Raw genomic sequence first — 144,024 nt, 5'->3', positions numbered from 1 at the left:
TCCATGCCTGTCAATCCCCCCTTCTCCGGTTCTCCTCCCCCCCTGATCTGCTCATCCACACACCGTTCCTGCCTTCCATCATCTCCCCCCCTAATCTGCTGATCCACATGCCGTTCCTGTCCCTCATCATCCACTCCTACCAACCCGCCCTTCCCCGGCCTTTCTCCCCCCCTGGTCTGCCGGTCCACCCGTTGTTTCTGCCCATCATCATCCATTCCTATCAACCTTCCCCTATCCAGCTTTCCTCCCCCCCCTTAACCAATATATACATGAGGCCACACAAAGGGCGCGCCAGAATAAGACCGAAGCGCTCCAGAGAAAGATGGAGACCCTGAAGCAAGCACATAACCACAATCAGAACTCCAGACTGGTCCACAATGTATCATCGAGAAACCTCATGGATGAGGAAACCAGACTACTGCAATGGGACGCGGACCTCAATTTGGGGGATGCCCAACCCATTGACTTCATCGCGGCCGTAGAACCCATGATACAAGGCATGGTCGCTAGCGAGGCGGAGAAGAATGCTATAAGGCAGCGGGTCACGGGGCTACTCACGGGCCACAAACAACGCCATGTGCTACCGACAAGGGAGAGAAAGGCCCTGGAAGAGCTGCGTAAGGACAAATCCATTGTGATCCTGCCAGCGGACAAGGGCAGAGCCACGGTTGTCATGGACAGAGCTGTATATAACAGCAAAGCTCAGGCCCTACTCAGTGACACCAGCGCCTATAAAGTAATCGGAACAGACTCCACAACGTCCATGAAAAATCAACTTAACAAGGTCATAGACGGACTTAAAAAACGTGGGAGAATGAACGAAGATCTGAGAGCCATACGGCCAAGGGACTCGGCAATGGCAAGATTTTACGGCCTACCAAAAATACACAAGGAGGGGACCCCACTAAGGCCCATTGTGGCGTTTAGGGGTACACCCATGTTTGGTTTGGCCAGATGGCTGAGTCAGCAGCTGCAACACCTAGTGGAGGGTAGTACGACCACGGTGAAATCCTCGCAAGAATTTTTACAAAGATTAAAAGCGGTGAAGATACGGGATGATGAGACTATGGTCTCATTTGACGTAACATCTTTATTCACGTCCATCCCGCAGGAACTGGCCATCTCGACTATCAAAGATTTATTACTATGGAAAGGACTACAAAGTCAGGGTTCCCTTGGAATGGAGGACATTATCAAGTTGTTACAGCTATGCTTGAAAACGCATTTTACGTTCCAGGGGACAATATACGAACAGATTAAGGGCACGCCGATGGGTTCCCCCATTTCGGGGGTCATCGCTGAGGTGGTCCTACAATGCTTGGAAACCAGGGCCATGGCTGACCACCAACCAGAATTTTGGGCCAGGTATGTGGACGATACGTTCACTAATATTAAACGAATGAGAAAAACTACCTTCATGGAGAAACTCAACTCAATATTCCTGGACATACAGTTTACGGCGGAGGAGGAAGCTAATGGTAGCCTGGCCTTCCTAGACGTGTTGATTGCACGGCAGATCAATGGTGCCCTTCACACAACAGTATACAGGAAAGCCACTCACACCGATAGGATGCTGCACTATACGAGCAACCATCCGGCGGCCTACAAGATCTTGTGCGTGAGGACACTATTTGCGCACATAGACACGGACTGCAGCACTAGGAAAGCTAAGCAGATGGAGCGTGCCCATCTCTATCGGGTGTGCAGGTGGAATGGCTACCCAACTAGCTTCATCAGAAGGTATAGCAAACGTCAAGAGCCCCGCAGGGCACCGGAGGACCCAGGGACAACATCCTGAGCAACGGTACCATATGTCCAGGGAGTATCGGAGGCAACAGCGCGCATACTGGCACCCTATAACATCAAAGTAGCCCATCGCCCCGACCAGACACTCCGGATGAAAGCAATACGCCCTAAGGAGCCTCTGCCGAAGGAGGAAAGATCATCGGTCGTGTACAGGGTGTACTGTAAAGATTGCCAATGCAACTATACAGGGGAGACGGCCAAACGGATAAAAACTAGAATACACGAACACAGACTGGCCGTCAGAAGGCAGGAGCAGTACTCCCAAATATGGACGCACATGATTGATAATGGGCATTCATTCGATTTTAAGGGGGCGGAAGCCATTGCCCAGGATGCCTCCAAGGGAGGACGCCTATTGAAGGAGGCTTGGCTTTCCAACATGGATTCTATCAATCGGTGTATAGAATTGACCCCGGCGTACCAGGCACTAAGGGTATACGAAGAGCAGGTCAAGAGGCGGACGTTGCTTGCCGGAGACAGAATCAGAAATGGGGGGGGGCACTCACTGTATGGCCAAACAAAGGAAGGATCCAGAAGGAACAGGGGTAGCAGAGATGGATGAGGAAGTGTTGGAATCATGGATAGGGGGCAAAAGGGAGGGAAGAGGTGAGCACGATGAAGGATTGCAAGGGGGAGGTGATCATGGAAGGGTTTTGGGGGTGCGGGATTCGACTGTACGACCCAAAATGCACGGGACAGGGATACCCAGCAATTTGGAGCTAACCAAGCGTGAACAGGTTAGGGGGGGAGGAAAATTGAAAGAGGGAGCATGTAGATCGGTAGACCAGGGGGGGAGGAAAACTGGAGAGGGGACAGGAATGGATGACGGAAGGCAGCAATGTCAGGTAGATCAGTGGACTAGGAGGGAAGGAAGGCTAGAGAAGGGAAGATTGACCAGGGTGGAGGATGGAGGGCAGGATCGGCAGACTAGGGGGGGGGAAGCTGGATAGGGGAAGGTTGATAGGAACGGATGATGATGGGCAGAAACAACGGGTGGACCGGCAGACCAGGGGGGGGGAGAAAGGCCGGGGAAGGGCGGGTTGGTAGGAGTGGATGATGAGGGACAGGAACGGCATGTGGATCAGCAGATTAAGGGGGGAGATGATGGAAGGCAGGAATGGTGTGTGGATGAGCAGATCAGGGGGGAGGAGAACCAGAGAAGGGGGAGATTGACAGGCATGGATGATGGAAGGCAGGAACAGCATATAGATCGGCAGGTCAGGGGGGGAGGAGAACTGGAGAAGGGAAGTTTGACAGGAATAGGTTGGAAGGGGTATCCTGTAAGGAGCAGGAGGGAGTGATTGGAAAGCACACCAGCAGCAACGGCACGGGGAGGGAGAGGCCTGGCAAGGATGACAAGGGAAAAAAGTGCAGAATTGGAGTGCAAAAAAGAGAGGGCGGGACGACTAAGGCAATTACAGTCAATTAGGAAGAATGGCCCTATCACACGGGCTATGAGTAAGCAATTAGATCAACAAGGGTATAAAAAGAACCTCCCCACCCCCTGAGCCTCACTCTGAGGATGCTGGCCGAGGACCAGCGAAAGCTAAGTTGTTTTTTAACTTTGTATATAACTGTTTTTATTGTTTTAAGTATTGTTTTAACAATAAACAACTGGTTTGTACCTCTCCCGGAGATCACTGATTGCATCATTGGATAAACATGCCCGAATCCCGGGCATGTTTATCCATGTTTATATATATATATATATATCAGAAATTTCTTTAAAAATGTGATCCCTGGGTAATTCCATATTAAAACAGTGAGAAAACACGAGCACCAGGGAATATGATAAAATAATTTGGTTTAATATTAAAATTACTAAAATTACTAATAAAATCAATTAAAACGCCTAGCTTTCGTCAGCTATCTGCTGACGTCCTCAGGGCTCAAGATGTCAGTCCATGGGAGTCACTTTTATAGCTTGACTAGCGTGTGCGCACGGCTCCTTGACCTCGTTATTGGGCCGGTCATGACTAGGCATGTTCCTGACGCCGGTTCCTTGGTAACGGCTTCCTCCCTCCCACGTCTCTCATCCACACAGCTAACATCAGGGAATTTTTCTTTTTTAGAGCTAGATGTCAATGGAGGGTCTCCTTTTGCGCGCTCAGATCCGTCTTCCGTTTTCCTTTCCATATCACCTTCACACCCTTCCCCTTGGGTCCTTTCCAATGTCGCCCCACACCCTCCAATTAGAATTAAACCGCGCCGAGTGCCCTTCGCTTTAAAGCTGAAGATTGATGCGGCACTGGACAAACTAGTGCAACAGGGAGTGCTCCAACCCGTGGACAGTAGCCTGTGGGAGACTCCCATAGTGACCCCAGTGAAGTCTAATGTGGATGTCCGCATCTGTGCAGACTACAAGTGCACAATCAACAAGGCACTTCAGCAACACACGCAGTTCCAGTGGTAAGCCACATTCTTGCCTTGCTCCAAGGAGGCCACCTGTTTGCCAAACTAGACATTGTATAAGCTTACCAACAGCTGCCAGTTGATGATGCCACAGCAGAAGTGCAGACCATCATCACCCACAGAGGGGCATTCCGAGTACGCTGCCTGCATTGGAGTAAGTGTAGCCCCCCAGTTTGTTCCAAAGCATTATGGAACGAACACTGAAAAATATACCAGGCATCTGCCCCTATTTTGATGATGTCCTGATTGCAGGATAATCAGCTGCAGTCCGAGCAGAACGACTCAGGGCAGTGCTTCAAAGGTTCCGTGAGGCGGAGCTAAAGTTAAAAAAGGACAAATGTCAAATTGGCGTGGACTCTACTGAGTTCCTGGGATTCCAGATAGATGCTGCTGGGATCCATCCATCTGATGCTAAACTCAAAGCCATTGAACAAGCCCCAGACCTAAATCCAAGGGGGAGCTGCAGGAATTCTTAGGACTATTAAACTTTTACCACTCATTTTTGCCACACAAAGCAGCATTGGCAGAGCCACTCCACCGTCTGCTAGACAAAAAAGCACCTTGGGTGTGGACAAACAACCACAACAAGGCATTCAGAGCAGTCAAATCACTGCTATCTTCCATTTTAGCTCACTTTAACGAGAAACTGTCAGTGACATTAACATGTGATGCCTCACCTTATGACATTGGGGCAGTGTTAAGCCATCAAATGCCAGATGGTTGTGAAGCTCCTATTGCTTACTACTCTAGGACATTATCACCAGCTGAGAGGAACTATGTTCAAATTGACAAAGAAGCTCTCGCTATTGTTGCAGGAATTAAGAAGTTCCATGACTTCTTATATGGGTGACCCTTTACAGTTTTTACAGATCAGAAGCTGCTGCTTGGCCTTTTTATGGCTGACAAGCAGACGCCACAGATCCTGTCACCAAGGATGCTACACTGGTCAATCTTTATGGCTGCCTATCCATACAGGCTAGTCCAGGGGTAGGCAACCTTGGCTCTTTTATGACTCGTGGACTTCAGCTCCCAGAATTCCTGAGCCAGCATGGCTCAGCTTGGAAACCTCTCCCTGTCCCTTCAGCATGGCTGACTCAGGAATTCTGGGAGTTGATGTCCACGAGTCATAAAAGAGCCCAGGTTGCATACCCCTGGGCTAGTCCATAAGCCAGGCAAAGAAATGGGCCATGCTGATGCACTCAGCCAACTTCCTCTGCCAAACACAGATCCAGATCCAGCCCCAGCAGCTTGCATCCTGGCAATCCAGGATCTTCCAGAATCACCCCTACATGCGGGAGATGTGGCCGCTGAAACTGCCACTGACAGAACACTCAGCCGTGTTCTCAACTGGGTGTTGAGGGGGTGGCCAGAAAACAGACCAGGTCCAGAGTTTCAGCACTATGTATGCAGAAAAGATTAGCTGTCAGCCCACAAAGGTTGTATGCTGTGGGGAAGCAGAGTAATTGTTTTGCCCAAATTGCAAGCCAGAGTGTTAGAATCTCTGCACGAGGGACATCCAGGCATCATATGAATGAAAGCACTTGCAAGAAGCTACTTGTGGTGGCCTGGCTTGGACAAGGACATTGAGGCTCAAGTAAGGAGCTGTCAGGTCTGCCAAGAGACCCATCCAGAAATGCCACAGGCACCAGTGCACTGCTGGGAGACCACACAAGCCCCATGGTCTCACGTGCACATTGACTTTGCGGGTCCATTTCTGGGACAAGTATTCCTCATTGTTGTGGACAGTTATTCAAAATGGTTAGAGGTAGTACCTGTCCAATCTATGACTACTGCCAGGGTCATCCAGGAGCTGCGCCGGCTATTTGCCACACATGGACTCCCGGACATCATTGTGTCTGACAATGGGGCACAATTCACAGCAGTGGAATTACAGTCGTTCCTTAATGCTAACATGATTAGATACACCACTTCGGCTCCATTCCATCCAGCGTCCAATGGCCAGGCTGAATGGATGGTAAGGTCCACTAAAGAATCCCTTAAAAGACTGACTAAGGGAGACTGGAATCATCGCCTGGCAAACTTCCTTCTATGCGAGCACACAACTCCAAGCACCGCAACGCAGCCCAGCGGAACTAAGGTGGGGATGTCAGCTCACAACAAAGCTAGACTGCCTCCACCCTGACAGGATAGCTGCTGAAATGGCACAACCCAAGCCTCCCAGGAATTTACAGTTGGATGACCTTGTTTGGGCTAGGAACTATAGGCAGGGGGCACCTTGGGTGGCTGCGACAGTTACGAAAGTGTCAGGGCCACTATCATATGAGGTGGCTCTGGATGATGGCCACGTGAACCGACACCACACAGATCAGTTGCAGCATTGGCAGACAAAGCAGAGCTCAGATGCAGAACTAGTAGGAACTCTTTTTAACTGTCCCCTGGGTGTCTTTCAATTTAAGGTGTCCCATTTGGATTACAAGGAGCCTCTGCAGTGTTTACGCAGTTGATAAACAAAGTGCTCCATGAGCACCTATATAAAGGAGTTTTGGTGTACCTGGGTGATATATTGAAATGAAAACTGAGCATGTAAAATTGGTCAGAGCGATCCTAAACAAACTCTGCACTGCCAAGCTGTATACCAAACTTACAAAATGCAAATTTCACAAGGAAAAGATTGACTATCTAGGGCTACTGGATCTTGCATGAGGGGGTGGAAATGGACCCAGAGAAAGTGCGGACCATTTTGGAATGGGCATCCCCATGTACCAGGAAGCAAATGCAAAGCTTCCTGGACTTCGCAAATTTCTATATAGGCAGTTCATTCTATCCTTTGCGCAGATCTCGCTCTCCATTATGAACTTGCTAAAAACCAAGGGAATAGATAAACCTAGCCAGCCATTAAAGTGGACTTTGGAATGCCAAGTCACATTTGAAAAGCTAAAAAGATTTTTTTCCACGGAGCCAGTACTGAGACACCCAGACCCAGAGAAATCATTGTTATTCAGGCTAACACCAGCGATGTAGCCATAGGTACTGTACTATTCCAAGAAAATGAAAAGGACCAACTGCAGCCCTGTGCATACACTTTGAAAAAATTCACAGAGACTGAACAGCACTTGGTGGTGTGGGAAAAGAAAGCCTATGCTGTGAGGTTAGCCTTCCTCACTTGGCGACACTTTCTGGAAAGGAGCAAAATCTCTTTTCAAGTCTGGACTGATCACAAAAACCTAGAAGCGCTGAAAACCCCTAGAAATCTGTCTCCCAAGGAAGCATAGTGGGCCCAACACTTCCAATGCTTCAATTTTACCCTCCGCTATTTACCAGGAGGAAAAAACTTCCTAGCAGATGCTTTGTCAAGGTTGCCACAATATAACAGCTTAAAAGCAGAAATAGTCAAATCTTTACTCCCGGCATAGCAATTAGCAGCTCCAATAAACATGAGGGCACAAACTAAAGGCATCCCACTGCTAGACAACACAGCTACCCTAGCTTTTAAACAAGTCCTGGAAAAAGATGAATGGTTCTTCAGTCATAAAAAGTCTGCTCCGTGAGGGAGGGGCTAGGCATGGGTAGGAGGGAAACTGTACATCCTGGCCACCCAAAGACTGAAAACTATGCAGACATGCCATAATTCGAAACTGGTGTGGCATTTTGGGTTTATAAAAACCCTACACATTTTAAAGAGACAGTTTTGATGGCCATCCATAAAAAGGACATGTGGCTTGCTGCCCTACCTGTGCAGCAGTGGAACAGAGACAAGAAAAAAAAGCCTGGCCTTCTGCAGCCGGTTGCAGAGCCTTCAACACTCTGGAGAGAGATTTCTATGGATTTTATCGTAGAGCTACCAGAAAGCGTGGGAAACACTGTTATTTGGGTAGTGACAGACCTGTTTCCCAAACCGGTCCATTTTATTCCCTGCCAAAGGATCCAAACTGCAAAGACTCTAGCAAAACTGTTCCTTCACCATGTCTATCGCCTACATGCGGCTCCATGTCACATAATTTAGGACAGGGGGATCCAATTCACTTCAAAGTTCTGGAGAACATTTTTGGACCTCCTGGGAATGAATCAAGGCTGAGTTTTAGTCACCTTCCTCAAATGAATACTTTATTTACTACCAGCAAGACAACCGAACTGACCTCCTGCTATTTGCTGAAGTAGCTTATAACAATGCTATACACTCCAGATCTGGGTTTCAAAATCTTTTTCAAAATGGCAGCCACAGAGGAAGCATGGTTACATTGTGGGAAGAGAAGTTGCTATTAAACTAAGTTATCTTAAACTAAGACAAAAACAGTAGGAGGAGAAGTGGAGAGGCAAAGATAAGTCAGTAAAATAAAAAAGACTGGAGAAGACAAAAGGAGATGAAAGATCTGTGGAGCAGAGAGGAGAATCAGCTGTGGGGCGGAGAGGAAAGCCAACTGAGGGCAGTGCAATGACTGGCAAAGAGGTCACTCCCACCATAAATCTCAGTTAACTCAAATTAGGGAAGGCACAAATCTTAAACATACCATGTAGTTGCAGAGAGAGGGAGGGAGGGAGGGAGGGAGGGAGAGAGAGAGAGAGAGAGAGAGAGAGAATCACTATTGCTTATTTTCCCTTTAAGTACCTTTATTTAGCCAAATTGGTTTCCCAGCAAAACCCTGAGCAAAGTCCATTTTTTTTGCATAGTTTCTCTACCTATCTCTTTTTCATACCTGCCTGAAAGGGTAGCTGATTCCTGTCCCAGGCCTCAAGCAAGCTTTTATCTCGACTCTTGAACTAGAACACCCCATGATTCCCTTATTCCTGATGCAGGGGTTCATTTTGGTTCTATTGGGTCCGGCGCACTGAAGCCTCCTAGTGAGATTTCCACCTACCACCACAGTTTTGGGTCAAAAAGGGACCCACGGAGCACTCTGGATCTCTCACAGAGTACTGGATGCTCCTTTAGGGATCTACCACCAGGGTTTCAGACCAAAAAGGGGTCTGTCGAGGACACTTCTGCTCCCCTGCACAAGGTGTGGGATGCTCTTTTACCAGCTTTACCTTCACTTTTCACCACCACTGTTTGCGGATTTCAAATGTCCGGGAGGACCTCTGCTTGCTTTCCAGAGGTGAGGGATGCTCCTAGCCCAGAGTTTAATTTTCTAACTTTGGGCTTTGCTTACAGGGCCTAACCAGCTGGTTGCCCAAATCCAATTCTCCCATTCACTCATTCCATTTGCACACAGCCTCTTCCTTTTCCCTAACAAAAGGTCCTGCACTCTGGCCAAACCCCCATGCTTTCCAGGGTCTGCCACTTGAACAGATCCGTTCTGCGGTTAGGAAAGGCCAGAGGGAGCAAAATCCAACTGTGATTGGGAAAAGAGTCTTCTCACTCACACACAGAGACATACAAACATTTCCTTTGCTCCCCTGGGCTTTAAAGTTAAAATTTAGAGGTACTCACCTTCGCCTTCTTTCCAAAGCAGCCCTTGAGCTCAAACCCCAAACTCCCTTTACTACCCTGGCTTCACATAGCCAGGGCCTAGGAAACCCATCCACAGACACAAGGGGTCTGCTGCCGGCAAGATGGGGCTTACCAGTCTCAGTCCATTGGAGAGTAAGATCCTTTGAGAAAATATATTTTTCTGCCCTTTTAATATTTCCTTCTCTGGGGGGCTGACTTCCCACACTCTCTAACAGATTAGAGTTCTCACCTTTCATCTTGGTCAGGCATAAAACCTCACACTGCTTCCCTCTCTCTCTCTCTCTCTCTCTCTCTCTCTCTCTCTCTCTCTCTCTCTCTCTCTCTCTCTCTCTCTCTTCCATCTGATCATTCCAATTCTTTTTAACACCTTCTATTATCTTTCTAATTACTAAGAAACTAGCCTTCTTCATCTCTCTCACATTTACACCAGACATAAACAATTTCCAAATACTTCACCCCAGGCAAAGCAATCATTATTATTTTCAGGGAACTTTTTCACAAGCCATTTCCCAAATTTCCTTTTGGAATAAGGCCTTGTTTTATTACTATTAGGGGGTCTCCCTCCCTCCCTCGGGTCTTAGAAATGACTCAACACAAACACACATACACACATACCATTAAACATCATTTACAGACCTGTGAAGGTTTGTGTCCCTTGTTTAAGGGATTGACTTCCAATACTTCAACATTCTTCCTAAGGGATTCCCATCTCCCTAAGGGAGTTCATTCTGGAATGTAAATATCTTTTTTTCCTTATTGGCTGGCACACTGGCTGGGGAGGCAACTGTTATTGCTGTGGATACCCCTCTGGTAACTTACCTGTCAGACTGAGTTGAAGTCCTTCCTTGAGTCGGCTGACTTTCCCTTAGGTTTACACTGGGTCCTGGCTTTTTGTTGTGGGTCTCCAATTCCTTTTTTGTTGCAGTGGGGGCAATCTGACCTTTAGGGCTGGGAAAAACCTACCCAGGTATGCCCTCCCCTTTCGGATATCCCTAGCTGCCAATGATGGAACTGATACAAATCCCGGAGGAGCCCCCAAGGCTATTATGTGCTCCTGGCCACTTTCCTTCATGACCAGAGGCAAGCTCATCTGACCAATAATCAGCCAAGATGCAGTGAAGGCCTTTTGTTTCGTTTATTGCAATATGCAGGGAGAGAAGCTATCAAAGCTTGGTTCTCTCCAAAGCTTCAACTCAAAATATTCCCTTCTTTATACAACCCTGTCCCAGCCACCACATCCCTCCTTGTTCCCCATTGGCTGAGGTACTGTGAGGTCACACTCTTTCTGACTGCCTCTTACATATTTCCTGCTACATACTAAATTATACATCACATGTACATTAATAATATATTATATTATATTGTATTGTATTATATTGTATTATATTAATTATTGTATATTATATTATATTATATTATATTATATTATATTATATTATATTATATTATATTATATTATATTATATTATATTATATTATATGGCTTTTTAGAACAATAGGTTCTTTCCTGTTTTTCAGTTTAATCTGCTTTTCCTGTTATCTCATTCAGCCAGTTTTCCTATTATCCCATTCATTTAATTTTCTCTTGCAACTGCTTTTACAGCTTGTTCTTCCTTTTCCCACTCTGAAGATCCAGATAATTTTTGCCTACATGTTTATCTTACATCCTCCCTTTATGCTACCATTTCCTGGTTACCCATTGTAGTTTCTTTGGCAAGCTTGTTTTTCTACTCAGTAAGTTTTTATTACATAGCAAATTCATTTTTTTCTTTCAATATTAAATTTTGAAGATGATTCACTTAATCAGATCAATATAAAGTAATTGATCAAGGTGATCATCTTTTTTTAACATATGTAGTTTATTGCTGCAAACTACAAAACCTAGGATGAACAATTCTTAATATTAAAACATAGTAATTATATTGTGTTTGCCATAGTATGTAGAGCCCTAGTGGTGCAGTGATTAGAATGCAGTACGGCAGGCTGCTTCTGCTGACTCCCGGCTGCCAGCAGTTTAGCAATTTGAGTCTCACCAGCTCAGGGCTGACTCAGCTTTCCATCCTTCCGTGGTCTGTAAAATGAGGACCCAGATTATTGGGGGCAATATGCTGACTCTGTAAACTGCTTAGAGAGCAGTTGTAAAGCACTGTGAAGCGGTATATAAATGTAAGTGCTATTGCTATTGCTATGTTCTACAGTTGACTTTAAATGATGAATAGCAATCCATTCACTTTTTCTGCAGTTACAAAAATGTAGAAATTCTATTTTCTGTGAATCTGATCATCTTAGAAATATTATTTTAAAAATAGGTAAAGCTAAATAATAGATTCTGTAAATTCAGTCCAGGAAGTACTATAACATTTATTACGTTTGATTGTGATGTAAGTCAACCAGCTCATGTAATTCAAGAAAAAACTGATGATTTCATTGTAGTACATAAGAATGGAAAAACCAATGAATAAAATCACAAAATAATAAATTTTGGAAAATCAATCAATAATTGTTTAGAACTAATGATGCATCTTAAACTGAGATGTTTCCAAAATACACTGAAAGCTTTTCTAAAACCAGAAAAGGCTTGGGTGCAGTTTTTTTTAAGAGGGATAAAAAAGATCCATGAATTAATAAGTTCCTACTGCAGAAATCACTGGCTAAGAAAGTGGAAAATAGGGTAAGACCATCTGAAGTGCAACATTTCATGCATGTAACTATCACATCAATTGAGATATCCCAAATTACAGTGTGTCCATAACTTAAACCATTAGCAAACCTTATACTATGAGTTGTTGTGCAATTTTTTTAATTTTGACAGCTAAAGGCACCTCTTCCTTGGCTTCCAATACTACACTTTAGAATTCTGAGGCCTTATCTGGAAGCCAGCAAATGTTTATATGTATGTGTTTACAGTATGTGCTCACACACATGCCAAAGAAATAACCTTACTTTCTATTTAATTAATTTTGCATATGTTTAAGTTTTTATTTTGTCACTGTTTAATTCCACTGTATTGTGTATGCACCTTGCCAGGGCATTGCAATAAATTGATTTTTAAGTACATGATCTTGCTCTCATGAGCTTGGTTGTAAAATATTGAATGACAAAAGTTCAAATTGTTTTCTTTATATATGAGAAAGCAGCTCCTATAATGCCAAATATTAACTACTGCAGCTGAATCTAAACATATTTTCAGTTCCAGAGTCCCTGTATCTCTGGTATCTCTTGCCAACCATATGCAATAACAAACTGCTCCCCGTTTTTCTTCAGCCTTGGATATTGAAGGCTTTTGCTCAGAGGATTGATAATGCTCTTCTTTCTTGTCCATTGCTTCTGGCCTTGCTGGCTTCAGTTCTCATGTATCCCTAGTTATTTACAGATAGGGGCTCCAGTCCACAAAAGTTAATGCCCTATGAAATTAATTCATTTTCAAATTTCACAAAACTCAGTTATTTAGTTGACACAATGCTGTGTAAATAACAGTAGATGCTAAAGTCTCTAAGAACATTGAAAACTAATCTTATTTCAGTTTTTGAATAGGCATTTTCCTTACTCGATCAGAACAACATCGTGGACATAATATACTTGGATTTCTGCAAAGTATTTGACAAAGTGCTCCATGACATTCCAATTAGCAAATTGGGCTGGATGGGACTGTAACTGACTTTAAGGCATGTATGGGTCAGCAATTCAGCATAACATATGTAATTTTAGACTCCATGCCTGAATTAGGAGTTCCAATATATTCTCCTTCAGTCAGACCTCTACAACAAGTACTGTGTCCAATTTGGGGCATAACATTTTATGAAAGATATGGAGAATTAAGGGAAGAAAAATCCAGAATCATCTAGATTAGAAATTAAATCTTATGAAGATAGACTGAGATAACTAGGAAAGTTTAGCCTTGGAAAAATATGAACATAGAACATAGGAGTACTTTTCAGACACCTGAAGGATGTCAAAACTTGTTTCCTAGTGACTGAAAATGCAATAGGAACAATATCCTGGTTTACAAGGCAGAAAAATATCCCAATCATGAAGCCGTTTGATAAAGGAAATGGTGAAGTCACCACACAAAGAACATTTATTACATAATAATAATGAAGACATCTACAATGATGTGAAAAATGTGTGGTGCTCAATATCCTTCAAAAATGAGATTTTAACATTTTGCACGTGTGCTTCAGACATGAGTGAAAATAAGTTATTCTTGTGCCTGCTCTCCTTTATCTAAACTTCCTATCACAGATTGGAGGAATCAAATCATCTGGCAATGAAATGGACTTCTTGCCCTTTCCCAGAGGGTCTGTATAACTCCCTCATCCTTTAGGCTATGTGGAATTCCATCAGGGAGAGAACAAATCACCATTCTGATGTAATCTGGAAGACAGGGCCAGTGAGGACAATGCAGAAAAGACCTGGTGGGTCAGGGATTGATGAAGAATTAATGAAATATAATCCAGAAATACACATTTCTGCTCCCTTTTAGAATACCTAAATTCTTTTGAAAACCAATATCAAAAAATATACTTATACATTTACTTATAGCTTTCAATAGTTTGTCCAGAGATTAAGTCTTCAATTTTGTATCCAACCAGTGCTTTTTTTGTCATAGAACACACTGGAATAGTGTTCCGCAACCTTTTTTTGACGGATTTTCCAAGTTTTAAAAGTAACTTTAAAAATTTGATGTTTGGTCCACGTGGACTTGAATCACCCTGTCGAGCGTAGTAGGTTGGCAGCAAAATCATTAAAATGGTGCATGCGGGCTGCTTGTGTGTCGAGTCCGATGCATGTGTACTTTGTCCACACTGGTTGTGATGGCGCTGCTCGGCTTGTGGCACTGCTCGGCTTGTGATTGGTCCTGTGGTCACCCGCTGAGTGCTTACTGCGGGCGGTGACCGTTATGTTTCGTTACATAACTGACGTGTGTGGGTGTGTGTACAGTGATTGACTATGTGAGAAAGGTAAATAATTTCTTTATTTTAAAAAATTGTTAGTGAATTGAATATCCTTTTTTAATTTTTAGTATAAAAGTGTGACACCAAATTTAAAAATGAAAAAAATTACTAATTACTTCTCAATCACTGGTCCTGCCAATAAAAAGGCCAGAATATTAACAGACACAATGACAGAACACACGAAAATAACAACGCCTGTTGATATTTCTGAATCTGATCTACAAACTACAAATGACTGGCCGGACTGCTGGAGCTATGATCAAAAAATGATTTTTGCTTGAAAAATGAATGGCTCTGTGTTTGCAAAATGAAACTTAGCTATACACCTTGTAGCAAAGTTGGAACTCTTGGAGTTGAAATGAAAATGGGAATGAAACTTTCCAAAGAATGGACCAACAATGATTAACCTATTCTGCCAAAGATAGGAAGCAACAGTTGAGCTCACTTTGAAAAAAAAAATTTTTTTGCCGACCTCTTACGCTTGACAGGGCGATTCAAGTCCACGTGGACCAAACATCAAATTTTCAAAAGTTACTTTTAAAACTTGGAAAATCCATCGAAAAAAAGTGCCAGAACGCCATTCCAATGTGTTCTATGACAAAAAAGCACTGCTTTGTCTTTATTTTCCCACAGATCTTAGTAACGAATTCTGCACTGAAAAATAACTGAAATTACTAGAATTGATGTAAAATAAAAATGATTTACAATCTTTAAATCCCTTAACTTTGTCCAAAGGATACCCATTTCCTCATGAATCTGCTCAAATCATGAGAACAACTAGACTTTCCTCTATTAGCCATACAGAAACCAGTCTTTGGTTGTTTCTTGTTGTAAAATTGTTAGCTGAAAATCATTTGGCCTTAGTGACTGACTTTGTTGCCACTGCTATTGCTGGCATGGTTCAATGAATCTTTGATATTTATTTTTTTAATCTTTCTAAGTATGTTGTTACTTAAATACTAAATACTGTATGAATGCTTAATAATTTAATTTATGAGATGTTTAGCTCTTTTATTGCAAAAAAGTGGAATACAAATATTTTAAATAGATACAATATTTTCACATGATACTGTAATTAGGGGTGAATATGTGGGATACATTCCAGAAGTGATTGGGCCAGGAGAAAAACAAATCTGATATAAAATTAAATCAAATATGAAGCTAATTTACATTTACAATTGCAATGTTTTTTTTCTGCCCTGCTGATGGTACAGTAGAAGAACATGGTTTTATTATATAACTATATAGTGGACTTCCCTTTTTGATTGCTGAGTTGAAAAGGTGACTCTTGGATATGCAGAGAAATCTCTTTTCCCCCTTCTGACTGAAGGAGAGTATCTTATTCAGAACTAACTCTTATCCACTGACATAAAATCAAGATTTGAAGAGAGGATGTATAAGTAAGATCTTCTATGAAAAGTAAATTCCATTAAATTCAATGCAGAAACAAACTTGAAGTTGATGAAGAAACATAATACTGCAGAAGATAAAGTTAAAATAATGTATGCATGAGAGCACCAACAAATTAAATAAAAAGCGACACCCCCCATCCCCAATGCTTAGCTCTTTCTCTTTTTTCCCAGTAAACTAATTTTAATTTTAATTACCTGGGAAAAATCCCTGTATTTTTCAGTTAGTGTAGTGTTTCTAAATCAACAGACCTTCCTCATGCAGTGTATTTTAGATTTACTTCTTCTTTGTATTTATTTATTGGAGTAAGGTTCTGTCTGTGGATGATAAGTGAAAAGGTTCTCTTTTAATCTTTTATACTCTTGAAGAATAGGAGTAGACATCTAAAAATTTACATGGTACAATTGCAACCAGCCTGCTTTTGACTGAGGACCTGTACACTGACAGAAAGCTGAGAAAATATCTACAAACCCCTCACATCCTGGACATAAACTGTTTCAACTTCCCCCCTCAGGATGCTGCTATAGGACATTGCATGCCAAAACAACTAGACAGAGTCCCTCCCCCTCCCCCTCATGCCATCACTCGTACAGCATTGTCTAATGCCTAAATATATTTACCCATGTAGTAGGGTGGTACTGCTATGATCTTTCTCATCTTCTCATCTTTCCTATTACCCTCTCTTATTGGTGTATTATGATTTATCACTTGTTTGTATCTTATGATTTATGATCAATGACTTACCACTTTGTTGTTTGTATGTACACTGAGAGCTTATTCACCGGAGACAAATTCCTTGTGTGTCCAATAGCACTTGGCCAATGAAGAATATTCCTATTCCAACTCCTTATTTTTTAAAAGCTATTTGTTTGATTTGTTCATTCATGCTTGGTAATTATTTATTTTTTGCATGATTTTCAAGAAATGTGGGTCTTTCAAGTAAGAATTCTTAAGAATAGGCAAAAAATGGAAGTCTCAGCTTTTCCACCTTGTGTCCCCTTATATTTAGTCAATCTTAAATGATTTACAACAAAAATGGATAGAAAGGAAGGAATAATTATAAGAATATGTTTTTAGTTAATGGGAAAAGCAAATGAATAGAAATAGCAGAGGTTTGGAGAAGACTCACCATCATAATTCTGGAACTCAGCCAATGTAGGAAATTCAGAACAGAGCCAATATTTCCGCACATAACACATAAGTGATTGGTTCAATTTTGATGATGACTGCCAATACAAATGAAGTAAATTCAAATCTAAATGGGATTAGATAAATTTAGTGTCATTCATATTACCTACTCCTTTTCAGAATAAGTGTACCATATGACACTCTAGATCCTGAAGCACCAAGGCAGTCTAAATGCAGCTGGTAATGTAAAAGAGTAGAGAAAGAGATTGGACACCTATCCTGCTAATGGGCTTTCCAGTGTCATTGGATGGGCTACTGCAAGAATTTGGTGGCCTTTGGTTTAATACAGCCAGCTTCTGTTTGTAAAGGAAGGGAGAGTAATCCCTTCAACCACAACAAAAATTTGAGCATTTAAGAATCACAAAAATTGTTTACCTAAGCTCATATTAAAGCCTATTAATAACTGAATTGCTATATAAAGATGTCAGAAAACCTGTTTTGTGAGGGTGCCTGGGAAATAATACCTGGTGGAGTTTTAATGAGAGGTCTCCCTGTACACTAGCAATTATTGCTTATTACTGCAGCAATACTGTAAGTTGCCGGTCTGTATCCTAGCAAACTTCTGAATCTAAATTGTTTATTAAAACGATTAAGGCACAAACACAATCACTGTCATCCCATAGTTATTTGCTGAATAACTGAAGTTGTAACTTGTTCACATCTATTCATGCAGTGAAGTTATTTCTTTTCATCTGATGCAGGCATTCCTACTTGGCAGCCGTCATTCAGGGCAGCTTTATATGCAGATCTTCAGTTTCTTGTTCTTGAAAACACACAGAAGCAAATTGTTCCTATAGCTATACTTTGCAGATTCTATCCTCATAATAATAGTAGCAATACAAAGTCACATTTTATTATATTGAAATGAAATTCCTGCATAGATTAGGGTGATCTGATGCAAATGTGGTATGCCACATGAAGACAGGAGTATAGATGCAGTGTAATGTGATGCATACAGAAGCTCTCTCTCTCTCTCTCTCTCTCTCTCTCTCTCTCTCTGTGTGTGTGTGTGTGTGTATGTATGTGTGCACATCTTTGAATCACTGTAAACTTCTTGTGACTGCTTGGTCTAGTTTACAGCTATAAAAAATCCCTCTGCTGCATAAGAATCAGATTCGTTTTTTGCATAGTCATCATATGGCATAAATATTCTGAAAAATAATTCTGCTTGCTTAACACAATTTGAATTAGCAACTTTTCAATTCACTTCAAAAAATTTCCAGTTTGAACTGGAAAGTATTTTAATTAATGCTAAATATATTTATTGTCAATTTCTGCAATGAACCTAGCTGACACCATCTATATCGTTCATTCTCAGTTGCCACATAAAGGGGGGGGGGGGATCAGGTTGGTTTTATTTTTATTAGACTAAACATAGAATGATCCTGTGGAACCAAGGTCATTCTCACCAGACCCTGAAGGTGGGGAGAAGAACTGTCAAGAAGACCGCCAAATGCACTTATTGGGTAATGTGATCAGTAACATAATAGAAGGGAGGGAATTGCTACATCTAATTACTTTGAATCTCTGAGGGAAAGTTTAGAGTTGGTTTCACTTAAACCAACTCTCTTAAAACAACTTTCCTGCTCCAGGATAGAGGGCTATCATGGAGCGAGCTACGGGGTCCTGAGCCCTGACCACCTACCCGATTCTTTCGGAAGGACAGTGAAACTCAGGGAGAATCCCAGGATGGAGAAGAGGGTGGAATCGTCTACTACTCCCAGCACAACCCCTGGGGATGGGGCACTGAGTGGCTGCTGCCAGCTCCTCTGATGAAGAGCACCACAGCTACCAACTATAAGCACAAAAAGCCACAGCAAAAGGGCTAGGAGAAGTCAAACTGGGCGCATCAAAATCAAGCCGTTGAGGTCTCCCCCCCATGGGGGAGAGATGGAACTCTGGCTGAACACCTGCAATTACTGGCACTCTACGACAGTGATGGTGAAAGTGAGAATGACCCAATGGTAAGTCGAGCCATCCCTGCTAAAATTATAGTACCAAAAACGGGTTCAGGCAGACCTAGATGTCCTAATAGACTCAGGCTGCATGCAATGCTTAATCAACCTTCCTACTGGGCTTCAGTTGGGAATCTGCACCAAGCAATTGCCCCTAGCCATGAAGTTTGAGCAGGCTGATGGTTATTGATTGGTGGGTCCCCAGCAACATACCTAACTGAACTGGTACGACTAGAGATGGGGCAGCATTGGGAGATTATCTGTTTCGTGATAATTCTAAGAATGACTGAGACTATAATCTTGGGGTAAGAACCATGAGATTAGGAAAGGGGCCCCTCCCCCCTGAACAGAATGGTCAAGAAGGGAACCTGTTTCTGCTTTGATGGAATGTGAACCTGCCAAACCATTGAAAGTCATAGCTGAATGATTACCCAGAGTCCAGCTCATCCCTAAAGAATACTGGGATCTCATGGAAGCGTTTAGTGAAAGAGAGTGTGACACACTCTCCCCCCTCACCGAGCCACTGACTGTGCCATAGAAATCCTACCAGGGGTGGTGCTCCCTAAGTCAAAGGTGTATTCCATGATTCCCAGAGAAATGAAGGAACTAAGGGGTTATATTGACAAAAACTTGGCCAGGGGTTTCATTCAGCCAGCTAAGTCTTGCGTGGCTGCCTCTGGACTATTCAAAGAGAAAAAAGATGGATCTTTGAGACTGTGTGTGGATTTGAAGGATTAAATGCTGTATGGAAAATATGTACCCTCTCTCCCTAATGAAAGACATGTTAGCCCACCTGGCCAAGGGGAAGATTTTTATAAAGCTGGATTTGTGAGAAGCTTATTACTGAGTAAGAATCAAGGAGGGAGATAAATGGAAGACCACTTTCAAGACCGCTTGTCTAGGGAGTTTCAAGTTCAAAGTCATGCCTTTTGGTCTCCAGGGAGCCCCTGCCATGTTTATGCAACTGATAAACAGTGTACTGCATGATCACTTATACAAGGGGGTCCTAGTTTACCTGGATGGCATCCTTATCTACACTGAGACCATGGAGGAACATGTCAAATTGGTTTGCGAAGTACTTAAGAAATTATGGAAAGCAAACCTCTATGCCAAGCTTTCTAAATGTGAATTTCATCAGTCCCACCTTGATTATCTAGGGTACTGAATCTCCAGTGAAGGAGTGGAAACGGACCCGGCAAAAGTGAAGGTAGTGTTAGAATGGCAGCCTGCATGAACACGCAAGCAACTGCAAAGTTTTTTCGAGTTCACTAACTTTTACCGGCAATTCCTTCTTTCCTTTGCAAAGATAGCGCTTCCTATTACTGAGCTTTTGAGAACAGAGAAAGGGGAAGGAAAGCCCCACCCTAGTCAATCTTGAAACTGGATGATCAAATGCCAAACTGCATTTGAACAGCTCAAGAGACTGTTCGCAGAGGAACCGGTCTTCAAACACCCTGACCCCGAGAAACAATTCATCATCCAAGCAGATGCTAGTGACATTGCTGTGGGTGCAGTCCTCCTCCAGAAAAACAATCAAAGGGTCTTACAACCCTGCACATAACACTTCCAGAAAACTCAGACACAGAACGACGCTGGACTGTGTGGGAGAAAGAGACATTTGCAGTGCGGTGGGCATTGTTAACTTGATGCCATTTTCTGGAAGGGAGTAAAGTGCTGTTTGAAGTGTGGACAGTCCATAAAAATCTTGAGGCACTTAGGACCCCAAGGAAATTATCCCCTAAACAAATTTGCTGGGTGAAATACTTCAATCGTTTTAATTTCTCCCTAAAGTACCTTCTTAGTGGAAAAATTTCCTGGCTGATGCCTTGTCCAGGATGCCTCAATACAAAAGCCACCATAAAGAAATAATCAATGCCATCATCCCCCCACCACAAATGGCTTCTCAAGTGACTACTAGGCACCAAACTCAAAAATGGCCCACCAGTCCTGACAACTGCTTAACCCAGCAACTAAAAGATGAGTTAAGTCTGACGCATGATTCAGAGCCAACAGACAGGTATTAACCTATAGAGATGAACTTGCATGGAAGGGATCCAAACTTTACCTTCCTAGCACTCTCAGGATCCAAGCCCTACAATGGAGCCATCATGCCAAGCAAGCTGGTAATTTTGGGTTCCTCAAAATCTTGCATCTGGTGAGGAGACAATTTTGGTGGCCAGGGATGAAGAAGGACATTGAAAGTTATGTTAAGAGCTGTGCAACCTGTGCAGCCATGAAGAAATATCTGGGTAAACCCCCTGGATTATTATAAGAAGTAGTGGACCCTTCCCAATCCTGGGAAGATATAGCAATAGACTTTATTGTAGAACTTCCCAAGAGCAGTGGGAATACAGTGATCTGCACTATTATTGATCGTTTTTCCAAGCAAGCTCATTTTGTAGCCTGCCCTGGGCTTCCTTCCACCCAGAAATTAGCCAAGCTGTTCCTGAAGCACATTTACCGGCTCTACAGAGCCCCAAAGAGGATTATATTGGACAGGGGGGTTCAATTTACAGCAAAAATCTGGAAGGAGTTTGTGAAATTGATTGGGTCAACTCAGGGTCTTTCCTCAGCTTTTCATCCAAGTACAAATGGAGCTGCTGAATGAGTGAACGCAATGGTGGAGCAGTACCTAAGATACTATGTCAATTATCAGCAGACTAACTGGGCAGATTTCCTGCCATTTGCTGAAGTGGCTTACAACAATACCATGCATAGCAGTACTGGACTTACTCCTTTAAAAATAGCTATGGGCAGGGAGTTTGTTCCCATGCCTGAATATCCTCAAGAGCCCCCTCCTCACAGACCTTGACTGAATGGATGACATCGTTACAGACCGCTTGGGCAAATTTCAAGCGGGCTTTAAACTAAGCCACTAAAATTCACCAACAAGCAGTGATCTCCTCAAAAACCATTTCATGTTGTAGAGAAAGTCTATCTCTCGACTAAATATCTAAGATTAAAGCTACCCTGTAAAAAGTTGGGACCAAAATTTATTGGCCCTTTCCCCATAATAAGAATCTTAAATCCTGTCACAGTTGAGCTTAAGTTTCTGCGGCTTTTTGGAAAGGTTCATCTGGTATTCCATTGTAGTGTACTAAAGCCAGTGACAGATTCAACCTTGAGACCAATTCCTCACAAAGTGCCAGGTCCAATTCTAGTAGAAGGGGAGACCCACTATGAAATAAAATGCATCCTTGATTCTAGATTGCATAAAGGGAAGTTACAGTATCTAGTGCAGTGGAAGGGGTATCCCTTGTCAGAGGCTACTGGGTTAAGAGTAGTGAAGTAATGGCAGATAGATTAATACGAAAGTTTCATGATAAGCAGCCCCAGGAGCCTCCAGAGCCTCCAGTACATAAGGAAAGATGGAAAGATCCCTAATGTATATTTATATTTGTTTTGCAGGAACTTTTTTTCTTTAGGGGGGTCCGACTGTCAACTTCTACAATGAACCTAGCTGATGCCATCTTTGTCGTTCGTTCTCAGTTGCCACATAAATAGAGGGGGGGGATCTGGTTGTTTTTACTTTTATTAGACTAAACATAGAACGATCCTGTGGAAACCAAGGTCATTCTCACCAGATCCTGAAGGTGTAGAGAAGAACTGTCAAGAAGACTGCCAAATGTACTTGTATGATAATGTGATCAGTAACACAATAGAAGGGAGGAAAATTGCTACATTTAATTACTTTGAATCTCTGGGGGAAAGTTTAGAGTTGGTTTCACTTTTGATTGTGCTGATATTATGTATCCAATAAATATGGTCTTTGAGGAATTCTCAAGCTTCAGAATTCTACTTTATTCAGTTTCATTAGTCAGAACCTTGACATTTATCTCTCATGCTTTCTCTTATAATCCTCCTTCCCCACGGAAACCACCAAAGCCATTTAGCTTGCACTTAGCCTCCATTCTTCATTACTAATGAACTTACTAACTGAAAAACTTTCCATGGGAAAATTAAGCACCAAGCATTAAGGTGCTTGGTAATTGGGATAATGGGTAGCTATCTCGAGACTTTCTGCCTAGAGACCACTTATGGTCTTGTGGAAGAAAGAAGTAGCCAATTATCCAGTTTGTGAAGAAATTATTACTTTCTTCCATTAAATTAAAAACTGCCAAAAATATACTGTTTTAAATATAAACGATCAGATGAAATAAATGTAGGATAATGGTATCCTACATATTTTAGTTTGGCTACAGAAATGTTCTTCGGGTACAATATTTGAATTTACAAAAATACACAAAAGTAATTGATAGAACAAAATGAAAAATAAAGGCAATTTTTTTGTAATGTATGTATGCATTAGGTTATATTATAGCATTATAGCATCTTGTTATTACAGATCTTACAAAAGCTCTCCTGACTTCAACAGCTCTACTCTGAAATGGAATGTTCAGATTGAGAATTTTAAGAACTTATTTCTAAGTGGTAAACACAATTTCTAGATGTTCTTGCAATCAACAGAATCCTAATCCATTATCTGTTTTGTGAGCTAAAATAATATTAATTAAAATCTCCCTGGAACAAAAAGAGCAATTAAATATTAGTGTCATAGGAATTATTCTATCAAATGTCTCAGCTAAATATACTGCACAGTATATAATGAGAAAGAATGTATCAGGTAATCCATCCATATTGTTTTTGCAATTATAGTGTTCAGACAAGGCTTACTGGTAAAAAAATCTTTTTGATTTATCACCTCTGCCACCTCATTGTATCACTATTTTTATTATTATGCATTTGCTGATAAATGATCATAAATGGCTTTCATAAATAGTACATGTTTCCTTGCCGCTTCCCACAATTGTCTCAATTGAGGTGAATTCAGTAGAAGGTTCCAAGACCAGGTCACTAGGTTGTGCCTGTACCTGAGCAACTTCTTTCTCTTCTTTCATTTGTAAAACTACACTATCGTGTGTCAGGTGATCAATACTGTCCTTCTTAGTTAACTGGTGAACTGAGGCTTTTATAGCAATCTTGAGTGGTGGTTCATGCAAAGAAGATGCATCCGAATCAGCAGCAAGAGAGTCACTACGCTTTAGGGGACTGGAAATCATGTACATTTCATCAGGGTCCATGATCCCTTGCCCCACAGCTGATTGCCGTACAAATTTATGGCCTTGTTCCTCTAATCTGACTACTTCCATGATTTCTTCCATTATAGTCCTACAATTAATTATAAGAGGTGGTAGGGGAACACTTCTAGCTAGTTCCTCAATGTAGCGGGCAAACTCCATTGTCTTAAACTGGGTTACTTTGGCAAGCTCAAGAGTTTTTGCTGAGGTGATGATTGGGATGCGCTTAGCAATCTCAAAAGCTTTTTGCAGCTTTTCAGCTCCTTCTGTCCGAAAAAATTCATTGATAGCTTTCTCAGTCTTTTTCAAGTGGCTACTCATCATGCATAGTCTAGTAATATTTAAGATCAAAACAATAGTAAATGCTACAAGACATACAATCATGTAGTAGATCCCCATGTCTCCAGCAGTAAATACAACCCTTAGAGTGACAGTATTATTCACTTTGCCATAGATGTTAGACGCAACACATGTGTATTTTCCTCGATCTTCAAATGACACACTGGTAATATTTAGTTGCCCGCTATTGAGAATCCATTTTCCTGCTGAAAAGAAGCCAGAATTAATTAGTAAAATGTATCTATTTTTTCTTCTCATCATCGTTTAGGAAATGTCACAATACATTCAAGTCACTACAGTAATTCAAAGACATCTTATAATGCGTCTACAATATTTTGGAATAACTGCTGCTAAGAAACTTGAAGTCTTGGCCATTAATTAGGTCTAGTAAATACCCCAAACTGCTTGTCCTAGGATTGCCATAGAATATCTCATGATATTGCTAGATTGTAAAAATGTGTATGTTCCCAAGCAAAATTATCCCTCAAATCATTCTGTGAAGACATTGTATACATTTCCAATTATTTTAAAGTTAATCTGAAGGAAATCTTATGGTTTACTTTTTACTTTTGTGTAGGTAAGAGACTGTAAATCAGGGGTCCCCAATCCCTGGTCCATGGACCAGTACCGGGCTGCGGCATGTCAGCAACCGGTCCGCACAAACAAGGAAAGCCCCATCCACAGGATGCAGGCAGCACACAAAACCATGCCCCCTCCAGTCCACGGAAAAACCTCCCTCCACGTAACCGGTCCCTGGTGCCCAAAAGATTGGGGACCTCTGCTGTAAATGATTTGTATATAAGCAAAAAAGTAACCTGTTCCTATAAATTAAGGGCAGATAAAAAAGGACTTTGATGTATTTCTGGATTTAGGTCCAATTAAATCAGTATTTTATTGCACATATATTTCAAAAGATGCTTAAATTTATTTTGATACAATAGAGGCCTAAAAAGATGGAAGAGTTATGAGGAATGAGCTGTTTAATGGCAAGAGATTCCCTTAAACTACAACAAGTCAGATTACTTGATTGCCCAAACCCCAATTGTCTACTTTGATTGCCATAGCTTTCTGGCACAAGTAAACCTCAGAATTTCATTTCTCATGCTTGGAGTACCCAGGGGATTATCTCACCATTCGTCCATTTAGTTTTGTTTTGGTCACAACTCTGATAGCAGCTCTTCATTTTAGATTCGAATCTTTCCTAGTTTTGGCTGCATTTGTCACAGATTTAACTTTCTGCATACAAACTATATGTATCATATACTATTTAGCTGATATACTTCCTGATAATTTCCAAGACCAAAGGGATCATAGTAAAGATCTGGGCTAGGAGACCTACATCAGAAAAGCAATTTAGTGGCATGCCTAAATAAGAATGCCAGTCTTTGTGCTTTTCCTCACTTGTAACTAACTAAAATACAAATATGTCCTAACAACCTTTTTTACTTTGCTATGTTTTATTGAGGTTGCCTGTATCTCATCTTTAGCCCATGAACAAATAGCCAATTTTAAAATAGTGTTTCCCCCTTTAAGGCAGCAGATACACATGGCAGTTTCAGAGTACCCAAAATTGGGTGGCTTTGCAGCCTCTTTTGTCCATGGCAAAATCAAGTGAATTGTACGCTTAGGGTTAACTCTTTTAAGCTGTACATGCATATCCTCTCCGAATCTGGCTCTTTCTTTGGCTGAAGAGAATATTGGATACAGATGCCAATTGCTCCCATACCTGCAACTTCCTGATACCTGCAGAACAGCTAATGGAGGTAGAGGCGCAACTCTGTAAAAAGCAGGAGGACCGGTTTTCTCAAAATCCTGCAACCCTGAGTTTGAAGATATGCATCTCACTAGCTTGACTAGCATCTCAGCTGGCAATCAGCTGTTCTTCAGGCTTGTTTTTAATCTGGTTTAGTGTTTCATAACTAGAATTTTGAAAAAGAATGCCAATTCCCTTGTCAAAACAAGGCTGACCTGCTGATCAATGTTATTATTATCATTCAAAGTCTTGGATGGAATTTGCATCTTTGGTTTCTCCTTGTCCTGATAAATGTTTCAAGCAAGGGAAGAAATAGCTTGAAAAAGACCCTTCAATATGTATGGCAAAATAGTAAGGAAGGAAGGTCCTCCTGTTGGGAACCATGTTCTGCATCTCCCCAGCAGGGGAAGGGGTTGAACTGAGATGAAGGAATAAGTAGAATAACTAGGGATTGGCTATGAAGGTGACATATTGCTCAAGATCCAGGTTTACAAAGCAGTCTTTATTCTTTATAGACATACAGTACTCCCTGCCCCAATCTAGATCCTTCAGCATTCAGTTTGTAGAAAAAAGATTATGTGTAGAATTGTGTAATATGTAGGGGAGGAGTAATGGAGGAGGGAGGATAGATTTGCTCACTCTGAAGCAAAACTGCAGTATTCATTTCCCTGCTGGCCTCCCTCTTAGACTCCACTCTGCAAACCTCACAAACATCAAATTGGTCAGTTTCAATGACCGGCTCCATACACACATTTTCAGCTTCCAACATTTCAAGAGCAGTCCTTGAAAATTAGGAGGAGGTAGAACCATCAGTTTCACTCCTACCTCTGTCCTTTTGTGTTCAGAATTCTGAGGAGTAGGAACTCTTTAACTGGCATTTAAGTGGATCCCTCACATTACAATAGACAATGTATAGCTTAATTTGTTCTCTGTGGTCATGAATGGAAGAAGTTTTCCCATGGCAGATGACATTAGGATGTGAAAGGGAAACAAAGGCAGGAGAATCAAACAATTGTTTTATTAACATACCCTGCAGGTGCATATTTGGGACATGATCACTGAATGTGACTCAGAAGACATAACACAGCTAAACAGGAAATGGTATTCAGGGCAACTATATGTGTGCTAGAATAATTTTCTGTCAATTTGAGAAAGGATAATGGGCAAAGAACATTTGCTTCAGTAGGAGGCTGTCATTTGCACAGAAAATCTCCATATATATCCATACAACCAAAGATAATCTCTAATTCATATTGTCTTGTGATAGACAAGATTTCTCACCATTACTCCCACTCGCCGTGTAGTGATGCTTAAAAAAAAAGCATCCCAGCAATTTATGCAGATTTGGAATCATCAATATTCTGAAGAATCCAGCAGTATCATTCCAACTAAAGCAAAGCACTCAAAAGTCCATATTGTTTTTTGTAATATCTGATTTTTCAAATGCCAGATAGTTCCTTGTTGGACTTGAACAAATGGATATAGTGAATTGCACAGTAAGCAGTTACAGCAAATAGCATGCTGTTCATCCTGCTGGCTACTTCCCACGAGTCCCTGAGTAGGAACCTATGACAATGTTTCTCTCCCACATGTCCTCTTCCCATCAATAGGTAATTGTCTTCTGCTTTTTGAGTTTGCATACAGCCATCTTAGCAACTGCTAATAATACGCTTATCTTTTACTAGCATATCTAGAGCCATCTTTTGGACTATCATCCCATCTTTTAACAAGCATGTTCCATACATTAATATATAATTTGTAAATAAGTGCTCTTCTTTAATTCACCCGAATCTCAATATCAGTTGTAATTGAAGAATAAAAAAATGAAGAATAAACTTTTACCATATTCTCACCATCGTTGCCTTTTACCTATAAATTTATTATTTAATAAATAAATAATTCACAGATACTGTAACATTTCCATGCAGTTTTTTTTAAATAATGTCACCTGTATGTTTTTTTTAGTATGAAAACTGCAAGTGCAAGGAAATATGGGTAATCAGAATCAACACTGCAAGGGGTAGGATGGCTATAATTCTTCCCTTTAAGCTATAACAAAAAATGATGTTTCTGAATATGTGGTGTGCATTAGGAAATGAAACTCTGTTACTGATCATGATTTCATAGATGTAATAAAAAGAACAAGAGAAGTAACAGCAATAGCCAGAATCAACATGACTGGGATTAAAGACTGGTCCTAAACTGAATGAGTTGACGTGTGGTATAAGGCACCCATAGTGTGCAGATTTAAGATTTATGACTTTATGTGGTTAATGGACGTGCAAAGCTCTTATATATAGTTATAGAGACAACTTTCTCAGCTCCATCAGCATCTAAAATATCCAGATTAAGTTTAGGAAAAGAATCTTCCTGCTGGGTAGAGTTGGTAGTTGTTTCAATCTATCAAGTATATTTAATACTTTGCATTTATTTGCTTGAATAAATACTATTTAATTCGCTTATTCATTTACCTTGAGTAAATAGAGAAAAACACATTTACAACAGTTAGTGCTTTTAAGGAAACATAACATCAAGACAACGTTTGCCTAGGTTGCATAGAAAAACATCTGAAAACTGTACCTCTGTCACCATCTTCTTTCACCAAATGGCCATTTGAGTTGTACCACTTGTACACTGGTTCTGGATAACCTTGAACGTTGCAGTCAATCAAGGCACTATAACCTTCCTTGACTATAATGTGGTCAATTCTGGAGATTACCATTGGTACAGATCCGATCAACAGGTCTGTATGATTTAAAGTGCTGTTAATGACATCTTCAGCAGTTGTCCATACTGCTAATAAATCGAAAACATGAAAGACGGTCCAGTAGTACAAAAGAAGGTGGCTCTTGAACATGTTCACCTGTCTGCAAATATATCTGCCAATCACAGTTAGTGGACCTGGAAATGGTAAATATACCAGGCTGGAGCAGCCCATCAAATTTGACCCATCAAATTTCAAAAGCAAACAAAATCTAGTCCTGCAAAATAAAACAAGTTATAGCAATAAAAATAAAAATAGGCGTAGTAGAAGTAGTTAAAGCAATTTTGATTTAAACTAATAATCTATCTCAGAACTCATTGTTTCAAAAGTTTAAGTTCAATGTTAGTGCTATCACAATTCCTGATATTTTTTCTGTTTGTGTACTGTTTGATACAATTTCAATGACAGAAAAACACTGTTTTGTTCAGATCAGTGATTTTAATTTTAAAAAATATCAGAAATAATGTTTCTTTTTTAAAAAAAATCCAAATGAGAAAAAAAAGTTTAGCATTGAGTTCATATCACTATCATTGTGTAGGAATAAGGATTAATGTAACAGAAATCAATGTTCTTAACAAATCTACTTATGCCAAAATGCATATCTAAAATGTCTCAGGTTATGCTAGATGAAAAAAGCAATAATACACATATAATATGAAGGTAAACTTTTTGTGTACATGACACAATGTAACTAAGAGTTTACCATATATTTCAAATAAAATCTGTACTTTTTTTATTTGTATAACATTTTAGCAAATATCTATTTAAGCAAAGAGCTTTCCACTGAAAATGAGTTAGGATGTTTCATCTGAAATTCAATTTGTGTGCAGTTCTATTAAATATATATACTATGGATAACATATTAATGTCAAAACAATTTTTATGGCTGTATATTGCATATATTTCAAAGAGTATCCTTACATAGTTTGCAGTTGATAATCATACAAAAAGAATTTAGTATCATCCTAAAATCTGTTGCTTAAAAGTAAGAGTAACTGGCTTGTTAGTCAGCATAATTCTCAGTGAAGACATATGAGAGAATAGGGAAGGGAACATTAATTCAAAGTTACAGTCCTGCTTTGCATATAAAATATCCCTGGTTTGGTGTATGTCATTGCCAGTTAAAGAGATCTCAGCTGGGTTTTGCGACCTTCTGACAAGCAAAGTCAATGGAGAAACCAGATGCACTTAATAACTCTGTTACAACTGAAGTGATTCACTTAACAAATGTGTCAACAAAGATCATAAAATGGGGCAAAATTCACTTAACAAATGTCTGACTTAACAACATAAATTTTGGGCTCAATTGTGGTCTTAAGTGGAGGATAACCTGTATTGCTTCTCTGCACGTTAATGCTGATGGACATTTTGAATTCAATATATTGTAGATGATCCAGAATGATCTGTCACCTGCTCTATCTGGTTCTGTACTATTCTGGGCAGGTGAGATACTTCCAAATAAAGCACTGGATTTATGGGGTTCATTGGGAGTCAGAGACAATCTTAGAAATAAAAATCATAGTAGAATATGGTATTTTGTCAAGATCTCACATGACCAGAAAACTTGGGGGATGTGGAGAAATGTAATAGATTGTATTACAATGTATTGGAGGTCTTTGAAAGAAAAATGTTTTTTGTTTAAATTTTATTTGATTAAAACCTTATTTTATGCCAATTTAGCTTATTTGTTATATATATATTTTATAAATGTCCTACAAGTTTTGTGAATACTATAGCTGCGTAAATCACCTGGATTTATTTACAGTCATGTTTATTTACCATAACAAGCAAACCATGTTTCCAGGTTTAGTGCACAACGCTAGTGTTCAAGAAACAGCTGTATGTCTTTATTAGATATTTGTTTCATTCACAGGAATACCCAAGACTAGGAAGATTACGAGTGCAGCTGCTTCTTCTCAGCTGCAGTGACCAAGTCACGCATACAAAACAACCCAGAAAGAAGTGGAAAATCATCCCTATTAATTGAAGACTCTCTATCTTCTTTTTCTTCCAGGTTTTTGCTTCATTTGTTTTCAATGCTTAATTTCTAAACAAAGATTAGTCAGAGCTCAGTTCTTTCTCCAAGCAAGCCACACAGCATGGAAGTCTTTTTCTCTAATTCTGGTTATGGCTCTCTATAGTAATTGGCAATAAAAGAAATATAATCATCTATTTCTAGACATATTCCTCCATTTTTGTGTTATATGACTTTATGTAAAAAGCCAAAAAGAAATATATATTTTCTTACAGTCCCCATTGAGTAGTCATTAAAAGAGACACAGTTAAGAAAGTCTAAATGTGCGTGCATGACTTTTAATGTGTCTGTGATTCTAACTTTTGAATTTGTCTTTTCTAGTCATCCATTATGGATTTTTCACCATAAAGGTGAATATGATAAATTATCATTGTCCATTATTATCTTAAATTAACATGCAAGCATAACAGTAAAGTTTTCTTGTAAATGTAAAGAACATTGCGGGAAATTGGAGTTTGTAGTGGACTTATGTGATTGTGTTTTGTTTTATTGGTTTTGTATTCCTGATATACTCACAAATTGTGGGTGGAACTATCTTATAAATTATTGTAATGAATTAAAATAGCAGTCCAGCTACTAGCTATAGATATTGTAAACAAATCCTATCTTCTTTCAATGAGAAGCAGCTAGAGGTTTCTGTTTCCAGTCACTTGTTAGCTGTAACCTTATATTAAGCATAGCATGTCTTTAATAAAGTGAATGGAGCCCTAGTTAATTAACATTCTTAAAAGACCTATAAATATTAATTTTCTGTAATATAAACTAAATACTATATTATTCTTATTAAAAGTTAGTACCTTTGGCTTTGATTCATTTACTTTCCTCAATATGTTCTAAAGACAACTTCTAAACTGCAACAGTAGTAATGATTTAATGCTTTATTATAAGACCCAAACTTGATATTATTATAAAAGGAGCTCTGTGATATTTCAGAGTATATATAAATGTTTAGTTGGTGGTAGCTGTTATTCCTGGGAAAGACACATTATACATCTTACAGGTTATGGGATTGCAATTGTTCATCTGGGGTAGTGACAGGAGATAGCTGGTATCAGCAGAATAAACAGAATAACAGAGTTTGATAGGACCTTGGGAGTCTTCTAGTCCAACACCTACTCAAGCAGGAGACCCTATACCAGTGGCGAACCTTTTAGAGACTGAGTGCCCAAACTGCAACCCAAAACCCACTTATGCATCATTGAGTGCCGCGTGGGTGTGGCCCATTGGATGGGTGTGGCTGCGGTGGTAACGGCAGACTGGGAGGGACTAAAAAGTTCAATCAATCAATTCCAACTTTGCGAGATTTTTTTTCCCCGCGAGAAGTTGAAATTGACTGATTGAACCTTTTTTTTTTTTTTGCACACGGCGGCGGAGGTCTAAAGCAAAAAGGTTTTATAAAACCCAGCTGAAGGCCTAGGACTGGGGCAACGGTGCATGTGTCCACTGAGAGGGCTCTGAGTGCCGCCTCTGGCACCCGTGCCATAAGTTCGCCACCACTGCCCTATACCATTCCAGACAAGTGGCTGTCTAGTCTCTTCTTAAAAACCGCCAGTGATGGAGCACCCACAACTTCTGAAAGCAAACCGTTCCACTTGATAATTGTTCTCATTGTTAGGAAATTTCTCCTTAGTTCTAAGATTGCATCTCTCTTTGATTAGTTTCCATCCATTGTTTCTTGTCTTGCTTTCTGGTGCTTTGAAAAATAGGCTGACCTCTTATTTTTTGTGGCAGCCCATCAAATATTTATGCAACAGTAGGTACTTATTTAATTTTCCCCACTTTATTTTTATTTTATGAAATACATGCAATGAAATTGATTACTAATTTTGTGCTTTGGGTTATAAATATTAGAAATAATTTGAAGTGAATTATTTATAATGAATTCAGGTAATGAACTATTTCAAGTTAATTAGAGAGTGTAGACTCCCATTAATTTTTCTTGTTTTTTCCAGAAGCTAGTAAGTTTCCATGTTATCAGTGGCAATTAATTTTTCCCAACCCTTTATAAGCTTTTGTTTGGGGAACAAATGTTTATGATCAGTATGTAATATAATGATACTCTTAATTTTGTTCTTGGCATGCTAGGCAGACCATACTGAGGGTTCTGCAGAACTTTAGGTGGCATAATGGAATCTTCTGCATGTTTTTTGCCACTAAATTATTGGAGAGAAATTATGATTTTTAATTTTATTTTACCATTTCCCAACATTTTTTTTACTTAATATCAGATTTGATAAAACATAGTAACTAGAACAGCCTTTCCCAATCTTTAGATAGCAGAATAACAAAATTGGAAGGGACCTTGGAGGTCTTCTAGTCTAACTCCCTGCAAAAGCAGGAGATCTATATCATTCTGGACAAATGGCTGTTGCTGTCCAATCTCTTCTTAAAAATCTCCAGTGATGGAGCACCCACAACTTCTACCTTCAGGAAGTTTAAGTTCCCAGATTCAAACTTTGAAATGTCCAGTTTAAATAAAACATCAGGAACAAAAGGATGGGAAATAGTCTAAATCAATTTTGCATGTACAGAACTGTACAGTTGTTTCTCTTTTCTGAAACCTTTTCCTTAAAGAATTTTGCTCCTAGAACCCTACTTTGAAGATTATCATCAAAACCCATTTCAAACAAATATTTTGAGAACTTTACTGTGCATTATGTTAATGCTTCCCTCCCCCTTTGGATGTCACTTTACTCTTGTTTACATCATAATTATTTATTATGACAACTTGGTTCCTAAGATAAGTTAATTTAGGAAATTTCATGGATATTAAGCTTTGTTTTCCTTTCTTAAACAATTCCCCTATCCTAGGCCAGTCCCATAATCTCAGGAGCACTTATTCTCCTATATAGGAGAAGCAGGTGCTTGTAGGGAGAAGCAGCAGCTTGTACCGAGAAACTTCCTGAAAAGGATCCAAGGCACAATGTTTTGGAGGTAAGGCAAATATAAGAATGGAAATTGATTAATAATCTCAAAATAAATATATAACCTCCTGAGCTTAGTCAGGTGGATGACTAAATTCTACTAAGAATCCCAGCTGTTTCTTTTAGTTGTGAAACAAGTGTTAGCCACCTACAGATTTTGGCAACCAATTACTGTACCACAGTGTGCAAATGTACAGTATTAATGGCAAAACAAAGAGCAATTATATGCTTTTAGGTATTCTTTCATACCTGATACTGAAAGATGTGTGACTGACTATTTGCATTTATACAGTTATAATGCCATACAGGTAGTCCGCCACTTACAACCATTCATTTAGCGACCGTTCATAGTTACTATGGCACTGAAAAAAGTAATGTACAACTATTCCTCACACTTACGACTATAGCACACTATCCCCACAGTCACATGATCAAAATTTGGATGCTTGGTAACTGGCGTGTATTTACAACAGTTGCAGCATCCCGGGGTCACCACAAATAATCACCATTTGTGACTTTACCAGCTGGTTTAGACAAGTAAAATCAATGGGAGAATTCACTTAATGACCACATAATACGTTTAACAACTGCAGAGATTCACCTAACAATCATGACAAAAGGTCATAAAATGAGGCTTGACTCACTTAACTGCCTTGCTTATCAAAGGAAATTCTGGTCCCAATCATAGTTGTAAGCCGAGGACTACCTGTACTACCTGTACTTAACTGAATTTGCCTTGGTCTCAATAAGTGTGGATACTTGGCCACACTACAGTGCCAGTTATATTTATTCAGGTTTTTCCCAAGCGAAAACATCGACACTGGTTCAAATACACTTGCTGTTGTTTTTTCCATGTGTTTAATTCCAGCATAGAGGTCACCTCATGTCCCTGTTTCTGTGTAAAACTCTAGGCCTGTTAAACCAGAGACCCTTTCCTGAAAGAAGATGTTCCAAGGACAAGGCAATCTAAAGCTTTGCTCTCTTGGAAAGCATCAGAGCCAGAGTGGGTCAACAGAAATTGAGGCGCTCTCTACTCTCCCCTGTCTATCAATAGAAAAGAAGTCCAATCTTCTCAGCTGCTGATCTGCCTATCTTATATGGGCCTCTTTAGAGTCCCATTGCATTCTACTTTTAATATTGTGGGGTCCTTAGTGAGCTCTGCGCTTGGTTGTTTTCTTGCAGACATTTCATTACCAAACTAGGTAACATCATCAATATTAGTAGGGAGTGGGATTACGACCTAGTAGCACTAATGATGTTGCCTAGTTTGGTAATGAAATGTCCGCAAGAAAGCTACCAAGCCCAGAGAGTGGCAAGGATTCCACAGTTCAATCCTGAACTACAAATATTTTCTTCTATTGGTATTTTTAATATCCTAAAACAGGCACATAGAATCTCTGGCACACCAGATGTTGTTGAACTACAACTTCCAGCATTAAAAACTATTTGATGCTTTTGGGAATTGTAACTCTGGAACAGATGGAAGGCAAATACCTCCTCCTCTCCCCTGAATTAATTCAAGCCTTCTGATTAGGAAGCAAGTCTTCCTTAAGACACAATATATGGCTAGGATTAAAGAGAAAATATTTTGCCCATCCTCAACAGCCCTTTCCTACAGACTAACAGGGCTCTTCTCTTACACTCTTTTCACAGAAGTATCAATTCATGTGTTCCTGTGCCAGCCCTGGATATTTTTCTTCCCATTTTCCATTCTCATTAAGTCTCTGAAAGCAGAATGCCTCACAAGTCTAGTCAAGAGTCAGATGAGGCCAGCCAAACTTCGCTCTTGGAAAGTGGGCAGAACAAAAGGAAAATAAGTAATAGATAACTTATGCCTAATAGTTTAAACGCTGACCAAATTTCATCGGGTCAACTAATTATCATCACAACTTACGGCCTCAGTTTTTCGTTAACCCTAACAATGGATTAAGGCGCTGCGCCCACATAAGTTGCCACACAAGAAGCCACCAGCCATTGCTACCTTCCTCTGCAACATCGCCCTTCCCACCCACCATTATCTTTGCTAGTCGAATCTATCAGGGATAGTTGGAAAAGAGGTGAATCCTCTCTTTCTCCCCCGACTGACTTGAACCTCACCTCCTAGCGTGGGGCACCCTGTCTGCATTGCCCAGTGCCAGTGTTCGGTGATTCCCAATAGGGATGGAGATAAACCGGACAGAAATGTTTACCAAGAGGCAGCTTCGTTGGCCGATACGTTTTCTTGTCCACAGCTTTCCCTAGAGCTGCCGTTTAGGCATTTTGGAAGCTACTTCCGGGTAATTTCGGCTTTTGGAGCCCCAGCAGGTGCAGGAGGACTTGCTCTCCCGGGGAACGCCAGGTTCTGCACCCCTCTACTCACGCTTCTGCCGCCTCCGCCGTCCAGGTTGGCTATATTCCGCGCGCTCCCAGCAAAGCTGCAGAGTGAGCTCCCCGGACTCAGCTTGCACAAGTAGGTCAGAGAGGCACTGAGCATGCTCGCTGTTGAGCCAGGCTGCTGTGAAACTGCTCGTGAGTTGTCCTCTGCTTCTTTCTTTTTGTACCCAGCGAAGGTTACATTAGTGTTTATATAGGGGAGTGAAGAAGGCGGGGGAGGCTTAGCCCCTGACGAATTCTTTCCTCTCCGATAGGGTGCAGCGTAGAGAACATCTAATATATAGCGCCGCACTATTTCTAGATGGATCATAAGATACGATATCGGTATTTTAAAATTCACCTGTATAACATTCGGCTGTTATTGACTTTTTATTCAGCAGAGGCGAGTTTGCGCCTATCATTTCCATTTGCTTCAGTGATCATTCTAGTGCTTCCAATATTTTAATTTTTCATGTTGAATTTCTGTCCAAAGAGTTTGTCATTTGTCATAATACTCAAAGCTGGAGAGAGGGGATTAGAGAAAAAAAGTTCAAAACAAATCTACACTGAAACTGAGGACCAGTTGAATATATTCAATTGCAGTAGCAGTGCATGCACCATTAGAAGATCTGAAACACCAAGTTAGGAATAGATGTCAGGGGAAAAAATATGTGAGCACTAACACTTGACAAGGTCCATCATCATTACCTTCGTCATCTTCATTGTAGGCTAAGTAATTTCAGAGCTATAGTCTAGACCTAGAAGTTGAAAAAAATGCCAAAAAACTGAATGACCCACCACTTCCAAAACACAACCAGATTTGAGTTTAATGTGTTTGTGGAGCCTTTCTTTGGTTTTTTTTGTCATAGCTGTTTAGTCTGAGCTTCCTGAGTAATTTTATTTTTATCTGTTTTTGGCAGCCATAATAAATTTAAATATGTCCCCATGTAAACACCAGGGCCTGAGTTAATACAATGCATCATTACTTTTAGCCACTTAGTTTTGGCACCTCACATGTACTATGCCCTCTGCAAACAGTTCTGCTTTAATGTTTAATGTTATGGTGTTTTTAAAGTACATTTGAATTTGCTTCAAGCTTTCTAGTATGAATTTAATGGTATTAATTTTAATAATTATTAGTTTTAAAAGCCTTTTAATGCTTTATTTTTAATTCTGTGTGCAGTTTTATTTTTGTGTGGTAGGTATTTTTTTTTCAATTTTTACATGAGATGTAAAGGTTTTCCCTAATGAAGAACATTATATCAGTACTTTAAATATATTGTCTAATTAACATCATTTAACTCCATTATCACTGTAATTTAACTTCTGAATATCTGTTTAAGGATTGCTATTCCAATTCTGAGATGTATCATATTAGAGAATAAAAGTATTCAGTTGTTTTGAACATTGGGTACTCATTACACTGTTGAAAACATTTTATTGTTAATTAATTTACTTTACAATCATATACATTTCTCTTATTTTCTTATTTCCCTCACCACTGTTATTATTGATTCTGAATTGTTGTTTCCCCAGATATGTTCATGTGTCTTTTTATTCTATTCTATATCAGTCATCTTACAGGTAGTCCTTGACTAATGAACACAATTGAGCCCAAAATTTCTGTTGCTAAGTGAGACAGTTGTAAGTGTCAGAACCCATTCTTTCCCTGGGGGGGGGTGTAAAACATAGCATAGTAAAACAACTTAGATTGCTTCTATTTTATTCTTCTCTTTCATATACAATTGAGATGCTTATGTATTATTATGAGAAATGTTAAGAAACTGGACAAAGTCATTAGTTATTTCCTTTTCCCCCACTGTATTTTAAAAACACCATGCAAATACTAGAATATATTTTATTTTATTTTTTAAATATAGATTTTATTAGTTTTTATAGGGTTAGGAATAAGGTGGGGTTGGGGTTGGGATTTGGGTTAGGGTTAGGATTAGGGTTGGGGTTGGGGTTTTTCCAAATAACATTCTCAATATTTAGCACTGAGTCTTCTTTCTCTTTTATCTTTAAAGTCAATCTATCCATTTCTGCACACTCTAGAATTTTCTTAATTAGTACTTCTTCAGCTGGTAAATTTTCATTTTTCCAATGTTAGGCAAATACAATTCTTGCTGCCGTTAGTATGTGTAGTATTAAAGATCTGCAATCTTTCTCATAATTAGCTCCTATTATTCCTAACAAAAATAATTTTGGTTTAAAGTCTATTTGTTTTTTAGTCATTTTCTTCAACCATAAATGTATTTTAACCCCAAATCTTTTTGCTTTAGGGCATGTCCACCAGATATGATAATAAGTACCTGGTCTTTGTTTGCATTTCCAACAGTTGTTTGAAGTATTTTTAAACATTTTTGCTAATCTCACTGGTGTTAGATGCCATCTGTAAAACATTTTATATAAGTTTTCTTTATATGCCACTGCTTTAGTTAATTTAATATTTCTTTCCCATAATGTTTGCCAATCTTCTAATTCTGTATTATATCCAAAGTTCTTTGCCCATGTTATCATTGTTTCTTTTACTTGTTCTTCCTCCATCTTTAAGTTTAACAGAAATCTATAGAGTTTCTTAATCAACTTTTCATCTGTTTTTAGCTGTATCTGATCAAATTCTGTCTGTTCTTTATAAAAATCCCATTGTTTTAACATCTTTTTTCATATCTCGTTTGAATTTGTAGATATGGCCACCATGTAGATTACCTTGTTCTTGTAAATCTTGTCTGTCTTTCAATTTTCCTTCATTGTCCAAAATATCTTTATAAGTCACAACTTTATCGTAGTTAACTAAATTTGGGTAAGCAAAAACTTCCATTGTTGAAAGCCATTAAGGTATCTTAATATAATTTTTTTCTTTTCTTTTTTTCCCATTCTGAAAGAAGTGCATTCCTTGTAGATAAGATAAGATAATCTTTTTGTCTTTTTTTACTGTGGGCACAACGGCACACATCAAAAATGAAATTTAGTTGTCCGCTCTCAAAGTGAAACACATACATGACACACACCTAAACATACTATGAACATATGTATAGACCCACACCCCTACATATACGTAGCAAATAAATATTAAATACTGTCCATCTTGAATATATAACGGAAGGAGGAAGCTTGAGAGTTCACAAGGTTAATGCTGTATGGAATGAAACTATGGCTGAATCTGGATGTTCTGCTACGGATCCCACAAAGCCTCCTCCCAGAAGGTAACAAGGAAAACAGGTCATGAAGAGGATGTGTAGTGTCCCAGATAATCTTATGGACCCTGCTCAAGCAACGCTTCTGTGCTATGTCCTGGATGGGAGGGAGGGAACTGCCAATGATCTTTTCGGCCATTCTCACCACTCTCTGCACTGCCTTCATGTCTGAAGCAGTGATGCTTCCAAACCAGACTGTGATGCTGTATGACAGGATGCTCTCGATCGTCCCCCTGTAGAAAGTGGTCAGGACAGGGGAACGAAGATGTGCTTTTCTCATGCAACGCAGAAAATGCAGGCGCTGCTGTGCCCGCTTCACCAGTTTCTCACTGTTGACCGACCAAGTCAGCCTACTCATTAGCTGCACACCCAGGAATTTGATGCTGGTAACCATCTCCACAGGTGAATCATTAATGCACAGAGAAGTGTGGCTGTGCCTGCCTTTTCTGAAATCGACAATGATCTCTTTGGTTTTTCCGGTATTTAAAACTAGGCTGTTTTCCTTACACCAGTTCACCAACCCCTCAACCTCCTTGCGGTAAACTTCCATCTTGTCATCCTGAATAAGGCCTACTACTGTTGTATCATCTGCGAACTTCACAATATGGTTGGTGGCAAACCTAGCACAACAGTCATGGGTCAACAGGGTGAACAGCAGCAGACTTAAGATGCAGCCCTGAAGAGAACCTGTGCTCAAGAAAATGGTATTAGAGGTATTTGTTCCAACTCGCACATATTGGGGCCTGTTGGTAAGAAAATCAAGAATCCAGTTGCACAAAGGAGTGTTTAAGCCTAAAAGGCCCAGTTTGTCTACTAGATGTTGGGGAATGATTGTGTTAAATGCCGAACTGAAGTCGACAAACAACAAACGCATGTGAGTATTTCTTTCCTCTAAGTGCTTCAAGCTCAGATGGAGAATGGAAGAAATAGCATCCTCCATAGAGCGATTTGGTCGGTAGGCAAACTGAAGTGGGTCACATGCTGGCCGGAGGCTAGATACAATAATGTCCTTTATCAGCTTCTCAAAGCATTTCAGAATGGTGGATGTCAGTGCAACCGGACGGTAATCACGGAGGCCTGTAATTGTGGACTTTTTTGGCACTGGCAAGATGATGTCCGTCTTAAAACACGTTGGGCCCACTGCCTGCTGCAATGAGAGATTGAAAATATCTGTGAGAACACAAGCCAGCTTCTCTGCGCATTCCCTGAGGACACGTCCAGGGATGTTATCTGGGCCTGCTGCTTTCCGAATGTTAACTTTCTGCAGTGTTTTCTGGACAGAGGTGACATCAAAGCTTAGCACTAGCTCGTCAGGATGGGGCACAGCTTTCCTAGCAGGAGTGCTATTTTATGGTTTATAAAATTGTTTTATTTTATTTTGTTCTGTCTGTACCAGCAACTAGCAGAATTGATGTTAAAGCTGTTTGGACACTGCTTGAGGCAGTTTACTTCAAAACAACATATAATTATACGGTCAAAATCAAATCAGTTTACACTGTTTCATAACATCCCTATTACATACAATTTTAATAAACAATTATACATGAAATATATATTTTCACCAGCAGGCGGCAGGACAACTTTATAAAAAGGTTTTTTGAAATGTACTAATTATTAAGAATGGTAACTTACTGGCATTGATTATAGAAACTTTTTATTTTTTTTTGCTGATGGAAGCTATATAATAGTGAAAATCACTTTTAATACTGTAATGAAACTTTTGACAAATAAATACAAGTTTTTCAAAATTGTACAGTAGTTTTGGCATGCTTTGAAAAAATATTTACATCAGCTAAATACACAAAAATTCTGATCACAGAAAAAGCAATGATATAATCAAACAGAAAGTTGGGATTCAATTAATTATTACTGAATACTTGTTAAAACAAAATTAGAAGTGCCATTTTACAATAGTACAAATGAAAGCTTTTTGTAAACTCCAGTTTGCAATAGTTTTAACCATTTCTTCAAGAATGACAGCAGCATGACTGTACTGTCCCTAATGTAACTCTTTTCCCCTCTTTTTTATTAGTTTATAGTATAAAATACAAAAATACAAAAGCAAATAATAGAAAAAATAGGGGAGGGAAAAGAGAAGGGAAAAGTGTAGAAAAGAAGGGAGAAAGAAAAGGCGTTGACTTCCGACTCTCTTTGGTGCAGTAGAATAAGATAATAACATGCAATGCTTTATATATTCATTTTCCAAATTGAAATTTAATAACAATTTATAGACCTTAGCAATAAATAATATGTTCATCACTATCACACAGTAGGACTTCCAATTCATTTTTAACAGTCAAATCCATAGCTCTTTTTGTCTAGTCTAAATCTTTCTTTCAGTTGTAAATATGTAAACCAGTGACAGACAGGTCCTTCTGATTCTAGCTCTTCCTTAGACTTGAGGGTAGGATCACCAAAGTTAGAAGATATTATTTGAACATAAGCTCACTAGTCCAGCTTCACAATTTCTTCTCTGAAAAAAGCTTCCTGGGGGGACACCCATAGAAAACCTTATTTTTATATTTATTCCAAACTCTTAGAATGGCACATCTAACAAAGTGGTTATTAATATCATCATTTACAATAATGTTGAAAGCAGTCCTCACATTGTCCCTTAACTGTCTTTTTGGCAGAAAGCCAGATTCATCTTCATGAATGTAAAACCTTCTTTAATCTTTCTACCAATACTGCAGCAAAAAGTTTATAAGTGAGATTGGTCTGTAGTTCTTTATCTTTGTAACATCTTGAGTTTTCTTCCATAGTAATGCAAAATTAGCTTCTTCCCAAGTTTGAGGTATCTTTCCCCCGCTATAATATATCCTTTAGTGGCTGAAGAAATTCATCTTCAAAACATTTATAATATTAGCTTGTAAGGCCACCTGGATCTGGAGCTTTACCTGATTTTATTTTTTTAATAGCTTCTGATATTTCAAAGGTAGTTACTGAGTCATTCATAAGTTGTCTCTAAGTTTGTGAGAGTTTAGATAACCGTTGTCTTAACAAATATTCATCTATTTTGTAACTCTTGAGTAAGAAAGGAGTATATCAAGATAGTTTTTTTTAGAAACAAGTGAAAAATGTATCCTTCCAGGGAAATAAAACTAGTGTTTCTAAGTTTAGTTTTTTACAGCTAATTTCCATTTCGTTTTGAACAGAACATAATTGAATAACGGAGTTGGAAGGGACCTTGGAGGTCTTCTAGTCCAACCTCCTGCTCAAGCAGGAGAGCCTGTACCATTCCAGACAAGTGGCTGTCCAGTCTCTTCTTAAAAGTTGTGGAGCACCCACAACTTCTGAAGACAAGCTGTTCCACTGATTTATTGTTCTCACTGTTAGGAAAATTCTCCTTAGTTCTGGGTTGATTCTCTCCTTGATTAGTTTCCATCCATTGTTTCGTGTCTTTTCTTCTGGTGCTTTGGAAAATAGGTTGACCCTGTCTTCTTTGTGGTAGCCCCTCAAACATTGGAACACTGCTATCACGTCACCCTTATCCTTTTTATTAGACTAGACATACCCAGCTCCTGCAACCATTCTTCATGTTTTAGCTCCAGCCCCCTAATCATCTTTGTTGCTTTTTTCTGCACTCTTTTCAGTCTCAACATCTTTTTTATAATACAGCTAATCCCCGAGTTATGAGCATTCACTTAACGCTCATTCAAAGTTATGTGATGATGAGTGCCTACTGGTGCTTATGAGAAAGTCCCAAAGTTACGATTATTGCAGCACCACGGCAGTCGTTCGCCCTTACAAGCGACCACAGTGGCTCTGCAACATTCACCCTGGTTATACTGTCCCTCCCCACCCCGCCCAGGTCTCCCTAGGCACCAGGCCTTCAATACTCACCCTGTGAAGATTGAGATCCTTTGCTTTCTTGGTTGCTCCAGGCCTTCGGTGCTAAAGTAACGCAAGATCAGTGGGATGAGATCTCACGCTACTGATGGAGGGCTAAAGTAACGCAAGATCAGTGGGATGAGATCTCACGCTACTGATCTCACATGATCTCATGTACTTTAGGCCTCTGTTCTCTGCAACAGAGAACAGAACCAAAGCTGAGGGACACTTCCCCGTGCTTACAGTGGCTGTATCTGGGCTCTGGAGGCCTTTTCCAGGCTGCTGTGGCCCGGATTTGAGGCCGGGGAATGCTTCCGTGCACCCCACGCGGCTCAAACGGGCCTGGAAAAGGCCTCCAGAGCCCAGATCAGGTCACGCGGGGTGCGCAGAAGCATTCCCCAGCCTCAAATCTGGGGTGCAGTGGCTTGGAAAAAGCCTCTGGAGCCCGGATTGGGCCATGCGGGGTGTGCGGAAGCGTGTGGGGGAGAAAGTTTTATCTTTCTACAAAGTATTTAAGACTTAAGTTACCTAGCAAAAAATTGGGACCGAAATACCTGGGACCTTTTTCCATAGTGCAGATTTTAAACCCAGTTACTGTAGAACTGAAACTCCCTTGTCTTTTGGGAACGATCCACCCAGTATTTCACTGTAGTTTGTTGAAGCCTTTTAGAGGTTCAACTATGAGACCCCCTCCTAAGAAAGCACCTGGTCTGCTTGTGGTGGCTGGAGAGACTCATTACAAAGTGAAGTGTATTCTTGATGCAAGAATGTATAAAAGGAAATTGCAATATTCAGTGCAGTGGAAGGGATATCCATTATCAGAAGCCACCTGAGTGAAGTGTGCTGATATGAAAGCTGATAGACTTGTACGTAAATTTTATGATAAACATCCGAACAAAAGGAGGGGGGATTCTTAACTTTTATTCTTGTTTGATTTTCAGGATTTCTCCTTTCTTTTAAGGGGAGCCAAATGTCAATGCTGTGACAAACCGAACTGAAGCCATTTTAACTTTGTCTTCATTGCCGCATTTTAGTTTAGAGATTTTAGATGAAGGAAAAGGTTTGTGTGTGTGTTTAGTTCTCAGTTAGCCCAAACAATTCCTATGTGCGAGAACCAAGGTCAGTGCTGATAACATTTTGGCGGGCTGGAGAGCTGGGAGGAGAGCCTGCTTTTGCAACAATTGGTGAATGTGATTTATGACAGCAATTTAGGGTGGGAATTGCAATAGTAACTTTGTAACAAGGGGAGGGGATTTTTAGTCTTGGGTTCACCTATGTACGTGTTGATATTTTGTTTCCAAATAAAATGTATCTTTAAGAAAGAAATTTTTGCCTTGAAGTTTTTTTAAACGGTTTCATCTATTGGAACCATGACAGTGTGTATAAATAAATACTATTCTTGTTTTATTTGTTAAAATATATTCATCTGAATGACTGAAATCAACTCTCTCCCCCATTACATACTGGAGCAGCTTTGCTAACCTGTGAAAAGTCACTACCGATTCACTATTGTTTGTTATATTAAGGGAGGAGAGCATGTATATAAGCGTTAACTTTTTTAGCTTTAGAGAATCAAGTGCAGAATGCAATGTCCCCAATAAAATCAACTTCATTGATTTTGGTACCATGTTCAATAATAGTTTTTGATTGGGTCTTATAAAAATATATATACTTTAATGCCATTTAACAGGTTTTTAACTCAGTTCCAATATTCTCTTCAGTCCAAAATAAGTTTATTATGTTACAGCAAGGACAAGTTGAGGGAATGATAGATTCACGTAGAATAGAAATGCAAATGAAATCCCTTTCAATTCAGAACAACTCCTAGCTGCTGACAAATATGAAGAGTCTTGAAATGTTAAATAGATGGTAAGGACCATAAGGGTGGACTTAGACACAAAGCCAGCAGGGTGACCTTGGACTAGTTTTGCTCACTCCACAATAGGAAGAAAGCCAGGGCAAACCACCTCTCAAAATGTGGCCAAGAAAACTGTAAAAATTAATCCTGGCAATTACCAGGAGTCAAAACATACTCAGACACAACTCCTCTCTCTTTTTTGGGGGTGGGTGGGTTTGCTTTGGAGGAGCAATGTCCATGGTGGTACAGGTCCTGGGCATGGCATTATAATCTAAGTGTCGCTCCATTTGTATGTATCAATACAAGAAAAGCACAGGAATTGGATTGGAATACTATCTGCCACCTTGCAGATGTTTACACCCATCCCTATAGCCACCGCTGTCTGGCAGCTGTTGGTGCCTGGCAATCTTGTCTGCAGGGTTTCTAAGACATCTAGTCACTTCAGAGAACTTAGACCTTTTTATATCAGATTGCACCCAGGAATGGCTTAATGCTAGAGGATTTAAGTGGTTGTGAAGTTGATTGCAGCCATTAATATGAATAGATCAATTGATGCTAGGCATGAGAGGGTAGAGTGAGCTATAGTGACATGTTGAATAACAGAAGGAACTTGGAGAAGAAATTATCTTTTCTTCTTCAGTACTTTTCCCACCACCACCTGATGGTTTCAGATTATCTGCTTATTTTTAATCTATAGCAATATTCCATCTTTAGGAATTATCAATTAGTTAAACCTAGAGAAAAAATCATAATCATTAAAAAAAAGTATCCTCGTGAGAGCATCAGCATTTCTATTTTAAAGTATTAAAATATGACAAATAAATGCACTGTGCAAAATAATTTTTGACTTTTCTCGGCTCTTCAATTAGGCTAGTGTCAAATCCTGGCTGAAAAGCCCAACGAAGTAAAACACTGGAGACAGTGATCTTTAATGTTAACTTTAATTAGGCATAACATACTGGCAAATAGAAGAAAAGGTAGCTCAGGCAACATGGTGGAAACAGATAATTAAAAGAGTAAAACCTTCCCTCCCTCTCTGACAGTTCAGTCACACTGTCCAATTAATCTTCCAGCAGTTGTTATGAGAGAAGAAACCTTCAGCTGGCCAACACATTTCTTCAGCAGCTTCGGCTCTCACACTGATAGGGAACACCTGTTTGATCCCAAGCTCCCCGCCCTTGCAACTGTAGACAAGCTAGAAGCAATATGGCAGTCCAAATAAAATAAATCTTTGTAGCTTGACAACTTGTTTTGCTTGGCCAATAACCAGGCGGAGGAAGTATTTCTCTTTTCATAAGTATTACATGATCTCACTTCTATAATTCAATTATTGAGTATTTAAAATATGCATCCTGAAAATAAAGCTGTCTACTCTCAGAAGAAATAGACAGAATGTTATTTATCGATATAGGTGTTTGTTTTTCTAAACTAGATGATGGGAATCTTATAGTTGACTGTGTGGGATGAAACTCAGAAAAATCTAAATAGCATTTTTAAAAAATATATAAATTTTCCTGGTTTTACACACTGAAATTTATTATGAAGGTCTGTTTTCTTAATCCAAAATTTTAAGTATAGGAGATCAGGATTTCCATAGAAAACTTTGCTGTGAAAGAATCTCTATGATGACATCAAATATAGTTTTAATTTATAAGAGATACACAGCATTATAGAATGGAATATTTAATTTATATGGGCCAAAAAATAAAGTTGCTCATATTAGAGAGTCTATTCTCAAATTCTGCTCATTCTTACCTGTAGAAATGTGGTTTCCTTGAGTTTAAATTTCCATTTGCAGAAAACTTTTTCCCACTTAGTTTTGTTTTAAACTTCAAAGCAAATACAAAACATGCAATAGACTTAAAGAATTTCTGAATGAATCATGACAAGTATTAGAAGATATAGAACATTATTAAAAGAAACAGAAATTAAACCAATTCCACACAAATATGCCTGATTCTGAAATGTATAATGCTTACCTTCGGGAAGAATACTAAGATAAAACAACAGCATCCCTGTGAAATCTGAAAAGTATTAAAAACTTTGGTGGTAAAAGATTTCACCCTGAGTAAAGTTTTTGTGGCAACCTAATTAATAAGTAAGTTTTGCACATATTCATATAATGTTTTCAGATGTTAATGTACATTTTAAAAGTGCATAAAATTCTTTATCACTTATATTCTATATCATTGTATATTCTATACAGCTGGAAAAACATATTTTTCTTCTTAAGGATTTTTCATTTAATAAAATCATACAGCTTCTTTAATGATGTCAGCCAATCTTTGGAAACCCTGTAACAACAACAAGAACCGCTATTTATATGACATGAATCAGTAAAAAGATGGTATAAATAAGGAAAAAATAATTTGGAAAAACAGAAAGTTTGAAAGAAACAGTGAATGCTGATGATATTGTAAGCTAGATTTAGCTGTATTTCCTTTTATCTCATCCATCTAATTTCTGTAGCTTACTATTTTGTACTTTTTATTTTGTATAATATTGTTTACCCCTAAATATAGTAATGGGTTATATATTATATTATTAATTATAATAAGAATAGTATTATGAATTATTATAATAACAAAATAAAACCAGTAATATTTTGAGCCTTATTATATGGCTCAAGGAAGGCACTAGGTATGCATGTAAAAGAGCTGAATATTCTTTCCAATGTAGTTTCATCAATACAAATGCAGAAACATAAGCTGGAATTTCAAGATATGAAATAGCTACATAGATAAGCCATAGCTTACCCAATCTTTTTTCCATCTACCATGAATATTTCTCATGATCAATGTCACATGCAAACAGATTCCACCTTGAAAGTGCACTGCAATGTTTCATGCAATGCCTACACATATATTTCTTTTATGTATATTCCTCATTGTCTAAATGGAATTAAGATTTAGATGAAGAGAAATCACTCTTCTATGCATTGGCACTATTCATGAATTTGAGTAGAAAGAAATCTTTTTTTAAGATCCTACATTAACTATATTGGTACTATTCCTAGGCCAATTGACTTGATAGCTAAATATCTACAAATGCCTACAATATTTCATGGATACATTTAAATGTACATTGTGTTCAGAAATTCATATTCCGTGTTACATGGAGATGATTCTAATGTTACCTAAAAGCAGGATCCTATAATGCCTATACCAATCCCATACTCTATAAGACTGAATTAACTTTCTAATCCTTTAAAATTTTCCAGCAAATAACTAAATCATCCTGTCAATAGAAATATGAAAAGTAATGAAAGATTCAAATTTGATAGCCCAAATTCAGCCGGTTTCTCACAGAAAGAGGGAAAGATTGAAATGGAATAGAACATGGCTTATCAACTATAACATAAGAATAATGACTGTGAGTCTGATGAAATGGTAGATGTGGAGACAAGGCAAACTTCACTCACCTGATCAATCTGACTTGGAGAAGAGAGAGAGAAGGAGGCTCTGACATGAGAGCTGGGATCAGAACTGTTAATGTTAAATGAACATCCAGGGACAAGCAACACCTAAAGCAAAACCCTTCTCAGTCAGTCATAAGCTTCTCATATTAGAATTGTTAAAAAATGTATTTGCCCTCTCTCCCCATTTTGCTTTAGATTCAATATTTATTTTTCATACTTGTTTCTCCAAAGCTTTTTTCATGATCAATTCTTGGGTATCAGGAACTCCCTTAATCTTAATCCATAGAAACATTCCAGCAGCAGGGATATGCCAGTCTGCCAGACCTTAAATGAGAGAAATGAAATAGCAGAGTGAAAAACAGAAAAGCACATATATGGCTACCACCAACTAACTTAAGGAATTACTTTAGAAATGCACTGAAGTACATAACTCATGATTTAAAACTTAATGGTGTATGCCAGTGATGGCGAACCTTTTAGAGACCAGGTGCCCAAAGTGCAACCCAAAACCCAGTTATGCATCATCGGGTGCCAGGTGGGTGTGGCCCATTGGCTGGGTGTGGCCTATTGGGTGGGCATGGCCCATTGGGTGGGCGTGGCTGTGGTGGTAACGGCAGACTGGGTGGGACTAAAAAGTTCAATCAATCAATTCCAACTTTGCAAGATCTTTTTTTTTCCTGCGAGAAGTTGAAATTGACTGATTGATTGAACCTTTTTTTTTTTTTGACACAGCAGCGGAGGCCTAAAGCGAAAAGGTTTTATAAAACCCAGCTGAAGGCCTAGGACTGGGGCGATGGCGTGCGTGCCCACAGAGAGGGCTCTGAGTGCTGCCTCTGGCACCCGTGCCATAGGTTCGCCACCACTGGTGTATGCTGACTTCTTTACCCTATGAATGGGGAGAAAGTAGACTCAGATCTCTTATTACAGACATGTCAAACTCGCGACATTTCCCCATTGCCGGCAATGGGGTGGGCACGGTTTCTTCATGATGCATCCGTCTCGCAGGCCGGCAGTTTGACACCCCTATCTTATTAGAATAGCCAAAGTTTCTCCTTTTAAGATAAAGCTGTAGTGAAGAGGCTTTCTCCTGAGCTGTTCTTGTCCTATAAGTTACACTATGAGAAAGAACAGGTGGAGGAAAACTCAGAGGGGACTTTTTGATGAAGGAAGAATTTACAGAAAAAAAAGTAAAGGGTCTAGAAGCAATTCTAACCACTCTGAAACTCAATGAACAAAGCAAGAATCCCCAACCTAATCAAGAAAGACTACACCAAAATTAAACACAACAGGGAACAGCTTCTAAAAAAAATGACCCGACACATGAACAAAAAGAAGAAAACCGATACACCCAAATTGAATACTATAGGGAACAAACAGCTTCCATAAAAAATGGTGCTATAAATGAACCTAAAGGGGAAAACATGGAAACATGTCACTTTTAGAAGAAAACAACCACCAAGAAACAACGGATGGAAACTAATCAAGGGTAAAACAACCTAGAACTAAGGAGAAACTTCCTGACAGTTAGAACAATTAACCAGTGGAACAACCTGCCTCCAGAAGCGGTGAATGCTCCAACACTGGAAGTTTAGGGTATAGGGTTTCCTGCCTGAGCAGGGGGTTGGACTCGATGACGTCCAAGGTCCCTTCCAACTTTATTATTATTATTATTATTATTATTATTATTATTATTATTATTATTATTATTATTATTATTATTATTATTATTAGCAAAGCCCCTATTATCCATCATAGCCTACTCCAGTAAAGCCCCTCTGGAACTGAACAATTGCTTTCACAGCCTTCCTCTGGAAGAAAATATGCAGACACCTATAAAAGAGCAGTCATCAATAGTTTCTAAAAAAGAGACACAACCCAGAATTCCTGTGACAGGAAGAACAGTATCCCAGACTTCCCTAGGGAAAAAAGGTGAATATTAATGATAGGAGACTCAATTCTTTGGGGAACAGAAACTATAGTCTGCAGACAGAACAGTCAATCTAGGGAGGTATGTTGTTTCCCTGGAGCAAAAACTAAAGATTTAAGTGAGAACCTTACTAAAATAATCAACCGCATGGATTACTATCCCTTCATTCTTCTACACATGGGGACCAATGACACAACAATGAATCTAAAAACAATAACAAGAGATTAAGAACAGCTAGGGAAGAAATTTAAAGAATTAGGAGCACCAGTGGTATTTTCATCTATACTTCCAACAAAAGACAACTTCCAATGAAGGAGCAAAGGATTTTAGAAACGAACCACTGGCTTAAAAACTGGTGTTGTCAAGAGAACTTCAGTTTCCTAGACCATGGTTTGTGTTACCTACATGAATTGCTACGGGATGGAGTGAACCTCACAAGAACTGGAATGAATATATTCAGAAAATGACTGGCTCATCTTCTCAGAAGGGCTTTAAAACTAAAATTGAGTGGGGAGGGGGACCAATATCAAGACCTTTAGAACCTAATTTCAAGCAAAAACATTAGATAACCAATCATATAAGGAGGTAGGGAGTAAAGAGAAAGAAAAGAAAAACACAATAAAGTAGAGAGTGATAGAAAGGATGGAAAACCCAGTTATAAAGTTGGAGATATAAGAAATATACCCAAGACCCATAAAAGACTCAAATGTCCATACACGAATGCTCAAAGTCTAGGGAACAAACAGGGTGAACTTGAAATACTAATACACGAAGATAGATATGATATAGTTGCCATTACTGAAATATGGTGGAAAGAAACTCATGACTGTACTGTTGGAAGAATACAAACTATTCAAAAGAAATAGACCTAACAAAAAAGGTGGTGGAGTTGCGTTATATGTCATGGTTCCGTTAGATGAAACCATTTAAAAGAACTTCAAGGCAAAGATTTCTTCCTTAAAGAACATTTTATTTAGGAAACAAAGTATCGGCACTTACATAGGTGAACCCAAGACTGACATCCCCTCCCTCAGGCTACAAAGTAACAAATTGCAATTCCCACCCCAAACTGCTGTCATAGATCACATTCACCAATTATTTAAAAACGCGGGCTCTCCTCCCAGCTTTTCAGCCCGCCAAAACCCTTTTCAGGGCTGACCTGAAGTATTGTTATGGCTAACTGACAAACTTAACATCCCCCTTCCCCCTCCTTCATCTAAAATCTCTAAACTAAACTGTGGCAACAAAGACAAAATGAAAAACGGTTTCAGTTCAGTTTGTCGCAACATTGACATTATATATAAAGGATCACTACATCTCTACAGAAATGCAAAAAAATATGGATGAAAACCTCCTAAAATCCATATGGGTCAATATAAAAGGAAAAAAGAATGACATTGCTATAGGCCACTCAACCAAGCAAAATAAATAGATGAACTTTTTGCTAAACAATTAACAAATGTACCATGTTTCCAGGAAAGTAAGACCTACCCCCAAAATAAGTCCTAGCTTGATAAACCCTAGTTTTGGGGCGAGGTGCATGCCTAGCTCACACTAGGGTGGGGGGTGGAGCTGTCCACCACACCCCTCACCTGCTTACCCCTCACCTGCTTACCATGAATTGATACCTGCTTGCCTCATTGGCCCACTTCTTCTGCGCCCCCCTGGTCATGGAAAAAACACCCCCTGAAAATAAGACCGGATGCCCTGCCATGGTCTGTTAACCTCACTGGGTGAGTGGGGTTTAGGGTTAAAGCTGACAAGCAGACTGATAACTCTGCACCATGCAATAAACACAAGAAAATTTTTGCCCTAAAATTGGGCACTTGGAATGTTCGAACAATGACCCCCGGCCTTTCTGACGATTTGCAAGAAATAGATGACGTACGTAAGACAGCTGTCATCGACATGGAGCTGAGCAGACTGCAGATGGACATCGTTGCCCTTCAAGAGACAAGGCTGTCAGACTTATTTGGGATCTGTTAAGGAGAGAAATTTCTCATTCTTCTGGCAGGGAAAACCATCGAATGAGACTAGGGAATACAGGGTTGGCTTTGCGGTCAGAAACACTCTACTAGGACTTCCGGTTCCAGTTCGCGGCGACTCCGGTCGTGTGAAGAGACTCGTTTCTCCACCGGCTGTTTTTTCTTCGCTGGTAGACCCCATAGTGGGTTGAAAGTCGCCCTGGAAGGGCGACCACCGATGAGGAGGCTTGTTGGTGACTGCGGGAGGGCAGCAGCGTCTTCCGTGGCTCCAGCTAACTCCTTAGGGCCGACGGAGCAAAGATCGTCCTACAAGATAGCCAATCATCTAGCTGCACCAGCCGAAAGTCACAGGAACATCTAAGCGTGAAAGACCCACCACGGATGATCCGGGTGAGACCCTCCCTTCTCCTCTCTTCACCCTATTTTTCTCTCTGCCTGTAAAAGCCTTTTTGAAATTATTTCCCTGTCTCGAGAGAGCGGCGTTTGTTTGCGTCGGAAGAAATGCACTGAATAAAAGGACAGAATAATTATTTTTAATGACTATACCTTACTTCTATCTACTTTGGGGTACAGAAAAAACTTTTTTATAGAGCTTTATTTCTACTTTACACTTGAAGAATATTTTTTTTTAAAAAGAGAGAAAAAGAAAAAAAATGCTGTTGGGGAAAGATTTTGTAACACACTGAGGACATCTTGGGGCGAAAATTTAATATTGCAACTGCCTGTTTTTGCCTGGAGATGAGGTTGGCTTGACCTTCAAACTATTACAGAAGGGAAAAGATAAAGAAGTTGATTCAGCGGTTAGAAAGCGTGGGGGTGGACATTGCTTAACTTCCAGTAAATATAGCCCCCACTAAAAGATAAAAAGGACTGTCTTCAATTATTATTGAAATGGAGAAACCTTACTCACAACTAAACTGTAAACGTATATTGGAAAAAAATTACGAAGCCACTGAGCAAGTATGCGCTAAAATAAAAGAGATTACTACAGAAATAAGAGCCAGAAACCTTACTCCAAGCCTTCAAATTGATTCCCAGACTTCAACTGACTGTTCTATAAACCAAAATATACCAGAAGAGGAACTAACTGAGATTAAAGAGGAATTTATATTACCTTATAAGCATTCCACTCACATCCTTGAGGATCAAAAGAACCAAAGATTGAGACTTGAACTTTTAAAGCAACGAGGATCTAATGACACAGGAGCCAGGCCCCTAACACAGAGGATGGGATGTCCTCTACTGACCCAAATGACATCACAAGCAATAAAGGGAGATCTATCTGCTGAAATAGAGGCTTTGTTATGGAAACCGGCCTGGTACAAAAAGAAAGCCAGAATAAGACTAAAAAGAGAAACTTAAAATTATATCTAATAGATTAAAAAGGCCTTGTAGAAATATGGATTGACTTAAGGTTTAAGATTTAGAGTTAGAAGCGAGAGAAAAATTGGTGATTACTAGAATATATACGTAAAATAGAGTAAGAATGTATCTTTTGGAATAATATGTTTATTTGTATGAAAATTATTTAGTAAGGGAGTGAGAATAAGAAAATGGAAGAGGTTTTAGAGATTTAGATTGATTTAACACCACGGTGTGTCCCGAGCTTTTGTTGTATAAGTTAAAAAACCAATAAAATTTGTTCTAAAAAAAGAAAGAAAGAAACACCCTACTAGGATTCATTACTCCACCTGCTGCTGGAAGTGAAAGAATTCTGTCCTTGCAGCTACACTTACCAGCAGGATTGGCTACTTTTATTAGCGCATATGCACCGACATTATCATCTTCAGTAGAATCCAAAGACAAATTCTATGACGATCTGGCTGCTATTATCAAGAAAATCCCTGAGAAAGAACCACTGTTTATTCTTGGCGACTTCAATGCCAGAGTTGGAGCTGATTATAGTTCTTGGCCCACTTGCTTAGGTCAGTTCGGCATCGGGAAGATGAACGAAAATGGCCAACACCTGCTGGAGTTCTGTTGCTACTACAGTTTTTGTGCTAGCAATACATTCTTTAAAACAAAGCCTTAACACAGTGTCTCTTGGAGACACCCAAGATCAAAGCATTGGCACCAGCTCGACTTGATTCTTACCAGGTGCTCCAACCTTCCCAGTGTTACAATCACACGCAGCTATCAGGGAGCTGATTGCGATACAGATCACTCCTTGGTGTGCAGCAAAATAAAACTGAAAATAAAGAGAATGCATCATTCAAGGAAGGAAGACCACGTATTGATACTAGCAAGACCCGCAATCAGGGCAAAGTAGAGGATTTTGCACAAGCACTAAAGGAGACTCTCCCAGGCCCGGCTGAAGCAAATGCATCTGAACGTTGGGTATATTTCAAGAACGCTGTTTATAACACCGCTTTGTCAATATTTGGTAAAGAGACCAGAAAGACAGCAGATTGGTTTGAAGCCCATTCGGAGAACCTGACGCCAGCCATCGAGGAAACAATGAGAGCTTTAATTGCATATAAAGCCTGTTCCAGCGAGCGCAACCTATGGGTTTTGCGAGCTGCGCATAGCAAAGTCCAACAGACCACCAGGAGATGTGCTAACAATTATTGGCTGCAGCTTTGCTCTCGGATCCAGATAGCAGCTGACACAGGCAACATCAAGGGGATGTATGATGGCATTAAGCAGGTCTTAGGTCCAATACAGAAGAAATCTGCCCCTCTGAAGTCTGCCACAGGCGAGGTTATCTGGGACCGAGCACAGCAGATGACATGTTGGGTGCAGCACTACTCTGAGTTATATTCCAGAAAAAATGAGGTAACTGAAGAAGCATTAAATAATATTGAGTGCCTGCCTGTCTTGGAGGAGCTCGACAGCAAACCAACTCTAGAAGAATTAAATGTGGCTCTGGACTCCCTTGCCTCCGGCAAGACACCTGGAAAAGATAACATCCCTGCCGAAATCCGAAGTGCTGCAAAGAGAGCATCATCCCCACTGAATTGCACGAAATTTTCTGCCTTTATTGGAGGGAAGGTGGAGTACCACAGGACATGAAGGATGCAAATATCATCACACTGTATAAGAACAAAGGCGACAGGGGTGATTGTAACAACTATCGCGGCATCTCTCTTCTTAGTGTTGTAGGGAAGCTGCTTGGCCGTGTCGTACTGAAGAGGCTCCAGGTGCTTGTAGAGAGAGTCTATCCAGAATCACAGTGTGGATTCCGAGCCAACAGATCCACCATTGACATGATATTTTCCCTTAGATAGTTGCAGGAAAAATGCAGGGAACAAAGACAGCCACTTTTCGTAGCCTTCATAGATCTTACGAAGGCTTTGGACTTGGGTTAGCAGGGACGGCTTATATAAAATTCTCTTCACGATTGGATGTCCACCTCAGCTCCTCAACATCATCAGGTCCTTTCATAGGATATGAAGGGCACTGTTGTTTTTGATGGCCTAACATCAGATTCCTTTGACATTCGAAGTAGAGTGAAGCATGGCTACGTCTTCGCACCAACTTTATTTGGGATCTTTTTTGCTGTCATGCTGAAACACGCTTTTGGAACTGCAACAGAGGGTATCTATCTCCGGACCAGATCAGATGGAAAACTGTTTAATCTCTCTAGATTGAGAGCAAAGTCTAAAGTCCAGCTGAAATGCCTACGGGATTTCCTCTTCGCTGACAACACTGCCGTTACTACTCACTCTGCCGAACATCTTCAACAACTTATGGACTGTTTTAGTAAGGCCTGCCAAGACTTTGGTCTAACAATCAGCCTGAAAAAGACAAAAGTCATGGGTCAGGATGTGGATCCACCTCCCTGTATTACAGTCTCTACACAGGAACTGGAGGTTGTCCATGACTTTGTGTACCTTGGCTCAACTGTTTCAGACACTCTCTCTTTAGATACTGAGCTGAATAAATGTATTGGTAAAGCGGCCACCACATTTTCCAGACTTATAAAGAGAGTATGGCTTAATAAGAAGTTGACAGAACATACAAAAATCCAGGTCTATAGAGCCTGCGTCTTGAGCACACTCTTGTACTGCAGTGAGTCTTGGACTCTTCACTCATGACAGGAGAGAAAGCTGAACACTTTTCACATGCGCTGTCTCTGATGTATTCTCGGCATCACCTGGCAGGACAAAGTCCCAAATAGCGCAGTCCTGGAATGTGCTGGAATTTCTAGCATGTATACATTATTGAAACCGCAACGTCTACGCTGGCTTGGGCATGTCGTGAGAATGGCTGGGTCGGATTCCTAAAGATCTCCTGTATGAAGAACTAGTGCAGGGAAAGCGCCCCAGAGGGAGACCTGAGCTGCGATATAAGGGTATCTGCAAGAGGGATCTGAAGGCCTTGGGAATGGACAGCTGGGAATCCTTGACCTCTGATCGTTCAGCCTGGAGGCTAAAGACGCAGCATGGTCTTCTCCAATTTGAAGAGACACTTGTGTGGCAGGCTGAGGCAAAGAGACAGTCTTGGAACCAACGAAACCTGGGGGCTGGACAGGGGACAGATTGTATCTGCCCTCAATGTAGAAGGGACTGCCATTCTCGAATTGGCCTTTTTAGCCACACCAGATGCTACCTTAGGACCTCTTTCCAGAGCACGATACCATAGTCTCTCGAGACTGAAGGATGCCAATGGAATGAAATGCTGTAGATATAGTATATTCAGATTTCAGCAAGACATTAGACAAACCTACTTCTTAGTAAGCTGGAAAATATGGGATAAATAGCATCACCACCAGATGGATTTGTAACTGGCTGAGAAACTGTACTTAACGAGTAGTTAATGGTACTATATCTACATGGAGGGGAGTAAGCAGTGGAATCCCACAAAGTTCTGTCTTAGGCCCAGTACTCTTCAATATCTTCATAAATGACTTAGATGAAGGAATAGAAGGAGAACTCATCAAATTTGCAGATGACACTAAGCTAGCAGGAATAGCCAAAATATCCTAGAAGACAAGCTCAGGATCCAAAAAGATCTTGACAGACTTGAGCAATGGGCCCTATCCAACAAAATAAAATTTAATATGGAGAAAAGCAAGGTTTTAGACTTAGGCAGGAAAAAACAAAGGTAGAAGTACAGATTAGGCGAAACCTGGCTCAAAAACAGTAACTATGAGAGAGGTACCTTGGAGTCCTAGTGGACAATCACTTAAATATGAGTCAGCAGTGTGCGGCGACAGCCAAAAAAGCTAATACAACCTTTGGTTGTATAAAGAGAGGCATAGAATCAAAATCACGTGAAGTATTAGCACCACTTTAGGCCACACCTGGAATACTGCATCCAGTTTTGGTCACCACATTACAAAAAACATGTTGAGACTTTGGAAAAAGTGCAATGAAGAGCAACTAAGAGGATTAAAGCCTTGGAGACTAAAACTTATGAAGAACAGTTGCAGGGTTTGGGTTTGGTTAGTCTAGAGAAAAGAAGGACTAGGGGGACATGATAACAGTATTCCAGTATTTGAGAGATTGCCATAAAGAGGAGTGGGGTCAACTTATTTTTCAAAGCACCAGAGGGCAGGACAAGAAACAATGGATGGAAACTAATTAAGGAGAGAAGCAACCAGGAATTAAGGAGAAACTTCCTAAGAGTGATTAACTAGTGGAACACCTTGCCTTCATAAGTTGTAGATGCTTCATCACTGGAGGTTTTTAAGAAGAGACTGGAAGTTAATTGTCTGAAATGTCTATAAGGTCTCATGCTTGAGCAGGGGGTTGGACAGAAGACCTCCAAGGTTCCTTCCAGCTCTATTCTGATTGATTGATACAAACTACAAAATCCTGGCTGGGTACAGACTAAACAGTATATGTATGGTATATGTATGTTTTCATTCTAAATTACTGCTGGTAAAGTAAATGCAACTTATTTTCTTCACTACAAATGGCTGTATTGAAAAATCTGTTCTAATGAGCAAAACAGGATTTCTTTTTGAGTAAACTTCTGCATATATGGCTGAACTTTAGGCTGGTATCAGAGAATAAGGAAGATTTATGGAGCACAATCACATTTGTAAAATTCTGTTTACTATAGCTGTTACTAATAAAGTCAGTTTTAACCTGGTAGGTTGAATCTCTAGCCTGGTCTATCTGGCGAAGGCTGACATAACAATATCCATCAGATTGTGTCTGGTGAAATAGCTATTAGTTATAATGGTTAGCTCCAATATAGGTAGTCCTTCACTTAACCATTTGTTTAATGACTGTTCGAAGTATTTGGCACTAAAAAAATAGCTTGCAACTATGCTTCACACTTATCACTATTGCAGCATCCCCATGGTCATATGATCAACATTTGGGTGCTTTGCAATTGACATTTATTTATATCAGTTGCAGACTTCTGAGGTCATGTTATCACAATTTGTGATTTTCCCAGCTGATTTCCAAAAAGCAAAGTAAATGAGGAAAGCTAAATTCACTTAACAACTGTGTGATTCACTTAACAACTGCAGCAAAAAATGTCTTATTTAGCAATGGAAATTCTGGTCCCAACTGTTGTCATAAATTTAGGATTATCTATACACAATTTATTGAATAAGCAGTTACAAACAATTAGCATCATCATTAGTAGAATGTAGTAACATGTGGGAAATATTATGGACTTGACATATATCTATACCTATATCCAAGGACTGTGTTGAGTTTTATTGGCTAGTAATGATGCCAGTAAATGAATTTATGCCTGACAGAAAAGCTTCTTTACTAAAAAGAACCACAAGTATAAGTATATTATCTGGAATAGTTGTAGGGACACAGCAATAGCAGAAATAAAACACAGGAATAAAATGAAAAAGGCAAGGGACTATATTATATTTTCACAGGAGAGTTATCACCGAGCATTGAACAACCTTCAAAATGAAAAAAGATTGTTTTTACTGAAGGTAACCCTAAAATGGGATACATTAATTTTTCACACACTTCTCAAGACAAAGGGAAAAGTTATACGTTTCCCTTTTTAATAATCTTTTTAGTAGTATATTTCAGTCATATATTAATAGTTCAAATGTTCATTATTGACTCCAACCTTTTAGCCATGTATCTGCTGCATTAAGCATCACATCGCGCCGTTTTTTGTAAAAATCCACCACACTAGCAAAAGATGAGAAAAAGAAAAGAGAAAAGCATAATGATGAAGAAACTCTTCCAAATTAACAGTTTTGATGCTCAAAACAAGGAAGGGGAGTCCAACCATGGGAATTTGAAGACTCCACATGACTGGGTGAGAAATTCTGAGAGTTGAAGGCCACAGATAGTCAACTCCCTGGTTTAGAGAAGACTTTATGAACTTTATAGAAGTAGCAATTGGTTATAAAGACTTCTGTGCCCTAAATGACAGTTTGTAGCTATTCTTCAAAATTAAGACATTTTTTTTAATTACTGCAAGCAATTTTTAAATAAAAATCTGCCAGGAGGAATACTGTATATATAATCACTATGCAAAGAACATAACTGTTTTGTGTATATCTTTTTGATGCATCCAAACTATATTGAATTGGATGCATTTGGATGCATCACTCCTAATAATACACAGATTTTTTTTGTTGTTTAATGATTCTGAAATCATTAAAGAACAAAAAAAATCTGTTTATCATTATTAGGATCATTTATTGTTCAGATGACAATGATATAAATGTGAATGTAAAGTATTGGATTTCAATTTTCACTGACTGTAGCACAAACTTGAATACATCGCTATCTCTTAGCTCTTTTCTAGCACAAAACGATATTTATAGATTGTTTCCTGATGGAAACAAATAATGTCCAAATAATGAGGATTATGGTATTCCTATATAAAACAACATATGGAAGCTACAACTAAAAACTGTGACCCAAAAAGGAAAACAATATGGGATAGGAGGAAAAAAACCCTCCAAATCAAATAAAAGCTTAATTTACAGTTCTACGGTGTTTCCCCGAAAATAAGACCTGCTCTTATATTTTTTTTTGTCTTCAGACACTAGATAGACACTAGATCTTATTTTGAGGGGATGTCTTACCCGCTTACCGCAGCCAGTCCCGACACTTGTCATGCCGCTGCCCGACTTCTGCAGCCGCTCACAGCCATTTGTAGGACCCCACGTGGCGTGTTGTGCCAGTGCCACCACTCGTGGCAGGACGCCGCATGGCACATTGTGCAGGTGCTGCTGCTCATGACATCATGCCAGTGCCGCCACTCACAGGATGCAACGTGGCGCATTGTGTCGGTGCCGCCACTCATGGCGTGTTGCGCCAGTGCTGCCACTTGCTGCAGGATGCCATGTGGTGTGTCACGCTGGTGCTGCCGGTCATGGTTAGGAGGCCACATGACACATCACACCAGTGTTGCTGGTCGTGGCAGGATGCCATGTGGTGTATTGTGGCATGCGCGAGCAACAGCACTGGTACAATGTGCCATGTAGCATCCTGACATAACTGGCAGCACTGGCAAGACGTGCCACACGGCCTCCTGCTGCGAGTGGCTGCCAGCAACCAGAAGAAGTGGATGGAGCTGCTGCTGCTCGTGCCGCTGCCACAAGGCGAGGCAAGTGTTGGGGCATGGGAGGCCTGGCTGTGGGGACCCTGAGGTAAGTGGATGCAGGATGCATGCAGCACCCCCGCTCTAGCTTGATTTTTATGTTTGTGCCTCACCCCACCTCGTACAACCAGATGGTGGGACAGAGTGGGTGGGGATATTAACTTGGGCTTATTTTTGAGGTAGGGCTTATATTTGGAGCACACGTAAAAATCAAGCTAGGTCTTATTTTCGAGATAGGTCTTATTTTCAGGGAAACATGGTAATAACCATTATCAATGGAAATATTTTGATAGCAGGAATTTAAACAGAGTTGGTCTCTGAGCAGAGTTCATGAGACAGTATTCCTTTTTTTCATCTGCTCCTTTCAAATGTACAGGACAGATTTCAATTGATGTCAGTGTGCTGATTATACATTTTAGCCAATTTCTTGTGAGGTTATCCATTTGATATAAACTATCCAGAGCTACCAATTTTGCTTGCAATTTTCCCAGTTTCCCCAATTTGTAATGTATTTATTTCTACAATTTCCAAAAGCCAACATATAAAATTCAGAGTCCTGCAAAACATGTACAATAATTTCTGATACTGTTAGAAATAGAAATTCCATTGTAAATATTTTTAAATTATTTAATTTCTATTTAATTTAACCATGTTTAAAAGGATGCAAGTACACTTGCTGCAATTCCAAGATGCTTTAGATTACAATGTCCAGAATTCTTTGCAAGTATTTCAATGGGTAGCTCTCAGGCAATTAAATCTGAATTCTGTACATTCAAATGAATGGACTAGCACAATAAATTGCATATATTATTGTGGCCATTATATAAATATGTCTTTATGTACAGTATGTGTGTGTGTGTATATATAGAATTATTTGTGAGTAATATTAAAACAACATATGTTTAAAATATATACAAGAGAATATAATATTTAAAAACATACAATATATCAAAAATGAAATATGCTAAATATATTTACCTCTCTACATGGTCTAGGAAACCCTTCTGTCCCCATTGTTGAAGAAGCTGGGCTATCATAATCTATAGGAATAGTAGGTCTACAGTCAGTATGTTATTTGCTCATCAACAGACACTAGTAAAAAATCTAAAATGGCCTTAATAGAAGGGGGGGAAAGGCCAAAGTAATACAATCCTATGAATAGGATTATTCTCAATAAGCTATACAGTTGCAAGAAAAAGTATGTGAACCCCTTGGGATAACGCGGAGTTTTGCATGAATTGGTCATAAAATGTGCTCTTAACGTCATCTAAGTCACAACAATAGAAAAACACAGTCTGCTGAAAATAATAATACACAAACATTACATGTTGCCATGGTTTAATTGAACATAACATGTAAACATTCAGAGCAGGGAGGAAAAAGTATGTGAGCCCCTAGCCTAATGACGTCTCCAAGAGCTAATTGGAGCCAGGAGGGAGCCAGCCTTGACTCCAATCAGTGTGATGATATTGGATGTGTTGCTGACAACTGTCCTGCCCGTTAAAAACACACACCTGTTATGGGTTTACTGGTTTCAAGAAGCACTGTCTGATGTGAACCATGCCTTGCAGAAAAGAGCTCTCAGAAGACTTACGATCAAGAATTGTTGACTTGCATGAAGCTGGAAAGGGTTACAAAAGTATCTCCAAACGCCTTGATGTTCATGTGTCCACGGTAAGACAGACTGTCTACAAATGGAGAAAGTTTAGCACTGTTGCTACTCTCCCTAGGCGTGGTCGTCCTGTAAAAATGACTGCAAGAGCACAACGCAGAATGCTTCTTGAGGTAAAGAAGAATCCTAGAGTGTCAGCTAAAGACCTACAGAAATCTCTGGCACATGCTAACATTTTTGTTGACACATCTACAATAAGGAAAACATTAAACAAGAATGGAGTACATGGGAGGACACCACGGAGGAAGCCATTGCTGTCCCCAAAAAATATTGCAGCACGTTTGAAGTTTGCAAAAGAGCACCTGGATGTTCCACAGCACTACTGGCAAAATATACTGTGGACAGATGAAACCAAAATTGAGTTGTTTGGGAAAAACACACAACACTATGTGTGGAGAAAAAAAGGCACAGCACACAAACATCAAAACCTCATCCCCACTGTAAAACATGGTGGAGGGAGCATCATGGTTTGGGGCTGCTTTGCTGCCTCAGGGCCTGGACGGATTGTTGTCATTGATGGGAAAATGAATTCCAGAGTTTATCAAGACATTTTGCAGGAAAACGTATGACCATCTGTCCGCCAACTGAAGCTCCGCAGAGGATGGGTGATGCAACAGGACAATGACCCAAAGCATACAAGTAATTCAACAAANTCCTCCCTGCTCTGTGAATGTTTACATGTTATGTTCAATTAAACCATGGCAACATGTAATGTTTGTGTATTATTATTTTCAGCAGACTGTGTTTTTCTATTGTTGTGACTTAGATGACGTTCAGAGCACATTTTATGACCAATTCATGCAAAACTCCGCGTTATCCCAAGGGGTTCACATACTTTTTCTTGCAACTGTAAAGAGTGACACAGTTTGGTGTTACGATTAAGGTACCATACTAGAAACTATACTGCTCACAAAAATAAAGGGAACGCAAACCCCTTCAGTTCCATGGTAAAATGTTCCCTTTATTTTTTTGAGCAGTATATTAGGTGGGGAGTTCTAGTCCAGCCTCATGCAAAAAGCCAGCAGGGTGACTCTTGGCAAGTCCCTCTTTTCAGTCATAGGAAGAAGACAATGGCAAACCCCTTCCAAAAATGTTACCTAGAAAACTGCAGGGCCTTGTTCAGGTAATTGCTAGGAGTCAAGACTGACTCAAAGAATTTAAAAAATCTATGCACAACTACAGCCTTGTAAGATTTATTTGAAGCTGTAAAATCATTTTTATAAATACAGTGAGGGAAAAAATTATTTGATCCCCTGCTGATTTTGTACGTTTGCCCACTGACAAAGAAATGATCAGTCTATAATTTTAACGGTAGGTTTATTTTAACAGTGAGAGACAGAACAACAACAACAAAATTCCAGAAAAATGCATTTCAAAAAAGTTTTACATTGATTTGCATTTTAATGAGTGAAATAAGTATTTGATCCCCTATCAATAAGCAAGATTTCTGGCTCCCAGGTATCTTTTATACAGGTAACGAGCAGAGATTAGGAGCACTCTCTTAAAGGGAATTCTCCTAATCTCAGCTTGTTACCTGTAATAAAAGACACCTGTCCACAGAAGCAATCAATCAATCAGATTCCAAACTCTCCACCATGGCCAAGACCAAAGAGCTGTCCAATATTATAGACCTACACAAGGCTGGAATGGGCTACAAGACTATCGCCAAGCAGCTTGGTGAGAAGATGACAACAATTGGTGCGATTATTCGCAAATGGAAGAAACATAAAATAACTGTCAATCTCCCTCATGTCAACGCTGTTAACATTGGATGTTCTTGCTTTGACAATATATGAAGATGCAGCCTTTTTCTTTCTTATGTTTTACTCTTAGAATTAGATGACGCTGGGGAAGGAGGCGGAATGTGCTGGGAGTTAGTTAGACATAACAATATTGTACTAGTGTGTGAAATAAGAGATGATAAGAATTGGCCGGGTAGCAAAAAGGAGGGAAAGCCTGCATTTCAAACTAATTGGACAATGTGATTTATGAGTGTTAATTGAAGGAGGGAATTGTGCCTTGATACTATGTGTTCAGGGGAGGGGAATCCAGGTTTTGGCTTCAACTATGTTAGTGCCGAAGCTATGCTACTCCCCCATAAAGATTCTTTAAGGTAAACAATGCCTCGAAGTTCTTTGAAGAGTTTCATCTGTTGGAACCATGACACCCCGGTCTGGGGCTCCAAGCAAGATCTCACCTCGTGGAGTTTCAATGATCAGCCCAGAATTACATGGGAGGATCTTGTCAATGATGTCAAGGCAGCTGGGACCATAGTCACCAAGAAAACAATTGGTAACACACTATGCCGTGAAAAACTGAAATCCTGCAGCACCCGCAAGGCCCCCCTGCTCAAGAAAGCACATGTACAGGCCCGTCTGAAGTTTGCCAATGAACATCTGAATGATTCAAAGGAGAACTGGGTGAAAATGTTGTGGTCAGATGAGACCAAAATTGAGCTCTTTGGCATCAACTCAACTCGCCGTGTTTGGAGGAGGAATGCTGCCTATGACCCCCAAGAACACCATCTACACCGTCAAATATGGAGGTGGAAACATTATGCTTTGGGGTAGTTTTTCTGCTAAGGGACAAGACAACTTCACTGCATCAAAGGAACGATGGACGGGACCATGTACCGTCAAATCTTGGGTGAGAACCTCCTTCCCTCAGTCAGGGCATTGAAAATGGGTCGTGGATGGGTATTCCAGCATGGCAATGACCCAGAACATATGGCCAAAGCAACAAAGGAGTGGCTCAAGAAGAAGCACATTAAGGTGGCCTAGCCAGTCTCCAGACCTTAATCCCATAGAAAATCTGTGGAGGAAGCTGAAGGTTCGAGCTGCCAAATGTCAGCCTCAAAACCTCAATGACTTGGAGAGGATCTGCAAAGAGGAGTGGGACAAAATCCCTCCTGAGATGTGTGCAAGCCTGGTTGACAACTACAAACAACATCTGTGATTGCCAACAAAGGTTTTGCCACCAAGTACTAAGTCATGTTTTGCAAAGGGGTCAAATACTTCTTTCACTCATTAAAATGCAAATCAATTTATAACTTTTTTGAAATGCGTTTTTCTGGATTTTTGTTGTTGTTATTCTGTCTCTGTTAAAATAAACCTACCATTAAACTTATAGACTGATCATTTCTTTGTCAATGCACAAATGTACAAAATCAACAGGGGACCAAATAATCTTTGCCCTCACTGTAGATATGCCAGGAACCAATACTATTAATAGTATTAGTTGTTTGGCTTGTTCATAACCTTATTAATAACAGCTACAGAAGTGGAACAGAGAAAGGGCTCGCTGTAGAGTTTTCAAATGCTCACAACTGTAAACAAGTTATAAAGTATTTTTAAGAGCTATTAAATAAAATCAATGAGAGAATATTTTCTTTTTAAAATGGCCTAACTTTTCATCCTGTTGGTACTTTTTTCTATAGGAAAAATATTAATTTTTATTAAAATTATGCCAATCATACATATTATATAGGATTAAGGAATTATAAATAATGAAAAGCTTTTCTTCAGTGCATTCAGTTTTAGACGATTCTGTAAATACATGGATGTTATACTGGTGTTTGTGTCTAAAAGTTAAGAGCATATCTTTATATATATCATGATAATTCTTACCTGGGTGAAGGTACTGGTGTGCATTGTAGAAACCTGTATATGTAGAATAACTCTATCAATTAATGGCTTAGGACCAGTTAGAAATCCAATTCTTAGCCTGTGCAAAAATAAAAATATACTTAAAATACTTCCTTACATACACATAAAATGCCATGTCCGAAATTGTGGAAGACAATATATATCCTAATATTCATATTCATTTTGAGGCAACAAAAGCAAATTATGAAAGTATCAGGAAGAGAAAAACAAACTAATTTTATAAAAGTTAATTAAATAGGAATCAGATAACTAATGATGGAACTGGACAACTAAGACAAAGAAAATATCTTATACTGTTTCAGGAAAAAGATTACTGTCATGAAAATTGGAAGGACAGAAGATGTATACATGGAACAGCATTTGTCTGTGAAACCTTATAATTCAATTTCAAAAAAGACTACAATCAAAGTCTTTGTTCGAATTAAATTTATACCAGTAACTTTAGGGATTTTCAAATGTGTGCTTGGCCAGACCCATGTAATTGAATGTCCAGCTATTGTGCAGTTGAATTTACCCAGATGAGAGGATCTTAGAAAAGGAGTCAGTCCTGATAACTCGCCCATCAATGTCCATTGAAAGAAAGGTTGGTGCCCAAGGCTTCAGGAAAGAAAGTAAAGGTTTGCTGTTAGTAACTAATACTTGCACAAGGTGGCTCACAACATGTGGAAAAGTTTTTTTTTAAAAAAAGATGTACATGCATTATGAAACCTATTCATGCATCAAAACTGGGCTGCATCCAACATTTCCATTCAGGTAGCACGATTTCCCATTATACTCCCCACCCATCTCAATATCTGCCCCAAATCTACTCTGAAAAGTTCATCAATTATTTAAAGTATAACTACCTATGTACAAGAAGTGGAATATTTGGCAAAGGAGAATCACCATTATAAATGATGCCTCTTGACAGTAATACATTATCAAGATACAGAAAGTCTAAATAGAATGTTTTGGTTTAGTGTTTTTTCTTAAATTGAAATGTGTGTGGATGAAATCACAGATATGTTCTCATATTTTTAATAACTAATAAAAACTGATATTGCTCGGCATATAAGCCTATAACCATAATGATACTTTCTTATGGATATTGTTGAGGCTTTGAATGCATACGTACCAGAGGTCTATGGTATACTTTCTGTAGCTTTGAAAACAGCATCATAATTAATGGAAAAAATATTCTACTGACTGTGGAAACAGTAGTGATAAATCATAACACAATTTATATAGAAATATCCAAAGAATACAAATCCATGCATTCTTTGCTGTAGCTTCTAGTTCACAAATAATTAACAAAACTCACCTTGTTAAATTGAAGGAAATAATATGGATCATCTTCTATTATAAGGAAATCATATTGTCTTGCAAGCTGAAAGAAATATATACACTCATATTCATACATGCAAACAAAATAATAAAAACAATTGTTTCATAATCATATATTATTGTTACCAAATGAGCTGTTTTCTATTGTTAAAACATTCAGTTATTATCAGTTGGGGGAATTCTGAAGTCTGTTTCAATTTCCTTGCTGGGATCAACATGGCTCCCAAAACCTCAATCAAGGAATACAATGGGAATCCCACAGAGATACACACTAATGGCAAAGCACATTATTGTACAAATTAGAAAACAAATCCAAATCGAAATATAATTTAAGAACAATTCAACCTAACTAACTTTGAAAAGGATAATTGTATAAAAATTAGAAAAAAGGAAGTAAATTCAAATAAACAGTAGGAAATATTCTTGAACAATAGAAATAATACGGTCTGATTTATGGCAGAATTGATGCTGTGGGGTTTTTGATGACTCTCCAGATGACTCTTATCCCTAACTCAAATCCCTGATTATCCTAACAATTGTGACCGATTGGAACAAGTTCTAGAAGAACAGATTTCCCAAGACTGATTTAAAAAGTATTCTCATACACAGCTTCAACCTTTGAAATCAGATATAATTGTTTCATTGAAAAAAAAACCCTAATCTACACAAACCGAAGAAAACATATGCATGTTAATTTTCCCCAGAAAAATTAATATAGATCTGGATATGTAAGAACTAGAAATATTTATACATCCCTGGGCCCAAAAGGCTAGTGGATCACACTGTAGGATATCATATTTCAATTACATTTTTAATTAACAAATATTTAATCCCAGGTTTTAAAAAGTATAAACTGGACAAATAAGAAATCTTATGGAATAATTTGTTCTCTCATTGAATACACAAATAAGCAAGGAAATATTATTTTGTATCTAACATATACTGACATCACAGATTGCCTTTTGAAATGTGTATCTTTCAGTTTGCATATTATTATTCTGATTTTCAGAACAAGCCTTTCCTATGTGGCTGATAATAAACAATCATTTATTTTAGACTGAAGCCTAACTGCATCTTAAATGCTATAACATTATGTATAGAGACCATTTATTGGATGGGTATACCTGATAGATCTCTTTCTTGCGTTCTGTTGTCAGTGAGGCTCCTGTTGGATTGCCACCATTAGGAATTGTGTATAGAAATTTTGGGGTATCATTCCTGAGCTTTTTTACATCTTCTGGATTCCACCTGGAAAGAACTTCTTTCAAAGCTTTTGGAATCATACCATGCTGGTCACTGGGCACATTGATGATGTTACAACCCAGCGGTCTAAGCTATTTTAATAAAAGAAGAGAACAAGCATTTATTATACATATGCATTCTATTCAGCTTTTGATAAATTAATTTCTAAAACTTGTTATAACGTACTATTCCTGCAAACTAAATAATCAGTTCTTATTTCCCACATTTCATTGGTCATCTTGTGAGAAAATATGTATTAAAATAATAATAATATTCTTAAAATATGTTAGAATAATTGCTCAGCTTTGATGCATATTTTTCATACTGCGATTTGTCTTTCTTTTCTATTGGGTTTCTAAAGGGTGGTTCACAAGATATGTAACAAGTGTAGGATATAGTGTAGGATATATAGTGTAGGATCTTGTTAGGCAAAGGTTGTATGAAATTAGTTTATTTTAGTCTTATCCAATCTGGCCTTCTTCAAATATATTGAGATTGCTGAGTAGGAATTCTGGGAACTGAAGTCTGTATTCTATGCAAGACATTGTTTATATGGAGCAGGTCAGCTTTTTGATTTTGAAAATTTCATTATACGCACACAATGATGTCTGCAGGGGCAGTTCAGAACAAGATGGAAGTTGTGGCACTGCTAGAATCTCCCTGTTTTTACTTGTTTGCAATGTCAATGTGACCTGGTCACATCATAATATCTGCTACTATAATACGTTAAATGGGTTGTCTGTTTCCTACATCAAATTGCATATTATATGATATATTTAAGCATATATTGATGATGTAATTATGTAAATTATAAAATTATCTGCACTGTAGATAATTATTAGATAATCAGGATTGGATACAGATACACATTCAAATTTGTTCCTTTGAAATGTATAGGAGAGCTCCTAGTCCAACTTTTCCTAGTCTGGTACTCTCCCAGTGTGTTCAGACTACAACTCCCAGAATTCTCAGTTAAAATGTAGCTGGTCAGAAGTAGTGGTAGAATTATGAGGGAAGGCTGTTACTATCTTCCACTTATCTCTGATCAGGTAAAACATTCCAGAAACATGAATGATTTACCTCAATAAAAGAAATGACATCTGTTTCACATATCCATCAATAAGACTGTAATTTCAATATGATTGAAGTGATTAGAGAATAATAGAATGTGTAAACAATCACAGCAAAAGTTTTAAAGAAAACTTTTTCTCTTTCTGTAGTAAGTAGTCATCCATTCATTAAGTTACAAATGATTTTTATATTTTATATGAATTTAGGTTTTATATAGCCCCTGCCTTCAGATGTATAATGAAAAACACTGCAAGAAATATTTTGTCAACATTTTCTAATTTTTGCATGCTCTTTCCTATTACTAAATGGTTTCCCAAATTACAAACCTCTTCCTAGATTTTTTTTCTTGGAAAATCATGTTATAGAACCTGAAAAACTGCAAAACTGAAGAATAATTATTCACCATTTTGAAGGTTAGTTCAAGAAATGCAAATTAATTAGTTTTTACTGGAAATATTTTCCTCCTTTCTTTCTTAGTTTAGCAAAAAATTAAGAAATGACAGCCTGGTATAAATGGGAGCAAGACCTAAATAGGTAGAAGCAAAATTAAATCTTTTTTCCATCACAATCTTCCAGATTTGTGGAATACTCACAGCAGCTATCGTCCCAGGATAAGTGGGGGCATCCAAAAGAATGTTATCTCCAGGATTAATAAGCATTTCAAACACCTAACAAAATATAAAAGGCAGTAATTTTTCCTGCTGCAGACAAATATGACCTTTGATAATAACAGAGATAAAGAGAAATGATTTTTAAATCACAAAAAATAAAAAAAATGTTTGGTGTACAGTAATACAAAACACAAGAATATGAAGCATAAAGAGGAAAGAAAACTTGTTAATTGTAGTAAATTGTTTAAAAACCAAAGCCAATTATGCACATAGCAAATTTAAAGAATTTTAAAACATTGTTCCATCACAATTCATTTTTGGTTTTGGTTCTTTAAGAATGTAAGTATATCTGGCAAATGGCTTCATAGTTTATCTATACAATTGCTTACTTCATGTTTTAAAAAGTTTATGGGATTATATGTAATAAAGTTTTACCTAAATGAAAAGAACAAGCAACGTGAGTAGCCTCTGTGAGCTTCTGCACAAGCTCTAGTGAAAAGGCACATCTTTCTAAGGGAAGATCTCAGTGAAATAAGTAGGATGAGGATGAAGGTTTGTTCTCCAAGCTTGTGGGTTGGTTTCCAAAAGTTTCGTTACCAGGCTAGGTAACATCTTCAGCAGAGTTTAGGGGATATCAGTGTTCTTCTGTTTATAAGAGCTTTGTGTGGTCAGTATATCTTGTGATGGCTACAGTGGGGTAGTAACCCCACAATTGGACAGATCAGCTGATAAAGGAATTAAAGAAACACAAGGGAAACTGCCCCCAACTTTTTTCGAGCTGACCGATACTTTAGGTTTGATTGATGTTTGGAGGTGTAAAAATGGACTAACAAAAGACTTTACTGTCAACTCTACAATGAACCTGGCTGCAGCCATCTTTGTCATTCTAGGTTCCCACAAGAAAGGGAGGGGGGACGAACTATTTCTGCTAGTCTAAACATGAGTAGATCCTGTGGGAGCCAAGGTCATTCCCACACCATAATGGAGAAGGAGGGATGTTCTGTTAGAGAGTCTGCCAAATAGTTCTATTGGAGAATGTGACTTATAGCTAAATAGGGGTGGGGTGGGAATTATTACACTGAATTATTCTGAATCCTTGGGGGGAGGATTTTAGATTTGGTTTCACATTTGAATGTGCCAACATTATGTATCCAACAAACATGTTCTTTGAGGAAATCTCGTGCCTTGGAGTTCTGATTTATTCAGTTTCATCAGTCGGAACCTTGACATTTGACAAATCCTTTTCTAGAATCAATTTGATTTGGATTACAAAAAATCTGCTTCATAAAGCAACTAAAGCCATTATTCTTTCAAAACCTTTTTCTGACCATAATCCAGTGTCTTTACATCTTAAATTTGGTCCTCAGTCTTTTAAATGGAGATTAAATGAATTTATTTTACAGAGACGACAAATTGTTAAAGAATATAAACAGGTATTTCAAGACTATTTTAATAATAATTTAGGTAAGGGAACCAATTTGACAACAGTTTGGGATGCTTGTAAGGCTGTGATATGAAGACATTTTATACAATACAATAGAACAATTAAGACGAGGATGGATGAAAAAATCTAAAATGTGTTACAAGAAATTAAATTAAAGGAGAGGAAACTCCAGAACTCACCAGAGCATTCTAACATACTTAATCAACTAAAAATATTGCAACAACAAATTTCTTTGTTGACTTTTTCAGATACTGAAAAGAAATTTAAATATATGAAACACTTTCTTTGAACATGCAAATAAACCAGGGAGATGGTTGGCATACAAACTAAGAAAACAGATAGAAAAGAAGCTTCAAGAGGGGAATAAGACTTACATGGCTAACAAAAACATTCAAAAACTTTTTTAGAATTATTATACTAATTATATAAAGAACTAGAAATCTCTTTAGATACTATGGAGGAATCTTATATCTATTTTAACTGAAAGACTTAAAAAGGTTTTACTGGAATATATACATGAAGGCCAGTGTGACCTCTTACCTAAAAGACAACTAAATGATAATGTAAGAGTAATTTTGAATATAATTAAATATTTACAACAATGTAGCGACAAACAGGTTGCATTAATTTTTCTGGATGCAGAAAAAGCTTTTGACAATTTGAACTGGGCCTTTATATTTAAAGTAGTGGAAAAGATGGATTTTGGATTGGGCTTTATACAGGGTCTGAAGTCCATCTATACACTCCAGAAAGCTTGAATCATGGTGAATGGAGACCAGTTGAAATCCAGAAGGGAATAAAATATGGGTGTCCTTTATCCCCTTTATTATTTATTCTAATGTTGGAACTGTTAAATAGAGATATTAGACAGGAAAGGGCCTACACATTAAAGTACATAATTACAAATTATGTGCATTTCCTGATGATTTGGTTTTGACTGTGCAAGACCCGTTAAAGAGCATTGAACATGTTGTGAGGAAGATTAAAATGTTTGGAGAAATGGCAGGTTTAAGAATAAATAAATCAAAGACTGACTAAGAACATAAAGATGAAAGATCAGAAGAAATTGGAATTTAAAACTGGTTTTAAAGTTGTGAAAAGGGTATAGTATTTGGGGATGACTCTCATTGAGGAAAATTCTAAGTTTTACAAAAATAATTACAGTAAAATATGGAAGGAGATAAAATTGGATTTAAATAGAAGGCAAAAATTAGATTTGTCATCAATGGGAAGAATTTCAGTAATTAAAATGAATGTACTACCTAGAATGTTATTTCTGTTTCAGACTATACTGATATTGATTAGAGATTCCACTTTCAAACAGTGGAAAGATATATCTAAATTTATTTGGCAAAGTAAAAAACCAATAATTAAATATAAGCTGTGTCAGAATGTGCATAGTCTTATTGCGTGAGATAACCCAGGAGTAAACACAGTAAACAGTGGGCTATAGTAAATGGTGGTTTATCTTACACGATCTACAATATCATACACCAGGAACAATATACATACATGAGCTAATACAGCAGGATCCAACAAATCACAGTTATAGCAGGAAACGGAAGAAGGAACACATCAGCAGAGCCTAACCTTTATACAAAGACTCTTAAAGAGACACAGACGCTGCTGAGACATTTCCATCATTACATACATTACATAAGCTGGTTAGCTGTTAAATCAATACCTTGACACTCCTCCCATTTAAAGCTAAACAGCTGTTAACCCAAATGCTTTTACATACTCATAATGCTTGCCTGCATTTAAAGGCTTAGTCAACATATCAGCTATATTGTCATCAGTGGAACAATGCTGTAACTTTATCAGTTTATCCTTTACAACCTCCCTGACACAATATTTTGTGTCTACATGTTTGCTTCTGCTTCTGATACATTCTCCCATTGCCATCTTTATACATGCCAGCAAACAATATCACAAACCCTGAGTTTGACTTTCTGTCATGCATATTATTTGCCCAGTCATTGTCTACATAGCATTGTAATGATAAGCATTCAGATGGCCTTATCCTTAGTCCTAGGTCCATTATGCCTTATACTGTTCATTATTGTGTAAAACCTTTTTATATACCCATTTACACCTCACGGCCTTTTATCCTTCTGTTAATCTCATAAGGGTAAATACCTGATGCATATTCATAGACTCCATTTCTCTGTCGATACCACCTTCCTTCCATTTATCCTGTTCTACGTTAGGCAATGATAACATCTCTTGGTAATTATGGGGTTCATACCTTACACTATATGCTCTAACCCCACTTGCTGAGAACCGATCAGGAGGTACGCCTTTATTGCTATGTTCTTTGGTATAATCTGTGTTTCTGCGACTTCTCTCTTTACTTCAGGTTTACTCTCTTGTACTCTTACTATTTCTGACATGCTATTCTGTTCCTTCATTGAGCTTGGTGTATCCTCTCCTTCCTGAGAATTAGCTCTATGTGTTGGCATGAACAGCTCAGGGTTAGCATGCACCCTGTCCCAATTGTTTTGTTCTGCAAAACTAGCAGACCTTGAAAGCACAACCTTCTTTGTTCCATCTGTGAATCTATACCCTTTGAAACCTGGCTCATATCCAACAAACCTAAGTTTCCTGGCCTTTTTCTGTCCCTTCCTTCTGGTACTTTTGGGGATATGCACCCAAGCATAACTGCCAAATGTCCTTAGGTGAGCCAATGAAGGTTTCCTTCCATATAACAGGTAATATAGAGTTTCATTGATAGCAACATTCCATACCTTGTTTACTAGATAGTTGGCTGTTTTCATGGCTTTCCCCCAGTACATTTTACTCATTCCTGTATCTGCCAGCAGTGAGTTTTTCATGGTTTGCAATACGCCATTCCTCCGTTCAGCCTCTTCATTTTCTGCTGGTGAGTACGGATTCGTACGTCTATGCTTATGCCTAGGTTTCTCAGCCACTTTTGGAAATTGTCAGACATGAACTCTGTTCCCCTGTCTGTTTGCAGCTGGCATACTTTGTGGCCACATCTTCGCTCTACACAGTTCATCCATTGTTTGAGCGGTTATAGAACTTCTGTTTTCCTCTTTAATAAATAGCAAAACCCATATCTGGTGTAGTCATCTACTAAGGCTAGTACGTACCTAGCCCCTCCTAGAGAGGGCTCCATAGGACCACTTAAATCAGTGTGCACTAACTGCAAAACTCTGTTTGTTTGCCTTGAACTTTTCTTACTTACAGAATACACTCTGGACCTGGGCTCCTTACAAATAGCGCAATCTAAATATGTGTTGCATTGCTTAATGTGTAGTCCTTCAGCTAGGTCTGGCATCCTCTACAGCACTCTAAAACTTGCATGACCTAATCTCCTGTGTAATAAATGTACGCAATTATCATGCGTGGGAGTGTTTGTAAGTGTTCGTGCACAACCATTCTGCTGCTTTCCTAATACGTATAAATTATCCAGCTTAATACATTGTGTACAAGTCCTCCCATCTTTTCTGATGGTGTATTGATCCTTTGCAAACAGTACTTCATGCCCCATATTATCCAACTTGAAATACTAAGTAAATTATGGTCTAACTTTGGTACATATAATACATTATCCAATGTTTCTCCAATATCAGGTACATAAACTTTATCTTCCCCTTTAACAGCAGACTGTTGTCCATTAGCCAAGCTAACAAATGTTGTTTAGCTGGTCTTACGTTTGAAAACATTTGTAGGTTATTTGCAACTCGTCCCACTGTTCAACAGCTAAGTGTTTTTTTTTCAGTTAATGTTGCTGCCAGAGAAAATGTCGGTTGTGTAGCTCTATGACCCTGTTTCGCTGCTCCTCTGTTTCTCCTCTCAGGGCAGTGTCTCTGGAGATGCTCTGTAGAACCACACATGAAGCAGCGTTTCACCATGCAAACGTTCTTGGCTGCTCTACTGGCATCTTTGGATGTTGCAGTTTTAGGCCTGGTCTGTGCATTGTCATCCCCTCCCTGCTGCTTTTCCAGCCATTTCTGTTTCTCCTCCAGCAACCAGCCAGTCAAATAACTCATGGTCAGTCAAATAACTCTCTTGCATGGACTCTAAACTGGTCACTAGTACATCCCATGAAGTGTCCAATGAACTGAGCACCACATACTCCTTGTGTGCCTCAGTAAAAGTCATTCTTCTAACTTTAGGAATGTCTTTCTCATGGACTGCAAATGAGTAGACATGCTCTCTCCTGGTTTCACCTGGCCTTATATAGCTTTCTTGTCAGCATTACTTTGCTGCTCGCAGTCTCTCTCATGTACACACTGTGCAAAGCTTCCCAGCACTCTTTAACAGACTGGAGACCCCTCATATGTATCAGCTGGCTATCCTCCAAACTCAGGATTATGCTGGCCAATGCTTTCTCATTCTTTCTCCGATCTCCATTATCCAGGGCTGCAGGTGGATCAGCAACTATCATCCACAACTCCTCCCTTCGCAGGTACATCTCCATTTTCAAACACCAGGAGAGGTAGTTTGTCTCATTCAGATGAGATACTACGAAACCTCCTCCCATTACACTGACAGAGTCCATGTTGCCTGCTACCACCACAAACCACAACAAACCACAAGCCCTAACTCCTCTGGCTCTGGGTCAAGCTCTCACTGGGTTTCTCCTCTCTCTGGGCCCATAACATGTCAGAGCATGCACAGTCTTATTGTGCGAGATAACCCAGGAGTAAACACAATAAACAGTGGGCTATAGTAAATGGTGGTTTATCTTACACTATCTGCAATATCATACACCAGGAACAATATACATATATGTACTAATACAGCAGGATCCAATAAACCAGTTACAGCAGGAAACGGAAGAGAGAGAACACATTAGCGGAGCCTTCCCTTTATACAAAGGCTCTTAAAGAGACATAGACCCTGCTGAGTCATTCCCATCATTACATAAGCTGGTTAGACAAGCTGCTAGAAGATTCTAAAGATAGAGGAGGTCTGGATTTGCCGGATCTTAGATTATATTATGATGCTTGTTGTCTGGTATGGTTAAAAGATTGGATAATTTTAAAAAATTCAAGGCTGTTAGACCTCGAAGGTTTTGATTTGAGATTTGGACAGCATGCCTATCTGTGGAAAGACAAAGAAAAGTTAACCCTGGCTTTAAGATTCATGTTATTAGGCAATTGATTACATGCGTATGGTGGAAGTATAAAAGAAGATTAGCTGATAAAGTACCACTCTGGCTATCACCTCCTGAAGCACTACACAGAACAGAGATGATTTCGGAATGTAAATGGATGACATATTGAGACTTATTGATATTTGAAAAAGAGGGATTTAAGATAAAGACAAGAGAACAACAAGTAAGTGAAATATGTGCCTGTGATTGGTTTAATTATTATATAATTTTTTAAAGATTTAAACTTGATTTAAAAAAGGTTTTGTTTTCACAGGAACAAAATCTGAATTGGCCATTAATTTATGCTGTAGAGCAGGGCTTTTCAACCTTTTTACCAATTGTACCACTTTTAAGATATGGTAATATTCGAGTACCAGCTAGCAAGGTGTCAAAGACTTGATGACCAAAAAAAAACCAACTGTTCAAAGTTGCAATTGCACTGAAATGACTTATGACCATTTTTCACACTTATGACCATTGCAGCATGCCCAGGGTCATGTGATTTATATTTGGATGCTTGGCAACTGATTCATATTTATAATGGTCACAGTGTTCCAGGGTCATGTGATCCCCTTCTGCAGCTTTTTGACAAGCAAAGTCAATGGCAGAGCTGCTGGTGACCAAGTGCTAAGGGGGGACTTCCTTTCCTCCCTCCCTTCCCTGCCTCCCTTTTTCTCATTTCCATCTCCTTCTGAAGGAAGAATTTGAAACCCCCCCATATTTTCCCTCTTCCATATATTGATCAAACAAGAAAAGGCCTCCAGAGACAGAAAAGACAAGCTGCTGAGTGAACTAGCTTAAAAAGGCACATTCCCCTTTAAGAATTAGCTACTGGCTAGAAAGGAAAGTAAGGAGCGAAGCCGGCACTTAAGGAAGAAAAAAAAATGTAAGTACTGGCTGCAGGCTAAGGCAGCCTCCCCAAATGGCACCATTCATAAGTAAAGGAATGCTACAGGCAAAATCCATTCAGGAGAAAAATACTTCAAAATCCCTTGCAACAAAACTTACAGCTAACAACAGCAGAGCAATAGAAGCTAACATGAAACATCAGCCAAATAGAAATTGCCAAACACTCCTTAAGAACACAAAGCCCACATTGCACAAATCCCAGAACTTCAAAGTCACAAAAGCACATAAGAATCCTTCCACTCTCCATCTCCCTCCCTCATGCCTCACCTCCAGCCATTGCTGCCTTTTTTCATTCCTCTTGGAGGGCGACCCCTCCCCCACTGCATTTCTTGCCTGTTTGCTGCTGCCAGCATAGGTGGCTGCCACAGCAGTTGTAGATCGGCTCATGGCCAGCCTGCTTGATCCCCCCTCTCCTCCTCCTCTTCTTCCCCTTCGGTGCAGCTGACTCCACCTCCTCCCAAGGCTGCTGCTTTTTCTCTCTCCCCCTCTCCTGCCCAAACTGCCTCCTTTTATAGCAGTGGTTCTCAACCTGTGGGTCGTGACCCCATTTGGGGTCGAACGACCATTTCACGGGGGTCGCCAAACAACGCAGTCCGCCATTTTCCCCCCGCCATTTTTCCCTCCTTTTCCTTAGCTGTGCTACTCCCTCTTATTCTATTGGCTTTTGAAAGCCAATAGAATAGACTCTATTCAAGAGACTCTATTCTATTGGCGTTCGAAAGCCAATAGAATCTATTGGCTTTTGAAAGCCAATAGAATAGACACTCTTTAAAAGAGTCTAATTCTATTGGCTTTCAAAAGCCAATAGGAATTGTCCAGGCTGTCTCTGCCCTGCTGAGCCCGCCAAAAGTCCCAGTCTGCAAATGGTGCTGCACGTTGTCTGCAGCTAAGGCGAGCTTTCTGGACGTTTCCACCCCTTTTGGGAGTTTGAGCAACTCCCAAAAGTAAGTAAAAGAGGGCCAGGGGTGGGAGGTGGGAGGCCGACGGGCGCAGGGAGGGTTGCTGGCGCACGTGGGCCCAGCGGGTGCCTTACCTCCCTTGGGCTGGGCCAGCTGGTGGCCCAGCCGGTGGTCGCCCCACGCCCTCGCTGCCACGTGCTATGGCCGCCCAGGAGCGCCTGGGCCTGCCGCCGCACCGAATGTGCGGTGGCCAAGGTAAGGCTAGCGGAGCAGCGGCGGGCGCAGGGAGTGTTGCTGGCGCGCGTGGGGCCCGGCGGGTGCCTTACCTCCCTTGGGCTGGGCCAGCTGGTGGCCCAGCCGGTGGTCGCCCTGTGCCCTCGCTGCCGCGTGCTATGGCCGCCCAGGAGGGCCTGGGCCTGCTACCGCACCGAACGTGCGGTGGCCAAGGTAAGCCTAGCGGAGCAGCGGCGGGCGCAGGGAGGGTTGCTGGCGTGCGTGGGGCCCGGTGGGTGCTTACCTCCCTTGGGCTGGGCCAGCTGGTGGCCCAGCCGGTGGTCGGCCTGCGTCCTCGCTGCCGCTTGCCATGGCCGCCCAGGAGGGCCTGGGCCTGCCACCACATCGAACGTGCGGTGGCCAAGGTAAGGCTAGCGGAGCAGCGGCGGGCGCAGGGAGGGTTGCTGGCGTGCGTGGGGCCCGGTGGGTGCTTACCTCCCTTGGGCTGGGCCAGCTGGTGGCCCAGCCGGTGGTCGGCCTGCGTCCTCGCTGCTGCTTGCCATGGCCGCCCAGGAGCGCCTGGGCCTGCCACCGCACCGAACATGCGGTGGCCAAGGTAAGGCTAGTGGAGCAGTGGCGGGCGCAGGGAGGGTTGCTGGCACGCGTGGGGCCCGGCGGGTGCTTACCTCCCTTGGGCTGGGCCAGCTGGTGGCCCAGCCGGTGGTCGGCCTGCGTCCTCGCTGCCGCTTGCCATGGCCACCCAGGAGCGCCTGGGCCTGCCGGCCTGCCGCCACACCGAACAGGCGTCTTGTTCCGCGATTGCCGGCTCCGCACAAAAGTTTCTTTTTCTTTCCTTTCCTTTTCTAAATTCTACCCCCCTTTCTCCCCCTCTCCTGTCCCCTCTCCCATTCTTTTCTCTCCTCTCCTTCCCGGCAGCGAGATTCGCCCGGCTGAGGGGGTCGCTCTAGCTCGAACAGGAGAGCCATCTCTATGCTCCTGGGTCACGTGGGTGCATGCGTGTGGGTCACGTGTGGTCACGTGGGTGCATGCGTGTGGGTCACGTGTGGTCACATGGGTGCGTGCATGTGGGTCACGTGTGGGTCACATGGGTACATGCGTGTGGTCACGTGTGGTCACGTGGGTGCATGGGGTCGCGGCATTAGGAAGGTTGAGAACCGCTGTTTTATAGCCTCTCCTGTCTCCACCCCCCTCCTCCTTTCTCATGGGGGAGGGTGATCCAGAAGTGAGCCTGGGGCCTTTGCAGCTCCAGAGGACTCTCTCACTGTAAGTCCTTGCCTGTGCTGGCTCTTTCCCTCCCCCACTACACTTAGCTAGGCAGGGCTGCGAACCACCTGCCACTCATTAATGTACCACAAGTGGTACGCGTACCACCGGTTGAAAAGCCCTGGACTAGCGGAAATGTATAAAGGGATTTCTAATAAATATTGGAAATGTAGTCCAAATCCAGGTTCATCATGTCATGGTCTTGCAAATATGTGAAAACATACTGGCTAGACATAACAATGACAATGCAAAAAATATTTATGATACAAATATTAATGAAACCTGAAGCTTTTCTTTTAGTAAGATGGACAAAACAATTGAAAAACTATTCGGGGTGCTATTCTTTCACATGGTGACACCTGCGAGGATTGTACTTGCCACTGAAAAGAAAAAGAGATGCCGACTGTTGAAGAATGGATTTTGAAATTGACTGAATTAGCAGAGATTGCAAAATCAACTGCTTTGATTAAGTGGACTTAGGGATAGCCCCATTGTTTTTGGCTACAGACTCTATTAGATATGTTGTTATTCCCGCCAATTATCTTAGCCAGTTGGAGTCAGCAAACCACCAAAAAGCATTTTCACGTGCAAGGTGCCATGCGCTTCCATCAGCCGTCCTGTACAGTAAGTATAAAAGATACCACTGAAAGACTCTGCTCCTGTGGCTCAGGAGAGGTGGAGACCGTTGGACACATACTCCCTTGATGTTCTTTCTATATAGATATTCAAAAAAACCATATCCTCCCAATAATCGATAAGTATCCTCGCAGTTCTGATACTACTTATCTCCAGTGCCTGCTTAAGGACGAACAGGCTGTGATTATGGTGTAGGTGGCTAGATTCTGCGCAGTACCACTGGGGATTCATCAGAAACTAAATAAGATAAATACATTTGAAAATATTATTTTTAGATCTTTTTAATAATTTTTTAAAAATTAATTTTATTATAAGTGTTCTTATTCATCATTTGATCATGCTCAGTGCATTTTTATATATGTATGTATGTAAGTAGCCTATAATTGGATATTTTACTGTTTCTGGCCATATGGCTGTAATAAACTGATTTGGAAACTGCTTTGATTAGAGATAATGACTAGAGAGCTAAATAAGAGACTGGAAACCGTTTGTGGACTTTCTATGTGTTAAATATAACAACATATGGGTAACAGAGAGATTTGAAGATTAGTGTAATATTTAGCTCAACCTGTTGACTGCTTTTTCTTCTTTTTTCTTATGTATGTATGTATGTATGTATGTATGTATGTATGTATGTATGTATGTATGTAAAAGGGGTGGAGAATTGATTCTTTTTCTTTTCTTTTAGCACTCAGCCAGGGTCGATCCAACATGTTAAATATTAAATTTAGCTGACCACTTTTTCCTCCTTTTTTGTACACTTTTTTCTTTTGTTGTTGTTGTTAGGGTTGAATGTATTTGTTTTAATTTTGTTTGTTTTACTATTCTGTATTTTAGTCTCTATAAAACATTATATATATAAAAAAAGAACACTGACATCCCCTAAACTCCAGTGAAGATGTTACCTAGCCTGGTAACGAAATGTTTGGAAACCAACCCACAAGCTCGGAGCACAAACCTTCATCTTCATCCTCCACCTAAGCTGCAGATATTCACCACTATTGCAAATAAGTAGGATCTACAATGGCTTTACCAAAGTGTCGCTTCTTACTACTGCTTTCATTAATATGTGAGCTGAGAAGGCAGAGATTAAACAGAAATATGTTTGCAAAGTTTATAGCAAATACTGGTGATACTTTTAATAGAGAGAAGAAAATAGAACAACCTGGAACTAAGGACAAGCTATCTGCAAAAATAAGCAATTTGATGCTCCCCCAAATGTTCAGGATTAGACTCACATAATCCCTACAAATCCTACATATCAGAAAAGCCTCTGCAGCTTTTTAAAGATTTTTAAAGATTCACAGTAGTTATATAATTATGCTCACTGTATATTATAGTTCATTTTTCTTACTTTACATAGCCCTTCTTGGCTTCCAGTAGTGATACACATTTCCATTTGTCCTTCCTGAGGACTGTAGTCAACTGTTGGAGGGTTATGGACAGTCTTCTGCAAATCCTTCAGCCAGGACAACAGTTCTGGAATGCTAAATATGATTACATTAGTAAGGTGTATCGTGCACTTCTTCATAAGATTTTCATTCTTTTTGCATTTCTTAGACAAATCTTATCTATCTTTTAATTCTTTTATTATGCAGTCACTAATATGAACAAGCATCTTCCTTTAGATCTTGGTTAAACCACTCTGATCTACCACCAGCATTAGCTGCTGTACGTAAAATACATCCTAGCTTAGACTTACTCTTGCAGTTGTCATTAACATTACCTTCTTTACCGCTATTTCAGTGGTAGTTAAACAAGAAATCTGAAGGTGAAAAACAATCCAAGCTGCATCTCTTAATTTCCAAATGTTCTTTGAAAGAGTCAAGTCTTAGTTGCTCTTTGAAAAAAATAGGTCTATAGGGGCATTGTGGATTTCAGAAGAATGTTCTATTGGGACAGATTCAAAAAGTCTTGAAGCCCTTTGCAGCCATCCTGCCCTGATTTGTTTAGGAAGAAGCCAGAGCATCTCCTTCAGGACTGATCAAATAGAATGGGTAGATTGCGTCTGGGGGAGATGGCCCTATATATATCCTGAACCTAAGTAATCCTAATTAATGCAACTTCTGTAATATTGATGTAGCTCTGCCACAGTGATTTTCACCTGCTACCATATAGGCCAGTGATGGCGAACCTTTTAGAGACTGAGTGCCCAAACTGCAACCCAAAACCCACTTATGCATCGTCGAGTGCCGGGTGGGTATAGCCCATTGGGTGGGTGTGGCTGCGGTGGTAACGGCAGACTGGGTGGGACTAAAAAGTTCAATCAATCAATTCCAACTTTGCAAGACTTTTTTTTCCCCGCGAATTGCCTGATTGAACCTTTTTTTTTTTTTGCACACGGCGGCGGAGGCCTAAAGCGAAAAAGTTTTATAAAACCCAGCTGAAGCCTAGGACAGGGGCGACGGCTTGCGTGCCCACAGAGAGGGCTCTGAGTGCCGCCTCTGGCACCCGTGCCATAGGTTCACCGCCACTGATATAGGCCATTGCGTTTGTATCATCTGAATAATCTTCAAGAGCAAATGCAATCAGAATAGGTTGCAACTGTCCATGTTTGAATTAACAAGAGAATGAATGAGAGTGTATTTTAGGAGGAGCCCTTATTCTACCATCTGTTACTATATTCGAGAGCACAGTATCAGCAGTACAATCCTTCAGGTTTGGGGGTTCTATAATCTCCCAGGATTTGAAATGGACACCCAACATTAGAACCATTATTAAAAAAGCACAACAAAGAATATTCTTTCTGTATCAGCTTAGGAAGTTCAGACTGTTGCAGAAGCTATTGATACAGTTTTACAGAGGAATTATTGAGTTCGTCATTTGTACTTTTATAACTGTCTGGTTTGGTATAGCAACCAAACAGGATGGGTACAGACTCAAACAGATAGCTAGAACTGCAGAAAGAACAACTGCAACCAGCCTATCTTCCATAGAACATCTGAATATTGCAAGGTCAGGACACCGCTATAGGGCACTGCATTCCAAAACAACTAGACACAGGGACAGTTTCTTCCTTTGTGCCATCACTCTGCTGAACACCTAATTCTCACAGTAGTCTATATACATTTATCCATGTTGTATGGCTATAGCATTATTATTATCTTCTTATCTTTTTAACTATTCCTTCTTATTTGTATTATTATGATTATTATTACCCTGTTGCTTTGCATGTACACAGAGCTTCTGCACTGGAGACAAATTCCTTGTGTGTCTAATCACACTTGGCCAAATAAAATATTCTAATTCTAATTCTAATTCTTGTCATTAAAATCTCCCACCCTAAATACATCTGCAACTGGTGTACTAGCTAAAGGTGGACAAAGACCCTCATAGCTACATTTTCCATTTTGGTTTAGAAGGATTCCCCAAGTTGTGGATCTGCTGCTCCAAGGAGAATGCAGTTTTGTCAAGTAGGGACAGGTTTTGTCAAGTCAAGACAATCTGCTGCTTTCTGGACAAGCAAAGTATCCATTCCTGCCCTATTTCCTTATCTTACATACATTAAACATTTTCAAGGAGGTCAACAACAGAAAGACAGCTCTGAAGTAGATAAAGGAGACTATCTGTCCTGCCCCCACATTTGGAAGGTTTTTTATGGAGTTTGTGGCTTCAAAATCACAGCTTTTATCTGCCATTAAAATACCCTGCTGAAGCAGAATACTGGAGAGCTCTCTTCATCAGCTCTTCCTTGATTTCAACTCTTGTTTCATCTTTAATGATAATGGTAGCAGTTCTGAAAGGAAACATGTTGGAATTTGGTGCTCCTCCAGCCAGAGAAATTAATGATGGGGGAGATTGCTGCATCAATTCAGCTAGAGTAAAAGAATAATAAAAACAAAACTTAGAGCATACCTGATACATTAGTGCTATGAGTCTGAGTTGCAGAAATCAACTACCGTATTATTATGAGATAGCAACAAAAAATAACAACCCTTTGCTGCCCTCTAGGTGTCATCTAAATTTTTGCCAAATCTGGTAGCCTTATACAATATTGAAGACATAAACTTTAGGCCTTCCTTAGCTTGATACATAACATTTTTTGATATTTAAACCTCGTATTCTCCAGTCACCAAAAATTTTGAGAAATAACAGTATCATACAACATGGAATCCCAGCTTAAGGTAGGCTAGTACAATGCCTACTATGTGGACATTTTTTTAAAAAAAAAATAGCTGCCTAGTTTTCTGCACTTTCTAATTTATTTATTTAACTAGAAAGCTGATATTGTGCAAAGTACCATCTTCCATGCCACATTTTCAGAAATAATGAATTTCTGCACTTAATATGAAACAAATTTTGGAACAAAAGCTCCAAGACTTGTTTGCTATGTAATTTCTGAGCATTGTTATTTTTCTTTTCCCCCACCAATTCTCTTATATCAGCTATTTTGTGGGAAAAAAATCCCAACAGTTTACAAATGCCAGAAGTGCCCACCTCCATATATCACTTCTTCTTAATAACCGTGTCTATGATAACCCCTAACTAGAACTTGAGGAAAGTCTGAAGAACGAACTGCAAACTATATACTTACTGAGAACTCTTATTGGAGATGCTTGTCTTGCTGCACTTACTGCAGTAATGAAACGTGAGTAATTCATGCTTAATGCACCAAGTCACGAAGTCAATCTTCAAAATAAACTGGCTATAACTAAAATCAAAACAAAGCACACAAAATACATGCTTTAAAACACTATTAACTGCATAAGCTTTTAAAGAAATAATAACATTCAAAAGAGAATGGGTCGCATCTATCATTCATTACTTAAACTTTATTTGTTCGAAATATTTTCCTCAAGAAATATTTCTGTTAAGGATATAATTTTGGAAAAAATATTACCAAATATTCAATGTCAAGATACACAGCATAAAATAGTAAACATTCAATGTAAGATATTCAACATAAAATATTAAAACTAATGATAATTTTCATGCTGTTTGTCATAGAGTTAAAAGCCTTTTATTTACATTACTACCATTTTCTGTTCACTATTTCGGCTTTTCTTAAGAATACTTAGGACTTTCTAGGACTGCCAAACAGAAATATTGCTGTTTCATTTGGGAAAATCTTTGTTCCAGCTAGATGAATATGACACCTGCACATTTTCTGGGGTTATTTACACCTTATTTCAAGGCTTCATTTTCCAAAACAAAATTTATTTAACATTCTCCAAAGCATTTGTGTATGTGGGAAGAGGATGCAAAGGTGATACTGTGATTGTTGTATTTATCATGATGCAATTATGTGCACCTTTATTGCATGGGTGGCAGATATATGCAAGATAAATGTATTATACCATGCAGCTTTTGGGATTCTGCTAAAGCTGCTAAAACAATAAATGCATCTGATTTCTTAAAAATATTGTAGGCAGACAGAAAATAAAAAGTAACTTACATATGACTCTGTGTTCACCTTTTCCAGTTTCTGTTCTTACTATGAACACTTGAACAGAAGCACTAGCTAGCTACTGTCCTTTTCAGCTTGGAATTATAAGGCTGCCTTTTCTTTCCTGGTAAGTAAAGGAGTTGTAGTCTAACATATTGGGAGGATTCCAAGTTGAAAAAATGTTTTACATGGAATTGTACTTAAAATATATCTTTATATATGTAATGTATTTTTCCAATAAGCAACAACTCCTTTCTTATATTAACAATTACAATAAATGACATGCAAGCCCACTGATAGACTATTTTTTACTACACACTTCCCAGCTATTATGTATGCTGAGGAACAGAATTTTAATTATTTTTTCTTGTTCCTATTACTATTTGTCTAGAAATATGTTTGAGACCACCACTATTCTGGAAAAATTCAGCTGCATGACTCATAAGAGATAACTTCAACCAAAACTAACCACATATTGTTAGGGTTTCTTCTTCCTATTGTTTAGGTTGCAAGTGTGTCTGGCCTGAAGTAGGCTGTTATGCCACAGGTGACTACTCACATCAACTGGTTTCTAAATTGGTGCCTTAGCCACCAGACCAAACTGGCTCTCTAGCCACAAATTACAATGGTTGGGTTTATATGAGATATTAAGCAAACATTCGGCCAATTACACCTTATGTGAATTTTGTTTGATTATTTATTCCAGGCATTTGCATCTAGCCCAGGGGTAGGCAACCTTGGCTCTTTTATGACTCGTGAACTTCAACTCCCAGAGTCATAAAAGAGCCAAGGTTGTCTACTCCTGATCTAGCCTATCTGCTCTGAAACTTCCGGATGATCACTAATAAAGAGACAAAGAATATTTTCTGTATCTCTATTCTGCCATCTAGCGGTTGTTTAGCTTTTTAAATACAGTAATCCGTATAAAGTAGTAGCCCATGCATCAATGAGGAAGAATTCTTTCTTATGCGTAACCTAAATACTTGTTTTCTTGAACAGGCGCTAAATGTTTCTCTTCAATCACTTTCTACCTCGCGCGCTCTTATTCTCTCCCCAGCCACCCAGGAATAGGAAGCTTATTCTAGAAAACGAGAGAAACTATTGGGGCACCGTTCGTGGGCAGAAAGTATAGCTTTGAGGTTTCCCTATCTGCGGTTCCAACCGCAATTTGTGAGGCTGCTTGCTGGTCTGGAAACAGGAACAGGTAGGGCGAACAAAATTAAGCAAAGCCACGCTCTCTAGTCCACCCACCGCATTTCGCTCAAAGAAGACAACACAAAAACCAAAGAGCCAGGTAAACGAATGGAAAAGCCGCCGTGAAACACCGCCCTACTTGGCTGGACAAGACCGGCCCAAGAAAGAGGTAGGAAGGGAACACGAACCGAGGGTGCCGTCAGCTTTCAAGCGTTATGGCCGTCCAGCAGCGAAAGGGGGCTCTAACGAAACGCGGCGACTGCGAGGCCTGGGTTTTGTTGCTGCTGCTCAGAACGAGCCCCTGAAACAACCCGAACCTTCCCCTAATACCGCTGATGCGAGCCAATTCTCAGATTCGGGACTGCAGAAACGGTTCTCTGCTCAACTTTTATGACTCCGCTACCTCCTCAGGCCTACCGGAACTCGGGAATCCGTTTTAGGCTTGCAGAACAGCTGGCCTTCTTTTCTCGCTGAAGTGCTTAGGTTGTTCTGGGCATGTGCGCGGGTGTTTGTAAACCTCCCTCCCTCTCTCTCTCTCTCTCTCTCAGTTGCCCATTCCTCCGTATCGTTTTCCTTAGTTCGAATATGTTTGTATCACTTTTCACTAAAAAAAATGGTCAAAACGGATTCAACAGTTAAAAGAAAGCAAACATCAAGAGTAGTGTAATATTAGTGGCTGGATTTCAGTCCAAGGCATGTGGTAATTAGTTTAACGTAAGCTTTCCCTGGACAGTTTTAAAATCACAAGGAGAGCACAGCTCTGGAACATGAAAACCAATTCTAAAAGCTGAATTACTGAACATGTACAGAGTGTTCCCTTACATCCACACTGAACCATATCTCATCTTAAAATAGCCTGGAGCAAATTTTCTTTCTCCTGTCTTTCTTCACTGTTTACCTTTTCATCTCCCACAGTGACATTGATGACATTTGTGCAGGTATTTCATACAACTCTGCATGCCCTTTAAAAAACATTAAAAATCAAAGTAATTAATTTTATAATAATGGTACCTCTTTCTAGCTTTTATTTCCTAATAATGGCATTCAGCTAATAGATCAGCCAATTTTGTCTAAAGAATTTGTCCTTAGGGAGCAATAATTTGGATATTTGTTTCACATCCTTCTTTCACCCTTCAAATCAGCATGGATATAGACATGGAAAGATAAGCTCCTTTGCAGGAGTAAATCATCTGAGCTAGAAGTGAAATGTCAAAGCAAATTTATTTACTTATTCTGTTTTGCTTTCTGGAACTCAAAAAAAGTGTTCCCGTTTCTGTTTTTCCTCTGAGAATAAGAAAGCTGTGAAATATGTGGGCTTGAAAAATAGTGATAACTCTTCGTCAAGTATCAACTGAGCTTCCATAGGTAGGGTGGACTTTCACCTTGTTCTCATCAGTTTTTCTAGCAGGGAGCTGGATGGTTGACCTCCACAACACCAATGCTCCTGAGCTGAGGAATTTCAACTGGTTAATGACAGCACTCCATCGTCAGTTCAAGGATCTCCTAGTCAACCACAAAGCAAGAGACCACATCAAGACTGAGGCAGGGTCACCACTTTGTGGCTGAGTACACCAAGGAGTTTGGTGATCTGGCATGTTGGCTCAATGACTGGCCAGAAGACATCCTAATCAGCTGCTTCAAAGACGGATTGAACAATGACCTGTACAATGCCTGTGTCTCGAGGGGGGGGGGCTAGACCCCTCCATGACTGCTATATACTAGCAGAGGAATGGAGATTGGTCAAATATGCAACAAGTACCCAGCAGCTCAGCCATGGAAGAAATCACCCCCAGAGAAGATGGAAGTGATCAAACAACCAGCTTGGCAGGTTTGCTCGACTGCATGTTTTAAGTGCAGCCAAGAAGGGCACAGAGTGGCGGAATTCAAAGTCAACCGGCCAACTTAGAAAGCGAACCCCAGCCCTGTGGGGAAGGCACCAAGGCACTGCCATGGGCCAGGGAAACTGAGGTGAAAGGAGTGGAGGTCATTGAGTTCACCCCATCGCCAAAACAGGTGGAAGGAATTTTGATCCCACCAGACGATGGCCAGGGGTTGACTGACACAGATTCCAATGATGACTCCTGGTAAGTGGCCTGATTACATCAGTTACAATTCCCATAGAATTGAGCTTTCAAGATTCAGGACTGAAAACTAACTTAAGGAGTTAGACTGTTAGACTCAGGCGGCACTAGGTGCCTGGTAAACCCAGTACTGGGTAAATCACGTGATCCTGGGGATGCTGCAATGGTCATAAGTGTGAAAAATGTTCATAAGTCACTTTTGTCAGTGTCATTATAACTTCAAACAGTCACTAAGCAAACTGTTGTAAGTCAAGGACTACCTGTACTTTATCACTTTTTTCCTTTTTTTGTCATCAAGTTTTTGACACCTTGCTAGGTGACTGGGAGTACTTGAATATTGCCATATCCTAAAAGTGGTACAATCTGCGAAAAGGTTGAAAATCATTGTTCTAAACTAGATCACCAACAGTCAATTGCAAAAGGAAGCTTTACTTGGAAGAGCTTATATCCTGCAATGATACATTTAACATTATTAAACAATAGGTAAAAAAAGGCAAATCCAGTCTAAACATCTGGCTGATTGTGTGACTAACTATAATAATATTTTACTTTAGTTATATCTTCTATAACTTTTTTTCTTTTAGTACAGTATATGTCTATGGAGATTCTCAACCATCCAGTTCATGGTTGTCCCAAAGGTGCTTTTTCAAGAGGCAACTGGACTTTCTTGTTTTTCTTTGAAGATGTTTTGCTTCTCATTCAAGAAGCTTCTTCAGCTCTGACTGGATGGTGGGGAATGGAAGGATTTATATTCCTTGCAGCCAGCTGGTCATTTGCATTCTTTTAGAGGGTCATTGAGGCCAATTGAAAGTTTATCTGTGTCCTCAAGGTCACCTGAATGGTGCAAATGGCTGTGGAGCCTTCTGGAATTGCTAAAAGGACTGTTTTGTAGACTGGAGATAAATGATGTCATGTTCCTTCCCCTCTATTGAGAGAGGGCCATTCAATTTTGACATAGATGGCCTTTTTGACTGCTCTTTCAAACGATGGTCCTCTCTACCCAAAATATAGACTTTGCTGTCTTCAAAAGAGTGGCCTTTGTCTTTTAAATGCAGATGGATTGCTGAATCTTGTCTTGTTGGCTTTAAACCCAAGAATACACTAAGGCAGAAGCTTGTCCACCCCAAGGATAAAACACCCAGATACAAACTAAACAATGTGGTATATACAGTACAATGCAGTGAGACATGTGCAGATCTGTACATTGGGGAAACAAAACAACCACTTCAAAAATGCCTGGCACAATATAGGAGATCAAAATGTGCATGTATGTTGTGTTGGCTGAAGATCCTCCTGAGCTTTCCAGATATTCCTGCAACGTATGGAATAACAACACTGCTTTGTTTATCCATACGTTGCAGGAATATTTGAAAAGCTCAGGAAGAGCACACTTTAAACCCAAGAATACACTAAGGCAGAAGCTTGTCCACCCCAAGAATAAAACACCAAGACACAAACTAAGCAATGTGGTATATGCAGTCCAATGCAGTGAGACATGTGCAAATCTGTACATTGGGGAAATAAAACAACCACTTTATAAACACATGGCACAAATAGGAGAACAAACCCATCAGGACAAGATTGAGCTGTTCATCTGCATTTAAAAGACAAAGGACACTCTTTTGAAGATAGCAAAGTCCACATTTTGGAGAGAGAGGACAGCTGGTTTGAAAAAAAGGTCAAAGAGGCCATCTATGTCAAAATTGAATGGCCCTCTATCAATAGAGGGGGACGAACACAACATCTATCTCCAGTCTACAACACAGTCCTTTCAGCATTTACAAGAAGGCTCCACCCCCATTTGCACCACTCAGGAGACCTTGAGGACACAGATTAACTTCCAAGTGGCCCCAATGACTCTCTAAAAATGCAAATGACCAGCAGGCTGCAAGGAATATAAATCCTTCCATTCCCCACTATCCAGTCAGAGCTGAAGAAGCTTCTTAGATGATAAGCAAAATGTCTTCAAAGAAAAACAAGAAAGTCCAATTGCCTCTTGGAAAAGAACGTTTGGGACTTTAGTATGGTACATTTCTTTTAATATGGTAGCATATTTTATGTGTAATAGTGAATCTTATGCAATAGTGATACAATTAAGTGCTCTTTTAATGCTGATGCTCAAATTATATTTGGATTCAACAATAGAACTTCACTGTATATTTATGAGGAATTTGCCAAAATTTTGCATCTCTTGGTTTGTTTGTAAATCAGTAATATTAGCATATTTACTCATAGCATGTGTATCAGTTAATAATCTTGTAAACTTTCATTAATGTGGTTGGTTTTTCATTTTTCAGCATCATTTTTTAGATGGACCTTTAAATTCCATTTTCAGCAGATGAATAGATTGTCAGTTTAATAATTTAAAGATGCCTTATTATAGCTTATTTGGCTACTGTTCCATTGTAAGCCTATATTAATATTTTATCATCTTTAATATTATTATATGATGCAGGCTTTGTCTAAGTGGATTTGACAGGCATTTTGGTTGGCCTGACAACCAGAGANCAGAGAGAAAAAATAATGTTCTGCGTTTAATCTCAGCTCAAGGCACTAAATTATTTTGGAGGTCGAAACTGTCATTATTATGCTGAATTATTTAATGTAATAACTATTGGCATGGTGTCAATCGATAGATTTTTTTTTATAAAAACTGTTTATTTCATGTTAAGTTTTTCTTTGCTCAGGGTAGTACACTACTTCTGTATTTCTTGAACAGGTAAATACAATTGTAATTTACAGAACTAGTTTAAACAAATACAGATTTAGTGATCAAGTGATTCTTGAAGCTTTAAGCTGATAAACTGCTAGAAGTACTTGCTCCAGAAAAGAAGCATTTTGCTAGTTTGACTGAAGAATATTTAACTTCATAAATTTATGATGAAAATCTGTTTATATCTTAAAACAAAAATGCATTGCCAAGAGGGAGTTTCTACTATCCATCATAAACCTTTATGTGGAGATAATAAAAGCAGATTTAATGAACTCACACTGTGTACTTTATTGCCCTAAAATGCAATATATGCTTTTGTAAAACAGATATATTGAAAGTTAAACTGAACTACAAAGTGATATTAAAAACTGTTTTGCTGAATAAAATCACACAAAAATCCTTTTTTTTCTGCTGAAGTTGTATATATTCATAATACTGTGTATCCTTGTACTCATAGCATAATAGTTTCCAAATTTGTTTTCCTACAGATAGATAAAAAAACGATTTGTTGGATATATGTATATGAATGATCCACGGATGTATCTTTTTTATGTATTACTTGAATCATTCAATCAGTCCACTTCTTTCCTCCTCCTCTTCCTCCTCCTATTATTATTATTATTATTATTATTATTATTATTATTATTATTATTATTATTATTATTATTATTATTATTATTATTATTATTATTATTATTACAGGGTCTTTGGGCAGCTAGATATATTTGGGTCCTATTTTGATGCACTTTGGGCTTTAACGCTGATGTTCATAAATATTTGTATAAAACTCTAAAAATAGGAGATAAGATGATAAATAACATTTATTTGAATAATTATCTTAAAATGATTACTTTATAATGATAATTTCTGATTTACAACTTTCTTTGGACTTGAAGTTGAATTAATCTATCAAAATATTTTAGTCTAAGTCTGTTGGTCTCCTTAAAGGATATATTAGAAAGAATGGGTTATATACTTTTTCTGATGAGTGTAAGAAATTTGAGGGGGCATTATATTGTATGATATATCTTAATATGTAAACACTGAAAACCAGGTTAATTCAAGAAAAACATTTTTTTCATGGGGGAACTAGAAAGAAGTAATTTTTAAAGAATATTACTATGTTACTAAATTTCATTAATTTCCATATTTCCACATTAAAATTTGGAATTTGTAAATTTATGTAATATTTTGGATATATAATCTTTGATGAAATGATAAAATAAAAAGGAGCAGATGAGAAAGTGATGGGTTGAAAAGAGAATGAGAGGAATGTGTAAGTTTTATATAAATAAAAGATAGTTGCAAAGAATGTGATGAAAGAGATCAAATAATGATTCCTGGTAGTTTACAGAGTGAAAACCTAAGAACAACATAAAATATAAAAACCAATAAAATAGAACTAACCATAAAAAGTATAATTGTAACAATTAATTCTGAAAAAACTTCCAGAACACCTATGCATTTAACTGTTTCTGGAAGGCCAAAAATCTTTATTCTCAGGATTAAAGAGGAAGTGGAGATGGAGAGCAATTTTGAAGGTTATAAGGCAGTGATGGCAAACCTTTTAGAGACTGAGTGCCCAAACTGCAACCCAAAATCCACTTATGCATTGTCGAGTGCCGGGTGGGTGTGGCCCACTGGCTGGGTGTGGCCCATTGGCTGGGTGTAGCCCACTGGCTGGGTGTGGCCCATTGTGTGGGCGTGGCCCATTGTGTGGGCATGGCTGTGGTGGTAATGGCAGACTGGGTGGGACTAAAAAGTTCAATCAATCAATTCCAACTTTGCAAGAACCTTTTTTTTTTTTTGCACACAGCGGCGGAGGCCTAAAGCGAAAAGGTTTTATAAAACCCAGCTGAAGGCCTAGGATTGGGGCAACGGTGCGCGTGCCCACAGAGAGGGCTCTGGGTGCCGCCTCTGGCACCCGTGCCATAGGTTCGCCACCACTGTTATAAGGGATTTTGGAAATGGATGGAAAGGTATAAATAAAGAGCTACTAGCAAAGCAAATGGAATAAAATAAAATTGAAAAGAAAGGAAAGCCATGACTGCTGCAAAAATATTGAAAAATTGTGAGGTTGCAGGTGTAGATTGTGTAACTCAAATGTGATTTGCTTATGCTTTGGCTGTGCAACTTGTTTAACATGGAACTAAAAATACTCTATTTAGTAACCTATCTGACAATTGGTTGGATGCAGTTATTGTTTCCCAATATGAAAAGAAAGGTAGCAAGAGTAAATGTGAAAATGATATTCTGAGATGCCTAGGATAGTGTTTCAAAACAGAACAGATGACAATAAGCAAAACTGAGATCACAATGTGGCTTTATGCCATGCAGGGTGTTTGCAGACTACACATATGCTCATCAGAAGTTATTGAGAAATATATTTGCTTGAAGAAGAAAGTTTATGGTATATTTGTTGATTTAGAGGAGTTATACATTGGTTCATTTTTAAGAATCACCAGGCAGATGATGCCTCTAGCAACACAAAGGAAATAACCTTCTCATTATCTCCAAGATAGATTGGCCTTTTCATTTGAACTGCCTTTGTTTATATTTTGGCTACAAATTCCAATCTTCCTGAGCAACATAGCCAAAGGGGTTATAGTCCCAGCATAATTCTATAGCATCAAGTTGAATAATAATGCATATTAAAATATTCTTTTCATTCAAGCCTAAAGAACGTAAGCAGACGATGAAAAATTAGGTGTCTGTCACATGTTTAAATTATACATCAATTAAATTAACAATTTCCATTGAAGCTGTAACTGCTTATATTCTAATTTTTGTACCTATAGATTCCTTCCAAATGGATCATTGGGTCTATTTCATGCTTGTTAAAAGCAAAATTCATTCTTATATGTGAACGGAAAGGGGAGGGAAAACGATTAAAGAAAGCATTTTCATAGATAATAAAACAAATGTATAAAAATTGAAGCTATACTAATAGTAAATGATATCTACAGTACATTCTATACAGGCTGAAAAATGCCAATTATGTTTTGAAGTGAGATGACTGTGGAATTATTGTTCTATCTACTATGGACAAGCCTTTGGGTTCAACAATCCCATATTCTTTAATCTTTGGGTTCAACAATCCCATTTTCTTTAATCTAAACTACAATTATAACTCCCCAGTAATTTGAACAGGCCTCCAAATGAGCTACAGATTCATAGGTTCATTAAGGAACTTGCTTCTACTTGGTTCTTTCAGCGCCTATAATTTAAAACTCTGCCAGACTCCATTCATTTCTAATATTTTGCTGGAAAATAACAACAGCTATCTGTTGAGAAAGAACTAATTTATACTCCTAGGCAGGGCTTTTTTTTCTCATAGAACGCCCAGAACGGAGTTCCGGCACCTTTTTTTTGGATGGAACCTTGTAGGGTAGGCAAGGCAGGTTGTATGATGTGTGTGAGTTCTGGCACCTTTTTTATTTAGAAAAAAAGCACTGCTCCTAAAGGGGAGTTATTAAAGCAATGTACAACAGAAGGTAACATTGTCACTTTGAACTATTTTATTAGGTTGTCCCAAATATTTATGACAGTATTATGGAAGGAACAATTAATGTTTATACAGATTTTGGAAAGTGCTATTAAAACATTGAGGCCGACTTCCGGTGGCGAGGCTTCGCCAAAGGAGGCTTTTTTCTTAGCCTCCCGCCCGGGACTGCGTCAAAGCTGTCAAAACAGCGCGGATCAGCTGTTTTGCGGCTCGGAACTTTCTCCCCGGGCGAAGGGGAGAAAGTGAGTTCGGTCTGGATAGGGGTTGAGTTCCCTAGCCCCCCCAGGAATGATCCTGGGGGGATGAAGGTGTTGAACTCCCCCGGAGTCCGGACCTCTCTCCGCAGTTCGGAGTGTCTTCGCTCCTCGGAGCGAAGCTAGACGTCGCTGGCACTGCTGCTACTTTGTATCTGCTTGTGAGTAACTTTTAAACAGACGGAACCAGACAGGGGATTTTTACTTTAGTTAAATTGTGACTTTAACTCAAAGACTTTACTGGGATTTTTGTTATTTGTTATAAGTGAAAGTGAGAAGAAAATGGCTGCGGAAGCGCTGCTTCTTTGTAACAAAAGGAAAACTTTCACTCTTCTTCCGGTTGTGGAATGATACATTTTAAAGGATTTTAAAGACTTTTTTTTAAGTCAAGCTTTTTTGAGTTTATACCTGTTGTTGTGAGTTTTACAACTATACTTAGGAAAATCTGGCAGAATGGCCTCAAAATGTACTGGAGTTTCTGCATTGAGTCCGCAAGGAGAAGGGCGGGGTATAAATTCAAATAATAAATAATAAATAATAAATAAATAAATTGCCTAAAACAGCTATTTCCTCTCCAGTTGTGCAAATTTCACAACAAAAACCTAAATCTCCCCCACCATCACCTCCTCCTTCCATTACACTTAAAGATCTACAAGAGGCTTTAGCTAAGTCCTCACTGCAGACTGTGAAACAAACAGAAGAACTTCTTGATAAGAAAAATCAGGAACTTTGTGAAAATATATCACACATCAAGGACTAGCAGTTCATGTTGATCATATAGAGGGACGGGTGGATGAGTTAGTGGAGAAAATGGAAGGAACAGAGGACAGACTTGAGAAAGTAGAAGAAGGTGTGGAAATTCTTCAAAATGATATGGTTATGTCACAATATAGAGAAATGGAATTTGCTCTGAGGATTAGGGGTCTTAAGGAGGATTTACAAGAGAAACTTAAGGAAGAAATTGTTACAGCCTTGGCCCTGGTTTTGGATTGCAACCCAGAGGTGATCTGTGGAGAAATAGAAATTTTTTAAAGAGTAAACTCTTGGGTTGCACATCAGAGAAACATACCTAGAGATGTGGTTGTTTACTTTACCACAAGAGTACGTCGTAATGAAATTATACAGCTTTTTTATCAGCAGAGATTCCAAATTGCTGCACAAGATATTATACTTTTAAAAGAAATACCTTCTAAGATTTTAAGAAGAAGAAAGGATTTTACTTTTTTGGCTCAGGAGTTAAAGAAGCGGCAGATGCCTTTTAGATGGGAGATTCCTTTTGGAATTGTGGTAAATTATGCGGGGACCAGATATAGATTAAATACTGTTCAAAAAGCTAAAGATTTTTATTTATCGGTCCTGAAAGCTGATTTATCATCATCATCGACATCTAAAGCAAAGGAAGATTTGATGGAGCAACTTGTTGTGGAATTGCCTGGGGCCATGTCATCATCTGTAGGAGATCTTCAGAATCAACAAAAGTTGGGAGTGAACTCAAAGGAGCAAAGAATGACCCGTGCTGCTTATAGGCGTAAAGAGAGAGAGCAACAACAAAAAGAAATTGTATCCATAACATATTCACCGACTTCGGAGCCAATGGGAGGGGCAAGGCCAAAGAGATCTGTAGTGACAGATTTGCAGGGGATGCTTAATAAGCTCCACAAGCCAAAGGATGGTTAAGTTGATGACGCTGAACGTGAATGGTTTGACTATACTACAGAAAAGGAATATAAAAAGGATTATATGTTTGTAAGGAACTCATATTACTTTGAAAGATTCAAAATATTTGATAAACTTAAGATTGGGATTTTATCTTATTTCTCCAGCTTTGAAGAAAGAGGCATTGGTTTATATGCACTATATCAGCAACAACAACAAAAACAATTTTATAGTTTTTTGCATATGTTTGGAGACTGGAATGCTGTTGCTGATCCAATGAAAGATAAGAAGATTTCTTTGAAAGTATGGACTTAAGAGTGAAGAAAGTGAAGGGAAAACTTAAGTGTAAAATTTAAGAGAAAATTTATATAAAATGTTTTATAGATAATATTTAGATCTTTAAAAATTGTCTTGTATGTATTTATCAAAAACAATTTTATAGGTTTTTGCATATGTTTGGAGACTGGAATGCTGCTGCTGATCCAATGAAAGATAAGAAGATTTTTTCGAAAGTATTGACTTAAGAGTGAAGAAAGTAAAGGAAAAACTTAAGTGTAAAATTTAAGAGAAAATTTATATAAGATGTTTTAGATCTTTAAAAATTGTCTTGTATGTATTTTACCTTTTTTAAATTAGAGTTAAAGTATGTAAATATTGATTGTATTATGTTTGTTTAGTTAAATTGTAATTTAGATATGGAATGGGATGTGCTTTAATCCTGTATTTGGTTCTGGGAAGTCCAGGGGGGGAGGGGGGAAAGGGAAGAAATTATAAAAATTGATGTATTTATATGTTAGAGGTAAATAATGGAATTGTATTGAGAAGAGGAGATGCTCGGCTGGTACCCCAAACTGCACTCAATGAGGTGGTTAAGAAGGGAGATGGGATGTAGGTAGGTGGAAAGGAGGAAGGAGGAGAGGTTGTGGGTCTAGAGGGAGGAAGGACAGGAAAGTGAATGAGGGTGGAGGCAAGGCGGGGACTGCCGAGCGTTTCCGAAAATGTATTGACTAGGACTATCTTTTTTGTTTGTGTATGTAAATGCATCATATTGGTATTTGCTGTTTAATTACAAAAATCAATAAAAATTTTATTAGAAAAAAAAACAAAAAACATTGAGGCCATAAAATATTGGATTTTCATTAAAGCTGGCACATATTTATACCCATAGTAGGGCAGATATTCAGAATTTACTAGAGTGTTATTTATGGAGAAGGAGATATTAACATAGAAAATTTAGGTATGTGATATTATGCTGGTCTTCCAGATTTTTTTAAGCATACCAAAAATGTGTATTGGTACTTGAGTTTAAGAAGCTAAACCTACTGTGCATGTGTCCAATAACAGATGAAAGAGAAGATAAATACTTCGGGACAACTGCATCAAACTGGAAAAACAAAGAGACGACCTGCTAAATCGGCTAGTCCTCTTAAGAAAACATCAACTGGACACTTTTATCAACATCAAACAATAGCCACAACAATACAAGGAGATCTTTTTGATGATTTAAAAGCAACGATATGAAAGATGACTTGGCAAAGAAAAAAAGCTAGAATAAGACTGAAAAGGATTGGGGTTTTGATTTACACATGAGATCTAAAATAGAATATATCCAAATGGATAGAATATGTATTCTGAACATAAGATATTGTAACGATTTGAGATAAAGAAAATTTTGGTTATATAAAATCTAGAAATATAAATATTGAAATAAGAATATTATATTGTTTTATTAGTTTGTTAAGATAGATGGTAGAATCTGTATATAAGATGTGTATTTTAAATATTAGATTGTATAAGGAATTGTGATAAAGGAATTGTGCTTAATTAAAAATTTGGAAAAATATTAAACATTAAATTAAAATATTAAGGGGAAATTTACTATCAGGTCACTGATTGGCTAAAAGTTTGAATGTTTAAAAATAACTAAGATTTGAATTTAAGATATTGTTATGAGTTGAGACAAAGGTTAAGTAAAACTTAGAAGTATAAATACTAATAATTAAATTTGTATATTGGTTTGTGGTACAAATGCTGATGTTTTTTTTTCTTTTTTCTTGGAAAGGAAGAAAGGAAGGAAGTAGAAGGAAGAAAAGAAAAAAATTATTAGCCCCAAATATGAGATAGGAGACTTAGAAATTGGGGTCATTTAAAATTTGGAAATGATAAAGATTAAACATTAAATTTAAATATCAATGGGAAATTAAAGTTAAGAAAACTTACTAGGTTATTGTCTAAAAGATGGAATGTCAAATCAATTAAGATATGTATAGATTGAAGATTATTGATGAATACTAGAAAGGTATTTTTTGTTTGATTGATAGAATAAGAACTGTATTGGTCCAAATATGAGACAGTAGATATTATGGGGGAAAGAGAGGGAATTAGTTGTTGTAATACTTTGAGATTTGTACTGATGATATTCAAATGTAATGGAATTACTGTGCCCAGTTGCCACGCTACTTTTCGAATATGTAAATGTAATATTGGAAAATTAATAAAAAACTTGGGGGGGGGAAATAAAACATATGAAGAACAGCTGCAGGACTTAGGTTGGCTAGTCTAAAGCAGGGCTTTTCAACCAGTGGTACGCGTACCACTGGTGGTATATTGGCACCTGGCAAGTGGTACGTGACCCTGACTAGGCTAGTCAAGTGTAGCAGGGGGAGGGAATGAGCCAAAGCACAGGACTTGCCATGAAAGAGTCCTCAGGAGCTGCAGGGCTGCTGGGGCGAGACAAAGGCCCCAGGATCGGCACTTCCAGCACACCTGGAGGAGAAAGGAGGAGGGCAGAGACAGGAGAGGATATAAAAGGAGACAGTTTTGGCAGGAGAGGGAGAAAAAGAAGACATCGGAGAAAGAGTCAGAAGAGAAAAGGCTTTTGTCAGAGAAGCAGTGAGAGAGAAATAGAGGGAAGGCTTTTGGAGAGACGTAAGCATGAGAATGGGAAAGCTTTCAGAGAGATGTGTGCGTGAGAATGGGAAGGCTTTTGGAGAGACGTGTGCATGAGAATGGGAAGGCTTTTGGAGAGACGTGTGCGTGAGAATGGGAAGGCTTTTGGAGAGACGTGTATGTGAGAATGGGAAGGCTTTTGGAGAGACGTATGCATGACAATGAGAAGACTTTTGGAGAGATGTGTATGTAAAAATGGGAAGGCTTTGTGTGAGAGATGTGTGAGTGATAAAGGGAAGGCTTTTGGAGAGATGTGTGTGTGAGAATAGGGAAGTCCTGCCTTAGCACTTGGCCAACAGCAGCGCTTTTGACCTTTTGCCATCCCCTTGCCCCCTCCTCTTGGCCTATCCTGGTGGTCTCCCATCCTATCGCTAAGGATGATTTGGTTACAAGGCTGGGTCTCCTGATATAAAAGGAGGAGGGGGGAGAGGAGAGGATATAAAAGGAGGAGGCGGAAGAGAGGAGAGGATATAAAAGGAGGGAGGGAGAGGATATAAAAGGAGAAAGGGTGAGAAATTTGTTAAATGAGTTTTGCCCCATTTTACAACTTTTCTTGCCACATTTGTTAAGTGAATCACTGCAGTTGTTAAATTAGTAACACGGTTGTTAAGTGAATCTGGTTTCCCCATTGACTTTGCTTGTCAAAAGATTGCAAAAGGGGATCACATAACTCTGGGACACTGTGACCATCATAAATATGAATCAGTTGCTAAGCATCCAAATGTAAATCGCATGACCCTAGGAATGCTGCAATGGTCAAAAGTGTGAAAAATGATCATAAATCACTTTTTTCAGTGCTGTTGTAACTTCGAACAGTCACTAAGCGAACTGTTGTAAGTTGAGGACTACCTGTACTTTATCACTTTTTTTTTTTTTTTGGTCATCAAGTTTTTGACACCTTACTAGACGACTGGTGGTACTCAAATTTTGCTATATCCTAAAAGTGGTACAATTGGTGAAAAAGTTGAAAAGCCCTGTTGTAGATTACCGGCAAAGCCTGAGGGAGAGATCAAGTGTGTCATCAGTCTCGAATCACTTCGCACCCACAAGTTCAGCCCTTGAATTCCATTGACTTATCTACCGCCAATTTGCTTTAATGGTAGTTTAGATTCCTAAAGAGAGGATTAGCATACAATAAATCTATATTCATTTGAACTGCTTGGACTCCTGATTTCCTATGCTTGATGTATTTGTGTGTGTGGTTGTTGTGGAGAAAATTGTAGGAGGAAGGAGCATTATATATGTTTGTAACTTTTTATTTTATTATTTATAAAAATAATAAAGGTGGGATTAAAAACCCTTAAAGATAATAAATAAATAAATGGAAAGTAGCAGAGCATGTTTCCCTTAGCTTTTATGTGCACAGCTTTCACCATGTAGTTTCTTTCTTTCCATTTTGCAAGATCTAGAAAGATGAAGAAAAGGTACACCATTACAGCCAAAAGAAATAGAATGTAATATATTTAAATTAATTTTTAATAAGTACCAAAAAGATAAGCTTTATTTTGCATGGGAGTTAATAAATATTCTTTAGCAAACAAAGTGACACATTCAAACATTGGTCCAGTTATTTCTTTTACATTTTCATGAAAGCAATAACTTTTTCCCAAGCTAAACACGGTCACAAATTACAGAATATTATAATCCCTTTGTTTTTGTTTGTATTTGTGTTCTTCTTAACTATAGAACATTAAGAGATGAACTGCCATCCAGAGATTTGTGTTAGTGACAATGATGTTTTAAATTACATAGATACATTTATCATGCAGATTTTTTTTATTGTGCAAATCTTTAAGTGGTGTCTGTAAGAGTGAGAGTAAGTTTTGCTAATTAAAAATGCAAACAGTCCTCCTTTTATTCCTTGTTATTCAACCAAACGAAAACTGTAATAAAAAGTTAATGCTTGGGAAGGTTTCTAATTCTTCCACTGTTTCTGAACTCCAAGGCTACATTTGCACAACTTAACTGGTTGACAGATCTATCATTTCCTGAAAAGGTGACAGTTATCACTGTTTTACCTAATTCGGACATCCCCTTGGGTTACTGGAATAGCCTCTACATCAGTTTATTTTTCGAAATGTCCTTAGTTATTGCATCATCATTGTTCACCTTCCATTTATTTACAACCTGGGTCCCTCATCTTTCTTAAGTCACACAATATGCAAAAATATATTAGCTATAAACCAGCCTTGCATAATTATTTGGCCATCAATGAAAGCAAATATAGTCCACCAGCCAAATATGGCTTAATCCCATGGGGATCTCTCTACAACTACTTCTGCTGCTGGTGCAGACCTGAAGAAATGGTGGAATTGTCAAGCATGGCTGGTGAGGTTACATTCGATTTAGTGAGACATATTGCACAAACCTGTTGTAAACATTTTAGAGACCATTGGTTTGCCTTAGAGAAGCCCTCATTTGCCATCACTTCTCTCCATAAAATAGCATCTTATTTTTAAACAATGCCAGTGAATTACTCTTTAGTGCAGTCTCTGTGTTAAACAGATGTGTCATCAAACTATTTTGTCTCATAAAGGAATTCTATTTTCTATATAGTTCTATGTTCATTATATTTAGCTATATTTTGTTTAGCTTTTTTCTGTACATACATCTTTTGATAAATAAATATAAAATACTGCTGCATTCTGTGCTAAAAAGTAAATACTATAAACAAATTGAGTCTAAGATGCATTTAATGTAATTATCCTAAATAGCTGTGCTAAAAACAGGATTCTCTCTTTAATTTGTCACGATCATTTCAACAGCAATGGCTTAGCATAACAAAAGTCTTGGCCACATAGTTTGTGGAAGCTCATATTTTTAACATTAACAACATTTAATTTAGTGCAATTCTGAGCACCTTGAACAGAAATCATATCAGCTCCAGGCCAACTAAACACTTTAACAGCAACAAAGCAATTAAGGAATGATAAAACCTAGCTGTAGAGCTAAATGCCTATATAAATGAAATTATTTTTGTGGAAAAATGTATTAACCAACTTGCATACTTTAAAAACATATTTGTAGTACTTTTCAGTAATAATATATTAAGCAAAGATACACAACATTCTCTTGGTGTTTCTGGTTTACAACAATACAAGTTGAATTAAATTAAATTCAAGAAAAGAAGCTTCTTTCAAAGTAGTTTCTTTTAGTTTAACCACTAGAACCCAAACTACTCAGCAAAATAATCACCTCTATTTAAATTAAAATGATAAGAAATTGAAAAGACATCCTTATACTCATCTTGAAACCATGGGTACATAGTTGCTTCTGTAGATCATATGTGATTATTTTTTATCATGCAAAGAACTGAGAAGAGAAGACCATAAGTTAATAAATGCAAGTTTTAATTTTACAAAGAAATTTATTAGGCTGTAATATTCTTGTTATAGAAGCAAGGCCTGGAACATTTAAATACCAGGAGATAGCACAGTCTTTGTTTAAAATTTTGCATTAACTAAACCAAACTAAATATGAAAACATATACCTGTGCTGGTTCACCAATATATGCTTGTCACTTGATTACTATAATACTGTGTGTTTGTTCAGATGTGAATAAGCCACTCCACTTAGAAGCAGAAAGTTAATATTACCTTGGATATTCATATCAAACATGGTGACGTTCAGGGTTCTTTAAAAACTTATGGGGTGCAGCATGGGAAATTTTCTGACTATACATTGAATCCATAGAATGATTCATCTACTTGGCCCTATGATTACAATACTGAAGATACTGAAATGTTACAGAATAGACAAATTCAAAAAAGCCTCCATCCCTTCAGTCATCCTTTTTAAAATGCACCTCGATAGTCATGTATCAGTGAAATGGGTGGCAATAAATAAATAAACAAACACATACACACACACATACATACGATTCACACATCTATCTAGTCTTTAAGTATAAAGTGACCAAGTGAATATATCTACACTTGTAAACCAGTCATATGGCTCTCTGTCACTCCTACACTAACCTAACTAGATAATATAGGTTCTCCTGCTTGAGCAGGAGGCTGGACAAGAAGACCTCCTAGGTCCCTTCCAGCTCTCTTCTATTCTATACATAATTATTCCTATTCTGCTAATCCAGTTACATTTGCTTTGGGGAAAACAGATTATCTACATATTTCCAAATTCCATTATAAAATAATTTTCTGGTTTCAGATAGGATAGGTGGCTTTATAATTAATATGCAGACATATGTGCGGGAAAAGATAAACGAACTACTGTCAGAATCCAGTTATATTTCATTTCTACCAATGTCCTCTGATCTAAAATCAAATCTCACCTTTCTCTGGATTCTGCCATACTTCCAAGGAGGAGGGGGGATATGCATGCAGGTTTATTGCTTTCACTTCCTTTATTCGCTACAATGTAACCTTTTGTTTACTGACTCTGTGTCTGCTCTCCATTACAATGTAACAAATTGCCTCCTGCACTATGCATCTCTCTGAACCTTCTTCTCCCTAACCCAGCAGCTAGGAAAAGGTGGGGGGGGAGAAGTACAAACCTCCGGGACCTGGCTTATCTCTCTGTTCTCAAAAGGAGGTGTGAAGAGCTGTGGAACATTGCACTACAAATGGAGCCGGATTGATGTTATCTCCCCTTTCCCACGATGGACCTAACATCTGGGGATTGGCCAGTCTGAATCGTCCAGATGAACTGTGGGGTGGGGTTTGCTTAGGGACATTTTAAAGTAATTGATCTGTAAAGAAATCCCTCAGATCCTGTCTATTATGCCTGCTATCAACTACTCTTAATAAAAGTTCCTGTTGGAAGAAATTGTTTCAAGAATTCTGCTTTCTTAAGATGTGGGATTGAAGTGGGTCCTTACATTAGATAGGATCTGCAGTAATAGTCAACCTGGAAGGAAGAACCTTACTGGGGGACTTTGCAAACATTACAATGTCGGACAAAGGAAGAAGGAAGGAAGAAAACCCCGTGGAAAGGGAGCCTTCCCCCCGACCGGGATCCTGCCAGCTGTTGGGATCCAAAATGTCATACTCCTCATGAGAAGAAGTGGTGGAGACGCACGACCACAAACCTCGGTGAGTGATGGGCATTGGAAAGAAAGACAAGTGGGAAAAGATATCGAGAAAGGTGACTCTGAGACGGAGCAGCCACCAACCCGAATGGAAGCAAGAGATGGAGAAATCCCTGAACATTAGCGAAGAGGAAGGAAGTTGTGCACAACACTCGAACTGGATCCTAGAGAAAGCTATTGACCTGATGAAAAGAACCCTCGGCTCTCTAGGGGAGGAGAAACTTGAGCCCCGCGGCTGCACCAGCACCTGGAGCTGCAGCTGGAGAGGCACTGAAGGGGAATCGGAATCTGTAGTCCCGGGGACTTCTGCTGAACCAGCAGCTACCACTTCAGCAGCCCCTACTCCCTGCCGACCCGGAGATGGCGATCATGATGGGAGACAATACCGCCGCCGTCGAAGGCACCGATTCATTCAAAGATTCCCGCCACTGGACGCGAAATTCAAAGGGGAGCCGCCACGCTTGGGGTTCTTCCTAACCCAAGTCCTCAGCTACATGGAAAAATACAGACGGGACATCCCCAGCGACAAAGCCCGTATTCGTATCATGCAATCCGCTCTGGTCGAACCGGCCGCAGACTGGATGGTGAACCTGCATGATTCCAACGCCCCAGAGCTCAACGACTTCAAACGTTTCATGTCCTCTCTGAGAAGGCGATTCGAGGACCCCCTGGCTGATCACAAAGCCCGCAAGAGAATCAAAACGAGGAGGCAGGACAGACAACCGGTAGCCGAATATACACAAGAATTCCGGGCCATTGCCAGCAAGCTGAACAGGCTGGAAGACATCCTCCTGAGCCATTTCAAAGATGGCCTAAACTAGGGCTTTTCAACCTTTTCACAGATTGTACCACTTTTAGGACATGACAATATTTGAGTACCACCAGTGCTTAGCAAGGTGTCAAAAAAAAGGGGGGGGAATTTTGGGTTTTACTGATTAGATTCATTTATTGTTATAGAAATGACTACTTTATAATATTATGGAAAAGTAAAAAGTTGAGGTTCAATGTTGATGCTTCCTTCTACTGCAACAGAGGAAGTATGTTCTTTTCCCTTCTCCTCCTCACTTTCCCCCCTTTTCCCTCCCCACTGTGTCCTACTATTTGCTTTTGTATTTTTGTATTTTATTCTATAATCTAATAAAATATTACAAACTGTAGAAAAAAAGTAAAAAAGTATCAGATTTAATTTCTTCTGTGGCTGTTCCTTTGCTGAATCACTTTCCCTTTGCACTGGCAAATGTATGATGAATTTAAACTTGGTACTTTTATGACTTGTGGACTTCAACTCCCAGAATTCCTCAGCCCTCAAGGCTGGTTGAGGAATTCTGGGAGTTGAAGTCCACAGGTCTTAAAGTTGCTAAGTTTGTAGACTCCTGAGCTAGCTGGTTGGCCCTTCTGAGCTTTTCCAATCCCTTCCCTGTACCCTTAAAGACACAGGAATCAAGTGCAAAGCAAGAAAATAAAGAAACACAAACTCCGTTTTTTTTCTCTTTAAGCTGCCTCAGGCGTGTCACATGTTACAATGTTGCAATCCTTGACTGAAAGGCTCCGGCAATTGCGAAGAGCTTTAGCTTTAAATTAAGCCTGTTTACCTTCAAAGAAAACTTTCTAAAAGCCACAGACAAACTCAATTAAAGGGGGTAAAACTAATTACATTTGTTTAAGGGATTAAACCTTTCCTGATGTCTTTTTTCCCCTTCCCCCACCCAAACCAGTTCTTTTATAGCCTCTCCTCCCCCCCCTTTTTCTTCAGTTCACCTCCAGCTCCAAGCTGCTTCCAGAAGCGCCAATCAGCTGGAGCCAATCACTGGAGCCCTGCTGGCTCCTGGGGCTTCTGCCAAGCCCAGACAGTTCTGCAGCTGCAGCTGCCTCTCCCTCAGGTTTGGTTCGCTTTGGCTCATTCCCCTCCCCTGCTACAATCACGTACCACCTGCCATGTGGCAAAGTACCACAAGTGGTACGTGTACCACCGGTTGAAAAGCCCTGGCCTAAACTATGACCTGTATGATGCTTGTTTGCCTTGAGGGGACCCACGCCAACTTGATGAATAGTATGTCCTGGCAGAGGAAGCAGAGATTGACCTACTGAAGTTGTACCGGCGAGGAAAACCATGGGGCCACTCGACTCCTGAACTGACGTGCGAGCCAGCGAAACAACCGGCTATGGCCAAGAAGTCAACGCACTGCTTCAAATGCAGGAAAGAGGGGCATCATGCCGTAGAATGCCACTTGAAAGCCCCTCAGCGCAACCCAGACTGATCACCGGCCAGGAAATCAGGGAAATCCCCAGCCAAGCCAAAAGAACCCGCCATGAGGGCGATAGAGGCTGTGGAGTCCCCAACCCCTGCCAAACACAAGAGGGAACTCCGGCCTACACCGCAGGGCCGGTGGACACCTCATACAACAGCTCGGAGGGCGAACCCCTGGTAAGTGGACCCATCGCACCCATCCTCAAGACAGTGACTATATTAGTTCCCTCCATGCCCAAAGCTGTCAAAGTGAAAGCCTTAATAGACTCTGGCTGCACCCACTGCCTCATTAGCCTGACACTAGTGGGGAACTTGGGCATTCTGGTGAGGAGGCTGAAGCAACCAATCTCATTTGGCCAGTTAGATGGGTCCATAGCGGGAGGGGTAGTGCCAGCTACCCTAGCCACTTTACCAGTCCACTTATTCCTAGGGAACCATGAGGAAGATATAACATTTGTAGTGACCCCAGGCATGGAATGCCCAGTGATCCTAGGGCTGGAATGGTTAAAGAAATGGAACCTTTGGGTAAATTGGAGGATGGCAGAACTCAATTTCCTGAAGTGGGATCCTGCAGACTTAAAAACCCAAGTAGTCCTACCAAATTTAGGAACGGAGAAAGCATCAATGGGAGAAGAAAAGGGGCTACCTGAAATGCTGAAGTTTTTAGTGAAGAGAGGGTGGATGAGCTTCCCCCTCAACGACTCACGGATAGTGCCATAGAATTCAAGCACAAGGAAAAACTCCCTAAGCCCAGACTATACTCTATGAGCCCTAAGGAGAAGGAGGAAATGGAAAGATTCATAAATAAAAACCTAGAAAGGGAGTTTATCGAACCTGCCAAGCCAAAAGTAGCCGCCCCGGTCCTCTTTAAAGAGAAGAAGGATGGCACTTTATGCTTGCATGTGGATTATCACACCCTGAATGCAATCAGTGAAAGTAACCTATACCCCCTACCCCTCATGAAGGACATGTTATCCCACCTCTCAAAAGGAAGAATTTTCACTAAACTAGATCTAAGGGAAGCGTATTACCGCATTAGAATTAAGGAAGGGGATGAATGGAAAACTGCATTTAATTGCCCAATGGGGTGCTACCAATTCAAAGTTTTGCCGTTTGGACTACAAGGGGCCCCTGCAGTTTTTATGCAATTAATCAATGAGGTACTAAGGGAGCACCTATTTAAGGTGGTCCTAGTTTATCTAGACGACATCCTTATCTTCACCAAATCCAAAGAGGAACATGTCAACCTAGTTAGAGCGGTTTTAAAGAAACTGCAAGCTATATGCCAAATTATCGAAATGCGAATTCCACCAGGAAAGAATAGACTACCTGGGTTATTGCATATCCCCACAGGGCATTGAAATGGACTCCAAGAAGGTCAGAGCAGTACTAGAATGGGCACCACCTCGCACAAGGAAGCAGTTGCAAAGTTTCCTGGGTTTCGCAAACTTTTACCACCAATTCATCCCTTTGTTTGCCAAATAGCCCTACCCCTCACGAACTTACTAAAAACGAAGGGAGAATCCTCAGTGAAACCTAGCCAGCCACTAAAATGGACAATGGAATGCCAAGCGGTGTTCAAGAGGTTAAAGAGACTTTTTTCTGCCAAACTTGTACTGAGGCACCCAGATAAACCTTTCGTAATACAGGCGGACGAAAGTGATGTGGCAGTGGGGGCTGTATTATTACAAGAAAATGATGAGGGCGTATTGCAACCATGAGCGAAATGAAACAGCGCTGGCCCGTGTGGGAAAAAGAGGCATACGGGGTGTGTTGGTCATTACTTACGTGGCGCCAGTTCCTTGAAGGGAATAAAATCAGGTCTGGACAGACCACAAAAACCTGGAAGCCTTGAAAACACCCAGGAAGCTCACTCCCAAGCAAGCCCGCTGGTCCCAGCATTTTCACCAATTCTGTTTCACGCTCAAGCGCTTGCCGGGGGGGGGGGAAGAACTTCCTGGCAGATACACTGTCTCGCAAACCCCAATATAACAGCACGCAAGCCATCGATTCTAAACCACTTATGCCGAAACCACAACTGGCAGCGCCAGTAACCACCAGAGCCCAAGCTAAATTAAAGCCGTAGCTGGGTAGCCGAACTGGAATCGAATTCTGGAAAACTTTGGAAACAGATGAATGGTTCCAGAAAATAGACACGTATGCACAATCAAGGACGGAATGCCATGGGTGGGGGAAAAGTTATAAATACCAACCACCCAGAGGGTCACTTTCATGCAGCTATGCCATGACACAAAATCAGCAGGGCATTTTGGATTTGTAAAAACATTACATTTAATTAAAAGGCAATTTTGGTGGCCGTCCATGAAAAAGGACATAGAAAGTTACATGGCCAGCTGCCCAACATGCGCAACTGCTAAGAGGTTGCAAGGGAAATTGCCCAGACTGTTACAACCAGTGGCAAATCCCTCAGCCCCTGGAAAGAAATAGCCATGAATTTTATAGTGGAATTACCAGAAAGCAATGGAAACACTGTCATCTGGATGGTTACGGACTTGTTTTCCAAACAGGTGCACTTTATCCCTCGCCAAAATATTTCCACCACAAAAACCTTAGCGAAACTATTCGTGCAGCACATTTACAGACTGCATGGGGCACCCCAATGCATCATTTCTGATAGGGGAGTGCAATTTACATCAGAATTTTGGAAGGAATTTTTATCCCTTTTAGAAACCACTCAGGGACTGTCATCTAGTAGTCATCATCCTCAATGTAATGGACAATCCGAACGTTCTAACTCAGTACTTGAGCAATACTTAAGATGCTTTATTAATTTCCATCAAACGAATTTGTACGGACCTACTCCCTTTAGCAGAAGTCGCCTACAATAACGCAGTCCACTCCAGCACAGGCTACACTGCTTTTCAAATAGTCACCGGTCAAAGTTTCAACCCTATGCCAGAACTAATCCCAAATGAACCAGCAATCCCATCACTGAAAGAGTGGATAGCATAATTACAAAACACCTGGCCAATAGTTAGAAAAGTCTTAGACAAAGCTAGGCAAGCATACAAAGCACAAGCAGATAAAAAGAGAGTCGAACCCACACCATTCATTGTAGGAGAAATGGTATATTTTTCTACAAAATACCTAAAATCCCTAGAACCCTGTAAAAAACTTGGACCAAAATATATAGGACCTTTTCCAATTAAAAGAATCATAAACCCAGTAACAGTAGAATTAGAACTACCCCAAAATCCCAGGCAAATACATCCAATTTTTCACTGCAGCTTGCTGAAAAGAGAACAACAGTCACCCTTACGGCCAAAAATTCTCCCCCCACACCACCTCCAACCATGGTTGAAGGAGAACAACTCTTCAAGATAAAGGAAATCCTAGACTCTAGGATCATGGGACAACTCAATACCTAATAGCATGGAAACCTTACCTCCTCACAAAACGAGTGGGTCCATAAACATCACGTCAGAGCACTGAAACTGCTAAAGAAGTTTCATACAGAATATCCCAACAAAGCAGACTAACTTATATACCTGTTTTGTTTTCTATCTCCTCTGATCTAAAATCAAATCTCACATTTTCCTGGATTCTGCCATACTTCCAAGGGGGAGCGGGGATATGCATGTGGGTTTTCACTTCCTTTATTTGCTACAATGTAATCTTTTGTTTACTGACTCCGTGTCTGCTATCCATTGCAACGTAACAAATTGCCTCCTGCACTATGCATCTCTCTGAACCTTCTTCTCCCTAACTGGGCAGCTAGGAAAAGGGGGGGGGAGAAGTACAAACCTCCGGGACCTGGCTTATCTCTCCGTTTTCAAAAGGAGGTGTGGAACATCACACTACAAACGGAGCCGTTTGATGTTATCTCCCCTTTTCCACGATGGACCTAATATCTGGGGATTGTCCGGTCTGAATCGTCCGGATGAACTGTGGGGTGGGGTTTGCTTAGGGACACTTTAAAGTAATCGATCTGTAAAGAAATCTCTCAGATCGTGTCTATTATGCCTGCTATCAACTACTCTTAATAAAAGTTCCTGTTTGAAGAAATTGTTTCCAAGAGTTCTGCTTTCTTAAGATGTAGGATTGAAGTGGGTCTTTACAGAAACTTATAGAAACTGAAATATTATTAGTTATAATTACTGTATTACTGGAAGACCTATTGATCAGATCTACAACTAACTGCCAGATTGAAACCCCATTTATCTTAGTGTATCTGTGAAGTAGGTCTGGTTTGCAGCTGTTCTAAGGCCTCTGAGAGAAAATTCTGTGTATTTTTCAAAAAATAAATTCTCTCATCCTAGAATTTCAATTAACACATATCTCGCTGAAATGCATGTGTTCATTTTACAAATAAGCTTCCAACAATTTGTTTTTTCACCTTATATAAAATAAAATGGAGACTTAGTGTCTCTGCTTTATTATTTTATTAAAGCCATTTCTATTAATTTTTTCCTTATCAAATCATATCAGCAAGGCAATTTATATTCATAATGGCTTTGAAGAATTCAACTGTTAAGTAAGTAACTACAAAATAAAACTTTTAAATGTCTTACACTAAATTAGGTTTTGATTATACATGGGTAGGAAGAAATTCATACCTTACAGACTCATAAAATCTCTGAAACTATGATCAATCCTAGCATCCACGTTTATTCAAAATACTTGTTTTTACACTAGAAGATGTTATCAGAAGACACCCAATGGCGGGTGGAACACTATAGCAAGCTATGCATTATTTCAAAGAAAAAAAGTTACTACCTGATAGCTAAGTGCAATGTGCTTGAGGTGGCTAAATGCAATTTGTTTGGTGAAGTTTTACCCAAAAGGTAAAAAGATTGGTAAAAGTAGAAGCAAACTTCTGATCGGACATTGTTGGCAGGAAAAAAAGTTCTTGTATCACATCAAATTTTAAGAAAATATTTAGGTTATAAAACACATTCTCCTTCTTTAAAGACCAAATCTTGTGCAGTGCTGTGAACTGTTATCTCCTATGGAAATTAATGAGAGATAAAAACACAGAGCAGTTTGCAACAGAAGAGCCTTGACTGGTTGTGAACATTCAAATATTACATATTTGGAAGATCTTATGACCTGTGATTCACTACTAGTGACAGTGAGGCCAAAGCAACAGATGAATCAAATTGTATGGGGTATTTCAAAAACATTGTTGGTTCATACTTCATCACACTCAAAATGCATGAAAAGTATTAACACTGGAGTACTATACAGAAGGATGTCACTGATAATAAAGAGTGGTTATTTTACCTTTCCTACTACCGTAATAACAATTTGTTTGCAGGTTTCCAAGAACAACACAGATTGAGAATTAACCCCAGATGTAACATTTGAAACATTTGAAGAGAAGAATTCAGATTAATGACTTGGGCTTTGCCTTAGAATTATGTTGTTGCAGCCCTTTGTCCCAAAACAATAAAATTAAAAACTTTTTACATTAGGGTATTTACATTTGCTTTACATATATACATACTTATAATGTATTTGTACCTGGACAGAATATCACTGAAGAACCAATTGCTAATTTACAAATAAAACATTTTTAAAATATGTGTAGCTCGACCATGAAGAACTTTTTATTGCTCACCTTCACAATATCATCAACTATTGCACTCATTTCTGAATAATATAGAGCTGCATTACATATGAACAGATATGAAAATAAGGATTTTCTATAATAATGTTTGAAATAAACTGCAATGTTTTCAGCTACTTATAATTAAGAAAGGACAAATTATTACAGGGAATAAATATATTATGGGGCAATATGGTTCCATCCTTTACGCTTTTTCCTATTACATGAAATGTCTTTAGTTAAGGGTAATATTATATTTAAATTCATAGGAACAAACCCTACTGAATTCAATCAAACTTACTTCTAGTGGAAATGTATAGGATTGTAATGTAAATACTAGAAGATCGGGTTCATTTTTATGTTAACACTAATAAAATGTATTTGTGACCTTCTTGTCAATACTTGTCATTCAGACCAAAGACCAAAACCATACTGATGTGTGTGTGTATACACACACACACACACACACACACACACACACGACTTGATATATAGCACTTTCTAAATGGTTTACAGTCAGCATATTGCCCCCAATGCAGTGGGCAGAGTCTGCCTAAAATACTGCATTCTAACCATACACCACAAACACACGTACACACACACACACACAAGTTTCCACACAATTTTAAATTTGCTTTAGAAATATAGTGTTGTTAAACTTTGCAATATCTAGTTTATGCACTATATTCAAATACTGTACAAAACTGCAATAACAGTAGACAACTACACAGTTCTACTATAAAGACACCATCATTCTGGTGTATTTTTTTTCTTAAAAAATCAACTAATAACTGCTAATATGTATGTGAATCAAATACTTTTGATTGACCAAATCTATTGAAAAATATAAATAATTATCAATGATAATATGGTTTATAAGGGCTTTGGGGACAAGTTTCAGAATGAAATTAATGGATTATATTAAATATGGCACAAAAATGATAAACACAGGCTTGTTTTTTTCACAAGTATTTAAGTATGATGAAGCATTAAAGTTTTTTTCTTTATAAACAAAACAAAAAATAATCCATTTCATAGAAAAAATATTTTTTAAAAGTTGTTTTACATTTATGCCAGAAAAAGATAAATTGTACTTTACAAAAGCAGCTATAATTAATGATAAATGAATTAATGAAGCTACCATTAGAAACCAACATTGAAATGCACTGTTTCCTATCTTTATAGTGAAAAACAAATAGTATGAAGGAAGGCTTTTACAGAGGAATTCATGGAAACTTTACTTTGAAAAAAATGCACAAAAATCTTATATTACCAATACATTTAACTTCCTGAACAATATCTGAAGGTATTGTATATTTCTTTTGAAATTCACAAGTGGATTTTATATTCAAAGCTGCCTTGTGACTGTCTACTACATGTAGTTTACTTTTAGATAAAGTCATACACCTATATTTTAAAATATAAAATGTTGCTTCTCATGGCATTATGACAAGCAAATTGTCCATGAGATTATGTCCTGTTGACTGATCAAGTTTCTTTTTCTTTTTAATTTCTGGAGCTTCTTATAGGAATCTAAAAAAAAGTGTCAGAAGCTTTGTCATTATTGAATAGTTGAATGGGTTAATGTTACAGATATCACATCATGGCTACAAAACATGGCCTTGAACAGATTCCAAGGAACAAGTGTACAGAAAGAAAAGGATTATTTAGGCTGATCTATAAACTGCTTGTCCAAGCACTTATTAATGTAATGGTAGCTTTTATGCTTCTGCTTGAGTAAGATCATGCAGAAGAAGGTTGCATAAATGGAAGAACGTCTTTGGATTGAATTGTACATTTGTCATGCAATACTCTAGAGCATGGGTCGGCAACCTGCCGCTCTGGAGCCGCATGTGGCTCTTTGAGAGAGAGGCACTTGCTCTTCCCTTCTCTCTCTCTCTCTCTCTCTCTCTCTCTCTCTATGTATGTGTGTGTGCGTGTGTGTAAAAAAAGAGAGTGGCCTCACGCTGTTCTTGGACAAGCTGACAAGCTTATTGGGCGGGGCTCCTGCCTTTGCTGCATCTCAGCAGGAAGCAGGAAGCAGCTCTCTCTCTCACTCACTCTCTCTCTCTCTCTCTCTCACTCACTCACTCACTCACTCACTGAGTGGGGGAAGAGGACTGGCAGACCAAGGGCAGGAGAGAGCCAGCCCAATAAGAATGTATGTCAGCTTGTCAGAAAACAGCGTGAAGCCAGCTTGCCAGGTGAGCAGAAAATCGGAGAGAGGAGATGGGGGGGAGAGGGAGGGAGACAAAGAGAGGGAGAGAGAGAGGGAGGGAGGGAGAACTCATGCACAGCAGCCTCTATTTCTTTTTAATTAAATTCTTTAATCAAGCTTCCCCCACCCTCGTGCGCATGTGCATGCGCAAGTTTTGAGGCTCCCAGTGTTTTCTTTTCTCTGGGAAATGGGTCCAAGTGGCTCTTTGAGTGTTTAAGGTTGCCGACCCCTGCTCTAGAGACTCTAGTCTTTCCATGAGTGAAAGATAACTTCATCTTATGGAAGAGAACCTTTGTATCCTCCTTTGGCACCAACCTTTGGATCCAGTTCTAGGCTTCTTAATGAAATCACTTTATACTATTAGTGGCAAATTGTCATATGCACAGCAATCAATGCAAATTATTCCTAAGGCTGCTCATTTAAAAATTCAGAAATATAATAATTGAAAGCGAATACCTTTCTAGGTTATTTCAAATAATAAAATGAAAACTGACCTTATCTTACTGCTACTACTATATCCTTAATACAGAATGGCTTATTTGAAGGCTCATATTTACTGAAATATAAATTTAAGAAGACCCTCCCCAAATGTAGGGTTAGAAAAATACTGTATATTATAAACGCAGACAAAAATACCATACTGTGCCAGTTTCTCCTGTTTGTGTGCATATCTATAGACTGCTAAAACTCTTGTGTCTGTTGGACTGTTTGTAACCTTCAATTGAGTGAAATGGTGCATCACAGGGCAACAAGTTTGAATCAATGTACCCCAAATGAACTAACTTAAATAATGCATCCAAAATGCAGGACCCATGACTCCTACGAAGATTGAAATTTGGTAAAGTCACGATTTACCAGGGTCACCCTGGTTAGCAAATCATGCAATCATCATTTCCAATTCTCCCTGAGAGCTTCCTAGAATGAAAGTCAATGGGGAAGCAAGCAGGAAGCTACACGTTGCTCCTGATCCCAGAGCTTTTTTCCTGCTGGTGGTCATTCTGTTTTTCTAAAATGATTATCCAATGGGTCACAGATTGAGAGAAAGGAGAGCGTATCAATGGAAGGGCACCTATAATGCCAGATCCAGACGCGCAGCCCACAGTGACCATGGAGGGGGGCGATTGGAGAATAGACCAGTGGGGATAACATCAGATGACTGGGGGCAAGAAGGACGGGCGGGACAGGCCAGAAGGGGGGAGAAGGCAAGGAAAGGCAGAATTGACAAGAGTGGGAAGGACAAAGAAAGGAACAACGGGAGGAAAGAAAGTTGCGAAAATGGAAGGCAAGCGAGGGAAGGCAGGACAATTGAGGCAATTACAGCCAGTTAGGATGGACAGCCCTATCACATGATCAATGGGCAGGATACAGAGTCAGCAGGGTTTATAGGAAAACTCCCCACCCCCAACACTAACTCTGATGACGCTGGCAGTGGACCAGCGAAAGCTAAAGTTGTTTTAGATTTGTAAATAGTTTTGTTGTTTTTACTGTTTTAAACAATAAACAGCTGGTTTATATTCATCCCAGAGTTCGAGGATTTTATATACATATATGTATATGTATATGTATATGCATATACACATACACATACACACACACTATATATATCTTATCAGTTAGATGAGGCACCCGGTCTACCAAATATAAATCAGTCTGTTCTGTGTTTCACTCCAATCTAGAAGCATGTTTTGCAGGCAGACGTCACATACTGTGAACACTATAAATTCAAAATTTTGTGGCTGGCAAGGAGTTAGTGGGAGAATCTGTACAATATAGTACAGACATACACACACACACATGCATATTCCTCTCTCCTTGAAGCAATAAGAAAAAAAATGAAAGGGGGGACTTCTGGTTTGGTTTGAGGATGGGACAGATGGAAGTTCCAGCTTCTCAGTCTGGTTTCGCTTCACCCAGTGCCCCTTAAAGGGGCGGAAAGTTGTCCCAGAGGGGCAACAAAGAAAGAGGGACACTTCAGGAGCTTGGATCTGGTGGCGACCGATCTGAGCAAACTGGAGAACCCCTCTAAAGGGGCGGAAGAAAGGCTGCCGGGAGAGCCGAGGCAGCCAAGTCATCTCCAGCCAGAAGGGAAACGCCGCAAAACAGCTGATCTTCAACAATGAGCCAAGTCTGGGTGAGCTGAAGTCTTTTCCTTCTCCTTGAGGATTCAAAACGTTGAGACTTTGATGGGGAGAAGCTAAAAGAGTAAAGACCCCCAAAAAGACTAACTTAAAAGCGGCGAGTAATCATAAGGGGAAAGCGGTTTTAAAATATCGGAGAGTGATAAATAAGCCGAGGAGGACATCTAGTGGCAAAAAAAGAAACGACAGTATCAAGAAAAGGGGGGAAAAAAAGAAAAAAAGTGTTCTTATTACAAATGACCTTGACAGATACTTGTGAACAATACAGTGTCTTGGTCTGAGATTGTAAACGAAAAGACTGTTTACAGTTACATTTGTTGATGCTGGCTAAGACTAAACAGACACTATCTGGAGAAAGAGAACGTTCTAAATTCAGGATGTGACTGGAGGAGGTGGACTTGCCTTACAACAGCTGGTTCCTGTTTATACTCTGGATATTGGTCTAAGACTGTGAGCCATAAAATGAGTACATCAAATATTACCAGACTTGCAAAGAAAACCTCTTCTGCGCCCTCTGTGGGACAATCTAGCCCAACCACTCAGGGATCTGTTGGGACAATGTTGCAATGTGAGAAAGCAAGCACTGCTCAAGATGAACTGCAGGCCTCATTAAAACTGATTCAAGAGATGATGCAAAAAAGTCAGGAAGTAACACAGAAAAATCATGAAGAGACACAAAGAAACTGGAGAAAGTAAGTGAAGAAATTCTGGATATAAAGGCACAATCTGAAGTCCAAAACCAAAAGATCATAAAAAATGAACAGAAAATCCAGGAAATGGAAAACAAAACTGAGGACATCGATAAAAAGGTGGAAATGTTATTCCAAAAAAAAAGAAGAATTAGAACAAGCAAATCAAGAGCTAGAACGGGCAATGGCAATGGTGGAAATGGGAAAAGCAGAACACTATTTGAGATTCCAAAATATTCCTGAGGATAGAGAAGAAAACATAGCGATTGTGATCATTGAGCTGTTGGCGGAGGCCCTAAACACAAATAGAGCAGAAATGCAAAACGAGATTGATGAAATATTTTGCATGAATTCGAGCTATGCAAGAAAAAATAGACTACCAAGAGAAGTACATGTAAGGTTCATAAAGAAAACCACAAGAGATGAAGTGCTGAGAAAAATGAGAGAACCATTACAATATAAAAATAAAGAAATTGTAGTCCTAAAGCAGATATCCAAGAGAGTAAGAGATACTCGAACACATTACCACTTCTTAACCACAAAGCTGATTGCCAAAGGCATAAGTTTCAGATGGCTAATGCCGGAAGGCATTTTAATAAACTGAAACAACACAAGATATCGACTGGATTCAATCTGGAAAGCAGAGGACTTCAAAATAAGGAACAGAGCAACTCTGGATGAAGGACTGCACCAACAACAAGGGGAGAAGCAAACAGGAGAGACAGCCCAAGGAGCGACTGTACAAGCAGAACAACAGAAGGAGAAAGATGAACAAGAGGGTGAAGGTGAAGGAACTGCCAGAGAACAAAGGATTACAAAATCAACTAGACCTAAATATAAATAATGGAAATGGAAATGGAGAAAGAAAATGGAATTTTTTCGCTAAATGTAAATGAACTAAACTCTCCATCAAAAAGAAATAAAATCTTTAGGAAACTTCAGAAATTGAATATAGATATAATTTGCTTGCAAGAGACTTACATAAAAAAACAACATCATAAACTATTGGAACACTCAAAAATTGGGAAGCTTTATTATACATCAGCACAACAACAAAAAAGACGAGTTGCTGTATATGTTAAAGAGACAATAGATTCTAAATTAGTGTATTCAGATGAAGACGAAAGAATTGTGATGGTTGAAATATATCTACATCAAAAACAAACATTGTTAGTGGCAATCTACACTCCAAATAACAATCAAGAAGAATTTTATCAAAGCCTAGATAGGAAACTAATAGAAATGGAATACCAAAATATTTATTTAATAGGGGATTTCAATGCAATAGTAGATGGAACAATGGATTACAAAAGCAATAAAACAGGAAAATCCGCAAGAAGAAGATTACTTAAGACAATTTTTTGATATGGCACAGGAAATTGGAATACAAGATGCCTGGAGAAAAATTAATCCACAAAACCTACAATATACTTTTTATTCAAATAGCCACGGACTTCCGGTGGCATGGCCACGCCGATGGAGGCTTTTTCTTAGCCTCCCGCCCGGGACTGCATCAAAGTACGCTCAAACAGCGCTCATCAGCTGTTTGGCAGCTCGGAGCTTTCTCTTCAGGAGAAGGAGAGAAAGCGAGTTCGTCTGGATAGGAGTAGAGTTCCCTAGTTCCCCCAGGAGTGATCCTGGGGGAATGAAGGTGTTGAACTCCTCCGGAGTCCAGATTCTTCTCCGCAGCTCGGAGTGTCTTCGTCCTTCGGAGCGAAGTCAGACGTTGCCGCCACTGCTGCTTTTCATAGAAATTCACATCATGAGTAAATTTAAGCAGACGGAACCGATCAGGAGACTTGTATTCTAGCTGAATTAAGACTTTAACTCTGGGATTACATTGGCATCTTCTTTATTTATTTGTTATAAATCAAAGTGAGAAGAAAATGGCTGCGGACGTGCTGTTTCTTTGTATCATAAGAAAAACTTTCACTCTTCTTCCGGTTGTGGATTGATGCATCATAAAGGTTTCATTTAAAAGTTTATTGAAAGTTCAGATTTTGCTGTTTTGTGTTTTAAATTATACATAATTATATTTTGATGAACTTTACAGAATGGCTTCTAAACGTATTGGAGCTTCTGCTTTGCCCAAAACAGCTATTTCTTCTCCAGTTGTGCAAATTCCACAACAGAAACATAAATCTCCGCCACCTTCGCCTCCCCCGTCTATTACACTTAAAGATTTACAAGATGCTTTAGCACAAGCTTCATTGCAGACAGTGAAACAAGTCAGGATGGAAACGGAGGAGCTCCTTGATAAGAAAAATGAGGAACTTTGTGAGAATATATCGCATATTTTTCATGATTTGGCGGTTCATGTAGATCGCATAGAGGGATGGGTGGATGAATTAATGGAGAAAATGGAAGGTGTGGAGGACAGACTTGAGAAAGTAGAAGAAGGGGTGGAAACTGTTCAGAATGACATTATAATGTCACAATACAGAGAAATGGAGTTTGCCTTGAGAATTAGGGGATTAAAAGAAGATTTACAAGAGAAATTGAGAGAGGAGATAGCCGCAGCTCTGGCTTTAATTTTTGAGTGCAATCCCGAAGTAATTTTTGGAGAAATTGAAAAAGCTTATAGAGTAAATTCTTGGGTTGCTTGCCAAAGAAAACTACCGAGAGATGTTGTTGTCTATTTTTCTACAAGAATACGTCGTAATGAAATTATACAGGCTTTGTACCAGCAGAGATTTCAGATTGCTGCTCAAGATATTATTCTTTTAAAAGAAATACCTCCTAAAATTTTAAGAAAAAGGAAAGGCTTTGCTTTTTTGGCTCAGGAGTTAAAGAAGCGGCAAATGCCTTTTAGATGGGATATTCCTGTTGGAATTGTGGTAAGTCATGCGGGGATACGCTATAAATTGAACACGATTCAAAAAGCTAAAAATTTTTACTTATCGGTCCTGAAGGCTGACTTACCACCATCACCCCGACCTAAAGCAAAGGAAGATTTGACTGAACAACTATGTGTTGAATTCCCTGAGGTTATGTCACCATATGCAGGAGGCTCTCAAGTGGAAAAAGATCCAAAGGAACAAAGAATGACCCGTGCAGCACATAAATGTAAAGAGAAAGAGCAACAAAAAGAACTTATATCTATAACATACTCGCCTACCTCGGAGCCTGTGGGAGGGGCAAGGCCAAAGAGATCTGTGATGACAGACTTACAAGGAATGCTCCATAAGCTTCAAAAGCCAAAGGATGGTTAAGTTGATGACGTTGAATGTGAATGGTTTGAACTGACCACAAAAAAGGAAGAAAATATTTTACTATTTGAAACAACATAAAAATGATATTATATGTTTGCAGGAAACCCACATTACTTTGAAAGATCAAAAGTATTTGACTAATTCCAAATTGGGACTTCATTTCATTTCTCCAGCTCTGAAGAAAAAAGCAGATGTGGTTTTGTATGTTAAGAAAGAATTTCTGCCAAAACTAATAGACTTTGATTCAGAAGGAAGATTTGTACTTATTGAATTGTTATTGAATGGAAAGAAATGTCTTATTGTTGGCTTATATGCACCAAATCAGCAACAGCAGCAAAAACAATTTTACAGACTGTTGCATCAGAAAATAACTCATTTGGATTATAAATCTGTTATTATGATGGGAGATTAGAATGGAGTTATAGATCCAACGAAAGATAAAAAGACTTCTTCTAAAGTGTTGACTCAAGTTAAATTGCCTAAAACTTTTTTTGCAATGCAAGAGGACTTGGAATTAAGAGATATTTGGAGAGATTGGAATTTAAGTGAAAGAGACTTTACTTTTTTTCCGGACAGACACCACTCCCATTCTAGAATTGATTTTTTTTAAATAACTAATGACTTACTTTCTAGGGTTAAGAAAGTGAAGATTTTCCCTAGGATTTTATCAGATTATAGTCCTGTATATATGGAACTTTCAACTGAAGAAAATAGAAGAACTTGGAGACTAAATGAAAATTTACTTAGACATGAGAGTAATCTGCAGAAACTTAAAGATAATTTAAGAGACGTTTTTTTGCTGAACATGAATATGGGCACCTCTATGTCAATGGTATGGGATGCTAGTAAGGCTTATATGAGAGGGGCTCTAATTTCAATGAATAGTGCACATAGGCGAAAGCAAATACAAAAACATAAAGATTTGGAGGATGAGATTAAAATAAAAGAAAAAAATCTTATTTTAAATCCAATGGATAATAACTTAAAGGTTTCTATTGCTATGTTGAAGGAACAATTTAATATGTTGATGGCAGATCAGATTGCAGTTAATTTGAAGTATATGAAACATAACACATTTTGTAACGCAAATAAACCTGGTAGATGGTTGGCTTATCAATTACGAAAGAAACAAAAATCAAGAATTATAGAGAAAATAAATTATAAAGGTAAAGAAGTTTTTCAACAAGGCTTGATCAAAAAGGCTTTCTTGGAATATTTTTCAAAATTATACGCTTCTGAAAATGTACAATCTATTGAAATAGATAGATATTTACAGCAAGCAAATTTTCCTAGACTTTCAGAGGAACAACAAGGAGTTATGAATTCCCCGATTGGGGTTGAGGAGATTATAGAGGCAATTAAACAACTAAAGGTTGGAAAAGCTCCTGGTACAGATGGGTTTACAGCAATATATTATAAAATGTTATCAGAAGAAATGATAGAACCTTTGAAATGTCTTTTTAATAGTATTCTGTCCGGAGCAGAGGTGCCTCCATCTTGGAGATGTGCATTTATATCACTTATACCGAAGGAGGATCAGGATTTGACTCAGCCTAAAAATTATAGACCAATATTCTTGTTGAATACAGATTATAAGATTTTCACAAAAATTTTAGCTAATAGATTGATGCAAGTTTTGAAGTGGATAATTCATATTGATCAGTCTGGATTTATTAATGGTAGATATATGAAGTATAATGTCAGACAAATTGTGAATTTGCTTGAATATTTGGATAAAAATAACCAAATTCCAGCGGCTCTCATCTTTCTTGATGCGGAAAAAGTGTTTGATAAATTGGATTGGCAATTTTTATTGCGAGTTGTGGAGAAAATGAATTTTGGAGATAGTTTTTTGTCCGCCTTTAAGGCTATTTATCAATTACAATCAGCACAAGTTGTAGTTAATGGGGGATTGACAGATACATTCAAAATTGAGAAAGGTACAAGGCAAGGATGTCCACTATCACCTTTATTATTTGTTTTGACATTGGAGATTTTATTGATTAAAATTCGAGAATCATCGATTATAAAAGGAATAATTTTAAACAAGAATGATTATAGGCTGAGAGCTTTTGCTGATGATTTGGTTTTTACCTTATCTCAGCCGATTGAATCAGTAAGAGATTTGATACAGATCTTGATACATTACAGGAAAGTTTCTGGATTTAAGGTAAATAATAATAAGACTAAAATATTATCTAAAAATATGACTAAAAAAGATAAGGAGATTTTAGTTAATCTAACTGGTTTTGAAATAGTGGAAAAGGTGAAATATTTGGGTGTTTACATTACTGCCTCTAATGTTAAACTGTATAAAAATAATTATGATAAGTTATGGATAAAAATTCAAAAGGATTTAGATGATTGGAAAAAGTTGCAGCTATCATTGTTGGGGAGAATCTCAGTGGTTAAAATGAATGTTCTTCCAAAGTTTCTTTTTTTGTTTCAAATGATACCTATTTTTAAAAAAGATTCTAACTTGGAAGTATGGCAAAGAGGTATCAATAGGTTTATTTGGCAGGGCAAAAAGCCGAGGGTTAAATTCAAAATTATGCAAGATGCATGGGAAAGAGGGGGACTTAAAGCCCCGAATTTAAAATTATATTATGATGCGGTGGCTTTAACTTGGATCAGTGATTGGATTAACTTAACTAATAGAGATATATTGAATCTGGAAGGTTGGGATTTATTTTATGGATGGCATGCTTATTTATTTTTTGATAAGAAAGTTGATCAAGTTTTCAAGACCCATATCATAAGGACTGCACTTCTGCGTGTTTGGAAGAAGTATTATTATAAATTAAATTCTAAAATTCCAATATGGGCAACTCCAGAACATGCAGTACAAGGCATTATGAGAGGAGTTAAATTGGAGGGGATTTCTTATAAGGATTTACTTATTTTGAGGGGGCAGGATTGGCAATTTAAATCATTGGATGATTTGAAACGAGATAATATTCTCCATTCCTGGTTCTCATATTGTCAATTGATAGATAGGTGGCATATAGATCAAAAGCTTGGTTTAACTTTGGAGGATGTGAATTTGATAAAGCAGATTAAAGATCAAAGTAGAGCTCATATTAGGAGAATTTATAGTGCTTTAATAGAATTGGATTCTGAAACAGAATTAGTTAAAGATTGTATGATTAAATGGGCTCAAAACATTCAAGAACCAATTTTGTTGGATACATGGGAAATAATTTGGGTAAGAAATGTGAAATTTACTCAAGCGCAGAATTTAAGGGAAAATATTTATAAAATGTTTTATAGATGGCATTTGGACCCTCAGAAGTTGTCTTGTATGTATCCTAACCTACAGCCCAAATGTTGGAGATGTGGTAATTTAGATGCAACTTATCACATTTGGTGGACATGTAGGGATGTAAAAGCTTTTTGGATTAAGATTTGGTGGAATATCCAACAGATTTTTAAGAGAAAGATAAAATTTACACCGCAATTATTTCTTTTGGGTATTATGGAAGATTTAAATTCTAGAGAAATGATTTTGATGTTGTATTGTATAACGGCAGCAAGGTTATTGGTTGCTCAAAACTGGAAGAAGAATGCATTACCTACTATGGATGATTGGAGAATGAAGGTGTCGTATTTTGCAGAAATGGCTAAGATTTCCGCATACTTGAAAGATCAATCTCAAGAAAAATTTATTCTGGTTTGGAGAAGATGGATAGATTATATTCAGAGAAAGTATGAAATGAACAAATACTATATAGCTTTTGAGTAGATTTTATATTGTTTTTATTTTATTATTATATTATATATATATTATATTTATATTTATTTAAAGTTGATATTTTTTTTATTAGAGTTATTTGATTGTATTATGTTTGGGTAGTTTTATTTAGATCTGGGATGACATGTGCATAACCCTGTATTCGATTCCGGGAAGTCCAGGGGAGAGGGGGGGGAGGGGATTTAAGATGTAAATATAAATTTTGGTATATTAAAATGTTATAGTGAAATAATGTATTTGAAGAAGATGAGATGCTCGGCTGGCGCCCCCAGACTGCGTCCGAAGGATGAGGAAAGGAAGGAGGTGGGATGTGTAGGGTAGTTGAGAGGAGGAAGGAGGAGAGAGGTGTAGGTAGGAGGAAGAGAGGAGGAGGGAAGTAGGTAGGAAGGGTGAAAGGGAGGGTGGACGCGGGCGGGGGGGCTGCTGAGCATCTCTGAATAGATATGGGGGGTTTGTTTTTTCTTTTGTTTAATGTATACCATATTTGTAACTTGTTTGTTTATTTGAAAATTAATAAAAAATTTGAATATCAAAAACCAAATAGCCACAAATCCTGGTCAAGAATTGATATGATTTGGATGACATCTGAATTGAGGATGGATATACAGGAAATTGAGATAAAAATAGGTACATGGGCGGACCATAATCCTTTAAAAGTGACATGGAAAGAAATAGAAAAAAACCCAAGATGGACTTTAAATCAATCAGTACTAAAAGAAAAAAAAATTATAGAGTTAGTGAAAAAAGAAATGGAATTCTTCTTTAAAGAAACCAAAAAAGAAGATACATCATTACAAAACCTATGGGATACAGCCAAAGCGTACTTCAGAGGCATAGCTATAATGTATATGGCAAAGAAAAATAAACAGAGAAGACAGCAATATCTACTACTAAAAGCAAAATTTGGGAAATTAGAAGCAGAACTACAAAAAACCCTACCAAAAAAGACCTTGAAAAGAGAAATGGAAATAATAAAACACAAATTAAATCTGTTGGACTCAGAAAAACTGGCAGATCAGGTAAAGAGAGCAAAACAAAACTTTTTTGAAAATGCTAATAAACCAGGAAGATGGTTAACTTAAAAAACAGAAGGAGAAGAAAATAATACACAAGTTAGTAGATGGAAAAGGTTGTCTACAATTCAAAAATGAAGAAATAAAAAAGATAATTAAGGAATACTATAAGAAATTGTATGATAAAGAAGAGATTTCAAGAGAGAGAAGGGCTCAATATCTGGAAGAAAGTAAACTTTCCAAAATTCCAGAGGCATTTAAAACTATGTTAGAAGAAAGGATTACAATGATGGAGATATGAGAGGCTATAAAATGACAAAAAAATGGGAAAACACGTGGCCCAGATGGGCTTCCGGCGGAGCTCTATAAAAATTTACAAGACGTATTAAGCGAACCACTGAAAGATGTTTTTAATGGACTCTTGTGAGAGGCTAAGCTTCCAAATATATGGATAGAAGCAAATATTACTTTAATACCAAAAGAAGACACAGATTTGACTTATATTAAGAATTATAGACCGATTTCATTACTTAATGTGGATTACAAGATTTTTACTTCAATAATGGCAGAGAGACTGAAAAAATACTTAGCTGAATTCATACATCCAGATCAAAACGGCTTTTTACCAAAGAGACAAATTAAAAACAATTTAAGAGTGATAATGGATGTATTAGAATACTATGAACTACATCCAGGGAAACAATTAGCATTAATATTTTTAGATGCCCAAAAGGCATTTGACAATGTTTCTTGGCAATTTATGACTCAACAACTACAAATAATGGACTTTGGAAAGAACTTTACAAATATGATAAAAGCAATATATGGCAACCAGACAGCAAAAGTGATTGTGAATGGAGACTGTACTGAGAGCTTTGAGATAAGAAAAGGCACAAGGCAAGGATGTCCATTATCCCTATTATTATTTATCTTCACTTTGGAAGTTCTAAATAGAAGGATTAGACAAGATACAGAAATTAAAGGACTGAAGATAAAAGACGAAACATATAAGTTACAAGCATGTTTATTTTAAACCTGAACTTTTCTTACTAGATATAATGCCTGAAAAGATTAATAAGCAAAGTCTATATTTGATTTTACACGTTAGCACAGCAGCAGGAATAATCTTTGTGTAATATAGGAAGAACGAAGGAGAAAGAAATAATCAGAAAAATATTGGAATGAGCAGAGATGGACAGATTAACTATGAGATTGAAAGATAAAGAAGACATAGATTACTACCAAACTTGGGACTTATTTTATTGTTGGCTAGAAGAAAGAATGAAGGATTAGGAATTGAATATATATTAGCATAGCTGAGCCCAGACTGCTGGTTGGTTAAAAAATTAACATGTGTATGTAAAAGAAAATCAATAAAATCTTTATTAAAAAAATAAAAAAAAATAAAAAAATGAAGGGATAGAAATGGAATGAAGGGAACAAAAAATTGAATGAAAGGAAAGGAGAGAAAAAGTAATTCTGCAGGACAAGAATGGGCAGGGTAGGGCAGGGCAGGACAGGACAGGACAGGAAGAGAGAAATTCTGTTTGGATGTTAAATCATTAAATTCATCAGACAAGGAATCTTTTTCCAAGTAACAATAAATCTTCATGTTAATGTTCAAAAATATCCATGCAGTTCAGCAGTGATGTCTGCATATATTGCTGTTCTATTTTCAATAGCCTTTTCTATTTCTAATAGGAAGTATATCTCTCTGGGAAGAAACGAGTCTTCCTTAAATTCTCTGGTTAAATTCTATCCTGTTTAAGCCTCTGCTGGTTTAAAACATAGGCTTCCAAATTTGTTGTCCCAGTTGGCATAAAAATATCTCTTGTCTGTAATAAACTATACATTTCAGAACCAAAAGGGCCACAAAAAGGTGCTCGCATGAAGCAATCTACAAAAACGTTTACAGTGACTTGAATATATGGAGGTTGTCTTATTAATCAATATTGTTTCTCTTTGAACTTCTGCACAATTTTGCACTGGAGACAGAAGAGGGCAAATAACTAAAACAAATGATTGAATTAATATAACTAGGAATCAACAACACATGCTTAGTAGTTTAGTTTTGGGTCTCATAGATGTTTTCTCTGCATGTTGTCAACATCTTCTATAATGGGTATAGATTCAATTATTTCCTTGTATTGTTGGAAGTAATCTCCAAGTGCAACCCTTTTGCTTATCAACAGACCACTGACCACATCACAGGATAAGTCCACAGCAACTTTAAAACTTGATTAAAAGAAATTATTATCTCTGACATTCTGATCCTTTTATGCACGACTTGCATTCTTAATGATTGCTAACAGGAGAGTACTTATGCTCACCACACATCTATAATATTTACATGGGCACTGATACCGTAAGAAATTATTAAGATTACTCTTTTTTTAAAAAAATCATTCTCTTTTTAAATGGTAGCTTCTTTGCATTAAAGTAGAATCAGTTGTTTCATAGAAAAATATCTTAAACTTTAAATTAAAAAAATAGTGTTACTAAATAGTTATGTAGGACTATATATGGTTTGTATGGATATAATTCAGCATAGTTAAATCCAAATTTAGGAGAACTCACATAAATAGGAGAGCAGAATATATTTGCCATGGGTGCCATCTGCTTACAGATCCCATGACTAAGCTCTGTGCACCTCCTTTGGAGATAAACAAACATGATACCTATATACATCCTGTACATATTAGTTCACTGATTAGCAGTTATTAGTCGTAGTGTACATAGGAAAACAACTTGATCATAATGATGTTAGATACCCTCAGCATAAAGTTAAGGTTTTAGTGTGATGGTGCAAACCCATGCAAAACAGGTTCCCTGTTTAGATATGTGGCCCAGTACACCAAGTTGAATGTGCCAAATAAAACTGGAAATACTATTCTGGACATTCTATCAATTTTGCTAACACTGTTAAATGTTTTCTTTGCTTCTTGTGGTTTGGTTTCTTGTTTGGCTTTGTGGGATTCTGAAGTGGTAGTGGCACTCTTGGAGATGGTTGGGAGAACAGAGTCCTTGGTGATGTTTGGTCCATAATTGGCAACGGCCACTGCGTAGGCATTGTTTTTCTTAATGACTGAGGCCTTTTCTTTTTTCTGTTAAAAGATATTATTATTATTAAATATCTTCAAATTTTTCTGCACCAACAGACAAATCTAGTTCATTCAATTCACAATAATTGTGCCTCAGATTGACCTCACTGACTATGGTACTGCCATTATAGAAAGTTTCATGGACTTTTGGCTAAGGCCATGTGTACTCTATGTGTGACTCTTCAATGATGACATGATTCATTTCCTTCACTGTGATGGAACAATGCTGCTTTCATGCTGACCAAATTGGAAGCTTCTCTAGGTACCTATGCTTCAAAGTGAACCAACTCTTATGCAAGTAGGCAGAATATTTTTAATTATTATTTTGTAAAACAAATTATTCTGCAGTATCTAGAGATGGAGAAAATATCATAGATTTATATTATTTCATTCTGCATAGATATATTATTTGTTGCTATACTTCAAGAAAAGGAGTAAGTTAGAAGATCTGCACGGTAACTAGCACCTGCAATGATGAGAAATACCTCTTTCTTTCTTTCTTTCTTTCTTTCTTTCTTTCTTTCTTTCTTTCTTTCTTTCTTTCTTTCTTTCTTTTCTCTTTGTTCTTCACTATAAGAACAGCACGATATGGAAATGGTTGGAATTGCTTTGTTCCAGGATGTTTTTTCCAACTTGAGTCAGCTCTAGAATTTCATGGTTGTCTCTCAATTGCTAACTAGGTCTGAACCTGCTTAGTTTTCCAAGGCTAGTCAAAGCTGTTTTGGAGGAATGGCAGAATAAATGTCATCTGTTCTTGTTGCTTGTAACTTTCTGGAGCCCTTGTACTAAAAGACCTTGAAACAATTGGTGGTGAGGAAGAATGGAAGAACCATCAACTAAACTGGAATTGAGCTATCTGAATAATTCTAAATTGCAAAACCCTAAAGTTAATGTCACAGATTCATGAAAATTCAGAATTAGTCCTTTCCCTTCTACTTTTGATTTTATAGTTTATAAAACACAGGTTAGTGACAGTTTCCCATCCCCAAAAGGGCATCAGTGCTCTGATATCTATAAATCAGCAGGTAAATGATACAAAATCCAAATTCTGAGGTTCAATTTTCCTCTTCTCTTTCATCCTTTTCCTTGCAATTACCCATACTTTTACTTGAATTACAGTTTAAAGTAAAGTATATTCACATGAAGTCCACCTCAACTATGGTTTTACTAGCATGTTAGGAATGCTTCTGTTTTCTTATTGCTATGTAACTGGTAAATACCTTTTTTAATTTTCTCAAATTTCTTGTACACATAATAGAATTTGCAGAAGCAAAAATCTTTTTTTAAAAAAAATAGCATTAGCTATTTTAGTACTAAAAAAGGAGTTTTTTTTAAAGAAGAAAATTCTTTTAAAAAAGAACTGCAGATGCCAAATAATTTAAAACGGCCTTTTAGAGATCTTAAAAATCCAGTTTATTTTTATTTTGTTTTAGTCAGCCATACATCTGGAGAAACGAAAACCAGAAATTTTGGATTGTTCAAGGGCTCGGTTAAACAGGGATTCCAAAGGGATTTTATTGGATGAGCAGGGCAAGGCTGGTGGACATCACACCACTTTTATTTTCTCCTCTGCATGGTCTTTGTACCAGCACTATTCCAATCTTCCTTTGTCCCTGACTCATTGGCTCTAGAATAACATGCCAAAGTCTTTATCTTTGGCTTTTTTCCATTCATATCCATCCCTAGAACCTCTTCTCCCAGAACAACAACATTTTGGTTCATATCCCAGAACAAAATAGGCTTTTTTCATTCTACTTTCAACTGAAAACATCACAAACATGTTTTGGTTCAGATGGATCAATAGAACCAGATGTTCTATTTTGTGTTTCATTAAAAAATGCTTCCTGATAAATAAAAAGGTTTGTTAAACCTATATTTATTATTATTATTGCTGCTAAAGCCTTTTGGGGACTACATTTATCCATCTTAAACACAGAATTTCTCTACTGAGATCAAACATCTCTGAAAACGGAAACAATTTTTTTAAAAATAAAACATTTGCTTTAGTCAAATGAGAATCTGAACAATTACATAAAAGATTATATAAATCTATGATAGCTCTTCATTTATCATGCTTAATATGGTTAAAATTCTTTCAGTGGTATCTTTGGTTTTTCCTTATAAAAATTGTTGAAGATAATGAAATGTGGTTGAAAGTTTTGAAGGAAACTTCAAAGGAAACTAAACAATTATAAACGTGCTAATGGTTTAATTTATGGGCAGCCTTGGGATAATATTTGTTTCTTCAAGATGAAGCAGGTAAAGAAAAGTTCCATATGAGCTGTTTAATTTCTGCTGAAGTGCAGACCCAAACTCTCTACTTCTTTTTCTAATCATTCTTGCTTTAACATACCCTGTCTTCATATTGATTTAAGACTTTATTTTTCAGTAATGGAAAACTATTAATGGGAGATGCTGCTAAATTGATTTTTGTTCAAATTGGAAAAAACCTTAAACATCTTTTTGATCACTCACCTTATCATTGACTATGCTTTTTCCATCCCACGCCCATCCTCTTTTTGTGAAGTAATTTACAGTGGCAAATTCTATCAAGGCAGAAAACACAAATGCATAACAAACCGCAATAAACCAATCCATAGCTGTGGCATAAGCTACTTTGGGCAAGGAATTACGAGCACTGATGCTTAGCGTTGTCATTGTTAGCACTGTTGTTACTCCTGTAGGGTAGGAAAAAAGAAAGAAAAAAGAAAGAACTTGATCAAGGTAATGCAAAACGCATGGAAAGTTTAGCACCAGAGCAAAAGACAATGAAGGGATATGATTGTCAGAACCCATATCTATCTGATTTCATACTTCCCTTGCTCTTCTCTCATATTTCATACTTCCCTTACTCTCTTTCTCTCTCCCAAACTCCATTATCTTCTCTCCCTGGGTTCTGCCATACTCCTAGAGGGGAAGGGGGAAGGATCCCAGGTTTATTGCCTTAGCTTCCTCTATTGCTACAATGTAACACTTTGCTTTCCTGCATTCTTTCTCTATTGCTACAATGTAACACTTCGCTTCCCTGCACTATTTCTCTCTGTACTTCTTCTCCCTAAACTGTCAACTAGCAAAGGGGGAGGAAGAAAGAATTACAACCTCCGGAACCTGGCTTATCTCTCTGTTCTCAAGAGAAGGTGCGAAGAGTCATCTAAACATCACTGCCACGACCAGAGCCGGCCCGATGTTATCTCCCCTTTCCCACAATGGACTTAAAACCTGGGGATTGGCTGGTTTGAACCGTCCGGATGAACTATGGGGTGGGGTTTGCTTGGGGACACTTTAACCTATCGATCTGTATGGGAGCCCCTCAGATCCTGTCTAGTATGCCTGCTATCAGCTTCTCCTAATAAAAGTTCCTTTTGGAAGAGCTTGCTTCCATGAGTTCTGCTTTCTTGGGATGAGGTATTGAAGTGGGTCCTGACATTGATAGAGAATTGAACTCAAAAGACAAAAACGTACAGAAATTACAAATAAGATGAAATAATAGAATGTTTGGGGTTTATTATTTTAAGGAATCTGCACCCCAAAAAGTCAACATGACAGTTGCAACTGTGCAATCAAAGCCTCACTTCTTTTTTTGTATAGATTTATTAGTTTTTATAGGGTTAGGAATAAGGTGGGTCGGGGTTGAGGTTGGGATTTGGGTTAGGGTTAGGATTAGGGTTGGGGTTTTTCTAAATAACATTCTCAATATTTAGCAAACAGCATAATGTCTGGATTCATGTGTTTAACAAACAATAATAGATAATAGTTAATTATCATAAACAATATGTTAATTAATAACTCAATAGCCTTCTTCTTGCTAATATATATTCAAAATTACATATCACATTCCTTTCTCTCTAATTCATTTTTCTAGCCATTGATACAAATTATCCCATGTTCTAAAGTACACTGAGTCTTCTTTCTCTTTTATATTTAAAGTCAATCTATCCATTTCTGCAAACTCTACAGTTTTCTTAATTAGTACTTCTTCAGCTGGTAAATTTTCATTTTTCCAATGTTGGACAAATACAATTCTTGCTGCCATTAGTACATATAGTATTAAATATGTGCAATCTTTCTCATAATTAGCTCCTATTATTCCTAACAAAAATAATTCTGATTTAAAGTCTATTCATTTTTAGTCAGTTTCTCCAAACATAAATGTATTTTAATCCAAAATCTTTTTTGCTTTAGGGCATGTCCACCAGATATGACAATAAGTACCTGTTTTTTGTTTGCATTTCCAACAGTTGTTTGAAGTATTTTTAAACATTTTTGCTAATCTCACTGATCTCATATGCCATCTGTAAAACATTTTATATAAGTTTTCTTTATATGCCACTGCTTTAGTTAATTTAATATTTCTTTCCCATAACTTTTGCCAATCTTCTAATTCTATATTATATCCAAAGTTTTTTGCCCAAGTTATCATTATTTCTTTTACTTGTTCTTCCTCCATCTTTAAGTTTAACAGAAATCTATAGAGTTTCTTAATCAACTTTTCATCTGTTTTTAGCAGTATCTGATCAAATTCTATCTGTTCTTTATAAAATCCCATTGTTTTACCATCTTTTTCATATCTCATTTTAATTTGCAGATATGGCCACCATGCTAGATCACCTTGTTCTTGTAAGTTTTGTCTGTCTTTCAATTTTCCTTCATCGTCCAAAATATCTTTATAAGTCACAACTTTATCGTAGTTAATTAAATTTGGGTAAGCAAAAGCTTCCATTGTTGAAAGCCATTCAGGTATCTTAATATAAATGTTTTCTTTTATTTCTTCCCATTCTGAAAGAAGTGCATTGCTTATAAAATGGTTTTGAAAGTATCTATGTATTTTGTTCTTCCCATACCACAGAAAGGCATGCCAACCAATTTGTAGGTCATGCCCTTCTAGGTATAATAGTCTTTTGTCTCTAAGCATTATCCATTCCTTAAGACATGTTAAAATAGTTGTTTGGTAGTATAACCTCCAGTCCAGCAGTCCAAATCCTGCACTTTCACTTCTTGTAGCATTTTCACTTTAATTCTAGCTTTTTTTCCTTGCCAGATAAATTTCAATATTATTGTATTCAGTTCATCAAAAAAGGCTTTCCCCAGCCTTACAGGAATCGTAAGGAGTTTCTGGTGACATCACTGCAAGATGGGCGCTGGGGAATGAATCGCCCTTCCCCAAGCCCGATTTCTACCAGCTGGGGAGTCCAATAGGACCGAAAGTTGCCCTGTAGAGGTGACTGGCCAAGGCGTGAAACTTTGCAGATCGCGGGTTAGCGATAGCTGGCCTGCTTGATCCAAAGGAGCCCTCGGGACCGGCAGGAAGAAAGGCTGACCGCACTCATGCAGTCTGCCAGAAGCAGCTGATCATTGGAGACAACGAATTTTAAAATGGAAGGCAAAACAACCAATCTGGGTGAGACTACTTTCCTTATCTCTCTACAAGTGGAAATATCGGTTCTGGGAAACAGCATTTTAAAGCATCCCTAAGCTCCAGGGAGGAGGGATTTTTCCCTTACCCCTCCCTCATGAACTATAAGTGGTGGTTTAAGCTTTTGGGAAATTAAAACTGACTTATAACAATATTGTGAAGATGATTGAGGCAAAAAAGGATAACTTGGAAAACTTTTGGTTTTATAAATCTTTTTTTGTTTATTTCTTGTTTGGAAACCATCGGGTTTTTAACTTCTTAAACTTTTTCAAAATATGGTGGGAATGGACATCTAATGACATCTAATGGCAAAACTGAGAACTACATGCAGTCTTGCTTTTCTTTTTGTCTTTATTTTACTGAGTTGCTCTGATTGGAGTAAAACTTGGCTGTATGCCCAGACATATCTTACAGTTTAAACATTTTGGTGTCCTTGGAATTTAAAGTCCTGGAGATTGTGGATGGAAAAGAAAGACTCTTTTTGGATTGCCCTGTCTTACAGGATGGATTACAATTATAAATAAAAACTGTGTTTGAATTCATCGGACTTCCCTGGATTACAAATATAGCTTGACCTGGAATCTTTACAAGCTGTTTTGAAAGAGTGAATAACAAGAAATCCCTCCGAACAGAATACTTTGGATTACAAATTTTGATTTTTTTTCTTTTCCCCCCTATTTTTTCTTTTTTCCCTTTTGCTCTTTTTTTTACCATTTACCATTTTTATTGTTTACCTCTCCTATTTGTTAGGAGCCTATTGGATTATAAATTTTGACTTACTTAGTGGATTACAATGTATGATTTAAAGATAAAGATGAGCGCTCCCTTATCTAAAGTTGGAAAAAAAAGATCTTCTGCTCCCTCTTCGGCTTCTGCAAGTCCAGTCTATCAGAGATCAATTGATACAATGCTTCAACAAGAAAAGGCTAATACCTTCCAAAAGGACACTCAAGCGACCCTACAAGCAATTCAAGAGGCAATGGTGGTCACATTGAGAAACCATGAGGAGTTGAAAAGTGATTTTGATAAAATGAATCAAAAAATTAACAATATGGATTCTCAATTTGAAAATGTTAAACAGATGATCACAGATAATTAACAAAGATTTTAAAAAATAGAAGATAAATCAACTGAGGTTGACCATAAACTAGAAGTTTTAAAAGATGAAAATCAGAAGTTGATCCAAATAAATGAAGAACTAGAAGACTCGATAGCTGGGATGGAGATGGAAAGAGCCTCATACTTTTTAAGATTTCAAAATATAATGGAAGATAAAGAAGAGGATCTCCTAGGCTTGATAACCAAATTATTGGCAGACACATTAGGAACTGGGAAACAGCAAATGGAAGAATTAGACCAGATCTATCGAGTCAACTCAAGCTATGCTAGAAGAAATAAAGTCCCCAGGGAAGTACATGTTAGGTATCTTAAAAGATCTACAAGAGATGAGATTTTGAGAAGCGTAAGAGACGAACATTTGAAATACAAAGAAAAAGAAATTGTAGTCCTCAAACAAATTCCTAGGAGAATAAGAGAATCCCGAAGAGAATACCAGTTTCTAACTAGGAAATTAATTGAAAAAGGAGTGAATTTCAGATGGCTGATTTCAGAAGGGATTTTAATTTACTGGGATACGAAAAGATATAGTCTGGAGATGCCACTTAAAGCAATGGTTCTTCGACAACCATAGAGCATTTTTGGAAAGAGGTGACCCTGAATCCGGTACAAAGACAGAAACAAAGAAGCAGGAAGAAATGGCAGTAGAAGGAGCAGTCAAACCAAGAGAGGAGAAAGAAATTAAAAACACATATACAGAAGAAGGAGCAAGACCAAGAGATCAGAGACAGATAAGATTGACTAGAGGATTAAGACCTAGATATAATTGAAAGAGATGGAGGAGAGTGGGATTTTGTCAATGAATATAAATGGACTACATTCTCCTTCAAAAAGGAGAAAAATCTTTACACGATTACAAAAATTAAAAATGGATATAATTTGTCTTCAAGAAACACACATTAAGAGACATTATAAATTGTTAGAACAACCAGAAATTGGTAAACTTCACTTTGCATTAGCACTTCAAAAGAAAAGAGGAATAGTTTATACATTAAAGAAATGATGAACCCCAAACAAATCTAGGTGGATGAAGAGAGGAGAATATTAATGGTGGAAATAATGATGGATCAAAAACAGATACTGATGGTAACAATATATGCACCAAATGATAAACAAGAACAATTTTACCCAAAACGTTATAAAAAATATTAGATTTAAACTATCAAAATCTTTTTATAATGGGAGACTTTAATGCAATAACAGATGGAACTTTGGACTACAAAAGCGCCAAACAAGGGAGAAAAGGAGGAAATATATTACCTAAAGCTTTTTTTAAAATGACAGAAAAACTCTGTATCCAAGATATATGGAGAGAAAAAATCCAAAGAAATTACAATATACATTTTACTCAAATAGACATAAATCATGCTCTAGAATTGATATGATATGGACATCTTTGGAACTTAATACGATGATATAAGAAATTGAGATAGAAACTAATGTTTGGGCAGATCATAACCCAATAAAGATGACTTGGAGAGGAACTAAGAAAAAATTAAGATGGTCCTTGAATAAATTTATATTGAAAGAAAAATAATTTTTACAACTAGTGACAAAGGAAACATTTGTACGTGAGAATGGGAAGGCTTTTGGAGAGATGTGTGCATGAGAATGGGAAGGCTTTTGGAGAGATGTGTGCGTGAAAATGGAAAGGCTTTTGGAGAGAATTGTGCGTGAGAAAGAGAGAAACAAAAGGCTTTATCAAAATAATAAGAATTGTATTAATGCAAGGTTGGCAAAAGGGAATATTATTGGAAGAAGAGAAAAATAAACAAAGCTACTATGTGGACTATAGAATTATAGAAACTAATTGTTATTGATTGTTTTTTAAATATAAACCAGACAACATAGATACAGTTAGGCTGAAACCTAGTGACTGTGATTTTTTAAAGTAATAAAGGTGTTGTTTTAGAGTGCTGTGTTGTTTTTTATACATTGGCTTTTATTGTTTTTATTTGATGAGTTCCGCAATGGATACAGTTATGGAAGATGAGAAGTGTGAGACTTATGAAATTATTGGAAACTCCTGTCCTGATAGTTTCCAGCTCATCGTATAAAATGTACATTGGGTTTTTGTCTGCTATTTTATTTGTACTCTACAGTGCCTGTTCACTGGGACCAGTCTCCCTTTAGAGCAGACATGTCCAAAGTCTGGCCCACGGGCCATTTGCGGCCCGCGTTCAGGTTTAATACGGCCCTCTAACAGCCCTCCCTGCTCTATGTAAATGCGGCCCTCCCACGGCCCTCCGGCAAGTCCCATGAGAGAGAGAGACAGAGGCACTTGCACTTGCACTTGTGTCTCTCTCTCTCTCTCATGGGACTTGCCCCCTCGCAGGGCTCCTCATTGGCCCTGCGCCCGGGTGCCCCGCCCCCTGGGAGAAGGGCGGCCAGGAAGTCCCTTTCCCGGGCTGGCCCCGTCCCAGGTGCACGTGGCTGGGGAGCCATGCGGGGAAGCCCCAAGATCCCCGCTGGGAGTGGCCTGCCCGAGCCTCCGCTGAGCGGGCCAGCCTTCCCGCAAACCGCGGCCCCGAGAGCAGCCCCTCCGATGCCCAGCCGGCGCCAAGCAGCAGCAGAGCCGGAGACAGAGGGTCAGTGCCGGGGGAGGGAGGGGGCTCTGAGTTCATGGAGCACTGCCGCGAAGCGGCTGCGGGGCAGGTGGTGCGCCCCCCTGGCTTACTTGTTCCAGTCTCGGCTGGGGCATCGCTTCCTGGGCCGCTCCCTGGGCAGCCGAGCCAGCCACATGTCTCCCCGTGCTGGGCGGCAGTCATGGTTGGTGCGGCGGCCAGCGGGAGCATCGCTCCCCGGGAAGCCGAACCGGCCACATGTCTCCCCAGCCCGGGCCAGACGGCAGTCAGGCATGAAGCTCGCCTGGCTGCCGCAGGGCTCTCCGCCGCCCGGCCCCACCTCGGCCCCATCGGTGGCACCTTCCTCGGGCACTTTCAGGGAGCCGCCGCTGCTGCCCTCGTTGCTGCAGGAGAAGGAGACCTTGGGATGTGAGGGCGGTGGGGCTGGTGGCGATTGGGACCCCGCCTCGGCACTCCCCGTTGCCGGCGCAGCCGCCCATGGTGCACCCGGCCTTGGTGCCCTCCTCTTAAGACGGCGAAGTGGCTGAGGATGCAGCGGGGGCGGCGGCCGGGCCAGGGGCGGCGACGGGGACCCTGACGATGCTGCAGTGGCTGCCACCAGAGCCGCTGCCTCCCGTCCTGCTCCCCCTCCCTTCCCGTTTGGCTGAGGATGCAATGGGGCCGCCGCCACTGGAGCCGCTGCCTCCCGTTCTGCTCCCCCTCCCTGCCCCTCCCTGCTTGTTCGGCTGAAGAAGCGATGGGGATGCGGCCGGGAGCTTCTACCTTCTGTCCTGCTCTCCCCGCCCATTCGGCGCCATCTGCCTTTCATTCTCTCACTCTCTCTCTCTCTCCTAACCTGGAGGGAGAGGGAGAGAGAGAAAGAGGAAAGAAAGAGAAGAGAAAGAGAGGAGAGAGGGAAAGAGAAAAAGTGGAAAGAGAAAGAGGAAAGAGGAAAGAGAAAGAGGGGAAAGAGAGAGAGAAAGTTAGAGGAAAGAGAGAAAGAGAAGAGAAAGAGGAAAAAAAGAAAAAGAGAAAAGAGAGAAAAAGAGAAAAAGAGGAAAGAGAGAAAGAGAAGAGAAATAGAGGAAAGAGGAAAGAGAAAGAGGGAAAGAGAAAGAGGAAAGAAAGAGAGAAAGAAAGGAAAGAGGAAAGAAAGAGAGGAAAGAGAAAGAAGAAAAGAGGAGAAAGAGAGGAAAGAGAGAAAGTTAGAGGAAAGAGAAAGAGGAGAGGAAAGAAAGGAAAGAGAGGAAAGGAAGAGAAAGAAAGAGAGAGAGGAAAGAGAAAGAGAAGAGAGGAAAGAGAGAGGGAAAGAGAGAGAAAGAGAGAGAGGAAAGAGAGAAAGATAAAGGAAAGAGAGGAAAGAAAGAAAAAGAGAGGAAAGAGAAAGGGAGAGGAAAGGGAGAGAAAAGAAAGAGAAAGAANGAGGGGGAGAGGAAAGAGAAAAAGAGGAAAGAAAAAAGATTGAGAAAAGAGAGAGGAAAGAAAGAGGAAAGAGAAGAGAAAGAGGAAAGAGAAATAAAGGAAAGAGAGAGGAAAGAGAGAAAGGAAAGAGAAAGGAAGGAAAGAGGAAAGAGAAGAAAAGAGGAAAGAAAGGAGAAAGAGAGAGGAAAGAGAGAAAGTTAGAGGAAAGAGAAAGAGAAAGAGGAAAGAGAAAGAGAGAAAGAGAAAGAGGGGGAGAGGAAAGAGAAAGAGAGAGAGGGGAGAGGGGAGAGGAAAGGGAAAGGAAAGAGAGAGAGAGAGAAAGAGGAAAGAGAGGGAGAGGAAAGAGGCATAAAATAATTCATTTGCATTTAATTGTAATGGTTCAAAGAATGTTCGGAAAAATGTTCGGCCTTCCAGCACGTTCACTTCATCCAATCTGGCCCTCTTTGAAAAAAGTTTGGACACCCCTGCTTTAGAGAGTAGGATGGCCTCAAACCTGCTGGCCTTTCCAAAGGCCATGAGGACCTGGCTATATGGCCCAGGCTGGAGTTCTGATTATGTTAAAGACTCATTTTCTTCAAACCATTGACACCAATGATTGTAATATCTCTTGGCTTGTTATCTGTATTTAATTTATTTTTGTACTGTGTTTTTAATGATTTTAATTGTTGTATGAATGTTTGCTGCCCAAAGTAACTTATATGAGAGGGGCAACTATACAAATATATATATTCCTCTCATATTGGCAGAAAGAAAATGGATTTAAAGGTGACCATTTTCACATTTTAATTGTCTTTCAAACTTCCTGGAAAATTGTAGACTGTACCTAATACAGTATTAGATAGAAATAAATATGCTCATGAATTTTAATCATATAAAAAAGATTATTAAAAGAAAAACAGGAGAACAGCATCTTTCTATTCTAGCATATGAAATAATAAATTATTGGAGATTTCTGGTTTTGCGTCGTAGCGAGATGGCCTCAGGGAAGCAGGGCTCTGCCTCCCATTTCTGATTTCATCCTGCTGAGGGTCCAAAAAGGGCCTAAAGTTGCCCCAGAGATGCAACGAAGAAGGAGGGGACCCTTGTTGATCGTGGTGAGGCAATGGCTGAACTGCTTGATCTGAGGAAGCTCTCTGAACCATCAGGTGAAAGACTGGCTGCAAGCTAGCAGCCAATCGGAAGCTACCGACAGCTGGAAAAAAAGCACAACCAAGCAGATAAGCATCGCCTCTGGAACTGAGTGAGATCAACCTTCCTGCTCTATAATTGTAAAAAACTTTCCTTCAAGAAAAAAAATCCCAAAAGCAAGGCTCAGAGAAGAAAGAAGGTGGGGGGTGGATTTCTTTCCTGGCACCCCTTCCACTAGAAGAATAGTGGCAGCTTAAAAGCTTTGGGAGAAAAGCAGATAGACCACAAAACTAACTTGGAAATAATTTAAAGTTGTAACATTGAAAAATTTGGGAGATCTAAAAGACTTTGAAAACTTTATTTTCTTTTTCCTTTTTTGGGGAAAAATATTGAACAGAGCTTTCAAGAAATAAGTCCTAGTTGAAAATAAACCTTTAATGACATCTAGTGGTGGAAAAAAGGAACAGTACCAACATTTTGTCTTATATTTGGCCTGGAAGAAATGACTTTGGCTTGAAGCCCAAACAGAGATAGCATGCTAGACTCTTTAATGTGTCTGAATTTCTCAGCTTTGCAGATTGCAGCTGGAAAAGGGAGGAAAAAAAACTCTTTGGGCTGTTTTTTCTGCATGATGGATTATAACTATAAACTATTTTAAAGCCACCGGCTTTCCTGGATTACAAATACTATTTGCGCTGCAGTGTCAAAAATTACACAGGAAAATTGGACTCTTGGCTATTTTCTTTGGAAGAGGACTTGTGGATTATTAACTTGGAATAGCAAGATCTTGAGGAGTACAAACTTTGGCTGTTTGGGATTTCTGGATTTTTGGACAACTATGTGGAGTTGGTGCTGAAAGAAAAAGCTAAAAGTGGATTATAAACTCTTTCCTGCTATAGACTCCCTTTTGGAGGGGAGTGTACTGGATAATAAACCCCTATGCTCAAGAACCATTTAGAGACAGTGGAAACTTGACTCTTGGCGACTCCCTTTGGGAGAGCTCCTATGCATTATTAACCCTATATTCAGGACCTTTTGGATTACAATTCTAGGCAGAGTGATAACTTTGGACCTTTGGACAATTGTTTGAAGCTGAGATTGAAAGACAGAAGTGGATTAGAAGATTTGTTTTCCCCTTCCTGCTTCCCCTGTGTGTGTGGGAGCTTATTGGATTATAAGAGGCTACAGATAAAGACTATAAGACCTACTACAGACGAACTTAAAGGACACATGGTAATATTGATTGTAAGATTGGAGGGTTTGTATAAAGCTGATAATAGGGGTATATATTAGAACTGAGAAAGCTTTGGAGGGTGGGAACAAAAATGAGTGTTTCTAATTTAGCTAAAGCTAGCAAAAAACAACCTCAGGCCCATTTTCTACTATCCCCAGTCCTATGTATCAGAGATCAATTGATGCAATGTTACAGCAAGAAAAAACCAACAGTTTTCAGAAGGAAATGCAAACCACATTACAATTAATTCAGGAGGCAATTACTTCACATAAAGATGCAAAGAGAAATCATGAAGAAACGAAAGATAACTTTGATAAAATGAGGGAAGAAATCCACGATTTGAAATCCCAACTGGAAAACTTCCAATACAAGATTTCAAAAAATGAGCAAAGGATTCAGACAATTGAAGATAAATTAGTAGAAACTGATCAAAAGATGGAAGAAATAAAAGATGAAAACCAAAGATTGATGCAGGCAAATAGAGAATTAGAGGATTCAGTAGCAGTTTTAGCAATAGAAAAGGCATCTTATTTTTTAAGATTTCAGAATATAATGGAAGACAAGAAAGAGGACCTTTCTGATCTGATGATAGAACTGTTGGCTGGTGCATTGGGAGTGGGAAAGCAGGAAATGGAGGGAGAGATAGACCAAATATTTAGAGTTAACTCAAGTTATGCAAGAAGAAATAAAGTCCCCAGAGAGATTCATGTCAGATTTGTTAAAAGATCAACAAGAGATGAGATATTGAGAAGAGTAAGAGATGACCCATTGCAATATAAGGGAAAGAAAACGTGGTTTTGAAGCAGATACTTAGGAGGATAAGGGATTCACGAAGAGAATACCAATTTTTGACCAAAAAACTAATTAAGAAAGGAGTGACTTTTAGATGGCTGATGCCAGAAGGGATACTAATCAATTGGGACACAAAAAGATACAGATTGGATTCCATCTTTAAAGCAAAGGAATTTCATGACAGATATAGAGCTTTTCTCGAAGAAGGAAACCCAGAACTCCAACCAGAAGGGGAACTTAGAAAACAGGAAGAGACAGCATTAGAAGGGGTGGCCAAGAGAAGATGAAGAAATAGAAATCACAAATCAAGAAGAAGGGGCTAAAGGGAAAGAACAGAGACAGACTAGAACAACAAGGAGAATAAAATCTAAATATAACTGAAGAAGGTGGGAAAGGACAATGGGATGTTTTCAATGAATATAAATGGACTGAACTCCCCCTTAAAAA

General features: G+C 38.8%; 3 protein-coding genes across 4 annotated transcripts in view; all 3 read right to left on the bottom strand.

Moving 5' to 3' along the window:
- Positions 1 to 23,433: 23,433 nt before the first annotated feature.
- On the bottom strand, positions 23,434 to 36,267 carry MFAP3L (microfibril associated protein 3 like). 2 transcript variants are annotated; one of them, XM_015814480.1, is made up of 3 exons: positions 36,219 to 36,267; positions 28,887 to 29,207; positions 23,434 to 24,759 (listed from the first exon to the last, which is right to left on the bottom strand). In XM_015814480.1, exons 2-3 carry the CDS (start codon positions 29,161 to 29,163, stop codon positions 23,894 to 23,896), a joined length of 1,143 nt encoding a protein of 380 aa, XP_015669966.1. In that variant the 5' UTR covers positions 29,164 to 29,207; positions 36,219 to 36,267; the 3' UTR covers positions 23,434 to 23,893. The 2 variants fall into 2 exon arrangements, with proteins under 2 accessions (XP_015669966.1, XP_015669958.1); XM_015814472.1 differs by lacking the exon at positions 36,219 to 36,267 and having other exon boundaries at positions 23,434 to 24,756; positions 28,887 to 29,223.
- Positions 36,268 to 46,192: 9,925 nt separating this feature from the next.
- On the bottom strand, positions 46,193 to 88,250 carry AADAT (aminoadipate aminotransferase). Its single transcript, XM_015814452.1, has 14 exons — positions 88,179 to 88,250; positions 85,716 to 85,832; positions 84,828 to 84,996; positions 82,536 to 82,668; positions 70,654 to 70,728; positions 68,872 to 69,081; positions 67,725 to 67,790; positions 66,939 to 67,021; positions 66,386 to 66,482; positions 62,066 to 62,127; positions 59,597 to 59,661; positions 48,903 to 49,009; positions 48,689 to 48,790; positions 46,193 to 47,561 (listed from the first exon to the last, which is right to left on the bottom strand). The coding sequence occupies exons 2-14, from the start codon at positions 85,780 to 85,782 to the stop codon at positions 47,520 to 47,522; spliced, it is 1,278 nt and encodes a 425-aa protein (XP_015669938.1). The 5' UTR covers positions 85,783 to 85,832; positions 88,179 to 88,250; the 3' UTR covers positions 46,193 to 47,519.
- Positions 88,251 to 129,596: 41,346 nt separating this feature from the next.
- Positions 129,597 to 144,024, bottom strand: part of LOC107286107 (gamma-aminobutyric acid receptor subunit alpha-2) — a 148,631-nt gene continuing 134,203 nt past the window's right edge. The window contains exons 11-12 of the mRNA XM_015814406.1: positions 132,381 to 132,583; positions 129,597 to 129,908 (exon numbers count right to left, since the gene is read on the bottom strand). Of these exons, the coding sequence (XP_015669892.1) occupies positions 129,597 to 129,908; positions 132,381 to 132,583 (515 nt within the window). The remainder of the gene's footprint in view (positions 129,909 to 132,380; positions 132,584 to 144,024) is intronic.

Source organism: Protobothrops mucrosquamatus, unplaced genomic scaffold, assembly GCF_001527695.2.
Source record: "Protobothrops mucrosquamatus isolate PMUCROS unplaced genomic scaffold, P.Mucros_1.0 scaffold_88, whole genome shotgun sequence".
Taxonomy (NCBI): Eukaryota; Metazoa; Chordata; class Lepidosauria; order Squamata; family Viperidae; genus Protobothrops; species Protobothrops mucrosquamatus.
The sequence above is the reverse complement of the archived record's forward strand: the minus strand, read 5'-3'. Positions and strand labels throughout refer to the sequence as shown.

Bases quoted from the DNA above. Each gene is read 5' to 3' on its own strand.
- AADAT (XM_015814452.1), bottom strand. From the start codon at position 85,782: ATGAATTACTCACGTTTCATTACTGCAGTAAGTGCAGCAAGACAAGCA. The intron at 59,662-62,065 runs GTAAATATATTT...ATCTTTTGCTAG, and splicing joins TTCCTAGACCATGTAGAGAG to TGTGGTGGATTTTTACAAAA. The intron at 48,791-48,902 runs GTATGAAAAATA...GTTTTGCTTTAG, and splicing joins AAAAAGCTTTGGAGAAACAA to GTGTTGCTTGTCCCTGGATG.
- MFAP3L (XM_015814480.1), bottom strand. From the start codon at position 29,163: ATGTTCAAGAGCCACCTTCTTTTGTACTACTGGACCGTCTTTCATGTT. The intron at 24,760-28,886 runs GTACAGTTTTCA...GCTTCTTTTCAG, and splicing joins GAAAGAAGATGGTGACAGAG to CAGGAAAATGGATTCTCAAT.